The sequence below is a fragment of the Haliotis cracherodii genome, unplaced genomic scaffold (genome assembly GCF_022045235.1).
Source record: "Haliotis cracherodii isolate W230 unplaced genomic scaffold, xgHalCrac1.p SCAF_15, whole genome shotgun sequence".
NCBI classification, from domain to species: Eukaryota; Metazoa; Mollusca; class Gastropoda; order Lepetellida; family Haliotidae; genus Haliotis; species Haliotis cracherodii.
Window position 1 is genome coordinate 5,671,462 of NW_027266270.1, and position 129,839 is coordinate 5,801,300.

The window sequence follows — 129,839 nt, forward strand, 5'->3', positions numbered from 1 at the left end:
ATATAAAAAGTCATAAGAATTGACTTTTACTTTATGTGAGTTCATTGGAGCATGTGAGCTCCGGCGTTCATAGAACTTGGCCCTCACTCTGTGAAGGTTCACACACCAATGAACTCATACAAAGTGAAAATCAATTCAGTGAATGATGTATCGATGGATGATGGGAAGCATGTTTGAACTGAATAAGTTACTCCACAAACGTGTGCACTTGGTGAATCATCGGAAGCATGTGTTAACTGAATAAGTTACTCCACGAACGTGTGCACTTTGTGAATAATGGGAAGCAGGTGTTAACTGAATAAGTTACTCCACGAACGTGTGCACTTGGTGAATAATGAGAAGCATGTGTTAACTGAATAAGTTACTCCGCGAACGTGTGCACTTTGTGAGTAATGGGAAGCATGTGTTCACTGAAGAGGTTACTCCACGTACCTCACAAACACATGCAAAGGCAAGTCAATTGTTCACCTGAAAAATATTGAATCGTATCGGACATCATTTTTGTAACAGATGTATCTGATTTGAAATGTCCTCAAAATGTCTGCCATAAAACCTTTTGAAAGCTTGGCTTTGTCGTTGAATGTTGTTACGTTGATCAAACGACTTCTGACCAAAAGTCGTAGGATGCTCATTAAAATTTTGATGGAAAGAGCAGGTTTGATGCTACGTTAAAAGTGTAATTAAAAGGCTTGAGCTGCTGGAATATTGCTAGACATGAATGGAAAGTTAACTATTGGAAAGTTGAAGTCATCTCTCTTGCCATACAGTCTTGTGGAGAGTGGTTTGACATTGAGTCTCTATGCATACATGTACATCACAATATAGAACAGACGAGGCGGTCTCACTCGTCTCCTTTATTTCTGGTTCATGTGGGTAAATCAGTGGAAGGGAATTGGCTATTTGATTGAACGATATCAGATATAACGGAAGCTTAAGTTAAACTTCTTGGCCAAATTCACTTGTTTCGACTTTGCCAATCCGAGCAGAAATTCCGATTCATGTGGATAAAGAAACTAAAGATAGTTTATACTAAATGTATAATTATATACTCTTCAAAAAAAGAAACTTGACATAGATGTAAAACCACTTTTTGCCAAATATCTAAAATAATTACATTGAATGAGAACCAAATAAGTCAAACAGAAAGATGGTGTGTCTATAATTCGCGAAAACACATGCAAAGCACATAAACGTAGCGTTTGGGGATCAATTTTACAGCTTCATCCAAACGCAAACGCCTGTACACAGGATTATGCATTTAGGCATGCAGGCCTCCCTGCTGAATGGGTATAAAAATCCACATCAACGGCTGTTCATACAGTCCTTATAACGGCAGTAGAGGCGGTGACAGAATGCCAAGACTGAATGCAGTTCAACGTAACAACGCCATTGTGAGATTACAAGCTGGAGCAACTCAGCAAGAAGTGGCCAGGCACTTTGGCGTATCCAGACACAATCTCCGTACTGTGGACCCGATACAACAACACCAACAAAGTTGACGACTAGACCAAGGTCAGGAAGACCAAGGGTGACAACCCAAGCACAAGATCGATACATCCGGCTGCGACACCTCTGAGACCGCACTACCACAGCCACGTCTACAGCAACACAGATCCCTGGGGTACGTAGAATATCAGATCAAACGGTACGCAACAGACTGAGGGAGGCTGGACTTTTTGCACGAAGACCTGTTCGACGTCATGTATTGACCACACGTCATCTGGCGGACCGTCTGCTTTGGTGCCAACAGAGGGTTATATGGGCACGTGCAAGGTGGAGAAATGTACTGTTTACTGACGAGTCCCGTTTCCTACTCACACGTGCTGATGGGCGCGCACATGTCTACAGACGTCGGAGTCAACGTTACGCCCCCAACTGTGTGCAGCAGGTTGTCCCATTTAGCGGCGGGAGTGTCGTGGTATGGGTCGGAATTAATCACGGTGGTAGGACGTCTCTCGTGCATGTTGCAGGTGCATTGACAGGTGTGCGTTACAGGGACTTGATCCTACAGCCTTACGTTCTTCCTCACGTCAACTTTCATGGCGGACAGTTCCAGCAGGACAACGCTCGACCGCATATTGCACGTGTTTGTCAGGACTTCTTACAGCACAACAACATCCAGACATTACCTTGGCCAGCCCGGTCACCAGATGTGTCCCCGATTGAGAATCTGTGGGACGAGTTGCATCGACATCGTTCGCAGAAGGAATCCACCGCCCAAATCACTTCCGGCGCTTCTTGATGCACTTCAGCATGAATGGCAGCACATCCAACAGCGTGTTATTGACAACTTGATCGCATCTATGGGTCGTCGGTGTAAAGCAGTGATTGATGCACGTGGTGGGCACAACCGATACTGACATTTTCTGTACCCCTGTGACATTAACCGTATCGTGTACGTGTGTCTGTCTAGGTGACACGATTAATGTTTTGAACATTGTGTACATTGATCTTCAAACAGTGTTTCAATTATGGTTTCTGTGTCCTATTTTGAAACAATCGCATTATATTACATTTTGAAAGTCAGTGTCAAGTTTCTTTTTTTGAAGAGTATATTAACGATAAACATATCATTGAACAATTCCTACCAGATCATTGCATGTGCTCACAAGCCACTATCAAATAGTGATGACAGCAGATGTTGGTGAAAAGGTCAGCGTATCCTGACTCACCAGCGGCACCCGTCAAAAATACATGCAAACGGAAATATTAGAATATGTCGTTACAAGTGAGCAATCGGCGTTAGGGCAAATGACGAACTTGAGATTCATATATTGTATTTTTAGAAAATATCGTCACAAGTGAGCAATCAGAAAAACACGAACAAAGAACCTCCGAATCATAAACAGTATTATTAGAAACTCTGTCACAACTGAACAACCTTTGAAAGCCGGAATGAAGAACTGCATCTGAGAAAGGCGTTCATGTTTAAGGTTTCCTTAATATTTCATATCCAGAACAGTTTTGGTCATATCGCCGGTGAAATGCCAACAGTATTTATGTATTACAAATACCTGGAGTTGGTGTGTGGGTGGTCGGCCTTGAGTGAGTGAGTGAGTGAGTGAGTGAATCGTGGCGTTTTAGACGATGGGACTCCCAAATACCTGGAAAAAAGACAATGTATCTGCTCCACCCTACACGGGATCAACAATAATTGTGGCCAGTGTGTAACTGAGTCTCGACCGCCAGGGCGCCATGACACGTCATCATCAATCAGAGAAGGCAAACACTGTGAACGTACACACAGTCAGACAAGATAAAACATATTTGCTGTCAACTTAACCCATAACTGTTTATTTTTTGTAATAAAGAGCATGTTTCAGTCTGCAAATACGATCACAGAACGTGCTGTTGCCGTTGATTAAGATAACAACGTTTAAACTACCCACTGCTTTCATTGTATGGTGCCATGCGAATGACACATGCAAAGAGACTCCAAGTAATGACCAACATAGTTTTTTAATTATTTGGATATATCATGTATACATAAAAATATTTTGCAGTAACACTGAAACAGACACATACAACATTGTTGCCATAAAGAGGTGCCAGTGGATTTTGAAAAATGCTACGTTGCAACTTAGAATATGGAATTATTCTCATTAGAATGGCCTCTGAGTGAAGGTATAACTGTTGGTTATACTATCTCTAGACTAACATCTAGTCTCTGAAATGAACATATCGTACAGAAAAAACAGTTGTTCAGTTATCTTAATAAAATATATCACTCGCGCGCGCATGCAAACACACACCTGACGTCTTTGGCTGCAATGGTGTTGGCGTAAGAGTGGTGCATTTGGATTTTGAAAAATGGAGAAATGGTGTGAAATACTTTTGTTTCTGAATATATTGCCTAAATTGATTAAATCCATGCCCTCTTTGGCAAATTTCTACTGTATGAACACCTTAATCGTGTCATCAGTTGAATTATCATCTCAATTTGTGAAAGCGCCTTTGAGCCACTAAGATGACCTGAAGGCGATACTCTTCGGTCCTGAAATCCGCTTTTCCATTTAAACAATCTTATTTTGAAGCCGCCGCACTTCCTTGTGCGTAAGAGAAAATAGCTCAGAGAGGATTTCGAGGATACCACGTCGTTTTTCCTGAAGACTTGGAAATCGTCGAATTTTATTCGAAAGGTTTTTGTTTGAGGACGCACTCAACAATATTCCGACCATATGGCGGCCGCCTGTGGTAATCGAGTCTGTTCCAGACAATCCAGTGATTGACATGAGCAGAGATCCATTCAACTGGGAAACGAGCCTGACCATTTAGGCGCTTCTTACGGCATGCATAGGTTGCTGGGGACCTAAATCTTACCCGGAATCCCCACGGGTAGACAAGCAGAGGCTGCTTGTAACCTAGATTCTTACCCAGGATTAACACCGGGAGACAAGCAGAGACTGCTGGGGACCTATAATCTTACCTGGAATCCCCACGGGGAGATAGGCATTGGTTGCTTGTAACCTATAATCTTACCCGGAATCCCCACGGGGAGACAAGCAGAGGTTGCCGGGTACCTATAATCTGAACCGGAATCCCCACGGGAAGACAATAGTGTCTGGTTTGCTCCATTTCCTCTGGCCTGACTTCGGCTTCTTCACGATGATGATCAATAATGGAGGACATCATGAGAATCTGTTGATTCCAGAAGTAGAATCAACGAGCCCCGAAGGATTCGAGTGATTTAAACCACGTTATGGCTGATAAGTATTTTCTCTATAATTTTACATAATGACCTATAGTCGTTGAAGTGTACGTTTAGAAAGGTCAGCGAACACCTGGCTCAAAATCAGCTTTGACAACAATAGGGTGTCGCAAGCATTAAGGTTTAATAGAAACTCGTTCGCTTATGAATCACGAGGACAAGTTATCCGCTACTTTTACTTTGTCACTGATTCCAAATGGCCTGAAAGTGGCAAGCTGTACACATGCTACACATGTATGTCCACTATACAGTCGAGCATGCTCTGCTTTATTCCTGTAAGTATTTTATTCGTTCAGAATTACAATATTCAAAGCGTATTTTATATTACTATACTTTGCTCTATCGGAGGACTAATATATCGATAAGCTGACACGCACACAAAGAATAGACAGCAGACTTATTGAAATAATATACGTTTCAGCATCACAAATTAAGAAATACAAGATTGCTGTACTTTCAACCCCACATAGAGGTGAGTATATAACATTGACTAAAATCTTTTCATCTCAAAAAGGAAGAGGGCATGTTTTTGTCTGTTCTCATTCAAATGGGGAAATTGCTGTATCAAAGTGTATGTACATGATTTCTCTCAGTTTCCCGATCACCTATAAAATTTACGAATGTTTGAATATTAGGAATGGTTAAAGTGTGTGTGTGTGTGTCTGGGGGGGGGGGGGGGGGGGGAGGGGGGGGGGGGGGGGGGGCTCCAGCATCCCTCTATATCAGTGTTTGACACTAACTACAACAGCTTTAAAGAGTAGCTAATGAATTCTGGTGTCTTCGAAAGTTTTATTCATGACTTTGAGGTGGCTGTGTGATCGGCGATAAATTCGCTCGCGAGGGGTGCGGAGACGTTCAAGTCTGTGCACAGTTACCTCCCTTACACCACTACACTTGGCTTGTCTCGGCCAGGTCGGATCGTGCGCTTAACGGGAATAAGGAATACACCTTTCTTTTTTCATTGGGTTCCCCGACTGCCGAAAATTTGTTTTGACTCACGTGATAGCTACTGTACTGTGTTGTGCGCATGACATGTGGGTCTGACGTCACAAACAACTGTTTGAAGGCTGGCTGGCGTGAGTGAGTTGGAGTGAGTACTGTGTTACGCCGGTTTTGGCAATATTCCACCAATATCACAGCGGGGGACACCAGAAATGGGCTTCACACATAGCACCCATGTGGGGAATCGAACTCGGGTCTTCTGCGTGACGAGCGAACGCTTTAACCTCTAGGCTACCCCACCGCCCCTGCCTGATGTGACGTGTAATCGTCCCCTAAAGACATAACGCGCGCATGACGAATACAAATCTGTTATATGTGTGGGTTGTGGTTTAACACTGATTTGAACTTGTTTTGGGGAGTTAACTACCCAGATCAACCAGACACATCTAGTTATATTTAGAAAACATAACAATTCAGTTGTATGGAGTAAAGAAGGCGTAAAGAGACAGATCGGAGATGATGAGCACCTAGGTGATGCCGGAGAGCGGTGTAGTGATATCTAGGAATCTAGGAGGCTCCACATAACTGTCCACATACATATGTGCTACATGCTTGTCAACACTACAGATGGGCATCAACTGGTCACAGTGTGGAACATTGCTGGTGGTGTGTCGTCATACCTTTGAGGCGTACCTTACAACGAACTTACGGATATAACGTTCTATTGTTTGTATATCCTGTATATATGCTTATAACGAACTGCGGTTATGTCGAACTAAAATAAGCGTCCCCTTTAACTTCGTTATAACCAGTTTACTGTATTTAATCACGTTAACTGAGTGAGTGAGTGAGTATGGTTTTACGCCGACTTTAGCAATATTCCAATATCACGGCGAGGGACACCAGAAATGGGCTTCACACATTGTACTCATGTGGGGAATTGAACCCGGGTCTTATGCGTGACGAGCGAACGCTTTAACCACTAGGTTGCCCCCCTCCCCCAGTTAAGTTTACAGTATGGATACATTATGTCTAGTGGTTTGCATAAACATACATTTGTGCATGTATTGAAGAAGGGACATAAAACTCTCAGATTAAATGAAATAAATCAGGACGAAAACAAAACTATATTTGTGTGGACAAACTTCTTTACTGAATAAATACAATACATAAAGTCAATAATTCATCGAGAAGCATATATGGATGAAATACAACATATCTATCTTGTATATTGGAATCTCGCTTTCTTCTTAACTAACGCTTTGAAAATGGCGTTAGCGACACAGAATATCAGACTATCATGATGCACAACGCATCATTTTCTTCCTATTTTGCACAAACATACCATTAGCAGGTTGTTGTTTAACTTCTTTGTGATTTGAAACTGATTGCCATACCAGCAGAAACACAAAATATGCCTAAATATATGCTCCTGGAAAAAAGGTCATATATTTTTGGATATCTCGTACTACCATGTATCTTTTGTGAACTTCTACAAATGATATCGGTCTCATTTTGACAAATGCCCGATATACAATCCATACCCCCTAGACAGTTGGTACAACCCATACCCCCTAGACAGTTGGTACAACCCATACCCCCTAGACAACTCGTACAACCCATACTTCCTAGACAGTTGGTACAACCCACAGTTGGTACAAGAACATTAAATATTAATCCACGTGGTACAAGAACACTGAATGTTCCTAGACATGGAACAAGAACACTGTATGTTCTTCCAGTTGTTACAAGAACACTATCTTCCCCCAGATGTTCCTCCACATGATACAAGAACATTGTATGTTCCTCGTGATGGTCGCGAGTCTCTACATGTTTGATGTTTGTTGTTTAACGCCGCACGCAGCAATATTCCAGCTATATGACGGCGGTCTGTAAATAATCGAGTCTGGACCAGGCAATCCAGTGAGTGATATCATGAGCCACGATCCACGCAATTGGGATACGATGACATGCATCAACCAAGTCAGCGAGCCATCCGATCCCGTTAGTCGCCTCTCACAATCATAATCGCCTTTTACGGCAAGCAAGGGTTGCGGAAGACCTGTTCTATCCCGGATATTCGAGGGTCTTCAAGTCGCTTCAGAGAACCACTTAAGCAACAGAAAGGATGGAAAAAATACTGTCGCGAAGCAGCTACAAAAGACATCATTAAATGATGAGTTCCGTGTCTGTGTAGTTGGAGAACAGCTCTTTTTCTATACATAATATAAGATACCTACACGATAAATCGCAAAGAGCGATCAAGAACGAAGCGTGGTTAATTTGTCGATAAAACAGTGTTCTATCATAACGTCTTTTCTGGAGATTTGAATCCCCGCTCGCAACTTGATATATAAACTTGATATATTGGCCGACGTTATTTTTAGAGGAAAGTGTCTCTAAGTTGTTCCCCATATATATAGCTTGGCTACGCAGATAAAAGCAATGGTCGAATGATCGCATCCAAAAGTGGGAGAGATGTGACAATCGGTATTTGGAGTAAAGGTACAGATGTGGGAATATGTGGGAAATACCAAATGTAACCCATGTGTTCGTAAAATGGTCTCATACAGGTTTAGTTTTGTTTAAAGCCACACTCATCAATATTCTACCCATATGACGACAGCAAATAAATAATCGACAAACCAATGATTGATATTATGAACAACGCCGAACGCCGTCGGGGTACGATGACACGCAATCAAGCAAGTCACCGAGCCTGGCCTTCCGATCCATTATGTCCACAAGTTGCTGGCGACCATTTCGAGGCTGGAAGATCCACGGTGATCTCTGGTACTACGGACTATTTATGGACTAGTTTATGGACCATTTATCTGTTCAGACACCCATACCATGGTGGTGACACGTGGTCCTGTGCACAGCGCACAGGTCACCCATCACCCCCCACCACTCGAGATCGCCGTGCATGCACTCATCTTATACGAACATACGAACATAATCTTTAGCACGTGTCACCTGCTTCCTGAGACCATACTCTGTGAATTTCCAACCGAATCTAATAGATTTGCCACTGACAAAATATAAACGGCTCACAATGAAGTCACTGCACATCATTATGAAAAGTCATATGTTTTATTCCGTTACACAATCACATGAAGAAGGCTATTACACGACGGGCATGTGAAATTCTGGTGATAACGTTTCGACGTTTTTCAAATTCAAGTTTCAAATTAAATGTTAAGAGTCATCGTAGTCTGACGGATTTCCCTTTACCGTCTTCCAAGCGCGCCTCCCAGGAAGTAAAACTCCGGCCATCTTGCTTGGTAAGGCTGCCACATGATCACAGGACGGGGGATGGGTTTGGGTTTGCTTGCTGGTTTCGGGGTGGGTGGTGGAGGCTTGTAGGCCGGTTTGATATAAGAATATAGACAGCCTCCGAGAGGGAATCCGACACGGTTTAAGAACGGACACACGCGAACTCTCTTGTAGCGATTTTGAGGTGTCCAGAAGTCACGTTTGTTTTGACCTTGACCTTTATAGGTGGGAACAGAGATGCTGTTCTTAGGTTTTCCTTGATGAAATGAATTTCTGACAGTGATATATGCACGTGGGGTAGCCACATCTTGAGTTGGTTGTGAATAGCTGTCATAGTCAGGTATCAGTGGTCCAATATTATGTAACAGGGCCTTCAAGAAAACGTCGTCTGTTTGGCTTTGGTGAGGGTGAGAAACAGCGCCATCTATCGGTGTTGACGCCCCTGCATATGTGTGTAGTACTGGTGATGACATCAGGACCACAGCGATAGCTACCAGAGGGAGCTGTAAGAAAACGATGTATATTCAATGAAATGTTGGATTTGAATTAGGAATGTTTAATTGTAATACATTTATCAGATTGGATGTCGTAAACATGCAAAAATAATAATATTAAGCAAATGTATAATATAAGGTACAATAGTGAGTGAGTGAGTATGGTTTTACGCCGCTTTTAGCAATATTCCAGCTATATCACGGCGGGGGACACGAGACATTGGCTTCACACAGTAAGGTACAATAATGCAAACAAGACATCATAAATTATCAAAGCAATTTTACTTGGCGACACTTCCCTACCCAGAGTTCCATGCGGCCAGCATAGTATCTCTGGCACAGGCCAGCGCCATGTGACGATTCGTCACATCTTACACAGTCGGACCAGTCGTCCTTAAATGAACCGGAAAAAAAACTAGTCAATCCTGAAATGAACCGAAAAAAAATACAGTCAATCCTTAAATGAACCGGGTAAAAACCACAGTCAATCCTTAAATGAACCGAAAAAAACACAGTCAATACTTAAATAAACAGGTTGTGAACAGCCACTTAACTTTTATCTTGATCCAAAACTTAATATTTTTTAAATGATTTTGCTTGGCGCTCGTCAGTAAGGGAATAAAAAACGGACTGGTCGGCTCGGAGTACACTGTGTCTGAGTAGGGTATTCATGTTCAAGTGCGGCATGGTATCTCAGTGGGCTGGCACTATAAAATCGGCATTAGTCAGGACTAGTATAATGCCGCGCGCGCATACACGTCGCTATATACGAGCAATGAAAACAATACAAGTAAATTAATTTTGTTCCAATTTGCGATAATGTATTTGCATGACAATCAATGCCTAGTGTATAGTCATTTCCAGTCGGCTGGTCCAAAAACAGTTGCTTCATGTTCCATGCAATGTCATATAGGTCACAGCTTTGTTCGACATAACGCAACATGAAACATCGTCGCAAGGTGCTGCGTTTGGGCGATGCTGCACGTGTAAAAAAAACATTGTGAAGATAACTTGCAATGCGCATGAAGCATGATATCAGAGACGTCGAGAGCGTGGTATCAGGGCATATTAACCATTCGCATGAATGGCGTTGACGAGGCAACATCGGCTACGGTGTTTACTTTGGACACGCCAAACTAGCAACGTGTCCTATTTTCTAATGAGAGCAGGTTCCAGATGTTCAGAGTCGATGGAAGAACACAGATCTACCGACGTGTGGAAGGAAGGACGACTCACTGTTCTACTCGGGAGACTATACCGTTTTGCGGTGGCAGTGTGATGTTTGGGTTTGTTGTTGTTGATTTTTGTCCTTTTTTGGTCTTTTTTGGGGGGGTCTTTTTTTTGGGGGGGGGGGGGGGTTCTGTCCTACAGAGGACACAACTGGTTGTCATAGCCAAAAACCAATTTTGGTAAGATTGTTTTACTGCCTTTTCTAAATATAGCAATAAAATAAACTCCAATAATTATGAAGAGTTCCTAAGGGAACCTCTGCTATACAATAAAAATATTATTATAAATGGCAAATCATTAGATAACAAACCTTTCATCTCAATAATATACACAGCATACATTGAAATTTTATGACATTGCAATAATTCTGTAATAAATACTTCAATATAAATTTTCTTGAATTTTATGGTATTACAAGATCAGTAAATACATACATGATACAATTAGGCATTAATAAAGACCTGCATCGGAAACAACAAACAATACAAATATATCTATTGCCAATCTCTTTTCATGTAAAAAAGGCTTATGTATTAAGTCAAACCGATGAAAGCTTAAAAGTTATTGACAAGTGGGAAGAGGAACTTTTAATGGATATGAACTGGCCTAGCTTATTTATCAGAGCACACAAAACTACTCCAGACCCTAAACTTAGATGGTTTCAGCTTAGATTGCTCCATAGAAATCTACCTGTTAATACTTATCTACCCAAGATGCATATTGTTGACAACTCTCTATGTACTTTATGTAATGCCGAGGCAGAATCTATCCAACATCTGTTTTGGGACTGTAGGGTAAGCAAAAATTTCTGGAAAAGATTTTCACAATGGATTGAATCCAAGTGTCCACATACTGGCAAGATAAATCTTACTTCAGACCTACCAACCATTACACATTTCCAAAATGAGGTTAAATATTATTACCAAATAGAAAAATATAGACACTTTAATAAAGCCAAACAGACTGAATTCTATACGAAATGGGCTCCTTATGAAAACCTTTTGAAAATATAAACATTTGCTTTTCAAAAACTTTACTAAATATATATCCTGCATTCTGTCTTCACAAATAATAAAGCTTCTAGTGAGTGTGAATGTGTGTATGGATGTGTGTGAATGATATGTACTTTCTTAAAAAACCCTGGTCATGTATTTGGACTCTTATCAAAACATGATGTACTTTTACCAGGAACAATAAAAAAATAACAAAATTAAAAATATATATATATATTTTAATATTTAAATCCCCAACAGTTACATTGACCTCGTGTTACGACGTGTTACGTGTTACCGTTCTTTCAGCGCAACCCAAGATCTTGTTTCAACGGGACCTCACACAGCTCGTGTTGTACAACACGGCCTCGAACAACGTCAGTGTTTGCCCATGACCAACCGCTTCACCAGACATGTCACTCACATCCTTGAGATCATCTTGACAAGACCATCCGACGCCGTCCCAATCCTCCAATTACCGGAAATCAGTTTGAACAATAACTGAGAGAGGAATGGAGGGCAATTCTTGATGCGTCATTAAACGCCAACGAACTCTGTCCGACGTCGTGTGAACGTCTGTTTCTTTCCACGTGGAGGCCATACACAATATTAACGGATTGACGTTCATTAAGAGACAATAACGAATATAAACTCACAAGTCGTCCTGATATGAGTGTGACCTGGTAAATCGCCCATGTCAGCCCTATTGATGTGTGGGATCTATGATGTTGACACTTGAAGGTCAATAGTGTGTGTTTATGAGAGTTTATAGCTCGCCATATGTTATACCAGGGGCGGTGGGATAGTCTAGTGGTTAAAGCGTTCGCTCGTCACGTCAAAGATCCGGGTTCGATTCTCCACATGGGTACAATATTTGAAGCCCATTTCTGGTCTCCCCGGTCGTGATACTCCTGGAATATTGCTAAAACCGGCGTAAAACCATACTCACTAAAACATAAGCATCAGCGCGCGGTTAGTGTTCTATTTTACCTTTATGACAAAATTCGGTATACTTTTTTATCATCATCAGTATATAGGCTAAAAACTGCTACAAACGTACATGTATAAGTAATTATCATCAATAATTGTTTTCGCAAATATTCACTAAAAATACTTACACCCTGAAGCAAACATTCTGATTATCAACTCTTAAGAAGAGAACATATGCGTTATCAGTCACAATATAAGTCCTTTATTACTAGCAATTTCGGAGCCCGTGAAGATCTGGGGTAGAATAGGTCTTCAGAAACCCATGCTTGCCCTAAAAGGTGACTATGCTTTTCGTAAGAGGCGACAAACGGGATCGAGTGGTCAGGCTCGCTGACTTGGTTGATGCATGTCATCGTATCACAAATGTGTGGATCGATATTCATGATGTGACTCACTGGATTGTCTGGTCCAGAGTCGATTATTTATATACCGCCGTCATATAGCTCGAATATTGCTGAGCGCGATGTTAAACAACAAACACACAAACCATTTCTGCATATTACCGTCATAAAGCGCTGGTCATACTGGAGCTAGAGATCATATTGGATTTGTATAACATGTTCTGACTATTTTTCTATTTCAAGATCGCCTCCGTGGTCTAGCTCGGAGACAATATACTGAGTATAGTGTGTCTGAGTGGGGTATTCATGTTAAACTGCGGCATGGTATCTCAGTGGGCTAGCTCTATAAAATCGGCATTAGTCCAGACAAGTGCAAGCACACACACACACACACACACACACACACACACACACACACACACACACACACACACACACACACACACACACGCACACACGCACACACAAACATGCACACAAACACGCACGCGCATACATGTCGTTATATAAGAGCAATTATCTTGAACGCTATCCTAAACCCCATTTCACCACAATTCACCTCTAAAATACTTATCTTCGAAAAAAATACATGTAAATTAATTTTTTTCCAATTTGCGATAATGAATTTAAATGATAAGAGTGTATCTTAAGGAGATAAACAACCAATGCCTGGTGTATAGTTATTCCAAGTCGCGATAAAAGTGCAATAATCTTGGATGCGATGTGACACCCCATTTCACCTCACCTATTTCAAAAAGTAGACATCGAGTTTTGGTGTACTTACACATAAACAACTCGTTAACACGAGATACGTAAATCATATCGCTTAATAATTTCTTTAATCTAAATGTCAATATATCTGATTTTGTTTTTTAAACAAAGAAACAAATCTACAGTTCTGGATTCTGGATTAGATTTCTGTCTGTGTAACGTTATCTTGACTTCTTACTGAATGACCGTAAGATACTAAGTAATTTGTTGTGAGTCACTAACATATTCTTTGGGTCCTCCTTTCTGAGGATAAAATAGAGTCTCTTGAAGCAGTCACCGGGGCAATATGATGTCTACAACAACCCTTGGGCCCAGAACAACAGCTGGGAGTGAAAACTAGGTGCTGGGGGCCTACTGCCCTGGAATAATATGGAGAATTAAAACAGGTTTACGGGGTACCTACTCTGCTCTTGCGTTACAGTGAGGGACAAAACAGGTTTACAGATGCCCTACTCTGCCCTGGAATAATAGGGAGAATCAAAACAGGTTTACGGGGGAGCTACTCTGCTCTTGCGTTACAGTGAGGGACAAAACAGGTTTACAGATGCCCTACTCTGCCCTGGAATAATAGGGAGAATCAAAACAGGTTTACGGGGGAGCTACTCTGCTCTTACGTTACAGTGAGGGACAAAACAGGTTTACAGATGCCCTACTCTGCCCTGGAATAATAGGGAGAATCAAAACAGGTTTACGGGGGAGCTACTCTGCTCTTACGTTACAGTGAGGGACAAAACAGGTTTACAGATGCCCTACTCTGCCCTGGAATAATAGGGAGAATCAAAACAGGTTTACGGGGGACCTACTCAGCTCTTGCGTTACAGTGAGGGACAAAACAGGTTTACAGATGCCCTACTCTGCCCTGGAATAATAGGGAGAATCAAAACAGGTTTACAGATGCCCAACTCTGCCCTGGAATAATATGGAGAATTACGGGGGACCTACTCTACCCAGGGCCCACTTGCGCAAAGCGATCTTAGCGCTAAGATGATCGTAAGTCCCATACTTTAACCTAGGCTTACAATAGTCTTAGCGCTAAAATCGTTTTGTGCAAGTGGGCCCTGGTGTTACAATTGAGACACAAAACAGGTTTACAGGGGACCTACTCTGCCCTGGCGTTACAATGGAGAGACAAAACAGGTTTACAGGGGACCTACTCTGCCCTGGCGTTACAATTGAGACATACAACAGGTTTACAGGGGACCTAATCTGCCCTGGCGTTACAATTGAGACACAAAACAGGTTTACAGGGGACCTTCTCTGCCCTGGCGTTACAATGGAGACACAAAACAGGTTTACAGGGGACCTTCTCTGCCCTGGCGTTACAATTGAGACATACAACAGCTTTACAGCTGTTACAATAAAGCAAACAGATAACATCTTCACCATCCTTCTTGTTCGTTATCCGGGGAGCGACCTTCCATTTAATAATCGGCGGAAGGCAATCAGCTTGGAGTTTCGAAAAGCTTTTTGTAAAGCCAGGGACAGAAATGTTTTCCAGTGTTTTCTGGAACAACTAATTTAGACAAATAGTCAACAGTTGTTTTTGGCAGTTGTTACAGGTATTTACGTGTGTGTACGTGTTTCATTTAATATATTGCGGTAATGAAACTGTGGAAGGGATGAGCTATGAGATGACTGGCATCAGTCGTCCGAGGCGTGTATATCTCAACACCTGTCACACATTACCACCCAACCAAACTCGAAAATAAGGCTGCTTTGTTTTCTGGCTGCTATGACAAAGCCTAAGGCGAGGGAAACAGCATTACACTAAAATAGGATGACTCGTATGGTACCCCATTCCCGCTGAAGTTAGTAACTGTAATTGTCATGTAATAGATAGTGTTATGGATCCGATTAATGGCATCAGGATCCGATAAATATGTAAATAGCGTTACCTGGAAGAGTGAGTGAGTTGGGTTGAACGCAGTATTACAGTTATATCGCGGCGTGTCAGCTTAATGTGGAAGGAAAGCCCGAAGTGATGCAGGTCTCAGACGTTTACCACTTCGGTGTAACCCACGAGCACGGGTATGGTGCTGACAAACCTAGAAACATAATCGGGGCGAACCGGGATTCGAACCCACAATCATAGGTTTCTGGCGTGCCCAAGGGACGCAACTCTGCACAGCGAATCGTGGCGCTTCAGACGACTGGGCCAGCCGTGCCCCCGTTACCTGGAAGAACTAATTTTTGTAAGCTCTATAAATCGTTGGGATACCAACTTTTCAGAAAACTTTCGCCTAAGATTTCCAGTGTCTGAGTGTGTATTTAAACACACATGGCTGCAAACCATTTGGCACTGTATCATGGGGCTGTTCACACTGATATTTTATTCCTAGCGGTTTATAAAGTTACTTTAATGATTGGAATATGTGTTAAACTTGTTGTTTTAAGATTGACATTGTGTTATAAAGATACAACTACCTTCGCGTGTTTCCGTATGGTACATTTCATATGTTAGGAATGAACCATATGTATTTCGCCCCTACGGCAGACATATTATTGTTGTTGTTGTTGTTGTTGTTGTTGTTGTTGTTGTTGTTGTTGTTATTATTATTATTATTATTATATGATTTTCACGATGCTCTATCTTATGACAGTGAAGTGCTCCATCATCACTTCATTTATGTATGAAATTGGTATTACCTCCCCGAACTTCCAGAGACGGAAGCCTGAACGTAACCGATCGGGTCCATTCGGCCTTTTCCGCTACCTACATAACACCTCGAGCAGGATTTGAGTATTGATATTACTTGCATTCACTCAAGCTCCTTACAGCAATAGCCTGTTCGCGGAGCACTCTAATACCATCTCTGTCACCAGTCAAAGCTCCCCTCTGTGATAGGTGGCCACAACCATGCTTGGAGTTGAACTCGCAACCGACGGACCATCATGTTTACAAACGAGCGATGACTGACGTGACACCGACTACACTTACCCTAACTAACTTATTTTCTTTGTTTGTCAGTTTTAATTTCTATTTCATGTCAACTATCATGTAATTGGTATGGTGAGAATGTAAGCGGGAAGTTGGGTAGTTTTCCGTTGTCTGCAATCTCAAACCAATCTGATCAAACAAAAAGTTAAATTTATCTGGGACATATGGTCAGTAGTAAACCTTTTCAAAATTCACTATGATTGCATTCCCAAAGACATAAATAAACAAAAGTATAAACATTATCATAATTGAGGTTAGAGGGCAAATTTCAAGATTCTTGTAATGGCGGCGCCCACACTGGTGGCAGCGATGTTACCGAGAGAGTAACGAAGGTATAACGCACTGCGAAGGAGCTTTGCATTCCTTATGAACCAGGTCACACCCAGACCCCTCCGCACATACATGTAGTCCCTACACCATGACGTCCGTTTTGGAAGACACGCTTATCTGTTGTAAACATAAATTTAGTTATTTAAAGAGGAAAAAACAGTTATACAACGTTTACGACTGCCATCAGTCTGTGTACTGTCATTTGATAGTAACGTGCACGAAAATACTAACAATACGGATTCCTGTCATTGATTGCCGAGATACTATTGGACAGAGACGATTCGAATGGTGCGTAGCTTGAGAGGGTACATCCAATGGCACAGAAATTGGCACCACCTTTTTGACACCTGTATGGAATTAAACCCGGGTCTTGGAGATTTTATACCAAAAACATCTGTGTGCTTCAGATTGTTGGGATAAAAGAAATTGTCTGCCACAAGACTTACATTGTTGCAAGGCGTTTTTCTTAAATATATATCAGGCTCAGAGATTTATATCTAAAATATCTGGTTTTGGAGCTATAGCTGAAAATATATCTAATCTCGATACAAAATCCGTGTGTTTCCCAGTGGTCTTATACGCATCAACATACTGTGTAGAGTTGCAACCCTTAGATATACCAAGATCCGAGGTAGTCATCACTATGTGACTGTTGAACTGAGGGGGTCATCACTACAGGGAGTCATCACCACAGTGACTGTTGAACTGAGGGGGTCATCACTACAGTGACTGTTGAACTGAGGGAGTCATCACTACAGGGAGTCATCACCACAGTGACTGTTGAACTGAGGGGGTCATCACTACAGTGACTGTTGAACTGAGGGAGTCATCACTACAGTCACTGTTGAACTGAGGGAGTCATCACTACAGGGGGTCATCACTACAGTGACTGTTGAACTGAGGGGGTCATCACCACAGTGAATGTTGAACTGAGGGGGGTCATCACTACAGTGACTTAAACTGAGGGGGTCATCACTACAGTGACTGTTGAACTGAGGGAGTCATCACTACAGTGACTGTTGAACTGAGGGGGTCATCACTACAGTGACTGTTGAACTGAGGGGGTCATCACTACAGTGACTGTTGAACTGAGGGAGTCATTACTACAGGGAGTCATCACTACAGTGACTGTTGAACTGAGGGGGTCATCACCACAGTGAATGTTGAACTGAGGGGGTCATCACTACAGTGACTTAAACTGAGGGGGTCATCACTACAGTGACTGTTGAACTGAGGGAGTCATCACTACAGTGACTGTTGAACTGAGGGGGTCATCACTACAGTGATTGTTAAACTGAGGGGGTCATCACTACAGTGACTGTTGAACTGAGGGAGTCATCACTACAGTGACTGTTGAACTGAGGGGGTCATCACTACAGTGACTGTTGAACTGAGGGGGTCATCACTACAGTGACTTAAACTGAGGGGGTCATCTCTACAGTGACTGTTGAACTGAGGGAGTCATCACTACAGTGACTGTTGAACTGAGGGGGTCATCACTACAGTGACTGTTGAACTGAGGGAGTCATCACTACAGTGACTGTTGAACTGAGGGGGTCATCACTACAGTGACTGTTGAACTGAGGGAGTCATCACTACAGTGAATGTTGAACTGAGGGGGTCATCACTACAGTGACTGTTGAACTGAGGGTGTCATCACTACAGTGACTGTTGAACTGAGGGAGTCATCACTACAGTGACTGTTGAACTGAGGGGGTCATCACTACAGTGACTGTTGAACTGAGGGGGTCATCACTACAGTGACTGTTGAACTGAGGGGGGTCATCACTACAGTGACTGTTGAACTGAGGGGGTCATCACTACAGTGACTGTTGAACTGAGGGAGTCATCACTACAGGGAGTCATCACTACAGTGACTGTTAAACTGAGGTAGTCATCACTACAGGGAGTCATCACTACAGGGAGTCATCACTACAGGGAGTCATCACTACAGGGAGTCATCACTACAGGGAGTCATCACTACAGGGAGTCATCACTACAGTGGTTGTTAAACATCGACTGTCTGTTGTTGGAGGTTCGTAATGTAACATCAAACTATAATACAGAGCATCTTTATTTACACTTCATGTTTTGTTTCTATTTTACACACGGGGTGAAAGGATCGCAATGATGCTTTTTAAGATGTTGTGAGTTCAAGGAGTTTGTAAGGAGAGAAATGAATTACCAACTGTTTTTAGGTATATCATGGTATATTACGCCCACGCATTTTCACTTCTGTTTTGAAGGGCGTTGGAATAACTTGTTTGTTTCTTTGTAAAACACCACATTCACAAATAGTCCAGCTATATGACGGCGATCTGTAAATAATCGAGTCTGGACCAGACAATCCAGTGATTGACATCATGAACATCGATCTAGGCAATTGGGATACGATGACATGCATCAACCAAGTCAGCGAGCCTGACGACCCGATCCCGTTGGTCGCCTCTTACAAGAAGCATAGTCGCTTTTTACGGCAAGCACGGGTTGCTGAAGACCTATTCTACCCCGAATCTTCACCGGTCACAAAATTTAAACCCGGATCTATACGGGTGCGTTGGAATAAGCAAAACTCAACGCACTACCGTTATAGGCACACCATGTCGATTCAAGTTATGCATTCATAAATAAACTCTATATGTAGTTTATAAGCTGATGATATGATAACAAATTTGAACTGTCTCATATGATTCACAATTCTGGCAACTCTTTCCTGGAATCACGTGTCACATTAGCGCGGTGATGATTTTTCCTAATCTAACTTTCATTAATCCCGGCCAACTATGTCAGAGAAGCAACACATCTTAGTGTTATAGTCAGCTGCTAAGTAGAGTTCACAAAGGTATATTAACGCTTCCTATATCGTGTGTAATTGTATGTTATAGCACTGGAGTTACACCATTCGCGAACACGTCCCAACCAATCCCAATTAAACACTGGTCAGACAAGGTCATTGGTGATAGAGTATCATCGTACCCCGACGGCGTGGGTGGCTGCTTATAATACCAATCAGATTCGGTTATTTACAGACCTCGTATTAGAGATGGAATATAGGTTATACGGAGTTAAATAACAACATTGCAATTAAGAGAATTGGCGTGTTTGTAATTACAGCGCAGCTGAACTGTTGATGAATATATTTTGGGAGTGTGGTAATGCAGATGACATGTCCTTGGGGTATTACGAACACGACAGCAATTAGGAGTTAATGGGAGTTAAAGGAGTTTAATGGGGTCAAACAGTAGCCTCGTGCCAAGATCAACACTACATCAAATGAACACACGCCCACAGATAAAGTTTTTCTTCTTTTTCTTCAATTTCTCCATTATAACAAAAGAAAAGAAAAAAGACCATTGATGATCCGACAGGAAGCGTCAAACAGAGAAATACACCAATGAACGTGTCTTGGATTGGCTTGTCACATTGATCATAACTAGTCAATTTCTCGTCTAATAAACAACGTGTGTCGTGTTTCACTAAATAACGCCTTATTCCAAATTAAAGGTGTTTGAAATAATGGCCTGGTGATAATTTTGGAATAATCGAAGAATTGTTGGAAGCATCAAACGACTACGAAATTGAACACATGTTTCGTATTTGAATACAATCTGAAAATAACACAATTACCTTTACATATATATTGATATTTTCACGAGCGTGGGTAACTTCGAGTATGATATGACAAAATTACGGCGGGGGACACCAGAAGTGGGCTTCACACATTGTACCCATGTCGGGAATCGAACCCGGGTCGTCTTCGGCGTGACAAGCGAACGCTTTAACCACTAGGCTACCCGACCGCGCTGTACACCTGGACAAAAAGATCACTGAAGACCAGCTTTATCAACGAGTCTGCCAAGCCCCAAAGAAAATCACTCAACCAACAATGCTGTCGGCGTTCATGATCAAATCAATGGGCACAACCAACACACGAAGATGAATGAAAAGCCATCTTACGTCTCAAACTAGGTCCCAAAAAGCGCTATGACAAGGTATGTCCGTCTTGCAATCAACCTGAATCCATTGCTCACTTGTTACTGGTATGTCAAGACCATGTCCCAGCCGGGGCTCGGTTAAAACAAGAATTGCAGTTATCTGTCATAGATCTCGTAAAGTCAAGAGATGCAATTGGGAGAGCCAAACAAACTCTATTTCTGAGAGATGGGGAGCTTCTCGAACGTATATAAACAGAGCAGGCAAAGATAAAAATGAAATTATAATAATTTACAAAAATAGAAATCATATCAATGCAAAAACAGAAAGGTTATGAATACTAAAACTCGTATATGTGTACCCTACCCACACATGTATGTCGAGGGACAGGTTTGCCGGAATTGCTAAGGCAAAAGGCGACCTCTCAAACACTTAATGTTGGTTGGGTGGTTTGTTGTTCAACGCCGCACTCAGAAATATTGCAGCTATATTACGGCGGTCTGTAAATAATCTTGTCTGGACCAGACAATCCAGTGATTGACATCATGAGTATCGATCTACGCCGCAATATCATTGGGATACGATTGTATGCATCAACCAAGTCAGCGAGCCTGACCACCCGATCCCGTTAGTCGCCTCTAACGACAAGCATAGTCGCCTTTTACGGCAAGCATGGGTTGCTTAAGACCTATTCTACCACGGATCTTCACGGGTCTGAACACTTAAAGAAACAACGACAACAATTAGCAAATGCGCAAGTGCATTAATTAAACATTAACTTCTCGGAACTTCTTAACCGGGACTGAACATAAATACGAATATGTACATTTAAACTCTCATTAACTTTAATGCATAAATACGGTAATGAAATGGATAAGCCGTAGGCCTTTGTTCTCATGTTATTTGCCTGATAAACGGAGTACCAAACCCCGTGTCAATGTTTGTTTGTTTAACGCCGCACTCACCAATATTCCAGCTATATTAAGGCGGTTTGCAACCAGTGATTGACATCATGAGTATCGATCTTCTCAATTAGGATACGATGACACGCATTAACCAAGTCAGCGAGCCTGACCACCTGATCCCATTAGTCGTCTCTTACGACAAGCATGGGTGGTTGAAGACCTATTCTAACGCGAATCTTCACGGGTCCTGTGTCAATTAACCGTGCCTGAGCCCTTACTGGTCCCGGGAAGGCCAAGAGCAGTTTTCCTCCTAAATATCAAATTTGGCGCTCCTGGGCTGACACCCTTAGTAAAGAGGCATAGCTGCGTTCCCATGCCTCGTTTATCCAGAAAATTGGTTATCCGGCCGACAATTTCACTTGGGGCGGTAACGTCTGGATAAACGAGGTTGGACTGGCTTTCGATCGGTCAGATACCATTGAAAGTTCACGAGTTTCGTAAAAATGGTATCTATCGAGACTGAATGTGGTATTTTATTTATTACCCACGTTAAATATATATTTAAGTGTAAAAACATAACAACTTTCGTTCGTTGACAGACCAAGCTGAAACCGGTTGCAAAATCTTGTTGTGCATGAATATTGATATATGCCTAAATATGGGCATTGTTGACATTTCTATGCATACGCATTAAGAACATGCGCCCGCAGTTGTGTCTGCAAACATAACGGGACCTCAAGATCCTTTTGGAAGAATTTCTTCAACTTATGGTAATTCAAGCGCCCTATTGTTAGTACGAAAGACACCTATAAGAAAATTTGAAAAGTCACATTGGCGCCGCGCTTTGAATATCGGACCAACAGTCGGTCACTGGCACAGCCGATGTCCCGACTGTGCAATCAAAATAGTTCGGTTTCCTTGATCTATCAGCTGAATTAATGTCATGATCGTACCATTTTGGAAGAGGGAAATCAAAGTGTTCGCCTAAGACATTCATGTTAACTGTACAACCCTATACTGAAGACGTGAAAATCAACAAACTCAAGTCTGCTTGCATGTCAGTGACAGCTTCGAACGAAGGGTAAGGTCACAAACGGAATAAGAAAAGACAACCGTGATCTATTCACAGCGTTTTACGCTAGAGATGGGGAATGGTATTGTTCACATTTGGGATATTTCGGGCCACATAATCAGGAGTCAGACATACTTCTACGGAGTTTTCGAATGATTTGTATCGGAAATGTTCACTTTGCGCTTCGAAGGGGAATGAAGCCTCGATTTTTTCCGCTTTTAACAACTCGTGTTGATATATTTGATATCAAAAGACACTCGGGTGAGATTCTCTATATGTCTTAGTTTATGGGAGCCACATGTATAAGGTGCCGCAATTCGCTGTGCAGAGTTGTGGCCCATGGGTACGCCAAAAGCCTATGATCGTAGGTTCAAATCTCGGTTCGCCCCGATTATGTTTCTAGGTTTGTCTGCACCATACCCGTACCCGTGGGTTTGACCAAACTGATACACGTCTGAGACCTGCATCACTTCGGGCTTTCCTTCCACATCAAGATGTTCACACCAACTCACTCACTCACTCACTCACCCACTCGCAGTTGATACGTTTCTTGGATAGTAATAGTTTCTTGAATAGAAGCAGAATTGGTTTGAAATAATGATAATTAAAGTAACTACCATTCGAAAAAAATCCATTTCTGCATTTTGAGTACAGCAAGAATATTCTGGTTTTCTTACTTAGATCAGTATGAAATGGACATTTTAACAACAAAAACTGGTACTTATTCCCACTTAAGAGATACATCCTTTACTATCGAATATTAAATTTGTCTCATTTAAAGCGCCGTCATTGTCTCAGAGCAGCGCAATTTGAACGTTATTCCACCACATGATGAAAAGTACAAATATGTCATGTTCAACAATTACTCCAGAACAAAACCCCTAGAAACCGAACATTTTCATACTTCTTATGAGGTGTGTGGTGAACGTTCACGGTTTTGTTGAAACTGGTCTGTCTGACTCCCGTGAGAACTGCGCAAGGCAAGGATGTTATACATGTTTCTGCATTGTACACCTCCTTCGTGACAGGCGAACGCTTTTACAGTTAGAATGCTGTAGAATATTAGTTTAATATTGACCGCAACTGCTAAATGTTATCAAACATTTAGTTTTTGAAAATTCGAATAGTTCCAAAGAAACGAAGTAGATATAAAACGATGACATATTCAACAGAACCCCAAAGCAAGTGCCACTATCATTTATAGTGACTAGTAACTAGTTAGGGCTGTAAATGTTCAAGGTTATAATGTGTATAAATACAGAGTGGTGCATTGTTCAGGCCGTTTAATCCATTAAACAGTCTTTAATATTCACGCGGGCAATATATTTAGACCATGATCTTCCTGTATTACATCTGAAACAAATAATGAGGAATATGATGGAAGGGAAGTGCGACTTACCATTGTGACGAGGTCAGCGTGTGGACAGCAATGGCCACCGAAGGCAGACCCCCTTTATAACTGACGGGTTTGGGAGTGGGCGGTAGCGATCTCGACAGGCAGGTGGGGGAGGGAGGGGGCGGGGTGGGGGGATGGCGTTCTGGCCAGGCGGTTTACAGGGATAAACTAGTGCCGGAGTAATATCCGAGCGAACTTTACCAGGGAAACCATCGCTTGCTGTACGTCGTTGTCGGTAGTTTAGAGTGGGGATTCGTGGTTGTGAAATGAAGGTGAATCCTGTGATTAGTGGTTGAGGTAGGTGTGTTGTCATACTGTAACCACTTACTTATACCACTGCCACGGCAACTTGTCTTACTTTACATCACTACCACTGCAACTATCCTTACTTTTATCACTACTATTGCAAGTAACCATAATTACTTCTACCATGGCACTATCCTTACTAATAACTCTGCCACTACCCTTACTATACCACTGTCACTATCATTACTAGTATCACTACTATTGCAACTATCCATGATTACTAATACCACTACCACTATCCTTACTTATACCACTGCCATTATCCTTACTTATACCACTGTCACTATCCTTACTAGTATCACTACTATTGCAACTATCCATGATTACTAATACCACTACCACTATCCTTACTTATACCATCACCACTATCCTTACTTATACCTCTGCCACTATCGATATCCTTACTTATACCTCTGCCACTATCCTTACTTATACCTCTGCCACTATCCTTACTATTATCACGACTATTGCAACTGTCCATGTTTACTAATACCACTACCACTATCCTTACTTATACCACTGCCACTATACTTGCTTAAACCTCTGCCACCATCCTAACTTTAACCTCTGCCACTATCCTTACTATTATCCCTGCCACTATCCTTACTATTATCACTACTATTACAACTAGCCATGTTTACTAATACCACTGCTACTATCCTCACTTATACCACTGCCACTATCCTTACTTATATCACCGTAACTATGCTTACTTATACCACAGCCACTATCCTTACTATTATCCCTGCCACTATCCTTACTATTATCACTACTATTTCAACTATCCATGGTTACTAATACCACTGCCACTACCCTTACTTTTATCACTATTGCAACTAGCCATACTTACTAATACCACTGCCACTATCCTTACTTATACCACTGTCACTATCCTTACTATTATCACTACTATTGCAACTATACATGATAACAAATACCTCTGCCACTATCCTTACTTATACCTCTGCCACTATCCTTACTTATACCACTGACACTATCCTTACTTATACCTCTGCCACTATCCTTATTATTATCACGACTATTGCAACTATCCATGATTACTAATACCAATACCACTGCCACTATCCTTCCTTATACCACTACCACTATCCTTACTTATACCACCACCTTTATCCTTACTTATACCACCACCATTATCCTTACTTATACCTCTACCACTATCCTTACTTATACCTTTGCCACTATCATTACTTATACATCTGCCACTATCCTTACTATTATCACTACCATTGCAACTGTCCATGATTACGACTATCCTTACTTATACCACTGCCACTATCCTTGCTTATACCTCTGCCACTATCCTTACCTATACCACTGCCACTATCCTTACCATTATCACTATTATTGCAACTATCCATGAACACTAATACCACTGTCACTATCCTTACTTATACCACTGCCAGTAGCCTTACCATCATCACTACTATTGCAACTAGCAATGATTACTGATACCACTGCCGCTGCCACTGTCCTCACTTACCACTACCACTATCCTTACTATTATCACTATTATTCCAACTATCCATGGTTACTAATACCACTGCCACTATCCTTACTTATACCACTGCCAGTAGCCTTGCTTTTATCACTACTATTGCGACTAGCCATACTCACTAATACCACTGCCGCTGCAACTAGCCATACTTACTAATACCACTGCCGCTGCAACTAGCCATACTTACTGATACCACTGCCGCTGCAACTAGCCATACTTACTAATACCACTACCGCTTCAACTAGCCATACTTACTAATACCACTGCCGCCGCAACTAGCCATACTTACTAATACCACTGCCGCTTCAACTAGCCATACTTACTAATACCACTGCCGCTTCAACTAGCCATACTGATACTACTACCACAATGCAAGTAGTTTTACTTATAATATAATCGACAAAACCCTTTCCATATTAATAAGAAATCTTTGCTAAAGCAGAGTCGATTGTACGATTGCGACAATATTATAAGCGTATGTTTATTAGTACTTCTACTGCTACTACTACTACTACTACTACTATTACTACTACCACTCCTGCTGCTACTACTAATACCAGCCCTACTTCTACTGCTTCTCCTGCTGCTACTACTACTACTACTACTACTACTACTACTACTACTACTTCTACTACTATTATTACTACTACCACTCCTGCTGTTACTACTACTACTACTACTACTATTACTCCTGCTACTGCTACTACTACTACTACTACTACTACTACTTCTACTACTATTATTACTACTGCCACTCCTGCTGCTACTACTACCACCATCCCAGCTTCTACTGCTTCTCCTGCTACTACTACTACCACTACTGCTGCAGCTACTACTACTACTACTACTACACTACTGCTACAGCTACTACTACTACAACAACTACTACTACTGCTACTACTATTACCGCTACAACTACAACTACTGCTACTGCTACTGCTACTGCTGCTACTACTACTACTACAACTGCTGCTACTGCTACTACTACTACTACCACTCCTGCTACTACTTCTACTACTTCTACTATTACTGCTCCTCTTACTATTACTACTACAACTACTACTACTGCTACTACTACTACCACTACAACTACTGCTACTGCTACTGCTATTACTACTACTACAACTGCTACTCCTGCTACTGCTACTACTACTACTACCACTCCTGCTACTACCTCTACTACTACTACTACTATTACTGCAACTCCTGCTACTGCTACTACTTCTACCACTCCTGCTACTACTACTACTACTACTACTTCTACTCCTGCTGCTCCTGTTACTACTACTGCTACTACTACTACTCCTGCTTCTGCTACTGCTACTACTTCTACCACTCATGCTACTCCTGCTACTACTACTACTCCTGCTACTATTACTACTGCTGCTGCTACTACTACTACTACTACAACCACTGTTACTTCTGCTGCTGATGTTGCCTCCTCCGCTACTACGCCACCAACTCCAATACGAAAGATTCATTATTACTATCGCTGCGGGACACGTGTACTATGGATAAAATTGAACTATTTTCGGTGAAATCATCAGAATATTAACTATTTACTGTAGTCCCTGTATAGTTGTCTTAGTGATTGCAGTATATCATAATTCTCCAGCTTAGCCAAGGCAACTGTTCCTTCTCCAGTGTACAATGGCATAAGATGAAATAAGCGTTCGTTCGTTGTGAACATCAGACAGCGTTAAGACCCCGGCGTATTCCCTCGGATAGTTCTTAAATTGCTAAACCACTAAACTCTCCTATTATTAACCATTGGAGCTTTATGAAGCAGTTAAAAATAAAGTCTCAAATAATTCGGATGTCAGTTTGGCGTTAAGATGTTAACGGCTTAATTTTCCGACAAGTAATTGAATATCGCGTGGGAGTGACCTTGACCATGTAACGTTTCACGTTTGATGAGCGGAATTGTATTTGGGACGTCTCTCGTTTCTGATTTTCTCAAGACATTGGAGTGTCGCGTGGTTCATCGGGAATGCTCCGCTATTGATTTCTACAGTGAATATCGGCGGGGCTAACCATACAACAATAGTTCTGAGCACTTCCGAGACAAGTGTCAGCACTGGCTATTGTTTCCAGTGGACGCTAATCGGACGGAATGCAGTTACAGAAGTGGAGCGATCACAGCAGATTCACGGAAATCCCGTGCCATGCAGGAACACTAGCAATCTGCGCATGACAGTCATTTATCACCATGGCAATGATATTTTCACCCCTTTGTGACACCTGGACATGAGTGGTTTATTGATTGTGTGTGTCTGTGATACAACCTCGTCTGTTTAGACGTCTGCAGATGTAGGCAGATGTAGGTTGGGTGGGGTGTAAGATTTGGCTGAAAAACGTTTTGCAGCTATTTTATTTCAAAAATTACAAAATGATACTTGAATCAAGTACTGATTGAAAAACCGTATTTATAAGTTGGAGTACCGGTAGGTGTTGTGAATTGTTATCGTCCAATAAAATAACCCCATGTGGATTCCTGATTGTCTATGTTCGGACCCCTGGCACTATCACTCCCGTCCTTGATTAGTTAGCAGACACACGGACGCAGATTCACACATACACCTGTTTGGTCACATATTTGATCCGGAATGGATAAGAACCAATTTTCACTATTTCGAGAAAATCCTGTATAACTTCAGACTATGAACTATTAACTGTAGTTCCTGTATAATTGTCTTAGTATTTGCAGTATATCATACTTCTCCAGCTTAGCCAAGGCTACTGTTTCCTTTTCCAGTGTCCATTGACATAAGATTAAAATATGGGTCGGTCCGACAGCTTTAATAAAAATGGAATGGGTGGGGTGGGGGGTGGTGGGTGGTGGGAGGGCGTCTCTGGGTCCGCGTGTGTATCTTGTCAGTTTGTTTGCTTGTTTATTTGTTTGTTGATCATTATTATCATAACTGTCCTGGGGACCAAGGTTAGGATTGACCATCATCATCTGATGACCATGGTGAAGCTCGGTGACTTCAATGTTTGCTCCTCATGGTACTCCGAAGTCATGGGACCTTGATGAGATGCCATGGTCCAGATTGAATATTGATAAATTGTTTGATAGGCATTACTTAGAAGTTGACGGATGACAAGGTAGACACAATTTTATGGATAACAACTTCTTTAATACTGTGAAAAGGGACGTTTCGGTATAGATCCTTACACCGTTGTCAAGCAAGACTGAATGAGGGACATAGTACAGAATAAATATAGTACGTGGAGGATTAACAGTAACAACACTTGCATACATGATAACATTGGTAGGTGTTGACAACAAGGTGATGATGCTGTCACAAAACGATGGACAGAGAACACATAGGTGGAAGCCAATAGGGACATGAGGTGAGGTGAGGTGAAATTGGGTTAAACGTCTCGTCCAAGATCATTGCACTTATAAAGCGACGTGCATGCACGTGTGTGTCTGTGTGGCTGCTTGTACTAGGCCGGACTGATGCTGATTTATAGTGCTAGCCCACTGAGATACCATGCCGCAGTTTAACATGAATACCCCACTCAGACACAGTATACTGACTCCGAGCCGACCAGCTCTGCTTTAACCCCTTAATGCCGAGCGCTAGACAGGGTAACAACAAGTACCATCTTTTAACGTCTTTTGGTATGACGCGGCCGGGATCGAACCCCGGACCTTCCGCTCTCCGGGCGGACGCTCTACCACTAGACCACGGGGGCGGTCTCAATAGGGACATGACGCCAATAAACAGGATAAGTGATTATTGTTTGATGAGTTCATAGTAGGCGGATGGGCTGACATGAGGGGTATTAACTTGTTGGTGAATGGTAATCAGCGACCCCTCCGGTTACATTACTTGGGACTCGAACGTGCGGTCAGCGGATCCTGACAAAGCTAAGGGCCGCAACCCTACTCGTCAGTATCCTGAAGGAGAATATAGCACATACTGGTTAAAGAGTGTGCATATATAATATACCCCGAGATTACTGGACTTTTAAATCATCTTACAGGGAAAGTAATTTCAAAATTCTTTCAAGAATACCGGTATTTTTAAGGCAAACCATCTTTTTCAACACTTCTCATACAGCTTCACAGCGTCATCTGTATTATAATGGTAAACAAGACAATCCATGTATATGTATGTGGTACAATATATTCCTATCAATTATAAAATCTCCACAAGAAGACTTTGATATACACTGATTGTCACTGAATTCATCCGAGGGAGTTTCGCATAACGGCTTAAATGTTTTTATCAGCAAATGTCGAACATTGCTGAAAGTCAAATGCCAACGCAGTCTTCGGGGTTTCACGTGAGCGTCTAGACGAGTATCGAGATGTGAGCAATCAACTGCCAAATAGAAATATTAACTCAAACGATGGTTCAAAAAGGGCGAAGAAACAGTTAAAGTTTTGTCAAGACTAGACATCACTCCAAGTCAGCGCTCTAAGTTGGGTTTGATGGTTGAACATCATCCCGGTACGATTCGTCTTTGGACTAAGTCGTACTTTGCTAACCCTACCCCAAACCCCATACCACCTTAACCCCTTATTCTCAAAGGCCCCGTTTTTACTCACTGCATTGAGCGGGGTCTCGCAGAATACAATTTCTTTATCTGAAAACTCACTTGGCTCATTATTGCTCTTTAATTACTCAATCGATAAACAGACAACCTTCACTCAAGTTGATTTGTCCCCAGGATTCTATTGGTCAGTTAAGTTCTTACTGAAGCTGTGCCATTATTATATGTATTTAAAACGTCATTTAACCAAAATACCCAATGTTTTCAATATCCTTTAGAAAGCCGGGGCTTGGAACTTTGGGAAACCTTTAAGCAAACTTCTGTATCTCCCAGCAAACATTTAGCGTATCCTGTCTCATTATAAGGAGCTTAATCCTCAGTGCATCTCTATGTTCCAAAAATTTTCAGACAAATAAGTTAATAAACTACAGTTATCCATCTCCTAGGGCATTTAACACGACTTCTTGTCATCTGTGAATTGCTTCTACTCGTAGATGTGTGGATATTACCAGACAATATATACTGTTATACCTCGATAAAGAATCTTGCAATTCCATTGGTTAATCCGTTCCGGAACGAAAGTGATTTTTACTTGCACATTCCGCCTTTAAGTTATTCTTTCAAATAAGAAAGAAACTGATTTTTACGTGTACACTCCGCCTTTATGTTATTCTTTTAAATAAGAAAGAAAGTGATTTCTACGTGTACACTCCGCCTTTATGTTATTCTTTCAAATAAGATAGAAAGTGATTTTTACGTGTACACTCCGCCTTTAAGTTATTCTTTCAAATAAGAAAGAAAGTGATTTTTACATGTACACTCCGCCTTTATGTTATTCTTTCAAATAAGAAAGAAAGTGATTTTTACGTGTACACTCCGCCTTTAAGTTATTCTTTTAAATAAGAAAGAAAGTGATTTCTACGTGTACACTCCGCCTTTAAGTTATTCTTTCAAATAAGAAAGAAAGTGATTTTTACGTGTACACTCCGCCTTTAAGTTATTCTTTTAAAGAAGAAAGAAAGTGATTTCTACGTGTACACTCCGCCTTTAAGTTATTCTTTCAAATAAGAAAGAAAGTGATTTTTACGTGTACACTCCGCCTTTAAGTTATTCTTTCAAATAAGAAAGAAAGTGATTTTTACGTGTACACTCCGCCTTTAAGTTATTCTTTCAAATAAGAAAGAAAGTAATTTTTACGTGTTCACTCCGCCTTAATGTTATTCTTTCAAATAAGAAAGAAAGTGATTTTTACGTGTACACTCCGCCTTTAAGTTATTCTTTTAAATAAGAAAGAAAGTGATTTTTACGTGTACACTCCGCCTTTAAGTTATTCTTTTAAATAAGAAAGAAAGTGATTTTTACGTGTACACTCCGCCTTTAAGTTATTTCAGTCATGTAAATGGTGTCAGGTCCTCTGGATCGACGTCTCACGGCTGACAGAATGCATGTAGTTTGTTAAGGCTAATCATCGATATTTTCTTCTTGTTGATATTGATAATACGTGTTTTCAGATTTTTTGTTATGTAATAACCGAATTAAATTTGTTTAAAACATAACGGTTATGTCGTCTCCGCCTACAGACAGCTTATAGCCACAGATATTCTCAGCATTCGGTCCTCCTCGGCTTGAATACCTCGGACAGCAATGGAGTAGTAACACAGTGTGATTTGACTGTAAACCGCACACTGATTGATCCCTCCGCATAAAGTTCGTGCAACATGATAGCCTAATTTGAGAAGGGTTATTATTTTGTTGTTAATTGATATTAATATTAATTAGATAAACACAAATTAAGGGTCCAGACTGTTGCCACATTATGTTATGTAATAGTCACGTGAACAAGTGAAACTATTGAGTCTGGTTCCAATATGGCGTCTTCTCACTGCTGGTAGAAATGACTGGGGTGAGCCGAGTAATATTTTCACCGACCCTATGCATTTGTTTTATTTCTTTAGTTTAAGCATATCATATTTTGAAATGATGCAACAGACTATCATAAAATTGATTATTGTTTTTAAAACCCACTCTAAGTCCAACATTGCAAAGACTGATTGCACGTTCTACAATTGCGAAAGAGAAACAGAAGCAGCAACAAGAGTGTAAAGAGGTCGATGAATAAATAATCAAATAATATAATTGTTAAGTGATATAAGTACTGACATTTTCAAACAATATTGTTTTGTTAGATTAATAATTCATCCAGATAGATTGTGTACGCACACGCTTTATGGTCTTACTTCTCCTACAGGGATTGTTTCATAAGTTTTTATAGAAATATTCTTTTACATCTAAAGGTCACGAAGCATCTCTGTGACAAACGTCCTTGTTTGAAAGTTGTAACGATAAGGCCCAAAACAGTATCATATTTCTGGTCCCTGCCACCGTCAGTTTCAAACCCCTGCGTCGGGCTTTTGTATTCTCCGGAATTCTAACAAAGGGCAGGTAACTCAGAGTGCCCTTTTATAAATCATTGTGAAAAGGGCATTTACAACCGTTTACAATTACGCTTTTCTTTTTCTCCAGAATACGAAGATTGTTAATGTCATGTAAATGATGAGTTCGTCTCACCAAAACGAAAGCCGCGTCGTCTCGACATTGAAGGTAAAACCTAATGACAAGAAACATAATATCTATTTTTATTTACCATATAACAGGGTGTTAAAATATTCATATATATGAAAAACACCAGGACACCAAGGGAACGACACACAGTTATATTAAATATCAAATTTATTCTATACTATTTTAATCCTTTTGTAAAACTAGAGGAAAATATATCTAATTTTTGTCAGTTAGTTAACACTGTCAGTTAATTTTCTTCAAATTTACAGGACCCCTGAATTTTAAATTGTCAGTCCTTAACGTAGAGATGTTGAGAATGTGCAGATGTTTTTGTACTGAAAATGATACCCTCTCCTAATGCTTGTCATATTTTTGGATGACCCTCTCCATGTCCTTGTACATATTTTACGAACCATGCAAAAGCAATGTCATAACACAATCTATCACGCAAATACCTAGATGTGTATGTAGGTTGTTTTGGGATTTATCACTTAAATCTATTTTGTACTTTTGAATCTTCTATTATACGTTTTTTTTAATAAATACTACGTACTCTACTTGCATGTAAAATCTTGGGAATGTTAAAATCTTGGGAATGTTAAGCAAGGAAGTATGTCATATTTATCGTCACTCTTCTTCCAGACCTTGTGTGCACAGGAGTTTGGGACGTATTACATCAGTCTCTCCAACCGCCTTTGGGGGGCACGGGTTGTGGGGGGTGGGGTCGGGATGGGTCTTCTAAGGCGCAGCAATTCGCTGTGCAGAGTTGCGTCCCTTGGGAACGCCAGAAACCTATGATTGTTTTATTCTAGACATGTGGAAGACATTTCCAAATTTGACGTATCAGTGACAAAAATTATGTCCAATGCAATTCCTTATTTTGACTTGTACCAGATGTTCCAGTGTTGGGTTTTTTTCAGGTAAACATTTGACTTGCCTTTGCATGTGTTTGTGACGGATGCCTGTAGGGCAGGATACGCTCACCTTTTCGCGAACACCTGGTATCATCACTATTTGATAGTGATTCATAAAGACATGCTCATGATATAATCATTTCTCTTGGATATGGAAAGGGTTTTGACGCCTTATATAGCTGAACTCACGGCAACTGTGGGTCATCTGCAAGACGAGGCCGTCAGTGGTAACAATACGCGTGGGTGTATATAATAAGTTGTAACATGGCCACGAGGTGTACATGGGCTTTTATGCGTCCAGCGTCAGGTTTTATACAACGAGCCGGAGGCGAGTGTTATAAAACCTAACGAGGGACGCATAAAATCCCATGTACCCCGATGGAGCCTGCTCCAACGAATTTATCTTACCGACATGTTTAAATATGACATTGTGAAAGAATTCAAACAAATTCAAAATTGATAGAAAACAGCTGCTTGATTGAGGTGAGGTTAGTTTGCGATATGTCACGTGACTTCCGTTGACCCATGGGGGGCGGCTTTTTGCTATGAAGCGGGGGAAAAGGGTTTCATTCTGTCTCTCAGAAGTTCACGTGCATCCTTATTTGCTCGTGGCGGGGTGTAAGAGATTTATATTCCCCCGATGAGAAATTTAGTCCCTCCAAGGTGGGTTACACAGTATTTTATCAAGATCACGTGGACCAATCACACCTCATCATTCTGACATGGGGGTATGATAAGATCTGTTTAAACAACTCTTGAAGTTTGGTTTTATCAGGGTAAGGACGAGGGCATTCTGATATTTCATGTCTAATCCAGCAACATGCACAGATAGTTCCTCTCTAGTCCCTGCAGGAACATATACTGTATTCCACGAAGAGCAGCACTGACAGGAACCAGTTTTGTGCACGAAACCATAACATTACGCAACAGAATCTGGCCACAAAATGAAACTGTGCATACCAACAATGTAAAATAAATGTCAGATATAAATATGTAATGGCGACAGACGTATACAGACACGTGTGAGATGAACCACCGGGTATGCAACAGACATAACGTGCCACGATTTTACAACAGACCCTACAGGATCACGTGGCTGGCCTGACGGCTAATGTGAATTCATTATTTTTTTAAAGGTATGTAACAGACCATGTTGGATGACGTCACGGGCAAGGGGATCAACACGGGAAAACCACTGTTGCCCGTGGAGCATGCACCAGTTCATGTAGCTCATCCGGGCCACCAGCTGCTTTCCCATTTAAAAGGCCATCCTTTGGACATTCCATCGTTCGGCAATTGAAACTTGTCAGAGAAACACTTCATGCTACGGCCGTCATATAGCTGGAATATTGGGAACGCCAGAAACCTATGATTGTTTTACTTTAGACATGTGGAAGGCATTTCCAAATTTGACACATCAGTGACAAAGATTATGTCCGATGCAATTCCCTATTTTGACTTGTACCAGATGTTCCAGTGTTGTTGGGTTTTTTTCAGGTAAACATTTGACTTGCCTTTGCATGTGTTTGTGACGGATACCTGTAGGGCAGAATACGTCATGCTACGGCCGTCATATAACTGGAATATTACTGAGTGAGGCGTTAAACAACGAACCCCAAAAAAACGCCATGCTCGATTGCAGTAATTCATCAGGCCATTGCAAAAATTGCTTCTATTGTCACAGAAACACAATTTCATCGCTGATTAGACAAATTCAAAACAACAATGACGTGCGTGACGTGTGGCCCATATCCACAACAGGCACCAGACCGGCATGGCCATTGCCCAGACAATCCCAGGGAATGGAAGAATTCACCCAAACAGCCCTGAGTCCAGGGATTCCCATGGGATTCGACCACGACGTCTCTCGTGATGACCCATTCAAACACTCGTTCTGTTGTTATGCCTTCATGTCCTGTATCAATAAATCTTTCACACAGTTTACTGGGAAGGTCGGGTAGCCTAGTGGTTAAAGCGTTCACTCGTCAGGACGAAGACCCGGGTTCGATTCCCGTCAATGTGTGAAGTCCATTTCAGGTGTCCCCTGGTATTGCTGGAATATTGCTAAAAGCCGCGTAAAATCAAACTCACTCACTCACCCACTCTATTTTATATTTGTGGATTTTCTTTTCAGTTGGTCGAATCCTACTCCTAGCTATTTCTGAAAAAAACAATATCTTCGTTTCAAATATATTTAAAATATGCCGTCAAGAGAAGATTCCGGGTTAGAAATGGTCTTCAGCAACCCATGCTTGTCGTAAGAGGCGACAAACGGGATCGGGTGGTCAGGCTTGCTGACTTGGTTGATGCATGTCCTCGTATCCCAATTGCGTAGACAGATGCTCATGGTGTCAATCACTGGGTTGTCTGGTCCAGACTTGTTTATTTACATACCACTGTCATATAGCTGGAATATTGCTCAGTGAGGCGCTAAACAACAAACAAACAAACATTACACATATGCCCCAGTAGCGTCATACCAAAAGTTGAAAAATGGTACGTGTTAACCTGCCTTGCACTCGGCATTAGAGGCTTAAACAAGGACTGGTCGGCTCGGAATCAGAATACTGTGTCTGAGTGGGTTAGCCATGGTACCTCAGTAGGCTAGCTCTATAAGTCATTAGCCAGGACTAGTACAAGCAGCCACGCACAGACGTGCATGCACGTCACCATATACTGGTCCGGAGTCGATTATTGACATACCGCTGTCATATAGCTGGAATATTGCTGGAATGCTGGAGTGCGGCGTTAAACAACAAACATTATTAATATGCCCTTCTTCTTACAGATTGTTGTAAAATTCTGGTGGGTGTTTGATAAACGAGAACAAACGAGAACAAGACTGGCAGGGAGAGAACATAGAAAATAGTGTGGTCAGCACTAATGTTCTTGTAAACTTTGAAGAGATGACTCAAGGTCATTAAGGAATGTGGAAATAGCAATGATGACACACACTCTCTCTGTCGGAACGCGACAGACTTAAGTGCTTACAACCAAAATGAAATACCAGCTAATTATAAAATTTCACGTTTGTTTAAAGTGTAAGGATACGATATATGGATGAACAACGTCCTAGCTTCCAAAATTGTAATAAAGAAGTTGTTCATCCGTATATCTTATCCTTACCTAATAAGTGTTATGTTGATATCAGTTATTCTGAAATGGGGGGCACGGCTGGCCCAGTCCGCTAAGGCGACGCGATTCGCTGTGCAGAGTTGCGTCCCTTGGTCACGCCAGAAACCTATGATTATGGGTTGGAATCCTAGTTCACCCTGATTATGTTTCTAGGCTTGTCAGCACCATACCCGTGCTCGTGGGTTTCACCGAAGTGGTATACGTCTGAGACCTGCATCTCTGCGGGCTTTCCTCCCACATTAAGCTGACACGACGTGATATTACTGTAATACTGTTAAAAGCGGCGTTAAACCCAACTCACTCACTCACTCATTCTTGTGAAATGTTGTGAAATAAATCCCTCGTCCGGAGACAACTCACGCTCTTCCAATCCTTGGCATAATACTCGTGGAGCAAAGCCACAACAATATCCGCCTTGACAATATTAGTAAACTAGTGTTATGCCTAGCTGTTCTTCTATTGCTGTTAATATCCAATTCCCCTGTCCCGCTACAAAAATAAACCCGGCGATGTTATCACTGCATGCTGCGTTTCAATCGGCGTTCACGGTATGGGTATTTCCAGGAAGAGGCTCGTGATGGACCCAGCCTTGTTGTGGGGACGATGTTCCCGACACAGCTGCTGTATAAAACATCCTGGGATTTATGAAGACAGGGCAAATACACAAAGAATGACAGAAGGATTGCTTTCTTTCTGTTAAAAATTCTTTTTTCTTTTGGAGGTGAATTTGAAACGGGGGCGGATCCAGAATATTTACAAAAGGGGTGTGTGGAGGGTTCCATTTGTAACTTCAGTGGGGGTCGGGAATCAACCCCAAAAATAACAAACACGATGGATTCAATTTGCTTTAACAACATAACCAAATCAGCCCCCAACCCCGCCCCACACACACACTCACAACGCCCATCCCCCACGCCCCTCACACACACAGACTGTGATGTAAACGCGATATCCAATCAGATGGCTGGTAGAATATAGGACTTTTACAGAATAACTTTTTGATTTTATGCTGTATTATATGTACATTATTTAAGAAATAGTATATACTATCTCATACGATAATAACTGGGTATTATTAATAGTGTTTACATTAATTGCCATGAGGTGAGACTCTAATGAACTGTCTGTCTGTCTGTATGTCTGTCTGTCAGTCTGCCAAGGTTTGATAAAGCTGTTGGTTGTATGCTATTTTGCAAGATTTTGTATCTGAAGCCCAGGTAAGATCATTGCTGACATCGCGTTTCTACATGATCTATTGTAAATAAGAGGTTCCCAGTACCGCATGATTGTAAAAGGGGATGATGTTTAACGCCACGTCAGAAGTATTCTAACTATGTCACAACAATCAAGTCTTGGATGAACCAGTCACCGGAAGCATCATCACGCAATCAACCAAGTCGCAGAGCCTGACAAACCGATCCAATTCAGTCGCCATTTATCACCAGCATTAATGTCTTGTGGCCTATTGTCGTTGGTTCCGTGTGAAAACGTCTATTGTGAGCACGCGATGGTATTGAGCAGACGAACCGGAAGTCCGGAAGCATCGGCCAACACCATCCCGGGACAAAATCACCAAAATGATCAGCACCCTCGATTATCCAGTCCATTATATGTCCGTTCTATCGGATGGTGACGTCACTTCCGAAACGAATGGTTCCAAGGTATCATAATTCAATAATGCCCTGGATAATAGAGGATGAATGTGATCAGTTCACTTACGAGGGTGATTTAGTATAATTGAAAAGAAGCAATGGTTGGGCACCCCTGTAGAGCCTCAACACAAACTCCTCACAGAGCAGAAATGCTTCGGCAGTGTTATTTCTGTGCGATCAAGGCCGGTTGTTTACATGACGGTTTATAACGTGCTCGAGGCGTGACTACTCGCCCACCCCCAAATTGGTTCTATGCTAAACCCATGGCTGTGACACGGTTAATGCTCTGAAGCGGTTTATTCCACAAGAAGTACTTAGGCCTGGATGCCTTTACCGACAGCCCATTGCGCAATAGAGATATAAGGGTATAAAATATTGAGTGATCGATGGTGATCGATTAATATGATGGCGAAAGTCGGATAGCCGGGCGTAATCTCATCTGAATAAAGTTGTGATTTCAATATGTCATTTATATAAGTCAGTAAGAACTGTAGCGTGTAAGGGGTAGCTGGCTGACGGCGGTCTTTCTCGACCGGGTTGCCATCAAAATGTAGCCTGGGTACTTTATTAGTTCTTGGATTATTCCTCTGGGAATACTTGTCTTGCATGGTCTGTCTGTGTGACCTCTCTGTAAGACCATACTGTGTGACCTCTGTGCGGCCTCTCTGTTTTACCCTTCTGTGTGACCTCTCTTTGTGACCTCTTTGTGTGACCTCTCTTTGTGCCCCTTCTATGTGACATCTTGTGTGACCTCTTTTTTCGACCTATCTTTGTGACATCTCTTCGTGACCTTTCTATGTGACCTTTCTGTGTGACCTCTCTTTGTGACCCTTCTATGTAACCTCTTTGTGTGACCTCTCTTTGTGACCATTCTATATGACCACTTTGTTACCTCTTTGTGGGACCTCTCTGTGTGACACTTCTATGTGGCCTCTTTGTGGGACCTCTCTTTGTGACACTTCTATTGGACCTCTTTGTGTGACCTCTCTGTGTGACCTCTATTTGTGACCCTTGTATGGGACCTCTTTGTGTGACCTCTCTTAGTGACCTCTCTGCGTGACCTCTCTTTGTGACCTCTCTTTGTGACACTTCTATGGGACCTCTCTGTGTGACCTCTCTGTGTGACCTCTCTGTGTGACCTCTCTTTGTGACCCTTCTATGTGACCTCTTTGTGTGACCTCTCTCTGTGACCCTTCTATGTGACCTCTTTGTGTGACCTCTCTTTGTGACACTTCTATGTAACTCGTAACTCGTCGTAGTGGCTATAATAAGGCCAGCATATGCCAATAATTTGTCATTCAATTGTCAACTTGTTTCAAGTTCGAAAATGCCGAGACTCAGCGCTGCCGATCGGAACATCGCCATAGGACGTATCCAAAAGGGGGAATCGTAGTCTTCTGTTGCACGCCACTTTAACGTCAATCACAGCACCATTTGCCGCCTTTGTGGCCGACATACACAGTTCAATTCCACTGCAGACCGACCGAGAACCGACCGACCAAGAGTTACCACCCTTCACAGGATCGCTACATTCGACTGTTCCACCTACGTCATCGCAATGCCACAGCTACGGAGACACAAACCCATATTTGAGGAGGATATCGGACCAGACTGTCAAAAACCATCTTCACGAGGGTGGAATCCGACCCAGAAGACCAGTTATCGTTCCTGTTTTGCAACAGATCCATCGACAGCGACGCTTGCGTTGGTGCTTTACCTCACAGGCATGGAATTTGAGAAACTAGAGACGAGTGTGGTTAGCGATGAATCACGATTCCTTCTTCACCGACGAGATGGAAGACAACGTGTTTATCGTCGTCGAAATGAGCGTTTTGCCCCACATTGTGTACGTGAATTCGACAATTTCGGTGGCGGTAGTGTCATTGTGTGTGTGTGTGTGGGGGGGGGGGGGGGGGGGGGGGGGGGGGGGGCATATCCTACACCACGAGATCTGACTTGGTCGTGGTTCAGGGAAATTTGATAGCAAATAGCAACATGAATCGATTTCTTCAACCTGACCTTCTTCCAATCATTGACCGCCAGAGGAAGCTGTTCCAACAGGACAACGCTCCACCGCACACAGCTCGTGTCACGGTAGACTACCTTCATGATGCCAACATCAGCGTCTTGCTCTAAAAATCTACCTGTGCGTTTCTTCTTCTTTTTTTAAGAGTATTTTCAAAATATTATGTTTCCTTATCAACATGCCTATATCGAATGAAAATAAATGTCCATATTCAAGAAAAACAATATAAGTATTTCACGGCGAATGAATTCCTAATTTCTAATCGTGAGAGAATGGATTAGGAGATACACCTACTGTGTTTTCAATGTTGAGCTAGGTTACCTGTAGAATTAACCCCGGTAAATTGAATTTGGAACCGAACGCGCATCTGTGCATTTTGTAATCTGTAATTGTAGATATAATTATTCAAATATGCCTACCGACAATGACTGAAAATAGTACTATTCTATGAATATTAGCTTCCGCGGTGGAGCGGCCGTCAAACCAGCTGTTTCAATCAGAGGGGGTTTATTGTGATTTAATAGCCTCTGATTCACCAATCAGAACTGAGTAAATTCCAAATTCATGGTAGTAATAATGAGTGAGTGTATAGAGTTTAACACTGTTTAAACATTAAATTTGACCCTATTCTCATCCTACAGACCATATATTCTAACAAAAACACAAATATTTAATTCTAAGAGTGTAATTTTATTTTTATATTTATATCGACATATGAGCAAAGTTTCTTAGAAAATAGTCTGTAAACCAACTAATAAAGACAGATATGCCTAACTGGTGAAAAGCATTCATACGCGTCACATTCTCTGTTATCTTTTCAATAAGTGAGTAGTGTTTAACGCCGCTTTTAACAATATTCCAGTCATATCACAGCGTGTCAGTTTAATGTTGGAGTAAAGCCCCAAGAGATGCAGGTCTTAGACGTTTACCACTTCAGCGAAACCCATAAGCACGGGTATGGTGCTTACAAACCTAGAAATCGAATCATAGGTTTCTGGCGTGCCCAAGGGACGCAACTCTGCACAGCGAATTGCGATGCCTTAGACGACTGGGCCACCCGTGCCCCCTTCAGTAAAATCAAGTGTGTGATGCAAGACCTCCGTGTTTACCATGTATATGGAAAAGGGTTAGGGTGCAGACAAACCTCGAAAAATAAACAGGGCTAACAGGAAGACGAACTCACAAACATAGGTTTCTGGCGCGCCCAAGGAACACAACTCCGCACAGCGAATTGTAGCGCCTCAGACAACTGGGTCCCTGAGGTGAGGTTGGGTTTAACGTCGCGTCCAAGATTATTGTACTTATATAGCGTCATGCATGCACACGTGCAAGCGTGTGTGTGCATGCCGATTTATAGTGCTAGCTCACTGAGATACCATACCCTGAAGATCCGGGGTTGAACAGGTCTTCAGCTTTCCATGCTTGCCGTAAATGGCGACTATGCTTGTCGTAAGAGGCGACTTGCAGGATCGGGTGGTCAGGCTCGCTGACTTGGTTGATGCGTGTCATCGTATCCCAATTGCGTGGATCAATGTTCATGATATCAATCACAGGATTGTCTGGTCCAGACTCGATTATTTACAGACCGCCGTCACATAGCTGGAATATTTCTGAGTGAGGCGTTAAACAACAAACAAACAAACAAACAACCACAAACCACAGTGCGGCCGGGGATCGCACTCGGGACCTTCCGCTCTCCGGGCGGACGCTCTACCCCAAGTCGTCAGCAGGGGGCGGTCCCTTGTCCCTGGGGTACTTGGATGTCATATGCATAACATAGTGTACATTCATATATAGATGTACAATATGCATACTTATGTGATCCCAGTGAGACCACGTAACTAGCAGAACGCTCTGTGTGTTAATGGCTTGGATAAAATGTAAATTTCCAAATGTTTGAGAGTTTTCTTAAGATTCCCACTTGACTTGTGTGGAAATTATTTGAATTTTAAATATATTTGGAATTTTGTAACCTTAGGCTGAGAGATGTTTGAATCTTTCGGTCTCAAATGCGGAAACATGAAATGATTAGGCCGATTCCTTTTCAATGTCGTTTCTTTTCACAAATATTAAAACTTGTTTCCATGCATCTTCCCAGGGTTGCAGAATCTAAATCTCAATAGAAAACTTCACTGGCTGTTTATGAGAGATGAAAATTGAGATTCTAGATATAAATTGTCTTTTATAAATTTGTCTTGAGCAGAAAGCGACTTTCGTCTGACCAATGAATCCGTCTCCAAGTTCTCAGATTCCCGTTCAGTCGCGCAATATACCATGCTAAACAAGCAGCTTTGTGGTGATCTCTCAACAAGGGACGCTTTATGACTCGTCTAGCCCTCAGTCCTGCTGCTTTCAGCCGGTTCTTGACGGTTCTGGTGCTTAAACGACGATTGGGCAACCACAGCTGTTTCAGACGGGTACTTGTTAAAAAGGGTTCTCGGCGTATGAGACAAAGAAGATCCCTGTCTTCGCGATGTGTCGTCACAGGAGGTCTTCCGGATCTGGGACGGTCCTGTACTTCACGGGTCTAAGCATGTTTCTCGACTAAACGGCTTACGACAGTGTGATGATACCCCAAATTCCGACCAATCGCATTACAAGACATTCCTGCGTTATGCATGCCGATTATTTACCATCTTGTGGCGTTTGATAATCGCCTTCGTGCCATGGTCACACAATGTGATGATATAACTGTTTAAAACCGAGCTTAAGAAAGCAATTTTAACGTTTGGATATACTGCTTTTAGAGATACTCGAGGGTAGCATGCTGAATTTTATCTTTCATGACTGTTACAAATATTGGGATAAAACAATAATGAAATATATTAGGTTGTGCTTAACTTTTTTCTTTGTGTATATTTCAAATTCAAAAGACATCGAGTAGTGATGACAAGATGGTGTCTGCTTGCCTCCCACATTAACTAGGGGAACATGTAAGGTGAAACCCAACTTCTCATAAATATATCCCCCTTCCCCCACCCCCTCCCAGGAAATGCTACATATAGTATAATGATAATTGGTTCAGTACTGTAGAAATGAATACGCTGACGGCAAAAGTTATATTGTGTATCTCATCAAGACGTTCCATTTATTAAAAATGTTAATTAATAAATGCCGTCCCGATGCCCTAAAGGTGGCGTGGCATATGTACACTGAAACATTAACCACGTTAATCGTTACGAAGGAGATAATCGTAGCTTTTAAACTTTGTTCAAGATGGAAGCATCTTCGGCTCTCCAGTGTATTGTATCTTAATTCTGTCCTGCTATAAACCCTGGTCCAATTCGCAACCTCAGCTTCGTTCGGAGTTGTCACTTCCGGCTTTCCTCCCACGTCAAGCTGCCACGCTGTGGTATAACTGGAATACTGTCCAAAGCGGTGTTAAATCCAACTCGGTAGAGGTTCTGTTTCGATGGGTTCGAGGACCGTACTTCTTAATTACCTACAATATACATTCATGTACCGTCGCACACTTATACAAGAATTAACACAACATAAGGTTGGATACATACAAACTTCAGTCCAGCGCCAAACATACAACTAACTGGGATCGTCACAGAATGAACAACAACGGGATCGCCACAGAATGAACAACAACGGGATCGTCACAGAACGAACAATAGGCTTGTCACAGAATGAACAACGGGATCGTCACAGAATGAACAGCTGGCTTGTCACAGAATGAACACCAACTGGCTCGTCACAGAATGAACAACAACGGGCTCGTCACAGAATGAACAACAACGGGCTCGTCACAGAATGAACAACAACAAGATCGTAACAGAATGAACAACGGGCTCGTCACAGAATGAACAACAACGGGCTCGTCACAGAATGAACAACAACGGGCTTGTCACAGAATGAACAACAACAATATCGTAACAGAAGGAACAACGGGATCGTCACAGAATGAACAACAACGGGCTCGTCACAGAATGAACAACAACGGGCTCGTCACAGAATGAACAACAACAATATCGTAACAGAATGAACAACGGGATCGTCACAGAATGAACAACAACGGGCTCGTCACAGAATGAACAACAACGGGCTCGTCACAGAATGAACAACAACGGGCTCGTCACAGAATGAACAACAACGGGCTCGTCACAGAATGAACAACAACAATATCGTAACAGAATGAACAACGGGCTCGTCACAGAATGAACAACAACGGGAACGTAACAGAATGAACAACAGGCTTGTCACAGATGGAACAACTAAGGGCGACAGAGCTTCGCCTCGATCTCAAGATCGCAAAACCTGTACTACTCGCTTTACCATCAGGATTCTGTTTAAGGTGTTCGAGTCTGCCTTGTCCATCACGTGCCCTGAGATACCATCTTGATTTGTTAAAAAACGTGTTGGGCTATGATCAGATGTTATTTGTGTCGTGATCGGATGATCCATGACCGGTCAGTGGCCGGTATCATCGGTCGATTCCGTAGTCTTATCTCTAATTTTCAGAAAGGCAAACACAGGAAGAGATAGTCGCCATTTTGGACCGCCATGTTTTATGGATTTTCTAAGATTTTGGAATGCATATTTACCATATCACATAAAGTAGGGTAAGAAATGTGTCATAATACACATAATATCAACTTTTCCAGGATAAGTCTACGTAAGGCAGGCAAATATATCAAACTTTATTGAAACTAACAAAACAGTTAATCCAATAGTCCAACTAAATACTAACTAAACTGATCTAAACTAAGTGTACATGCCGTAAGCAGATATACACAATACCAAAGTATACAAACTTGGTGATCACCAAAAAATGTTTTCAAAAGTTGTGAAATGCTGCTCAACAAGGTTTACTGATCAGATAAATATCTATAATTACAAAATTTAATGTAAAGAAAGGTTGAATGTAATTACAATTACGAAAACATTACATAGATACAGATAATTGTAATACAATAATGAAAAACTTAAGCTGGCAAAGACGAATAGATAATATGAATTAAAATAAGGATAAGAATTTATGGATGAACAACTTCTTTATTACAATAAGAGCGACGTTTCGGTGTAGGTTCTAACACCATTATCAAGCAAGTGATATACAGAGTGTGGTTGACAAGTATATAAACAAGTAGGAGGCAATGTTTATACAGTAGAGTAGATATTGTTATACTGGAGTAGACACATATACTTTGTGTACGGTAATAACGTACAAGTTACATTCGCGATATTGGAAATAAAATACACAATGTAATATCTACAAATGTCAATACACAGACGTCAGTCACAGATACCGTGAAAGTATATGGAGTCACATGGCATGGATCCAAAGTACATGTGCATGTACACAGAAAGGAAGGAGCTGTCTACCCCACGAAGAGCCTGGCTGACATTTCTAAGGCAAAACTCCATTTTGTAACCGGGATTTGTGATGGCAAATACAAGGTCCAACACAGGCTACGGGTGTGAGTCTTATGCCATGGTAGATACTGACACCCTGTAATGTACAAAACAATAACATTATAAAAAACAGTAGTACACAGGTTTCATACACATATATATTAATACCATACAAAGAGATCATACATTCTATACAAACATACGCCTATATTCTGTACATGAACATGAACATCAGCAACCCATGCTTGCCGCAAAAGGCGACTATGCTTGTCGTAAGAGGCGACTAACGGGATCGGGTGGTCAGGCTCCCTGACTTGGTTGATGCATGCCATTGTATCCCAATTACTAGGATCGATGTTCATGATGTCAATCACTGAATTGTCTGGACCAGACTCGATTATTTAAAGACCGCCGCCATATAGCTGGAATATTGCTGAGTGTGGCGTTAAACAACAAACAAACAAACAAACACTCGTAACACTTCGGGCTTTCCTAATACATCAAGCTGTAATGATTATAGAAACACCGAGATAGTTACATGGTTAAACCAAGGAAAGCATCTAGCGAGACAGAATCCAATGCTATACCTTGACAGTTACATTCCATGATATAAGATCCAAATCACTGAAATAGAAATAGAATAACATAGCGAAAGATTATGTTACAGGTTGAACACCCACACAAAAGAGAAGAACTATCAAGCAATACAGAGACACATGATTTAAAGTAAAAACAAATAAATAATTATTTTTTCTGAACATCTGATGTAAAACAAATCCCCAATGGAAACACGGTTCTTTTCAGTTTTTAATAAAAGTCCTACATAACAAAATTATTGTTTGCGAATTAGATCAAACTCGATTCTGAAAATGGCATACAAGTCGAGATATTAATCTTCCTCTCTAAATGTACTCATTATCATAGTTATCAAAGCGATGAAAATGTTGCCGCTGACCCATTTGTCCATTACATGTGTAGGTCAGCTACGAACCTCTTTCATTATCTTGATCAAATGTATTTAGAACAAACATAAAGTTGCTCGTTAGCAAACGTTGCCATGCGATTTTAACACATCAATTTAAGTTAAGTGACAAGCATTCTCATATTTGACTGTTTTAACGCGCTCGGTCAGCACGCAACGAAGTCTGTGGGATGGTTTTATAGGTGTTCGTTCCGTCTCCGAGAATAGGGAGTAATAAAGTCAGACTAGAAAGGGATGATCACTTTGATAATGCATCCGGTATTATCAGTACCATCATCCGAGGGGGAAACAGAAGTCTATTAACATGTCAACGCCTTCTCACTGTGTCACAAATATCCGTTGTCTCATAACTCTGGTGCTATATCTCGCCTGAATGTAAGTTTTCTGACTGAATTGACAGCCTGAAATAACCTAGTACATACCAAAGCAATGATAAAAGAAATATGTCAGTCTTGCCCGTCGACGCGTTATTTGAGATTATTGCACGAGTGGGCGTGTCCTAGAGGTTTTACGAAACGAAGTTTCGGCTCATCTTGACATCGTCTATGGGAGCTTATGCTGTGGGTCTCCGTCCGTCATCTGTTTGAAACGGAAAATCTCGACTTTTTCCAATTTACTGAACATATCAATATATATCCTTATAAATTTTCAGAGGATGTGTATAGATCCTGGTTTACAGTTGGGTTTCCTTTCGAAAATTTCAAAATTGTTACAATGGCAGCTGTTAGAATACTGAGTTTTGTCTTACCACATCCTTACTGTACTTGTCAGAGTTGACCCGTGAAGATCCGGGGTAGAATAGGTCTTCAGCAACCCATGCTTGCAGTAAAAGGCGACAATGCTTGTCGTATGAAGCGACTAACGGGATCGGCTCGCTGACTTGGGTTTTTGGGGGTTTTAGTCTGTTTTTTTTTGGTTTTTTGCTGACATGGTTGATACATGTAATCGATCCCAATTGCGTGGATCGATGCTCATGATATCAATCACTGGATTGTCTGGTCCAGACTCGATTATTTACAGACCGCCGTCATATAGCTGGAATATTGCTGAGTGCGGCGTTAAACAACAAAACAACCAACCAACCAACCAACTTGTCCGAGTTAACATACACGTACACAATCCTATTGGGACGGTTTATAACCTCAGCGTTTTACCTTGACTTACAAAGGTGTGGGTGGGTTCGGGGGGGGGGGGGGGGGGGGGGGGGGGGGCAATAATACATTTTAAGGGCCCTTGCAGGCAATATGAGGGTCCTGTAAAGTGATGAAATGGTGTGGTGTACTGTACGTTTAGATTATTACTTAGAGTCTGGAATGAATCAGTGATCATGTCGACAGTGGTCATGATTGATGGATGAAGTAACATTTATAAATGCTGTATATTCTGTTATTGTGTCAAATCTCGACATTTTTGCGTAGCGTAAAACCCTTAACCTCGACCTGAACCTATCGGTTATGAGTGCTCATGCGTAATGTCCAGGGCCCACTTGCACAAAGCGATCTTAGCGCTAAGACTATTGTAAGCCAATGTTAAAGTATGGGAGTTATGATCATCTTAGCGCTAAGATCGCTTTGTGCAAGTGGGCCCTGGTTCCCCATACCGAGTTATTTTTTACGCAATTTTTTTAAGTTCTGAAAAGTGAACGTTACGCACGGCACTTGGTCTACCCATGACTATAACATTAAGTAGAGACGTGGAATATTATATTTCCTATATGAGAATGTAAAATTAATTGCACATAAAAGACTAGTTTGAACAACAGACATCGCTAAGTGTAGTCTGGGATAAGGTTATGCCTAAAAAGCAATTTTCGCCCTTTTTAACTAGACTGCTGAAAGAACTATGCGACGATTTCTTTTATTTGACAGCTTCAGAAAAACAGTTAGTGAACAAACTTCAAGCTAATAGATGAACGACATTATGATCAAAAGGATTGGTATGCCTTTGTATAAAGTTACACATTTGATTCCCAAAACAGCTTGTTATAAAAGAAGAATATCGATTTTCCACTATGACGTTAAAAGACGAATGAGTGATATGCACACGCACAGAGGAAAGGAGGCATCGCGCCGCAGTGCGTGAACTTGGTCATTGTAACTCGACTCTCTTGATTTGCTATCGATCACGATAATCTCGTATTTGTGTTGTTTACATGGAAACAAACTGTTTCAACACGAATTTTGATATTGAAACCCTATACTTTTAGGTATCATCACAGAGAAATTATAAAACCTTACAATGTAATACTACAGTAATAGTGAGTGATTTGGGTTTAACGCCGCTTTTAACAGTATTATAGTTATATCACGGCGGGTCAGCTTAATGTGGGAGGAAAGCTCGAAGTGATGCAGGTCTCAGACGTTTACCACTTCGATGAAACCCACGACCCCGGGTATGGTGCTGAAAAGCCAAGAAACATAATCGGGCTAAACCGGGATTCGAACCCGCAATCACAGGTTTCTGGCGTGCCAAAGGGACACAACTCTCCACAGCAAATCGCGGCGCCTTAGACGACTGGGCCACCCGTGCCCTGATTGCGTGAGCGTGATTTGACTCATATTGCACTATTATGTATGAAGGACGGGTCTTATCATCCAATGTACTGAATTACACTTAACTTTTGTTTGACGGTATGGCTTGTTTTACGTCTAATACCCCGTTCACATGCACAACATTTACTAACGTAAGTAATTTTACACATGTGTAACTATACATACGGGCGTATATGTAAATTTACTATGCGTTCACATGAAAAGCATCCTAGGTGTGTAAATAAAGTATGTAAATTGTGTAAGGCACACATATTCGTCAGTCTGTTCACGACTTGCAACACAAAACAGGTAGTATTCCAATCAAAGTTGAATGAGAAGAGAGTTACTTTACCGAAACTTTCGCGTGAAGCGACATGTGTTGCATGTTTGACTCCTAAAACCGAAAGAAAACACTGTCCGCTCAACTCTGTATTAACGCATAAAAGTTGGTAAACAATATTAATTAGATCATCCTCTTACGTTGACATAACCGTTCATATTGCAACATATACACACAGTGCAAATTTACATTTACATTTGCACCTGCTCCAGACATGATGCAAATTTTGCTCCTGGTGTAAATATACACATATGAGTAACATGAGTCACGTGACAAGTAATACTCACGTATGTATTTCTACACACGTATGCACATATACACACATATGTATAGAGGCGCATGTGAACGGGGTATTTGACGACGTCGGGGAAAGACGACGTTGGTATATAAATAAATATACATCGAACCTAAATTTCGTTCATAGTATAAAGAATAATATCTTGTGAAGTCAATATTTGAGAACTGGTGAAACGTGATTAAAGTAGACAAAACAAGAGGAATAATTCTGATTGAAGGCGCATCTATAATCAATCAAACTAACAAAGGCAATTTCTTAAACAGTTTCCTATTAATAATGTGAACATATAATTAATAAATATAATAGCATCAGTTCTGCTGACGTAATATATTCAGTTTTTGTGACAAGATAAAATGAAGTGTCTGTTCACAACCTGTTTATACGAATATTTTGAATGAATGTTATCTCCAAAGGAAATACTTGCATGCTGCAGCTTCATACATTTACTTTTCATTTCCTAAAAGTAAGAAATAATCCATCACGCTCTTTGTCGATTGTTTTATGCAAACAACGTTCAAACAGACATTATACGACTCGATAGTTTAAATGAGTGCTAAATAAGTGCAATAATCTTGAACGCGACGTTAAACCCCATTTCACCTCACCTCTCATATCATAATCAAGGAGAGTCGGGGATTTAAACCAACGATCATAGGATTCTGGTGCGCCAAAGGGACGCAACTCTGCACAGCTAATTGCTGCGCCTTATAGCCATATAGACACAGTCAGAAGAACTTTAACATAGACGTACGACAGTTGTAGCACTAAGATGATCGTAATTCCCATACTTTAACATAGACGTACGACAGTTGTAGCACTAAGATGATCGTAATTCCCATACTTTAACATAGACGTACGACAGTTGTACTAAGATGATTGTAACTCCCCTACTTTAACATAGACTTAGGACAGTTGTAGCGCTAAGATGATTGTAATTCCCATTTTTAACATAGACGTACGACAGTTGTAGCACTAAGATGACAGTTATTCCCATACTTTAACATAGACGTACGACAGGTGTAGCACCAAGATGATCGTAACTCCTATACTTTAACATAGACGTACGACAGGTGTAGCACTAAGATGATCGTAACTCCTATACTTTAACATAGACGTACGACAGGTGTAGCACTAAGATGATCGTAATTCCCATACTTTAACATAGAGGTACGACAGTTGTAGCGCTAAGATGATCGTAATTCCCATTTTTAACATAGACGTACGACAGTTGTGGCGCTACGATAGCTTTGTGGAACGGGGCCCAGGGACAGTATGAGAGTTATACCACGGCATGTCAGCTTGATGTGGGAGGAAAAGCGGCAGACCTTGAACTTGACAGGCGATCGCCCAAAGCTTAGATCCAACCCAGGTTCAAAACAGATTTTAAAACCAAACGTCTAGACGAGGCAAAGAGCTAAATGGGGTCTTGTATTTCTTGATTGCCGTCAACAGTGCTTAAAAAGTTGCTGAAAGATTTTATGTCCGTTTCTAATTGGTATCATTCCACGTTTAACGTCATGGACCAATCGTGAGGATGCATACAACCTCTTGTAGCCAGTTTGGGTTAATTCCATCATCGGTCATTGCTTATTATTGGTTTGTTCCAATTGATTACAATCTGTTTTAACTGCTTGTGTAATTTCCAAATAATACAGGCCAATGCACCCGTTTAATTATACGCTACGTAAGTCCTACGCCAATTATACACAGACATTATACGAGCGATTCCATGGATTATACATTGGGGGGGGGGGGGGGGGGGGGGGGGGGAGTATGGTTGAGGAGGTCGAGACTGATGACTGCTGGATTGTTGTTACAGAGGATAAAGCTCTAGCAATGAAGACAATAGATAACTTTTCTAAAGTCTAAAGTAGGAATCTCTGACAATTCAAATACACACCAGGCATTGCAACACAGCATGAGAAAGGCGAGCACGGTTACAACAGGAGTGAGTGCGTATGGTTTTACGACGCTTTTTGCAATGTTCCAGCAATATCACGGCGGGGGACACTTGAAATTGGCTTCACACATTGTACCCATGTCGGGAATCGAACCCGGGTCTTTGGCGTGACGAGCGAACAGTTTAACCACTAGGCTACCCGACCACCCTACAACAAGAATGGAAGGCTTGTGGTCAAACCGGTCCACGTCCTAACACACATGGATAAGCAGTATTCACAACCAACAGCTGCACATGTCGGGTCACTTAGACAGGACCACAAGAATAAACAGAACAAGGAAATCAACACTCAGAGTTTCTAACAAACGACTAGACATCCACATTTAAGTCTCAGATGACATTTGCAACCCCAATTCACCGATCTACAAGAATGAACGTTAACAAGAGCAGTAAGAAGAGTGCTAGGAACTCGGCTAGTCAACAATTTTAGATCCGAGCCCTACCCAGGAACGCACACCGAACCCGCAGGTAACTATATTTCCATGGAAACTAGTGACAGATCTTTCTTCATATATCATATAGTTCGACATCATATGCATGTATGAAAGATTTCATGAAAAATACATTCACATACCTGACTTGAATGGCTCTGATCTTTAATCACTAAGTGAGTGAGTTGAGTTTGGTTTTACGCCGCTTTTAGCAATATTCCAGCAATATCACGGCGGGGGACACCAGAAATGGGCTTCACACATTGTACCCATGTCGGGAATCGAACGCGGGTCTTCGGCGTGACGAGCGAACGCTTTTAATCACTAAGGCAAGGCCACTGTGAGTGAGTTTGTTTTTTACGGCGCTTTTAGCAATATTCCAGCAATATCACGGCGGGGAACACCAGAAATGGACTTCACACATTGTACCCATGTCGGAATTCGATCCCGGGTCTTCGGCGTGTCGAGCAAACGCTTTAACCACTAGGCTACCCGACCGCCCCTGGCAAGGCCACAGCGGAGTTTGGTAGACTACCAGGAGGGGTGTGAAGAAGCGTTTAATTCAACACCGAGTGAGCATACCTGGGTGCAAGGGATAAACCGTTTTTGTCCATTAATTTGTAGATATCTTTCTATCTCATTAAAATCAGATCGTAGTTCTCGCTATCGCTAAACAAGGCAGCGAGATCTTACATCCTATTTTAATGAAATTGATCTCGTAATAACCTCTTTGGAGGTTTAACGTTTTGCAAGTAAGATCTGGTGATTTGAGGAGCAGATGGAATTCGGATTTGTGTTTTGAACGTCCAATGTTCTAAAATTGAAGACAAGAAGTTGACACCTATTTAATATGAATGACGGGAATCGAACCTGTAGCCTCATATACCGTGTAAATTTGAGAAATCCACTGTTTTCCCACTGAGCCACAGGGGCAGGTAATGAAAGAATGTTTAATTTTAGATTTCATGACTTAGTTTTCTCTATGCTGCTCCTGTTTCTTCTCTTGCACGCTTTGATCATATTCCTTTTATACCGCGACACTGTATTTTTTCGCTATAAGATATCTCAATCTTTTCTTATTTTTGCTGTTATTTCTTGCATTTAGACGGTTGATAAGTAACATAAAGCCCTCCTCCTCGGTTGTGGTCGAGGAAATAAGATATAATTGCCATTTGTATTAAACCCTGTAAGAGTGTGTGAGTGAGTTGGGTTTAACACCGCTTTTAACAGTATTACAGTTATATCACGGCGTGTCAGCTTAATGTGGGAGGAAAGTCCGAATTGATGCAGATCTCGGACGTTTACCACTCCGGTGAAACCCACGAGCACGGGTATGATGCTGACAAGCCTAGAAACATAATCGGCGAACCGGGATTCGGACCCACAATCATAGGTTCCTGGCGTGCCCAAGGGACGCAACTCTGCACAGCGAATCGCGGCGCTTTAGACGACTGGGCCAGCCGTGCCCCCGTAAGAGTATTTAGAATATGAATCGTGGTGTGACCTTGACAAAAACATATATCCCACAATATGACTCTACATATTATACTGTGAGGTGAGGTGTGCAGGGGTTTAACGTGGCGTCCATGACCATATAGCTCATATTGTACTACTCGGGACTCTTTTTGTGCTAGCCCACTGCCGCAGTTTAACATGGATACCCTGCTCTGACACAGCATCCTGACTCCGAGCCGACCAGACCTTGTTTTGTCCCCAAGGGCAACCTCTTTTAACGTCTTTTGGTATGCTCGACCAGGATGGTTTTGGAAATGCAGTGAGTCAGTGAGTATGGGTTTACGCCGCTTTTTGCAATATTCCAGCAATATCACGGTGGGGGGCACCCGAAATGGGCTTCATGCATTGTACCCATGTCGGGAATCGAACCCGGGTCTTCGGCGTGACGAGCGAACGCTTTAACCACTAGGCTATCCGACTACCCCTTGGAAATGCTTGGTCATCACAAACAGTAACTGTTGGAGATCATAAAATATTCTTTTTAAATGTTCCTGGAATGGTCTGTTTACAGGTTCCTTTATATGGAAATTGACGCTTGAAAATATACACCTTGAACAGCAGTTAAGACCCCCTGAAAAAGTCAATCACTGTCGAGCGACCGCGAATGTATTGGTAAAATGATAATTTTGGTTATGACATGATCAGTTATCCATAGCTAAATTGTGAACGTTTCCATGTGGTACTGACGCGCAAATCACGTGCAGGTTGCACGTGCAACAAGTTACCCGCGACTTGCTAAAAACGCACGATCCTTAATCCAACCACAATTTGAAATAATTCTGAACCTCTGGTCTAATTCTTGTTTACATAGTTCGTAGATTATCATAGGGCGAAATGTGGCAAATACTTGGCATGAACAAAGCTGTAGGTCGACATTCGTTTATAAGCAGCTTGACACAGAAACGTTGAAAAACTAATGAGGTAAAGGACCGTCCAAGCTCAGGGAGGCCTGACGTGACGTCAGCACGCGAAGATCGCCACCTATTCCGTTTGGTTTGCTGTCAACCCTTTGTGAGATGAGGTGAAATGGGGTTCAACGTCGCGTCCAAGATTTATTGCACTTGTTTAACAACGTGTATGTGTGGCTACTTGTACTAGTCCGGAATGATGCCGATATATATATATATATATATATATATATATATGAATACACCGCTAGACACAGTATACCGACCAGTTCTTGTTTTAGACCCTTAATGCCGAACGGGTAGGGCCCCTTAATGCTAGGCATGTAACAACAAGTACCATCTTTTAATGTCTTTTGGTATGACGCGGCGGGGATCGAACTACGGACCTTACGCACTCCGGGCGGACGCTCTACCACTAGACCACAGAGACGGTCCGTCAACCCTTGTCACAAGCACCTGTTTGCAAGTGTCATGATGATGGACAACCAGGATTCATAAAAACAGTTGTCATAATGAATGTACCTTCAGAACTGACCTGCTGGATACTTAAGGCTACGACCGAGTCTGGACCAGGCAATCCAGTGATTGATGTCATGAGCATCGATCCACGCAATTGGAACACGATGACATGCATCAACCAAATCAGCAAGCCTGACCACCAGATACCGTTAGTCGCCTCTTACCACAAGCATGGATTGCTGAGAGAGAGATTGTTTATTCATTTTAAGAGGCCACAAGTTCATTTGCTTTTCTGGGTTTACTCTGAAAATTTCAGGTATATATTTATGTCTTATAAAAGCACATGTTGGGCATAAAAGGAAGTGGTATTCATTTTCTTTAACATTTGTAGTTTTGTTTACAAAATATGCAATGACGTAAAGTTTTGTTACTATTTTCCCATCTAACCTTTTCTATCATTCGGTTATTTTACATAGCCTCTAAACGACAAAGAGAGATGCGATATTTGTAAGGTATTGAATGAAACAGATTATTTTATGGTCGCTGGCATCACATGTACTTAAAGCTACACTGAGTATATTTATACATTTCAGAATCATCTTAATCATTTGAATTTCGAAAATATCTATCCATCTATGTTTGTCGACCATTCAGGTTGATTATCAGCTGGCTGGTTTCTCTTGGAAAAAGGCCACGTGGGCGACATGCATTTTCCCGCCCTTTCTAATATCTGTGTTAAACACGTAATAACACCAGCGACACCGAAGGGTATAACAGAAGCGTGCAATCCGAGTTTGTCGCCTCATCTGACATGATATCATGGAATCACTGTTCCACGTCTATGAGATGCATTTGTGATCGTTTGAGGTTATGGTCCTGTTCTGATCAGACCCATTTGTGAGTAAGTGAGTGAGTGAGTTGGGTTTAACGCCGCTTTTAACAGTATTTCAAGTATATCGCAGCGTGTCAGATTAATGTGGGAGGAAAGCCCGAAGTGATGCAGGTCTAAGACGTTTACTACTTTGGTGAAACCCACGAGCACGGGTATGGTGCTGACAAACCTAGAAACATAATTGGGGCGAACCAGGATTCGAACCCACAATCATAGGTTTTTGGCGTGCCAAAGGGACGCAACTCTGCACAGTGCAGACCCATTTGTTGTCATGGTACATACAATAGGGCCCATAAAGATCCAGGTTGAATAGGTCTTCACCAACCCATGCTTGCTGTAAAAGGCAACTATGCTAATGGGATCGGCAGGTCAGGCTAGCTGACTTGGTTGATGCATGTCTTCATATCCCAATTGCGTGGATCGATGCTCATGATGTCAATCACTGGATTGTCTGGCCCAGACTCAATTATTTACAGACCGCCGTCGTATAGCTGGAATATTGCTTAGAGCGGCATTAAACAACAAACAAAATGGAAAAAAGTATGACGCAGGGGTTCAAACCCTGGGCCTTCTGCTTTCAAACCCGCTCTACCACTAGACCACGGAGGTGGTCCAGACGTGTATACAGAGCAATATTAAAATGCATTTTTTATATATATAAGTGTACCAGTGTGTATTGAATGTGATTATGGCACAAAAGACACAATATTCAACAGTTTCCTTTATCATATTCATTTCAATATGCTTGAAACATTATTCAAACATCTGAAAGCATTTTGATATCACCAGTTTCATTATACATGAGGGGAACGTCTTTTTACATTAGACATCAAAACAAAATGTGTTGAATAATCTACAAATTATCGGTAATGATGAATTCATTGTCGATAACATTACAAACAAAACTTAAACTGACATCCGATCTTTCTTTAACTTTTTTTTCTTTTTCCTTGTTAGCAGCTCCTCGTCATGATGCGCTGTCTGCCCCTTACTGTCCCTCTCCCTCTTCCTCTTCCTGGACACGGACACTAAAACAGACCTATCAATAGCACTGGTGTCCATCTCTTTCACACTCTGTCTACTTGTCGAGGGGTCACTCTCTGTAACATACGAGTCAAAACTCTTTGATTTATGTTTCGACTTATTTGACGTTTTGTCTCGGGGCACATCCAGTTCCGGTTCCGAAGAGGAAGATGCTCCACTCTTTCTCTTCTTCTTCTGTTTCTTCTTTTTCCTCCCTGCTGGAGAGGGCGTTGTGAGTCTGCTGGCTGCTTTTGTCACTTCACTCTGTAACGCCATCATCACCTCCATTAAATCTTTCTGATTCTTTTTCTTTTTCGTCTTCCCTGCTGACAGGTTGGACTTCATTTGGGAGAAGATTTCTCCCAGGCCAGCTGCAAGACCACTGAGAACGTTCTCCTGACCTTCTGAATCACCTTCCAACTCAGATAGACTCTGTCTCGGGGACTTCTTCTCCTTCCTCTTCTTGCTCTTTGCACCATCACTGACAGTTTCTTTTTCTGGTGAACGTTGTTTTGGTTTTATTTTTGTGGCAGCTAATTCTGCCTCACCAGAACTGTCATCTTCGAATTTCTTCTTCTTCTTTTTCTTCTTCTTCTTCTTACTCTCTGTCCAAGACTGTTCACTTTCCTCACAATCCACAAAAGAACTGTCCTGGATTGAACTATCCCCAAAATCTGACGCACCTTCTCCTGAAATTTGAGAGATGTTAAGTACATTCTTTTCCTTTTTTTTCTTCTTCTTCCTTTCTGTCTTTGACTGCTCATGGGCATTATCAAAAACAGAACTACTCTCGAAGGAACTATCTACCAGATGTGATGTATCTTCACCAGATATTTCTGAGATGTCAAGAGAGTTCTTCTTTTTCCTCTTTTTCTCCCTTGATCTTTCAAAAGAATCAACAACTTTTGGATCAAAGTGAACCTTTTTTACCGACACACTTTCATTAACTGAATCTGAATAATTAAACTTTCTTTTCTTTACAGAAACTGCAGTTAATGAGTCAAGTTCACTCTGAGCCAGGGATTTTTCTTGTATGTTTTTACAAGCAACTTGGGAATCGTCATCATGCACATGCTTTCTCTTCTTTTTCTTCATTTTCTTGGACTTTGACGGACACATGTCATTCTCTGAAATAACATCAACCGACTGGGACAAATTCCCATCAACCATGTCCAAGTCTCTAGATCCTGAACTTGCTCTACCTCGCTTCTGAGACAAAATAGGATCCTTGTCGAGAGTTATCTCCCCTTCTGAGTCTACAAGAGAGTTATCGTCCCTTGGAGAAGCATCATTTGTTGTTCCTGCACAAGGTGTTCTGCCATCTTTTTTGAAAGATTTTAGGTACTCTTCAATGATCCTGTAAGATAAGATGCCAATATTGTAAAACTGTCACATACATATTTAAAGTTTATTATATATGGCAGTTTTCAAGTCTGTCATACTCTATATCAACCCGAGACACCAATATCAGACCGAGGGATGAAGGGGATAGGGCTGATAAGGGGGCCAAGAGTTGATATTGGGTGTGTTATGAAAACTGTCATATAATAACCTTTTTATCATATACTATAACATCAAGTTATAAAATTATTTACCGTATTCGACGTAATAGGCACCCACGGCGACATTTGCTAGGATATTGGCTAGTGAACAATCCCAATTAGCACCCCTTCCGATTGATCAATGTACACAAGACTTATTTATTCGCATATGATATGCACTCGTGTGTTATATGCACCCTTAATTATGGGCATTTAATTCTGGAAAAATATATCTGTCGTACATGAACATTTCAGGCTGTCAGCATAAACCATGAAATTTATCTTTCAACTCTGTTTTTTTTCACCAAAATAACATTCTAATAAGAGCCCCCTATTTCTAATTTTGGAGCACCTTTAGAATACAGTACCTCAACTTCTCGTGAGGACGGTCTCTGCCATAGGTCACATGTCTCAAGACAAGCAACCAGGTTTTTTGTGAGAATCAGTTGGACTCAAACCCGTGACCTTAGGATTGTTAGCCTGAAAGCTAACCGACTGAGCTACGTCCACACTGTTAAACTAAGAGCAAATTTACCTAGTCATGCCTATGACGTTACGGAACTGAACGAAAAGGGTCGAATAGGTGACGGACACTTACGAAGGTTACAGGTAGGCATGGTGTCTCGCGACTTTAGTCTAGGGACACTTATGAATGATCCCGATGCCATTTGGCACACTCGTCCCATTCCGTAATCTACAAGATACCGAGTGGTGGGGAATGAGCCGATATGCCGCGAACTGAAAACGGCCTAGGCGTCAGACGTCAGACGTCAAACTCGTGAGTACGCATGAATGATGTGGTATTTAATCATTCGTCGGGTGATTTTTGTGACAGAAAAGTGTGGTAGGGAACACTGTAAGGATGATGTGGATAATAGTAGGGAACAATGGAGGAATAAGCATGACTAGTGACGACATAACGGTGAGCTCGCTTTTGAATCAGTACTGAAAAAATGTAGCCAGTGAAAGTGGCTTGTGTGAATGTTCCAGTATAGTTTCCAGTAGCAAAAATATTCGACACAAAACCATTTCATCCTTTTTACTCGACGTTTTTGTGGGAATATTAGGAGCCGCTATATAATCTATGATAGCCACTAAACGAGTACCTAACCCTAATGATCGTAAAGGGGTGATTGATCGTAAAGGGGATCCAAGGGTTAAGGATAGACTTAGGGTAATCTAATAGCCACTAAATGGGTTCCTAACCCTAATTATCGTAAAGGGGTGATTTATCGTAAAGGGGAATTAATGCACCGAAAAAATAATATATGTATATTAGTTCCTATTTATAACCATTTAGCCACTTGAATTACGAGAAAAACGAAATACAAAAAAATATAAAAAGCAAAAGTGCTTTCGTAAACTAGCGCTTGCTATAAAATGCGCCGCCGCAGGCTATATTCAGTAAACTAATATTCAAAACTCTCCACAGCGCTATGCGTATTCAATGACATTTCGTGTAGAGATGAATGATCACTGGGAGGAGCTTATGCACACTCGATGACACCTGACGTCACAGGGCATTGTTTCGCTGGTGTGACTGGCAACAAATTACTACAAATTACATCATAGGGTATGATCACGTGTTTGAAAGGTTTGTGGTACTGTATTCTAAAGGTAGGCCCCTTTTCAAGAGCGCCCTGGGCGCTTATTACGTCGAATTCAGTATTTGCAAGTTAATGCAATACATTTTCACCTTGTTCAGAAAACATTGTTACGGGCAAGCTAGCCAAGCAGACAGGCACTAAGGGAAATAACTCAAACTTCTTACCATCTGGGCTGATATAGATCGCCCATTCAAACTTGTCAAACCATATCAGCCTGACTGAGACTAAATATGTCTGGTTAATACTCCCGTCTGTATGTTGGTTCTACCGCACATGCCTCCTAGCATTGATAGGTATGTGATAAACACATATATCATAATTAATGTCTGATATAACAGTATGATCCATTCCGTGTTCTACCTTTGAGAGCAGTAGTTTCAGTATATTTATAGTTCTTAGACTCAAATTAGTAAACAGGGTGGGGATAAATAATCAACATAAATTTTAAGCATCATATACTTCTGACATATTAAGCTAAAACAAACAGTGTACATACTTCTGATCCACCAACTTCCCCTTGAGGGAGATAACTGAATTGTTGGAGTAGATGTCTTCCACTTGGAATGGAAACTCCTCCCCTGGTCGAAGCACGGACCCCCGCCAGCCGTTCAGGTGGGTTCGAGGTCGATGGATTGACGCATTGAAGCGGTCATGAACCAGACAACCAACATGATCTTTGCTCATTTTGTTTACTGTCCCCTGAAAATTGATTCCATAAATGTTACCATGAGAATTTGAATATTTGCAAATATCATCATTAAATTTGATCACAAGCATATTTACTGGGCATAATACTCAAAAATAATCTTTCCTTAAATACTGCATCCCCAAGACGGGCATATTGATTCTTTAGACTTAAAATCCTTACTATGCAGTCACGCATTTATTTAGAGCTATTTCAGACAAATCAATCCTGAGTATCTGCAACTTAAAATATTCAATAAATTGGAGAAATCTGGACATTGTTGCCAACAGGGAAGCAAAACCAGGTCAACCGTCACATGTAACAGGGTATAACTTGTATATCTTCTTATAGTATGATGTTTCACCCTTACATTCTCAGATCTAGTCATTAATAACTATATCATGGTCATCAAACCAGGTCTTCCATCACATTTCAGAGGGTATAACATGACCTTCACCTGTCAGGGGGAATAACTTATAACCAGACCTTCACATGTCAGAGGGTATAACATCACCTTCACATGTCAGGGGGAATAACATGACCTGAACATGTCAGATGGAATAACATGACCTTCACCTGTCAGAGGGAATAACTTATAACATGACCTTCACATGTCAGAGGGAATAACTTATAACATGACCTTCACATGTCAGAGGGTATAACATGACCTTCACATGTCAGAGGGTATAACATGACCTTCACATGTCAGAGGGAATAACATGACCTTCACAAGTCAGAGGGTATAACTGATAACATGACCTTCACATGTCAGAGGGTATAACTTATAACATGACCTTCACATGTGAGAGGGTATAACTTATAATTTTACTTTTCACCTTTATATTTTCAGATCTAGTCATAAACAACTATATAATGGTTATCAAGCAGCATTCGATTTATTGATTACTTGAAACATGTACTAGGGTTGACGGCAGCTAAGGCATTGACACAGAAGAGCTAGTAGCACAGATTGGGACTACCTTGAGAACACACCCCAGTGTGGGCTTGAAGAGGATGTAGTCAGCCTGTAGTCGAAGATGGAGGAAGGGCGAGTCATCCATAATATTCCCGAGAGCACTCAGCAATTTGATGTTGTCATAGGCTATGACTACACTCTGCAAACTGAAAATAAGTGAAGACATGACATTAATCAGGCTAAACTCAAACAAACCCTTCAGCAGATGATATGGATTATCTATGTAGGCATAGGTAGGTTGAGGAGAAACATTACTAAATACTTTTCATGTATAACACTAACATCATCCTAGTGAGTGAATGAGTGAGTGAGTGAGTGGCCTCGAACAGTATTCCAGTTATGTCACGGCGTGTCAGCTTAATGTTGGAGGAAAGCGTGAAGTGATGCAGGTCTCAGGTGTCTCAATCTTTTTCGTTTGTAGATGGGTATGTTACAGTCAATGTGTAAAATGTGATTCACTCTGGTAATTCATAAAATGTCGAACACTTTCAGTCATTTTACAAATTTACTAAAATATTTGTCCATTTATTTAAGTTCAAAAGGGCTTAAAAACATCACAATAGACTAATGATGCGCAGCAAAACAAATAGAAATGTACTTTTACTTTCATTTTCTTTTAATCCTATTATTTTCAGTCACTGGGTGATGAATTAAACATATAAAGGTTTGGAATTCATTGTCATAACAACATACATGGACAGATTTTTCAGTAACTTCTAAAATAACTGAACATGCTGAATATTTAGGAGTTAATAACTGAATATTTAATTGTTTCAGCGAAAAGTTTAGTCATTTTACACATTGACTATAAACATATATATATATACACATGATGAAATAAGCAATGCTCAGGTGAATGCTACAGTTTAGTTTGTGTTACAAGTCAAAATAGTGCAAATGAAAATCGGACAATACCAAGCAAGTGATTCATCAAAACTTTGTTACCATGAAGCTACCTCCGAAGATGCCTACACTTCCTTATTATTTCCAAGACAAAACTGTATTTCATTTTGTTGATCAATGTGACAATGTGATAAGTACCCTTTTAATTATTGTCTTTTTCCTCAAATTAGAAATGAATGGGTTTGTTTGTTGTTTACACAGAAGTCAACAGTATCACATGAATATCAGCAGCCCGTGAACATGGTTAAAAATCCTTTCTTGATCACATAAATCAAAGGTAGATATTATGTGCAGTGTTGTTTTACTGTTTTACGCCACACTCAGCAATATTCCAGCTTTAAGACGGTGGTCTGTAAATAATAGAGTCTGGACCAGACAATCTAGTGATTGCTATCATGAGCATCGATCCACGCAATTGGGATACAATGACATGCATCAACCAAATCAGCGAGCCTGACCACCCGATCTCCTTAGTCGCCTCTTACGACAAGCATAGTTGTCTTTTACGGCAAGCATGGGTAGCTGAAGAGCTATTCTACCCCAGATCTTCACACGTTTTATGTGCAATGTCATGTGCCATCAGGTTGACATATAATCAACTAAGTCAATGACTAATTTCTAACCCTGAGGATGTTGGGAACCCAGTTCTAACCTCTGTCCCTACTACATGTACTAGTCAAATGGATCTAAAGTAGAAAAAATGTACATAAATGTACATATGGCTCTATAATCACTTAAAATGGAAAACTTAAGTAACATGCATTTACTTAGTATTATTAGTTTGTTGAAACTCTTTTGGTAGTATGCCAACCCATTTAATCATTCATTGAAATGTCACAACACGGTATCCGATGTGTTTAGGTAAGAGTCCCATTACTCAAGCTAGAGCATGTTTTTAAGTCTTACAGATGTTTTACAGTTGTTCTTATGATTAGTGAGAAAACTAAAAATGTTTCTTACGCGTCCAAAACCCCTTAACAGAAGGAAAGTATGATTCTTCATTGACATTTTTGTTGTTGTTTTTGTTTAACACCACACTCAGCAATATTCCTGCTATATGACTGTGGTCTGTAAATAATCGAGTCTGGACTAGACAATCCAGTGACTGACATCATGAGCATCGATTCACGCAATTGGGATACGATGACATGCATCAACCAAGTCAGCAAGTCTGACCACCTGATCCTGTTAGTCGCCTCTTACCACAAGCATAGTCGCCTCTTAAGGCAATCATGGGTTGCTGAAGACCTATTCGACCCCAGATCTTCACGGGTCTGGCAGAATGTTCACTAGCCTGACCCATTTCATCATTCATTGAAATGTCACAACGTACCAAACACGGTATTAAGGTAAGTGTCCCAGTACTCAAATAAGAGCATGTTGTTAAGTCTTACAGCAGAAACTGAAGTAACTATCAACTGATGCTTCTGTCTCACTTACTCTGTAGAAAACAAGTTGATTTCCGAGTCCAGCTGATCTCGAATTCCTTGAGATACGTTTCCTAAGTATCGCGGGGGTAGGCAAATCTTTCTTGAACTTGTCATTGCCTTAAATCCAGAAAATGGATCTTTGAGAATGTCTGTTGCTGACACATATGAGATACTGGACATACTGGCAGACACATAGAGCTTTCAGCACGTAAACATTGCTACACGTGGTGCTCAGGTTTCAGGAGGCGGCCATCATGGAACAAATGACCTTCACCTTTGATTCATTCTTTCGCTAATATTTCTTACATAGTGTTAATATGTAGATATCATATCTAAATCTTTAACAGAAAACAATATTTTGCACATTGAATCATCCATATTTTATTTGTAAATGTCGTTTTGGCCTTTATTTTATTACCTCCCTTTGCGTTAAGTTCTTTAACAGATGGCGCTTCTGCGTGCTAGATTCTGTAAGCCACATTAAAAACGAGATGTTAAAAACATTCACGCTGGTGTAATATGACGATTGTACCCCCTAAAATTCATGATTTAGTATATGGTGTATTTAGATATTAACTTGTTGTCTTATTTGAACCGATAAAGCATGAAAATTACATTGGAAAAATAAGACATACTATATCCTAAAATTAGTTGTAAGGAAAACACCCATCTATATCGACCAATCCCGAATTTGTTCTGTTCAGTTTTCAAAATGGACTGAAGAAGTATGATAAGAGATTGTCATTTGTTTACTTGACGATATTTACACACAAAAGGTAATTTAGATCGTTGCTTTGTGAGGTTAGGACTGTAATGACGATGAAGATCAAGTGTCTTTTAACATGCTGTCATCCCAGTTGGAGAGAATTCCCTCTGAAAAAAGATGCGTGATTCATTCAACAGGGCATATTAATTTCACAAATTATGTCTGATATGTTGTACTTATGTCAAAGTATGTCATAGAAAACATTCCTTAAATACCTTGTAAGTTATGAACCTACACCCAGTGCTAAACAAGCAAGTAATCTGTTACGACAGGTCATGCTAAGCATTCATGCCTACGCAAAGCTGCACTGAGCACACATTACTAATCAGTCTATATATAATCCTTGATTTCTAAAACATGAAGGGAGACGTAATCATATCATTTGAGAGATAGCTCGGACAGATTTATGATTATAATGATTATGTCAATGGCATTATGAAACTGACATGTATTCTCTGAAACTCCTATTTCCTATGTGGAGTTCATGAGACATGTCAACAAGTTCAAATGTCATTTTGGCTGGTCGATGAGGTCACATTGACTGCTTGATGATCATGGGTTAACCGTCCTGCGACATGTCTGAAGATGTTGTCATCAGCAGATAAACAGTGTTGTTTAATCTCTTGAGCATAGTTCAGTCAAAAGTAATGCTATAATATATGTTGAATTACTACCTACCTGAATAAGGTATGTAAAGGTCATAGGTAAGAGCACTGTTTACATAACACGCTAGTGGTTGGTTTAAACTACCAATGTGTTATAGGCCTTTAAAGGGGCACTGATCTAACACAATTCCCCGGGACTGGTTGTTGTTTTTGTTATTGTTTATTCCCAGTGAGTACCTGGATGTATAGCAGAAATCTAGACTAGTTCGCGACCTCCGCTGCGCCATTCGTAAGAGCATTAGTCACTTTTATGAGTATTAATAAGGTGCGTATGGTCACTTTGATCAACAAAATGAAATACAGTTTTCGAGATAATAAGGAAATGTAGGTATCTTTGTGGGTAGCATCGGTAGTGGTGACGAAGTTTTGATAAGTCACTTGCTTGGTAATTTTGCGATTTTCGTTTATACTATTTCGACTTGCAACACAAAGTAAATATTTCACCTGAGCATTGCTTTTTTTAAAGTGTGTATATTTTTTTACTGTCAAAATGTGTAACAAATTCATTAAACGTCTAAATATTCAGTTATTTTACAAAGTAACTGAAAAACATTTCCATCTGTATTATTATGATAACGAATTCCAAACATTTTGATGTTTAATGTCATCACCAAGAGACTGAAAATGTTACGTTGAAAAGTATATTTCTATGTTGTTTGGCTTTTTATCCTACATAATAATCTGTTGTTATTTGTAGGCCCTTTTGATCGTCTTAATCAATCTGGACAGATTTTTAAGTCAAAATGACTGAAATATTTATACATTTTATAAATTGCCTGAGAGAATCTCATTTTACAAATTTACGGTAATTTTTACACGCTTACAAAGGAAAAGACCTGTGAAAACAACGTCTATCGCGCATTGAAGAATTTCCCAACCAAGACGTGGAGAAACAAGAACGAATTGGTTAAAATGAAGGAAAACAAATACCAAATTTATGTGTATAAATTTTAGGCAGCTTCCTTGTTCGAGGAATGTATCCGTGACTATCCACACAAAGGAACAATATCCCACTCGTCTGCAGCTGTACAAAGAAACTTATTTGATGTCACGTGTTTCTGTAACAATCAAATATTTTAAAAGATATAAATGTATATATCGTTTCGGGATATTATAACCCGTGTTCGTTTCTCAACTGATCACTTGGATTGTTTCAGGTGTTTCACATAAGTGTCAAGTCTCAAGGGTCGGCTGAGAAAGCCCACGTGACATATATTTTCATAACGTCCACGGTTCCTATAAAATCCAATGAGTGATTGATAACAATGAACAATCAATCAACGTATTATCAGTTAACCCTTGGAACAAAGTATGTTGTTTTTACATCGGCACTTCACGCCATGATATGAGTGTATTCCCTTTGTTTTAGTAAACCTAGACATGTAAACACTCACTTTTGACATATCCACTGTGCAAGATAACAGTGATTAATCAATCAGCATATTTTCTGTTAATCCTTTGATGACTAGGAACGATCCGTTGATTTATTTAAAAAAGTAAATCAACTGATCATTCATCTCTTGCTGGGCTGCCACGTGCATATTACATAACACACATTTCACCTCACTTCAAACCTGGATTTAGATTGAATAATTACCCCAGACACAATAAATGCCAAATGGGAACCTTAGTCAGGTAATCTAAGTGATCCTACCACTAATTGTACCTGAAATAAAATTCATTAACTGAGCATCAAGTGAATGACGACAAATACACAGGTGTAGGGTTATACGAGAAAACGTGGATGACAACAAGGGAGAAGTAATCGTATTACCGACACAATCCGAAATCCGAAAATGCTTTCACTGCATGGATACTTTTTTTAGTATAAAATATATCTGGGGTATTTCCAAATGACGGCATCCGATGAGCTCTGCCGTTCTTTTTGTCTGTTTGTTTAAGAAGATTGCTGAAGAAATTAAATAACATGCGCCCTTTGTCGAAATCTTTATATGAATACACAATGCCATTTAGAAAGTGGTCAAATGTAACTAATGTTATATTTGGGATAACACTTTCTTAGTAAAGTACAGATTCTAGTACTTTTTTGGGTTGAGTCCCGTCCGGGCTGAGTGGGTTAGATCGCTGACTTTGTGTGCTGGCGATTAGGTGCCTCACCCTGGCAGGTGTGGGTTCGAATTCCGGACGGGACTCAACCCAAAAAAGTACTAGAATCTGTACTTTACTAAGAAAGTGTTATCCCAAATATAACATTAGAAATCTTTATAGATCACATTTAACCAATCAGTGTTCATGCAAAAATGCGTATAACAAATATTGCCTCCAGCCTCCATGTTTATATAGCAGTCCTTGCAGACGGTAGCCCAGTCTCTGGTCACGCTCAGTTGCGTTGCGTATCATCCGGGTACTCACGGGGGAAAAAACAATAACAAAGGCAACAACCAGTCCGGGAAATTGCGTTAGATCAGTGCCCCTCTAAGTGTTGTAATATTCCTGCAATTCCTGCTCCTAATTCTGTAAATGCTAATGTAATGAGCAGTTGTCTTTTCACACAGCCTCTACCATTGTCTACATACTGTAAACAGGGAATTTTTTGCGACCGTTTTATTATTGCGAGTTTTGCGAACGAGACTCGATCGCAAAAATTAAAAACGCAAAAATAAGTATAAATAATACATACATTCTTTATTCATTGCAACACGTCATCAAGTGTTGAAATCGTCAACCAGAACCACAAGTTACTAAATAAAAAAACACAAATGAATGCAGAATGGTCATACAATACATCACGAATGACAGTGTAAACAGACCAATCAGTGTCACTGTTACCTCACAGTAATCCTGCCTTCTTCCAACCTCACAGTCATGACACTGAGTTTAGTCAATTATCGTATTTCATAATTGGTCGCAATCCCTTCCGGTCACCTTTCCGGCCAACTCAGATTAAACAGCTTCGGAGAGAAGCTGTCTATTGTTTGGTAATCGAGAGGTCATCTCAATACGGCATCTCGCAAAACGCAAAAATATCTTGTCGCAGTATTGTCTTTGGTGTGGTTTTCGCAATATTTTAACGGCGCAGAAATAAAGCTGTTTACAGTATTGAGAAAGAAAGTACATATACATGATATAAGGTCCAGTTGACAAACTGACCACATAAAACTGTTAATTCGTGGTATGAGATATGTAATATAAAGTGAACCCCTGACATGTCTTTTGTTCACAGGGAAGTCTTTGTTTCTTTCCGTGTTCATTATATCAACAAGTAAACATGGTTAACAGTAATTTTATTTGAATTTAGAAGAAAAAACAACTTATTTCTGGTTAAAAATATTAAGAAAGGTTGATGGACCACGTTAACCTGCCCCATTGTTTTAAATATCGCCTTCTGTATTAATAGGAATTGAGAATCAATGCAAATGATATCAATTGCAAAGGCCTATTAGACACAACACAGAATGGATGTCGGACTTATTTAAATTGTAAATGTGTCAGATTTATCTGATATTTCTGTTTTGATAAGAAACGCAAGCAATGTTCGGACAGTCCATGTCATATTTTTTTCACTCAACCGCTAAGTTTTGATTCAATATAAAGCATAAGGCATCACACATACTGTGTAATTAATTTACTGTTGCTACAATCGCCCTGGGAACCACATTTTAAGTCTCTTGGACACTCAAGTCGATAGATCAAAGTAAGTCTCGGTGTATGGCCTGTGTTACTATCATCCTGAAATACTGTTTCAAGGAGGTGCTGATCCTATAAACTCACTCACTTTTAAGGGTGTCACAATAAATCGAAATATCTATATATTGGTATTGGTAAGCACTTAATGTCAATAAATCGATTTATAAATCAGTTTCCAATCAATAGTATCGATTTCAGTTAGGAATATCGATAGTTTTGATTGTGTTTACCATCATGCGATTGAGTCACCGAAACACGCTCACAGTAAAAAAAGTCATGTGGAAGTTTCTTATTCTAAAATTAAGGTAAAGAAAAAACAAATCAGTCATATCTCAAACTTTACTTTTTATTTGTTGTTATGGTTATCACATTCAAGGGAAACTTCAGTTCCAAGGTTTAATTCAACTGTAAAATCCATTTAAAATGATACACTGAAAACTACCGATATTTATCGCATTAGTTGCTAGCAATAGCAATAGTTATGGCAATAGTCATTTCCAGACCAATAGTCACCCCTATTCACTTTTCAGTGATCCAATATGGGGGATGATTCAGAATGGATGAAACTCCCCACAGAGGAAAAGTGCACCCACAAGGTAAGAATTGTTTTGTCATCGCCTATATGTGTTATGTTCCGAACCGAATGTTAAGGGTTTTTCTTCACCACCAGTATATAAACATGTGCCCAGAGTTCCAGATAAGCTGCGTATCTGCGTAAAAAACACATCAGAAATGCAGAAATATGCAGTAAAATAAAATCCAAGCGTATCAAATACGCAACGAACATTACAGATACGCTACAAAAATAATACTTGTGCGTATCATCAAAAAATTGTGAAGTAACCCTGCGTATTCGATTAGCAAATCAGCAACTTATTTCGAAATTTTAAACGGGCATTCCTTCATCCTTGCCAAACTCCACGATGACAGTTACATCATGATCATTTGTCATCACACTTTCTTGTGTAAGTATCGTGGTAACGTCCTATAAAGCTCTCGAACCCACACGACACCACTTTGCAGGGACTAGATGAATAGTGTTTTTAAATATTTAACTTAAATACCCACATGTGTACAAACTAGTGGGTAACAGAAATATGAATCCCCAGATAGAGTTACTGATACCCAATGATTTTAAAATGCATGGGTAAAATACCCACAACACCAAAAGCTTATCTAGAGCTCTGTGTGCCCAATAATATATAGCAAGTGCTGAAAGTATATGTCATATTTATTGCTCATGATCCAAAAAATAAAGTGAGTGCAAAAATGTCAGTTTGAAAGAGCGCCCGCTATTTTCGTGGTGTTTTCATATCCGAAAAGGTATGGTTGTGCTTACAAACCTGTTGCGTTGTGGCATCTGTGTAAACAATGCTTATTTGGATGACATTGATTGATTGTGTTAAATATTTGGTATTTTGATAGTTACTCTTGAACAATGGAAGATAGTCCATGATCAAATATTTACAGTCGGACACATGTCAATATAAACTAGGGGTGAAACGATTCACTGAACTGATACACAGCGATACATTGCCTTGATGCGACACACAATATATGGAAACCTGTATGGCAAAAACATGACAATACATAATTCTTTTTTTTTTTAAAATATAAATGATTAACCCAACCTAAATTGGGACAAGGTGACCTTATAGTTATAAAAAGCCACTCACAGCCTACAGATCCATTTTGGGGGATTATTTTAGATTCTTTGTTCCTTTTGTGATGCACTACATCAGTATTTCTGTTCATGGCCGTAGACACATGATCATAATTTTAGTAGTGAACTTGTAAACAGTTTGCAATATTTGACTGAAAAAAGTGCTGGGGTGGTCGTCATTAAATGAGTAGTACGTAATTTATTTGAACAATTGTATCGTCTTGTATTGATACAGAAAAAAAAAACATATCGTGTATCGTATCATCACATGAAAATCTGAGGTGCACCGATGTATCGTTTCACCCCTAGTTAACTCCCTTGCCTCAGGAAGATGCGAGGAAACAGACTCTGTGTGATGATCAATTCTGTGTTTGTCCAGGTATGGAAGGCCCGTGTAGCGGGTTACGAGGAAGCAGGCAAACTGTTCCAACGCATTGACGATGAAAAGAGTCCTGAATTCAACAAGTATGCGGGCTTGATGAAGAAGTTTGTGACTGACAGCAATGCTGTAGCTCAGGAAAAGGCTCTGGATGCTGTTCTACATTTTTTGGAAAATGCACATGTGGCTGCAAGGTACATCAAAAAGGACATTAAATATGACGTGTATCTCCTTATGATGTCACATTTTGTTCTAATCATTGGGATTTACTGTGTTTTTCAGGAAACAGTGAAACAAAGTTATGGCAGTCCAGACTCCGAAGGTTTAGAGTCTCAGTGTTGATACTTTGTGTCAAGTAAATGTATCTGTTGTGCATTGCACCAATGTTCTTAAATAGTACATTAAGTTTTTAAGATTTGGAAACATTGTGGAAGTTAGCTCATGATGTCAATCACTGGATTGTCTGGTCCAGACTCGATTATTTACAGACCACTGTCATATAGCTGGAATGTTGCTGAGTGTGGCGTAAACAACAAACAAACTTATTTCAGATTTGTTAACACTTTTGTTCTGAACATATTTGAATTGCAATGCTGACAGCAACATTTGTTGACGTACTATACTGTTCACTACATAATTAGGTGGGCTGCAGTGCTCTGGTACTGTTATGTTTAAATGATTAAACGGAGACAGGCGGATCTGTAATTAGATTGGCCTCACCCTATAGTGGAATAATTGTAGTGAAACTAACTTGCTGCTTGGATTATATTGGAATAATGGAATCAGGTTGTATTATATTGGAATGAAAATTCCAGGAGGTGCTTTCCTCTAAAGAAATCACTGAGCCAAAGGCTTGCATTGATGATTCCCTAGTCCCTCTTCCCTCTTCCCTCTTCTTCTCCCCCCCCCCCAAATGTCTGAAATTATTTGATCTAAATGTCAGTATATTCTGTGTTTATTTGGCAATATCACAATTTCTTGATGAGTGTTTTTAAACCTTAGAGCATTCTCTATAGAGAAAAGGTTTCAGTATTAAACATGTTTTATGTTGATGATGCAGGACGACAGCTGATGTAGTGGCTGGTGTGGTTTCAAAATGTCTGAATGCCAGCAAGACGAAGACAAAGGAGAAAGGCATGGAAATCATCATGATGTACATCGAGATAGAGAAACCAGATGTTGTCCAGGTAATGATGCCACTGTTGCAGCAGCAGTTTTGCCTTCCAACGATGCAAATTCTTGCTTGCTTTAGTTACATGTGAAGTCTAACCCCTCCATTATGACCTTGGCTGTTAGGCGATTACTGTGGGTGTAAAGGGAGATAATACAGAGCCCGAAATGCAACCTAATATTATGTCTACAGCGTTAGAAACTAATAGTTTTCGTCCACTAGTCCTTATAATGATAACATATAGCAAAACCCTTAAAAAGGGCAAATTTCTACTAGTCCTTATGATACCTTTATCATTGGGCAGTTTGGCTAGGACTAGTGCCAATTTCTAACGCTGGTCTACATGTGCCTGCTGCATGTAAAAAAATTATTAAATCTGTGTCTTACTAACCCTTACTTTTCCACACAACAACAATCTATGTACCATATTACCATAATACATCACTATCCCTGTGTTATGTGTAAGTTGTCGTGCTTTCCTTGGCTTGACGTCATCGAACTGTTATTCAAGATAATTGAAGAAAAGCGATGTTAGACACAACCCAATCAATCAATGTTGATATGTTTTTTCTTTGTACCATTTCAGGAACAACTTCTTGCTGGTCTTGAAAACAAACAGCCGAAAGTAGTCGTTGGTTGCATTCAAGCCTTAACAATCGCCCTCAGGTATGTAGACTACAGTGTATGTATTTGTATCAGGTATTCAGTAAGGGTGCCCGGTATTACCGGTATATCGGTAAACTGAGGCTCATTCTTTCCGCGATACGTATGACAATATCATTTTTTCATGCTCAGTATATCGGGTGATTTGAGATGGCGACTTATATCATGTGTTTCGTGTTCTACACTCGCCAGATACCTTCACTGCCCCTCAGCGTGCAGCCAGGGCCCAAGATGGCTGCATATTTATTAAATGAGTAAACATTTTGTTGTACCAGCATCCATTTTTGTTCTATTTGTGAAATTCCATCCATACATTATGTTTCAGATTTCTCTGAATTCAAAATCTGAAATTATGCAATATATTGTGATACCTATTGCAATAGAGCCTTGGGCATTGCAAAATATTATGATACACTTTAAACCTCCAATACCCATCTCTAGTATTCTGTGTAAAGGGGTCCTTTGGAAGTTTTGTTTGTTTGTTTGTTTGTTTAACACCCCACCCCAGCTATATGACGGCGGTCTGCAAATAATTGAGTCTAGAGATCTAGTGATTGATATGAGCATCGATCTGCACAATTGGGATACAATGACGTCCATCAACCAAGTCAACAAGCCTGACCACCCAATCTTGTTAGTCGCCTCTTATGACAAGCATAGTCACCTCTTATGACAAGCATAGTCACCTCTTATGACAAGCATGGGTTGCTGAAGACCTATTCTACCTCGGATTTTCTCGTGTCTCTTTGGAAGTAGTATTTTAGTCTGGGGACAATGTAGATTATCAATGTGCGGGTTCTGAAAAGGATTCTTGTTCAAGCTTTATTTCAAACAATGTTTTGTGAGGAATTCCCATGAGTGAATAGAATAGTATTTTTTCACACCACAGTCAGCATTCAATATTGAAGCTATTAATATGTACAGCATCCCCTAAATAACCAACTGTGGATGAACAAGGAGATATTGTATGATAGAGAAAAACTCATTTATCAACACCCAAGTGGGGCAAAATATTGAATTGTAATCAGTTGTTAGTACTGCTTTGATTTACAATTGAGTTTCTTTCTCAACATATGATGTCCTAATTTGACGTAATGCACTCTATCACTGCCAAACATTCTTCAGGGTTTTAGAGTACCCTACTTTAAGAACCTGTTTGTGTTGAATTAATTTTATGTTGTAAACCCTTGCCATGGCTAACAATGAATTCACCAGACAGTGATAATCCTCAATTCCTCATCATGGAGGTAGCCTTGTGGTTAAAGCGTTCGCTCGTCACACCTCTAAGGCCTAGATTTGTACATCGTGTGAAGTCCGTTCCAGGTGTCTTCTGCCATGATATTGCTGGAATAAAACCATACTTACTCTGTCATTTCATTCTCACGTACTAACATTCTCACACTCTGAAATAATCTGCTTTGTCCTTCTCTCAGAGACTTTGGTTCAAAGACGATACAGATCAAGCCTTGCCTGAAGGTGCTGCCCAAGTTGTTGGAGGACCGAGACAAGAATGTTCGTGAGGAGACGAAGCAGTTTATCATTGAGTTGTACAGATGGATCGGGGGAGCCCTGAAGCCACAGATGTCCCACTTCAAGCCAGTCCAGGTGGGAACAGCAGCGTGCAAGTTTATAGTAACTCATGTAGGGATTTACATGGGTTATTATGCCCCGCAATGAAGTGAAAGGGGGATATAGGAATGGGTGCTGTCTGTCCGTCAGGTTTCGTTTCTGAAGCAGAACTAAAAATACATGAGAGATATCTTAACCAAATTTGGTGAACTTGTGCCTTTTGATAATTTGGGATTTTTTAAAAAGGTTTTTTTTTGAGTTTAGTGATATAACTGAAATACTGTTGAAAGGGGATCCGTCATATCTGTCCTGATTGTTATCCTTGGTTTGTGAACACCATAACCAAACTTGAGGGTTTCACCAAAGTGTTGAAAAGTCCAAGGATTTCCTCCCGCGCCTGCTTCTGCCCTCTCACGAAACGTTGTTTATTTAAGTGTGTGTGCAAATAGGTAGTTGTTCATTGGTAGTAACACTGTTCAATGTGCCCCAGGTTCAAGAGCTGGAGGCTGAGTTCGAGAGGCTACCAAATGAAAAGCCTGTTCAGACCCGGTTCATGAGGTCCCAGCAAGACCTGAAAGCCAAGATAGAGGAACAGCAAGCCGCTGCAGCTTCAGGGGAGGCTTCTGGAGGTGAGTTGTCTCCCTTGATCTGAACTACATCACGTTCCTGCCTTGCCCATGACACCTTTGTTAACTCCCGGTATCATTGCTACCACCATTTAGCAAGCGTCCATTACAAGAATCTTGAAAACGTGCCCTCAAATGAAGTGACTGTCATATTTTTGTGTATGACTTTGGAAATGCTAGTATAGTGATTTAGGAGAAGAGTTAGTGCTAAATTAATATTTCCCAGATAAATTTACATTGGTTTGTTTAATCAGATAAAACTCCCAACTTCCCATTTCCAGTCATTTTGCTAGTTGCATTATATTTGAAATGAAATAGAAATTCAAATTGATGAACAAAACAGTTTAGCTTGGGGAATGGTATTTCACATCACAACAGTCATCATTTGTTTGTAAACAGTCAGTTGCATGTTCAACTCCATGTATGGTTGAAAGTCGCCTAGCACAGTAGGGAGCTTTGACTAGGGGTAGCAATAGTATAGAGAACTCAATGGGCTATCGCTGTGAGGAGCTTGGAAGTACTTCCAACAATGTTAAGAAAGTTGGACTTACTGGAAAGAGGCTGTGATCCTTCGTCTGCATCCTTGTGCCAGGCTTCCCTCCAGAAGTCAGGGACCTTGGGGCAGACTCATGGTTTAAGTTTTCACTGTCTCTCTAACGACCAGTGTTCAGTTTCCTATATATGGGCATAGTGCATGTCATCGTATCCCAATTTCTTAGATCAATGCTCATGATGTCAATCACTCGATTATTTACAGACCGCCATCATATAGCTGGAATATTGCAGAGTTTCGATAAACAACAAAAAAACAAAACATGATGTAATGATACTGGTGGGATATTTCTGGAATATGTGGGGGCACGGGTGTCCCAGTTGTCTAAGGCGCAGCGATTCGCTGTGCAGAGTTGTGTCCCTTGGGAACGCCAGAAACCTATGATTGTGGGTTCGAATCCTGGTTCGCCCCGATTGTGTTTCTAGGTTTGTCAGCACCATACCCATGCTTGTGGGTTTCACTGAAGTGGGAAAACATCTGAGACCTGCATCACTTCGGTCTTTCCTCCCACATTAAGCTGAAACGCCGTGATATAACTAGAATACTGTTAAAAGCGGTGTTAAACCCAACTCACTCACTCACTCACTCACTCACTCACTCACTCACTCACTCACTCACTCACACACTCTCTCTCTCACTCACTCACTCACTCACTCACTCACTCACTCACTCACTCACTCACTCACTCACTGAATATGTGTTTCAGGAGATGGTGCTGCTGAAACAGAAGAGATTGATCCATTTGACCTCATCGAGGCTGTAGACATACTGGCAAAACTCCCCAAGGATTTCTTCGATCAAATAGTAAGTATTGTGCAGTGCTAAACGTATATGATCCTGATGTATCATATACTTCAGAAGCAAAGTCTTATCTGAAGTGTTAGCAGAACTTACTTTGAAAGTGAAAAGTGGGATCATTGCTTTGAAAAAGACTTTGACTTGGTGACTCAAGTTTTGTATGAACCATGCCATGGTCTAAGCAAGGTTGTGTGTTTCTCGTAGGAGGCCAAGAAATGGCAGGAGAGGAAGGAGGCCCTAGATGCCCTCCAAAAACTGACAGACTCCCCCAAGATTGAAAACGGGGACTTCGGTAATGTTATCCGAGCCCTTCTGAAGGTACGTAAATTCTACTTCATACTTCTCTATACAGGATTCTGGGGCAGAATTGGTCTGCCGATGTACTACATGCTTGTATGAGACAGGTAATAAGGATGAGTTATTACTCGTTGATTGTATGTCATATACCCGTCAACGTGGAATTGACCTATTCCTGAGGCGTGTTCAGGAGGGCGGGCGCTGTTGAACACGGCTAACCACATGACACGCGCTGGAGCCCGAGAGGTAGTTCGCCTTGTAATTCAAGATGCCGTCGCACATTGAACAAATGTTTGCCTTTGACGAGAATGGAACCGATGTCAAAAGAATATTATTTTAGACTAGATCTACCATCAAAAAGTTATTTTTGCATTTTCAATATATTGACCCATGATGATCAGGGAAGACAATAGGTCTTCCGCAACCCATATGTTTGCCATAAGGATCGAGTGATAAGACTCGCTGACTTGGGTGATGCATGTCATCGTATCCCCATTGCACAGACCGATGCTCATGTCGATTTCTGGATTGTCTGGTTCAGCACAGGGACATGTAACTAATAATAAAAATAAACACTTTGTTATCATAAACATGAAAGTATGAACCCATCAAACTTGTGATGAAATTAAATGTGTAAACCTATGACACTTGTGAACAGGGCTGTTTTGATCCCCAGCGACGCCATTTTGGATGCTGTGACGCGAGAGCGAGTACGCGCCTCCCGTTCAGAAAGGCGCGATATTGCCTCACTGTACTCTTGCGCGGTCGCTCGCCCAACTGAATACGCCTCAGATCTGATTATTTACAGGCCATACAAATCTGTAATATTGCTGACTAAACACCTTGATGTATTGGAGTCGTATTCCATTAGTCGGTGTCAAGACATTTGGAGTCGTGGTATAATTCAGTCCATGTTTATCTGAATAGAAAGTCCATATTCTGCAGAACTTGGTGAAATTTAGTTTACTAATGTAATTATCTTATTCTGTTTTGTCACAGAGGCTCTAGCGGTAGAAACTAACATCTTTAGTCCGCTTGTCCTTATAATGATGATATGTATAGCAAAACTCTTAAAAATAACAAATTTCTAATCGTCATTACGATACCTTAACTATTAGTTAGTTCGGCAAGGACAACAGGACTAGTGCCAATTTCTAATGCTGGGTTTGGTGTAGGAAGATACTATTCATTGCAGGATTTGGTGAATAGAGTGGAATTTGAGAACCGCCATTGAATTGGTTGCATATTGCATCTACAGGTGTTAAACTGGTGGTTACATATCTCTGACAGGTTATATCCAAGGACACCAATGTGATGCTGGTTGCCCTCGCCGGCAAGTGTCTCACAGGCATAGCCAAAGGCCTGAGGAAGAAGTTCCAGCCATACGCTCATCAGGTGAGTTGACCCGTGAAGATTCTGGGGTAGAATAGGTCTTCAGCAACCCATGCTTACGGTAAAAGGGGACTATGCTTGTCGTAAGAGGCGACTAACAATCGGGTGGTCAGGCTCGCTGACTTGGTTGCTGCATGTCATCGTATCCCAATTGCGTGGATCCATGCTCATGACGCCAATCACTGGATTGTCTGGTCCATACTCGATTGTTTACAGACTGCCGTCATATAGATGGAATATTGCTGAATGCAGCGTTAAACTACAAACAAACAAACAAAAATCATTGGGACTCCTAGGCCAATCTTATTAAACTCAAATCTTTTCGTCTGATTCCATACCTCTCTGGGTGAAGCCCATTTCTGGTGTCCCCAGCCATGATGTTGGAATATTGCTGAAAGCGGTGTAAAACCATACTCACTCACTGAGCGCCGTGGTATCTGCAACCAAAATGTTGTTCTATTGAAAGGGCATTTGTGTTTGGTGTGTTTTGTTTTTTAGACCCAAATCACTCAAAAACCCATTCATCTTTAACTTTGAATGGGCGGTAAGAGTTGTCTCGGGTTAACGTGGAGTGACCTGTGGAGGGTCAGTCAGGTCTTCATGCAGACTGGAGTAAAAGATCTGATTTTAGTGAGACTGCTCCCTGGGTAGATACCCACATGTCAGGGGCAATCTGTAGTATTATTTCCGATGTGTTTTTTCTACTTGTACAATCTGTAGTCTGTTGGTGCCTGTTTCAGTGTGTGTCAGCAATCATTGAGAAGTTCAAAGAAAAGAAAGTAGCAGTGGTGACCTCCCTCCGCGAGGCGATCGATGCTTCCTTTGTAGGGGTGAGTGATGCCTGGTGAACTCAAGCTAACTGATCCTTTAGTGAGGACACCTTGATCCAGCTGTGACTTTATCGGTGTACCAGAGCTCTGGATAAGCTTTTGGTGTTGGGGGTATTTTACCCATGCATTTTAAAATCATTGGGTATCAGTAATTCTATCTGGGTATTCAAATTTCTGTTACCCACTAGTTTTTACACGTGGGTATAAAATATTTAAAAACACTATTCATCTAGTTCCTGCAAACTGGAGTCGTGTGGGTTCGAGAGCTTTATAGGACTCAAAAATACCACGATACTTCCACAAGAAAGTGTGATGGCAAATGATCATGATGAAACTGTCATCGTGGAGTTTGGCAAGATTGACGGAATGCCCGTTTATAATTTCAAAATAAGTTGCTGATTTGCTAATCGAATACGCAGGGTTACTTCACAACATTTTGATGATATGCACAAGTTTTATTTATTTAGCGTATCTGTAATGTTCATTGCGTATTTGATACGCTTGGATTTTATTTTACTGCGTATTTCTGATGCGTATTTTATCTGGAGCTCTAGTACCATATTTCCTGAGATGGGAGCACCTTGACACTAGCTTCTTAAAAAACCAGAGCCTCTGGATTGAAGCTCCTCCAGTAAAACAGTGACATTATCAGAGCATACCATATTTCCTGAGACAAGAGCACCTTGACCCCAGCTTCTTAAAAACCCAGAGCTCCTTGATCTAAAAAAACCCTCCTTAACCAGAGCTCAATGATCAGAGCTGTATCGGTTTCTTGACCCAAGCTCCCGAAAACTCAAGAGACCCTTGTCCAAAGCTCCATGTTTTCTTTTGACATTAACACTGTGGTTATTCTTATTTTTTTAGATATCTTAACCAAAATAATTTTCATGATTTTGATCTTGATCTATATTTGGCATCATGGTTTAAGGTGTTTCCGCTGTAGAAACCTTGTGTATGAAATGTTTGAGTTGTGGCTCGGCAGACCTCACTGGATCAAATAATGGAGGACTGTGTGACAGCCCTGGAAAACAAGAACCCCTCTATCCGAGCCGAGACAGCTCAGTTCCTTGCAAGATGTTTTGCCAAGAGTACAGTGGCCACCCTGCCGAAGAAACTGTTGAAGGGCTACTGCTCTAGTCTCTTGAAGGTGAGCACCTCAGGGCACCTCGGGGCTGTTGTAAACCTTGTGGTGAGCCTCAGGGTTTTAAACTTTTATTGACTCATGTTGATATATTTGATATCAAAAGACACTTGGGTGAGATTCTCTATTCATACATCAATTTGTTAATTCCTTTTTTGTGGTATCAGGGATTTATCCAGGGATCCAAACGAAGTGTTCTTGACAGTTAATTGCGGAATTGTTGGGGTTTTCTTTGTGGGGGGGGGGGGTGGGGGTTCTCAAATTTAAATACAAGTAACTTTTACAAATAGATGACAATAGTTAGTAACAGATAAAATGAATTGGGAAATTTGTAATTCCAATTTGTGCTCCAGATTACTTCAAATGAGCTGTAGATTGCTTTATATTTCGTCATTCCTATTCATGAGAGATTCGCACCAATTACAAAATCCTACCAGCAGATATCCTCGTTAAAGATTGGCCACTGATCCAGTTATCGCCCGTTACCTCCGTACCCCCATGCCCAGCTTATCCTGGACAGGGGAAGCTTTCAGTTGCGTATAGTGAGAACCCCATGGAAACTTCTTAACTATAGATATTTCAGAGCAGGGTCCAAAATAAAGGCTAGCTGAAGACACATGTTCGTAGTGGCTATTTTAAGTACTGAACATGGAACGCTAATTACAACACATTTTGCTACAAAAACGTCAGGGGTCACCAAATGAGTAGTAAGTTATTTATTTCAGCAAGTCTATCGCCATAGATACAGATAAAAACTTATTGTGTATCATATTGTAACCTGAAAACTCACGATTCACTGGTGTACCGATGTATCGTTTCACCCCTAGTGTTGAAGCAGCACAGGAAGTTGAGTGTTTCCGGCTGACTGTTTCAGAGTATCAATGACACAACCCCTGACGTGAGGGAAGCATCCTTCCAGGCTCTAGGGACAGCCATGAGGGTCGTCTCGGAGAAGAACATCGCTCCTTTCCTCAATGATGTAGACACCCTGAAGATGCAGAAGGTGAGAATCTTTCTTTCATGCGTAGAATTCCCATTGTTTGTCACCATCATGCTTCATGGGTTTGTCTCCACTATACTCCTCCCATAAACACATCTGCAGTGTAGTTAACCATTGAATCAAGAAAAGGGCTGGAGCCAGTGGGAGGAAACCAATTACTCAGCTTACAAACGGTGTTTCTTGCTTGACAACATGTGCCATCCATAGCCTTGCAGTACACATTGCTTCTGTGTCAGGCAATGCCAGCGGAGTCTTGTTCGTTTGTCCTCCTTGTTTGATAAGGGCGCACAGGTGGCCCAGTCGTCTAAGGCGCCGCGATTCTCTATGCAGAGTTGCGTCCCTTGGACACACCAGAAACCTATGATTGTGGGTTCGAATCCCGGTTCGCCCCGATTATGTTTCTAGGTTTGTCAGCACCATACCCGTGCTCGTGGGTTTCACCGAAGTGGTAAACGTCTCAGACCTGCATCACTTCGGGTTTTCCTCCCACATTAAGCTGACACGCCGCGATGTAACTGGAATACTGTTAAAAGCGGCGTTAAACCCAATTTCAGGATCTTTGTAAGAACACAAGTCGCTACTTCACTGCATGGCATCATCTGTATTTATGGGTGATGGAGGAATGTAGTTTGTACCAAACTGTGTAGTCTTGATGTTGAGTATTTATTGAATCCATTGTAACACCTACACCTGGGATGGTTATCATGGTGTTTGTGAACATGGATAAGGAAAACAAATTACATCTTGTTTGAAGACTAAATAAGAATAAAACTGTTTAGGCTTAAAAAAATATAAGAATTGCTTCTCAGGCAATGGCGGTCGGTGTTTTTTGGGTTTTTTTTGTTGTTCAAACTAGTATGTAACCAAATAAACAGTTGTGTACAATGAACCTAGGAAAGGGCCTCCCTACATAAATGTATTCCTTGATGAGTTAAAAACTGGAATACAGTATGACCATAACACTAGATGCGCATGTAAAGGTAATTATCATATAATGGGTAAGTTTCTTGGCAGGATTAAAGCCAACGGATAAAAATAATATCCGTTGGGGTCATATGCAGATAGAGATGCAAATATCAAAGGTCAAGTAGGGACTACTTTCCCTGTTTATAAACAAACATAGCATCGCCCTTGTCATTCGGCAATCAAGTCAGAATTAATCATCGGGAATCTGGATAAACTACAGAGATAATTGCTATCATTATCAAAAGAACAGTCTAATATACTGAAAATGAGTGTCTAACTGTGACGTAGCGAAGGCATTTTATAAGTTTTGGCAACTTTGGAGAAACAATTTAGCCAAGCGGGATCAGTAGCCATATCATTAGACAAAGGACAGTTAGTCTTTGTGGACAGACCGATGGATTGCCGCGAAAGGCAATTAAAAACAATTGTTGTTTTACGTATATGTTGCTTTGCCACTGTATAAGAAACAGATTTCAGTTGGAACTATATTGGCTACTGTCACTGTCCGATTCACACATCACTTACCCTGTGACGTATTAAATATTAATGCACGCATTCCAGGAAAACTCGCAATGTTTCGGTACTATTTATGAGAGAGGGAAAGCGATTTTGAAGAACAGAATTAAAGAATGACATTATATGGTAAAGAGGGTATCACGCTTGTGTGTTTGCGGATGGGAAATATCCTGTATTAGGAATAAACGCTATGTATTTAGCTCGCCAAGGCTCGCTAAATACAATGTTTATTCCAATGCAGGATATTTACCATCCCCAAACACACTCGCGTGATACCCTCTATGTAACTGCAAGCTACACTGGATCCAAATGTTTTTAAGTATTGTAGCATTTCACTGCCGGGGTCGTGTGTCCAACATGTGGAAAATGTAAGGATTTTTTTGGTTTTAAAAAAGAAAAGAAAAATGAAACGTGCAGCGGACTTTGATGTGGGCAGTGCCTGAGAACCAAGACTATTATTTATTTCTTTACCCTTATGTGCGCTTGTTGACATATAGGTTTACGGTACCTTGTGTTCAAATTACTGTATGTTGGATGTTTTTATTGTGACTGCAAAACGGTGGCAGTTAGAATCTCAAGTTGACTTTATTCAAGTGTTAGGTATTACTGATTCTTGACATTTACTATAGCTTGCAAATGAAGAATAGTTCATAAGAGAGTTGACCCGTGAAGATCCGGGGTAGAATAGGTCTTCAGCAACCCATGCTTGCTGTATAAGGCGTCTATGCTTGTCGTAAGAGGCGACTAACTCTCGGTGGTCAGGCTCGCTGATGCATGTCATCATATACCAATTGCGTGGATCCATGCTCATGATGTCAATCACTGGATTGTCTTGTCCATACTTGATTAATTACAGACTGCCGTCATATAGCTGAAATATTGCTGAATGCGGCGTTAAACTACAAACAAACAAAAAATCATGAGATAGTTTCGTCTTGGTTTCAGTCACATTTATTAGGAATTCTGAAACCATTTGAGATATATTACTCTCTATTTATCTACCAAGGGATGAATTGGGTCTCGGCTAGAGTTCTATATATTAGTCCATGTGCAATGTAAGGTTATATCCTCCAGTACAAACACACAGGCTCGGTATAAGTTGTGAAATCTTTATCCCTTGATGAAGAAACAAACTGAACACCTGTTCATAAACATAAAGTTTCAACATAAACAGGATAAAGAATAATGGTAATTTCAAGTGTGGAAAATTGTTTACTATAAAATTTCTCGTCTCTATCTCCAGATCCAAGAGTGCTGTCAAAATGCTGTGTTGCTAAATGCCCGGGGGGAGCCCAGGCAGGGTGGAGGTGGAGCAGCTGCCGCTCCTGCCCCCAAGAAAAATGAGCCCAAGCCTGTTACCCGACCTCCAGCCAAACCAACAGCACGGGTAAGTTCAATAAGGATACATCAGTTGCTGTTAGGATATGTAACATTATTCTTCATGTTGTCCAACTGTTTCTTGATCAGCCAGTATTAATCCGAGTAATCCGTGCTCGTCTTTCCACCGTTGGGACTCCACTGTATGATATCTCCATTATATTATTGTAATATATGCCACCAATTTTGTTTTGGAAGTGACGTCTCCAGCTCCATCTCTTTTTTCACCAACATTTGGCAGAATTTCTGTCACTCATGAGCTCATGGTTCTTGAAAATGACATTCTAAAAAGCATTGCGGTTTATCAGCGCCTCTGTAGTCTAGTGGTACACTCACTGGGCTTACAGATACAAAGGTTGCATGTTCGATCCTCAGGAAAACAAGAAAAACATTTGTCATTTGATTTTACATGTCATTAAATGTTACAATCAGATTGGAAATTGTATTAATAATATCCCTGGTATATTATAACACATTATATAGCAAATGAGCCTGGAGTATCCTATAAAATCCCGCGGACATTAAACATCTCTGTTTATTGAGATTTAACCCGACTGGAAGGACAATAGGATGACATCATTGGAGGTTTATAAAAGTATTAAGACAGGGGCATGAAGTTAGTGCCTGAACTGTATTTGAGTTTTATCATGCATCTCAGCTTGATACGGGAGGAAGGTGTCTAACGTGTACCACTTTGGTGACACCGACAAACAAGGGTATGGTGCTGACAAACCTAGAAATTTAACGGGCGGAGCGGGATTCGAACTCACAATCATAGTTTTCTTGCGTGTCCAAGGTACCCTCCAGTACCCTATTTTAGTCTGTCTCATGTGGATTCAGGGGTAATCTAGGTCCCTGTATCCCATGTGTGTCATGTCATAGTATCCCAATTGCGTGGATCGATGTTCATGATGTCAATCACTGGATTGTCTGTCCCAGACTCGATTATTTGAGACCGCCATCATATAGCTGGAATATTGCTGAGTCATTTTGTCATATGCTTTTGTCATATGAACATGATGAAAGAAACAGGTGCTCTTTATCTTCTTTTGAGCAGTATATTTGTGACTGCAACATAGCACCAGTCACTCAATCTCCTGCTCACTCAGTTTTCGAATGTATAACATTTTGTCATTTCCATCAGTCTCGGGGCGGCTCGGTCGCCTGGTGGTTTAAGCGTTCGCTCGTCACGCTGAAGACCCCGGTTCGATTCCCGACATGGGTACAATGTGTGAAGCCCATTTCTGGTGTCCCCCGCTGTGAAGTTGCTGGAATATTGCTAAAAGCGGCGTAAAACCATACTCACTCACTCACTCCATCAGTCTCATTCACTTATCTGTAAGGGGGCTTCGGGTAGCCTAGCGGTTAAAGCGTTCGCTCGTCACACCGAAGACCCGGGTTCGATTCCCCACATGGGTACAATGTGTGAAGCCCATTTCTGGTGTCCTTTACCGTGATATTGCTGGAATATTGCTAAAAGCGGCGTAAAACCATACTCACTCACTCACATACTCACTCCATCAGTTTCATTCACTTATCTGTACAGTGTTTAGTTTACTGGGTGATATTTCTTTTCCTTAATGTAAGTCGTGGGTTGACACTATTGGTCATTATGGACCAGTGGTTTATGTAAAAGATGTTGGCCTAAAACAACCAGACTAACCAACTAGTGGGCGTGTCTCTCCCTGTAAGTGTGACTTGTCTGTATTTCTTTCCAGGCTGCAGACTCTAATTCAGGGGTATGTGGTCGTGTGTTTATATCCCACTCAATAAACATAGGACTAAAACTTGCATCTTTCAGAATGCATGGTCAAACACAGATATTGATTAATGTGTTATGTGTTGACAAGTATTGATACAATTGCCTTATACAGTTTTACATAAAAGTAGTATGCATGAATCGGTAGTGAAGTTTTTGAATGTGTTTATGGGTTTTTGAACAGATTTTAAAGTCATAAATTGTAACAATACTATTCACTAACCTGGACCGCCTCCATGGTCCAGTAGATTGAGCATCTGCCCGAAAAAATGAAAGGTCATGGATTTCGATCCCAGGCCTTCTCATACCAGAAGACGATAAAAAAAGGATGGTACCTATTGTTACCCTGCCTGGTGTTCGGCATTACTGGGTTAAAACAAGGACTGGTCGGCTGGGAGTCAGTATACTGTGTCTGAGTGGGGTGTTCCTGTTAAACTGTGGCATGGTATATCAGTGGGCTAGCACTATAAATCAGCATTTTCCAGACCAGTACAAGCAGCCACACACGTTCATGCATGTCGCTATGCAAGTGCAATAATCTTAAACGCGACATTAAACCTCATTTCACCTCGCCCCCTATTCACTAACCTAGTGTTGCTGCCTGTAAGCATCCCTCATTGGAAGTGTGACAGTTATTTGTTTGTCAGGACAAGGAAAGATGCATTTTGCATGCAAGTGTGACTTTACTTTGTCATGAATGTAGTGTCCTTTTGCACGGACATTTATATATAAGGTATGTCAGACAATCTGAGAACCGATTCCACTGTACGTCTTTTTAACATATTTTAAAAAAAGGTACTTAAATTTGGAAGTTTTAGACGAAGCATGTTATGCAGCCGCTCGCAGAAGTGCTTCCAGCTATCACTATGACCTGAATGATGTCGCATCCCTTGTTATAGCGCAAGAAATTGCGATAATCATTGCTACCTAAACGTATTATGTCCGAAAACCTATTATCTGAGGATATGATGTTCACTGGACTGACTGGATGTCCTGAAGACATATTTGTTGTCAGTCCCCACATCCATTGACAAAAACAATAGCCTGACTTAGCATAGTCGACAAATCCAAGGGGTTGAAGGATTGAGTCAAACTTTGGGACTCACACTGTAACTAGATTAAAGTTTACTTTCGACCACATGGACATATTACACCAGCCAGCCTCGGTTTTAAAGGGTTTAGGACAAGGAAATGCTGTAGTACAGAGGGGGTTGTTGCACATTCTTGTATCTCACCTTGTCTGTTGATGTATAAGACTGTTTTCACCATTTCAGGCCAAGCCCGCTGCCAAAGGAGGAGTAAGTTATGTTTCTGTATTCGGTTCAGATATGTGTAAATCAGTATGTTTAGTAACATACGTGTTTTGAAGCAAAACATGTTTTTAACTGATCTATCAAATATCCATCTGCAAATAGTTAAACACCTCTTACTGGTGACTGTTCATTTCTAACAGTCTGTTTCACAATACTTTCTTTCTGCTGTTGGTACTTTCACGAATGGGTAGTGAATGATATTGTCGGACAGAACATGTCCTACCTGGGCTGTGGAATAGTGGTTGAAGGTGCTGACTGACCTGATTGTTATGTTGCAGCCCCCGGGGAAGAAAAAAGTGGGTGGGGACAAAGGCAAGGGAAAGAAAGGCGGGGCAGCGAAGGAGGAACCAACAGAATCTATCCTTGCAGTGAGTATTTTCATTTCTCTTTCACTGGCCGAAAAACCACATCAATGTGAGCAGTGATTCTGCAGGAAACACTATAAAGGACCATTTCATGATCGTTTTTGAATTCTTAACCCAATTCTGGCTCATTTACAGTTTAAAAGATTGACAAGTGTTTGACCACAAGAAAACATACATTTAAACAAAGATCACATGGCTGATGTTATGTGATGGCTCTGATGTTCCAGGACGAAGTTGTAGAGGAGAAGGCTGCAGCGGCTCTGCCAGCTGATGTTATATCAGGACTGTCCAACTCCAACTGGAAACTCAGGCTGGCTGCCATGGAGACGTTCTCACAGGTAACAGTTGATATTTATTTGTCTCATGTGTGTCCAAGTCTTCTGATGCACAGGGAGAAGTGGGGTAGCCTAGTGCTTAAAGCGTTCACTCGTCACACTGAAGGTCCAGGTTCGATTCCCCACATGGGTACAATGTGTGAAGCCCATTTCTGGTGTCCCCTGCCGTGATATTGCTGGAATATTGCTAAAAGCAGTGTAAAAACTCTCACTCACTCACTCTCTCTGATGCACTGCATTGTATCTTGCAGAGCTACTTATTTGGGGTTGCCTGGACCCTATTATCTTGGGTTTGAATTTAGATTTGCCTTGCTCCATGAAGATCCGGGATAGAATAGGTCTTCAGCAACCTGTGCTTGCCGTAAAAGGTGACCATGCTTGCTGTAAGAGGCCATTAATGGGATCAGGTGGTCAGACTCGCTGACTTGGTTGATGCATGTCATCATTTCCCAAATGTGTGGATCGATGCTCATGAAGTCAAACACAGGATTGTCTGGTCCATTATCGATTATTTACAGACCGCCGTCATATAGCTAGAATATTGCTAACAAACAACCAAACAACCAAAGTGGCAAACATGCCAAAAAAACTTGAGTCTTCTGGGCTGAAATTGTAATGTAGCATTATTTTCAGTAGATTTTAGTGTTAGTTTGTGGACTAGTATCAGCTAATCTTACTAGACCTGAAGAATATTTACTAGACTGAGGCTTTAGACTAGTGGCTTAAGTCACAGACTGTGTCTAAGACCTGCATCTCTTTCTTCACACTTGAGCTGCATGGTTTGAACGAGTGTTCTACGTGACAATAAACTCACTCACTCACTCATTGTTTTTGGACGATTAGATTGGTGATGGGTGACCACCGGGAAAGACAACTCCGCTCTCCATTCATGGCGCAGGTTTCTCCTCATTTCTATCACCTGGCTGCTCAACCATACTCCATGATAAATAGTTTCTTGTCGTTCGAGGTTAAGGGATGAGGTGGTCAGACTCGGGGACTGAGTTGATCACTGGTCATCGTACCCTGACCGTGTGGGATGTTGCTCATGATATCAATCACTTCTTTTTCAGGTGCATACTTCATCATTTACATGCTGTCATCATACATGGAATACTGTTGAGTGCAGCATTTACAAAAAGATTGATCTTTTTCTTTGTTAGCCCAGGCTGAGGACTTCCCCATGTTAAGCCACCCTTTCTTGTGTTTCAGAACGTGAAGGGAATGAGCAAGGAGGAGATACAGACACAAGTGTTTGTGAGAACACTCACCAAGAAACCTGGCCTGAAGGACACCAACTTCCAGGTGAGTTTGGGGCGGTCGGGTAGCCTTGTGGTTTCACCGTTCACTCTCCACCCGAAGACTGTGGTTCGATTGCCCACATGGGTACGATGTGTGAAGCCAAATCCTGGTGTCCCCCACCGTGCTATTGCTGGAATGTTGCTAAAAGCGGCGTAAGACTAGACACTCAGATACTTCTATCTCAACCTTCATACATATCATATATCCCTTCTGGGACTCGGGGGAGGGTGTGCACGGGTGGCCCAGTCGGCCCAGTCGTCTAAGGTACCGCAATTCGCTGTGCAGAGATGCGTCTTTTGGGCATGCCAGGAACCTATGACTGTGGGTTCGATTCCCAGTTCATCCCAGTTATGTTTCTATCAGCACCATACCCGTGCTCCTAGGTTTCACCATCTTCCCAAGGCAAGTGAGTTAACTGACTATAAAAGTCCAGTTTCCACCCTTGCTGAACTAGGCTGGTATTATGGAGTTTCATTTTGGCTGGACTAACGAGTCTATGCATAGTCCAATAAAAATCGTGCACTGAAATCAAAATCCGGTGAAGTGTCCCTTGGGTACACCAGAAACCTATGATTGTGGGTTCAAATCCCAGTTCACCACCTTATGTTTCTAGGTTTGTCAGCACCATGCCCGTGCTCATTGATTTTCACCAAAGTGGTAAACATCTGAGACCTGCATAACTTGGGGCTTGCCTCTCACTTTAACCTGACATGCAATGATATACCTGAATACTTCTTTAACTCAATCACTCTCTCATGCTTGTCCAACAACCAACTGAATAGGAGACAGAAGTCAGGGTCAGTGACTTTGCTGATGGTGTGTGTATCGTATACCAACAGTGGACTTGTGTACCAGGCCCAGAATCAAATATTTGCAGGCTGTCATGATGAACCTGATGCTGTAACAGACAAACTATCATGTACAATTAACAAAAGACTTGCATGTTATGACTGTATTTCTGTACGAACCCTGACATATGATAAAATATAATGTATTTACTATATTATTGTATAAATCAAATATTTTTTGTAACCAGGTCTTGAAACTGAAACTGGAGCTCGTCGGCTACTTGGGACAGAACTCTGCGTTCACAAAGACGTCCGCGGAGTTCTGTCTGTCGGACATTGTAGACAAGGTTGGGGACGTGAAGAATGGCAGTATCGCACAGGAAGCTCTGAGTTGTATTGCGGAGGCCACGTCACTGCAGTTTGTCAGTAGCGAGGTGAGTGTCACTGTAGACTTATTACCTATGCAGTGAGAGTGGTCTTTGGAGCTGGTGTAACATAAATTGTAGGACTGCCTGGTACACGGTATACTGCAATAAGCTTTTAACTTATCCTGCATTACATATCGCACACTGCTCTTTCTACCGAAGTCCTAACTGGAAATAAGTGTCAATATTATTTGGATCAGATATCCTAAAATCTTCACAGAAATTGCTTCACAAATGATGGTTCCCTTCGAAATTGATTGATTAAACAGCGGAAGTGATTTTTCTCTCACGTTATTATTTCCCCAGTATCCATGGCGACAAAATGCTATGCTGAGTAATATTTCCTTCCGTGTGTAGAAAAAAGGATCTGTGTGTACAATAGCTGTGAATCACAGTGAAACACTTAGTCTCCCACTATATCACAATATGTCAGATGTCAAATTGACTGCTGGCCCGTTGGCCCATGACCAGTTAAACTTGCAAAAAGCTTGCTGAAATGTAAAGTAGATCGCCCGACTAGTCCAAATTTCAACCCATCTCCCTGTCTATGTTTAAGTTGGACGATGCTTGTGAATCATGTAATTATGATGAGAAAATATTGGGGGGGGGGGGGGGATGAGATCGTGTGAATGGTTAACTCAAGGAAAGTTATACCCCAATCATCTCAGTATAATGACACAATCAGTCGCCATTCTGTAATGTTGTGTACAACAGCATCTTTATGTGCTCATAAATCACCACGAAATGAGGCAAATGGAAGTCAAGTAGTTCCTCAAAGTGCAGGAAAATAGGGTTGGGGTGAGGAAATTTTCATAGTTCCCTTGGTAACTCAGTCACTATATGATTCGGGTTCAGCCGCCCTGTTGCCTCCATCATTGTGTTGTAGGCCAGTTAGTTTGGAGAAGGACCAGTAACTTTTGAAAGGAGCAAGCCCTGCTGGCTACATGCACATTTGTTGTTACCCCTGTACGTAGTACAAGGTTTATGCCAATACACAGCCCTAACGATTTGTCATTTTTGTCTCCAGGTTATTAGGTGTGCTTTCGAACAGAAAAACCCAAAGAACCAATCGGAGTCCATGGTCTGGTTGACACAGGCGGTACGAGACTTCGGATTCAAGTAAGTGAAAATTATTGACTCACCTTCTACTTTATTGGTATTTTTTTCCGATGTGATCTGTTTAGGTTTAATATAGATATAGTTAACATATTGGAAGTATGTAGAATGTATATCCATAGTGTTGTTATTAAGCTTTCTCCATTTGCTGTGTCAATATCAGTGATTGAATGTTAGTATAAAAATATATGATTTTGGTTCCAGAACGAGAAATAATTAGAGTATGCTTACATTACCAGGAAATATTATCTTGTAATTTTTATGCATTGTGATTGTGTTTACAGAGTAAACATAAAGCCAATGATCGAGAATATCAAGAAGGCACTGGCTGCTACCAATCCAGTAAGTTGACAATGCACGCTATTCAGCAATATGGATAGTCTATTTACGGTTGAATGTGGTCTTGACATTTAGAGGTATCTTTACATTGTTTTATTTGTAAACTATAATCTTATTATTGTGTTTTGTGTGTTGTAACACAGTCTCTAAAGTCTAGACCATCTGACCAGTTTTGGAAGTTGAGCATAAGTAGAAGGATCCTTGTCATGAGCCAAATGTTAAAGATAAAATTTTGGGGTCCTTGGATTCAAATTCTGTGTGGTGTAACTGATGTAGCTGTCAGGCTTCTGTGTCGTAACTGATGTAGCTGTCAGGCTTCTACGTTGTTACTGATGTAGCTGTCAGGCTTCTGTGTCGTAACTGATGTAGCTGTCAGGCTTCTGTGTTGTAACTGATGTAGCTGTCAGGCTTCTACGTCGTAACTGATGTAGCTGTCGGGCTTCTGTGTCGTAACTGATGTAGCTGTCAGGCTTCTGTGTGGTAACTGATGTAGCTGTCGGGCTTCTACGTCGTAACTGATGTAGCTGTCAGGCTTCTGTGTCGTAACTGATGTAGCTGTCAGGCTTCTGTGTCGTAACTGATGTAGCTGTCGGGCTTCTACGTCGTAACTAATGTAGCTGTCGGGCTTCTGTGTGGTAACTGATGTAGCTGTCAGGCTTCTGTGTCGTAACTGATGTAGCTGTCAGGCTTCTACGTCGTAACTGATGTAGCTGTCAGGCTTCTGCGTCGTAACTGATGTAGCTGTCAGGCTTCTGTGTGGTAACTGATGTAGCTGTCAGGCTTCTGTGTCGTAACTGATGTAGCTGTCAGGCTTCTGTGTCGTAACTGATGTAGCTGTCAGGCTTCTGTGTCGTAACTGATGTAGCTGTCAGGCTTCTACGTCGTAACTGATGTAGCTGTCGGGCTTCTGTGTCGTAACTGATGTAGCTCTCGGGCTTCTACGTCGTAACTGATGTAGCTGTCGGGCTTCTACGTCGTAACTGATGTAGCTGTCAGGCTTCTGTGTCGTAACTGATGTAGCTGTCAGGCTTCTGTGTGGTAACTGATGTAGCTGTCAGGCTTCTGTGTCGTAACTGATGTAGCTGTCAGGCTTCTACGTCGTAACTGATGTAGCTGTCAGGCTTCTGTGTCGTAACTGATGTAGCTGTCGGGCTTCTGTGTGGTAACTGATGTAGCTGTCAGGCTTCTGTGTCGTAACTGATGTAGCTGTCAGGCTTCTGTGTCGTAACTGATGTAGCTGTCAGGCTTCTGCGTCGTAACTGATGTAGCTGTCAGGCTTCTGCGTCGTAACTGATGCAGCTGTCGGGCTCCTGAGATGCAGCTGTCAGGCTCCTGAGATGCAGCTGTCAGGCTCCTGAGATGCAGCTGTCAGGCTCCTGAGATGCAGCTGTCGGGCCCCTGAGATGCAGCTGTCGGGCTCCTGAGATGCAGCTGCTGATGGGGCACTGTTTGTTGCAGGCAGTGAGAGGGGCAGCTATCGGCCTGCTGGGTACAGTGCACCTGTACATGGGGCCACAACTCAGGATGTTCTTCGAGGATGAAAAGGCTGCCCTGCTGCAGCAGATTGATGCCGAGTTTGAGAAGGTGAGACCAGCTGGAGGTGTGGACAGACACAGGGTCTGTCAAGTGTGGAGTCTAGTGGGACATCAAGTCTTTGAAAGGCATTTAGAAGTGATACGCATAAGGAAGAGAATTTATGGATGTCAACTTCTTTATTATGAGGAACACAACATTTCAGAGTATATGCGTACTCCTTCATCAGGTTCCTCAAAATACAGAAGTTGACATCCATAAATTCTCTTCCCTAGTGTGACATTATCATGATTAACGAAACAAGTATTTCAATGAAAGAAATTCAGATTTGGGGGGTTAAATGGATTTTGGAGTGAAACTGGTGGTACATTGTAACTGTGCAAGTGCTGAACACATGTATGAGTGACCCCTGATGCAAACGTTCAGAAATATTGACTCTAAATAATGTTGGATGGGGATAGTGAAGAGGTAGAACCATTTCTTTTTTATGTATGTCCCAGAACACAGGGAATAAGTTAGTCACCTGTATGCCTGTATGTCCCAGAACAAGGACCAGAAGCCCCCTGCCCCTACACGTGGAATTGTTGCTTTGGAGGAGGAGGATGAGGAGGAGAACGGTGGGGATGGTGGCGGTGGTGCTGCGGAAGAGGTCAACGTGCAGGATCTCATGCCCAGGAATGACATCTCGTATGTAGCACTGTATACTCAAGTATTGTCATCAATGTGCCTGAGCGAACCCGTAGTTTTTGTGGTAATATTTACTACTAAAAAGAAGTTATGGACCACCCAATTGTTTTATATTAATATAGTTAATCTGTCATTGCATTAACTTTTATTTTGTAGTTTAAATACTTCGAACAAATACCAATGAAATTCTTTACAATCAGCTAAGTATTAGTTTAGGATACTTTAAAAATTGTACTGTTATATTTTATTCTAACAGTCACCAATAAAAGCAGAAGCATGTTAATCACTGACATCCATCCAATTTGTGTAGAACTTGCTTCCAAAGAGTTACAGCCTACATTAATCTGATAGTTTTTCTATATTTTCTTGATGATGACAAACATCTGTTTGTGTCAGTGAGAAGATCACAGAGGAGCTGCTGGCTGAGATGGCAGACAAGAACTGGAAGGTTCGAGCTGAGGCACTACAGAAGGTTATCGCCATATTGAATGAGGCCAAGTTCATCACGTCCAGCATTGGAGAACTGGCCTCTGCATTGAAAACCAGACTCAGTGACGCAAATAAGATTTTAGTAAGTTCATGTCAACAATGTGTACAGAGTTGTTGAGATTTCCAATAGTCCCCAGGTTGTCCAGTGAGATGCATAGCTTATCTTGGGGTACATGTCACTTTTTGGTCGATGTGACGTTAAATGATAACTCTCTCAATTATCTTGGGGCAACGCTCAACATAAGTGGCCCTTGGGTGTCTTTCAGAAAATCCACAGGTGACATACATGATATCCACGGGTGATGTACATTAAACCACGGTTGACGCACATGATATCCACAGGTGACATACACAATATCCATGGTGACCTACACGATATCCTCAGGGTACGTGACCTACATGATATCCATGGGTGACATAACCTACATGATATCCATGGGTGATGTGACCTACATGATGTCCACAGGTGACGTGACCTATGTGATATCCACGGGTAACCTACACCATATCCATAGTGAACTGCCCCGTGAAGATGCCGGGGTAGAATAGGTCTTCAGCAACCCATGCTTGCCGTAAAAGGCGACTAACGGGATCGGGTGGTCAGGCTCACTGACTTGGTTGATGCATGTCATCGATTCCAATTGTGTGGATCGATGCTCATGATATTAATCACAGGATTGTCTGGTCCAGACTTGATTATTTACAGACCTCCGTCATATAGCTTGAATATTTCTGTGTGCGGCGTTAAACAACAAACCAACCATAGTGGGCTACATCTATGCATAGTCCAATCAAAATCATGTAAAGAAATTGACATCTGGTTCATAAGCAACATTGATTTCAATGTGTAGATTTCGGTCGACTGCAGGATTTACAAGCATATGTAGCATATGAAATCTATGTGTTGATATCCATGTTGTTTATGAACCAGATGCCGATAATTTTTCACAGTTTTGATTGGACTGTATAGACTCGTTAGTCCAACCAAATGATAACTCCATGATTCCAGCCTAGTTCGGCAGGGCTGGAAACTGGACTGTTACACTGAGTTAACTCCCTTGCCCCAGAAAGATGATGTGATATTGCTACCTATGAAACCTTCTATCACTCATGTACTTATACTGGATATTGAACATCAAGAGATTTATTTGCTTAATTCATTTGTACTGAAAATGTGGGAGGAGAGAAAAATAATTATTTTCTGATGACTATGCAATTTTGTCAAATCTGTCATGAAAGGGATTGATATTTACTAATGACTTTTAAAATGTACCATTGCATTTCAGGTAAATAACACTATTGGAATCTGTCTGACCTTGGCGACGGCGATGGGTCCTCACTGCAAGCATCACATCAAGAACATTGGACCAGGTCTCATCAGTTGTATGGCTGACGGAAAGGTAAACCACACATTGACATAGTGATAACAGTTAACAGAGATGGAGACAGTGAAGTCAATCCTGAAACAAGCGTTAGAAATTGGCTCTAGTCCTGTAGCCCTTGCCAAAGTTAAGATATCATGAGGATGAGTAGAAATATGTCACTTTAAGTCTTTTATGGGTTTTCATTATAAGGGCAAGTGGACTGAAACTGGTGTTCCCCACCGTGATATTGCTGGTATATTGCTAAAAACTCACTCACTCACTCACTCACATACATACATGTTCCCTCACATACATGTTCCCTCACATACATATTCCCTCTCTTCTTCACAGCCTCAGGTGCGGGCAGCGACGGTGAACGCCCTGAATGCCTGGGTGGATCAGTGCACCCTGACTCCCCTGGTGGAGAGCGAGGCCATCTTTGACGGACTGAAGACAGAAAACCCCAACCTTAGAACAGAGGTAAGATATTTACCATGTTAACATTCAGACCCTAGCACATACTTTTACCTTATTTTAACTTTTGAAGCACATACTTTTGTTTATCACAAAAATATTGATGTGATAAGCCAATCTGATCAACATGGTGTAAATATACTTTCACTGGATTGTCTGGTCCAGACTCCATTATTTACAGACCGCCGTCATATAGCTGGAATTTTGCTGAGTGCAGCATTACTCAATAAACAAACTTGCCCAAAGACTATTGACTAAACAAACATGGTTGTAAATCATTGGGCGCTTTGTAATGAATAGTGCAGTTCACACAGGAAGTGTATTGATACGCTGTTTCTAAACCTATTCTAGTGAATGTAGTATGGTATTAAATTAATATGTGTCAACTTTCAATGTTTTTGAAGTTGTTTATTCAGAATTGGATTACACTGGATCGCATCGATGTCTGCTTATTTTCACTTCCTATTTCAGCTGTTGAACTGGTTGGTGGAGAAACTTCCAACTCACAGAGTCCTTCCCACAGAGCTGAAAATGTGCGTGCCTGTTGTCCTTGCCTGTCTGGAGGACCGGAACGCTGATGTCCGCAAGAAAGCCCAGGAATCTCTAGTCCCCTTCATGATTCATACAGGCTATGATTCATTCTTTAAAGCTACCTCAAAGCTAAAGGTAACTTCGCATTCTCCAGGTGATAGTGCAGAGTAGACTCAGATTTTTATTGGCCAGGATCATGTACCTGGAATATTGCTGACTTTCACTTCTCTCCTTGGCAGTGTTAAAGAGTATGTACTGGAATAAAATCATGGATGATGTTGAAAGTGACATTAATGTTGAATTTGTATGGTGTAATCATCAGGGGGGTAGGGTACCTTATGGTTTATAGGTTTGTGTTGGATTCCCCACTTGCATTCTTGCTCAACCAAGCTGTGAAATAGCTTGAAATTTGAATTAAACTGCGTTAAACTATCGTCACTCTCCAAGATGTATTTTTCCTTTCATTTTCACTGAGCTTGAAGTGATTTTGAAAAATTAAAAATAAAGATAGCCTTAATAATCTGTGCCTGACATCATACCTTTTCCTTCAGCCGGCATCCAAGGATCAGATCGTGAAGATCATCGAGGCTGCGCGGGCGAATCTCCCTGCTAAGGCGCCTAAAGGCAAGAAGGCAAGTGCCCCTGCCGCAGCAGCACCTCCATCAGCGTCGTCACGGTTTGACGAGCCGGAGGAGCCAGCTAAACCAGCCAAGGCCGAGCCCAAGTCAAAGGTGGTGAAGGGCAAGGGAGCCAAGGTGAGATAATTAGGAGTGACACCACTTAAGTAAATAGCTTCCTTGCAGAGTTGTGTCCCTTGACAAAATTGTGTTTTGTTCCTTGCTGTGCCAAGATATTGTTGGTTCAAATCACAAATTTGTCCCCTTCATTGTCATTTGTCGTTACTGTGTCATTTACCCCATCCAGTTTCCCCTTTGTTTATGCTCAAACATGCCATCACTGATGAATAGAAAATCCACTCCCCACTGTTAAATGTTGTTGTTGTCTTCTTCTTGAAGAGTGGGCAGGGGTGGCCCAGTCATCTAGGGCACCGAAATTCGCTTTGCAGAGGTGCGTCCATTGGACCCACCAGAAACTTACGATTGTGGGTTCGAATCCTGGTTTGCCCTGATTATGTTTCTAGATTTGTTTGCATCATTATTGTGCTCCTGGTTTTCACCAGAGTGGTAAACATCTGAGACCTGCATCACTTCAGGCTTTCCTCCCTCATTATGTGGAATGCTGTTATAAGCGACATTAAACACTACTCACTCACTCAATCTCTCACGCGTGAAGAAATCCTTCTTCTGTTCCCAGGCTCCTGCCTCATCAGGGAAGAAGAAGGAGGAAGAGGAGACTGGTCCCCCCATTACACTCACGGTCCCCAAGGAGCAGAGGTTCAAGGATGAGAAAAACATGAAGGTCTGTTACTAACTGCATATATATTTATTTTCAATTCAGGCACGGGACAGGATAGACCTATAACTTACCAATACCCAGCCATTATATTTTGTTATGCTATTAAGGGGGCGGTTGGGTAGCCTAGTGGTTAAAGCATTTGCAAAAGGTTCAGTGATCATAAACTCATATATACTACTCCAAGTGAACTTCTTTAAGTTTAACTTCTTTTGACCGAAGGTGGTCAGGTAGCCTTGTGGTTAAAGCGTTCGCTCGTCACGCTGAAGACCCGTGTTCGATTCCTGACATGGGTACAATGTGTGAAGCCCATTTCTGGTGTCCCCGCCCTGATGTTGCAGGAATATTGCTAAAAGCGGAGCAAAACCTTACTCACTCAAAGAAATTAATACACAACTTAAGCATTAACATTAACGAAAAACCAAAAAAATGAAAATTTTCATAATTGCTTGTGGCAACATCCATCGTGGTAACAATATGACAAACATGGAGTATATTTCATGTCCCGCCCACTAAGGTCCTCCGTCTCTTTAGCTTTCCTCACACATGTAGCTGCCTGATGTAACTGAAATACTGTTTCAAGCAGTGTTAAACCCAACTCACTCACTCACTCACTCATGCCTATTTCCTGCATCAGGTGCTGAAGTGGAACTTCCTGGAGGTGCGCGGGGAATACGTGGAGCAGCTGCGCACACAGATGGAGAAGAACTTCAGCAAGAGCACCATGGACCAGTTGTTCCACAACGACTTCAAGTTCCACATCAAAGCCATCCAGGTGTTCATCAAGGTAGGCCCAGCCCAGAGGAGCTGTCTCAATCAATATTTATGTTAGGATGGGACAAACATTTATGTGTTTGTGTTTTGTAAAATGAAACAGCCCTTGATGATGTTGAACTGATCCTAACCTTCCTGATCTGTGCCTGACCTGTGCAAGTGTTGATGTTTCCAGTGCCTCGACACGCACACAGAGGAGACTGTGGGAAACCTGGACCTGATCCTCAAGTGGATTACGCTGAGGTTCTACGACACCAACCCCAGTATGCTGAACAAGGCCCTGGAGTTCCTGGAGAAGTTGTTCTCCATGCTGGCCGACTCCGACTACCACCTGGCCGACATTGAGGCCATTTCTTTCATACCTTATCTTGTCCTCAAGGTATGTTGTCACACCTTATCCTGTCCGCAAGGTAGGCTGTCATGCTGGCTGTCTCCTTTACACCATACCTGTCCCTGAACATCATAATTCAGAAGACCAGTAACAATAGGGCGGTCACAACATGTAACCTGTCACTCGTGACCTGGGTTACTCAATGCAGCTTCAGCAACCAATGTTTGCATAAGAGACGACTATGCTTGTCATAAGAGGTGACTAACAAGATCGAGTGGTCAGGCTCACTGACTTGGTTGATGCATGTCATCATATCCCAATTGCGTTGATCGATGGTCATGACATCAATCACTGGATTGTCTGGTCAGACTTATTTGCAGACCGCAATCATATAGCTGGAATATTGTTGAGAGTGGAATTAAACAACAAAAACAAAAATCTGTCTGAAAGATGACATGGATTGTTGTACACACTGTCTACCTCTGGTTTTGCAGGCTCAGATTTTTCTTTACAGTCTTGTGTAATATGGCGCGAATGTTGCTGCCTCACTTACCTTCAGATGTCTGTTCTTCATACCATTACGAGTCATTACGATTATGACTGTGGCTCTCTAATAATGAACGGTGAAGTGTAGCTACAACTTATGCCTTGTATTACAGGTGGGGGAATCTAAAGACAACGTACGGCGTGAAGTGCGGAAAATCTTCAAGCTCATCTGCAAGGTGTACCCGGCCAGCAAGATGTTCTCACATCTCATCGATGGCCTCAAGTCAAAGAACTCTAAACAGAGAGCAGGTGTGCACTGATTTCATTCTTTGGTTAACTAGAATTGATGAAGTTGTTAACTTTTGGCTTGCAAAATTTGTATGATCCCCACGGCATATAATGCTTAGGAATATAGCCATCATCTGGTCTGTCCGTCTATCCATCCGTATTTTGTTTCCGGACTGTAACTTGAAAACCGTGAAAGATTTTGCATCCAAACTTAGATGTATTAATCAGTGGCTGAAGTGGTACCTTTTGCTATTTAGGATTTTTTATAAATTTATCTTTTCCCTGTTTCCATGGACATAATAATAAGTTTGACTTTGACTCAGTTCATAGTGGTGTGTTTGTCCCCAGCCACATCATACCAAAAGATGGTACTTGATGTTACCCTGTCGCTTTGCATTAAGGGGCTAAAACAAGGACTGATGTGCTCGAAGTCAGTGCACTGTCCCTGAGTGGGGTATCCATGTTAATGGTATCTCAGCGACCGTGCACCCATTCACATCGCTGTACAAGTGCAATATTCTTGGACACAAGTTAAAACCCCATTTCACCTCACCCCATCCTTGTATGAGTTACTTGTGCTTCTAGTGCAATGTCCCAGATTTGACATTAGAAAGTAGTGCTCAAATGTGAACAAGAACACTCTGCTCATAAAATGACACGTGTAACTAATTTGTCATTATGAGTTTCCAAATTGTTGAGACTGGGCTTTCAGATCGCAACATTATGTTTGAATAATGATCCGTGTGTTCATGTAACATGCTGCTCGCTGTCCGCACAGAGTGTCTGGAGGAGCTGGGGAGCCTCATCGAGTCGTACGGCATCACCATATGTCAGCCGTCTCCGGCCCACGCCCTCAAGATCATCGCCCAGCAGATCAGTGACCGGGACACATCTGTCAGGAATGCAGCCCTCAACACGGTTTTAACAGCACACACTATCCTGGGCGAGGGGCTCTACAAGTACATAGGCCACGTGAGTATCTAGAGACCTGAGTCAGGCTGAGACACTGAAAAGCAGAATATTAAGCTGGGGTACTGTTGTGAATTCTTCATCTATGTACTAAATACATGTTCCCCCCGAGAAGGTCGGGGTAGAGAATAGGTCTTCAGCAACCCATGATTGCCTAAAGAGGCGACTAACAGGATCAGGTGGTCTGGCTCGCTGACTTGGTTGATGCATGTCATCGTATCCCAATTGCGTGGATCAATGCTCATATCAATCACTGGATTGTCTGGTCCAGGCTTGATTATTTACAGACCGCCATCATATAGCTGGAATATTGCTGAGTGCGGCAAACAAACAAACATTGCAACTATGTCCTACTTACAGGCCGTTGTAAAATTCTGGTGGGTGTTTGATAAACAAGAGTAGCTACGTAAACTAGCAACATGAATTGCATGGAGAGTACATAGAAAATAATGTCGTCTGCAAATCATTAGGGACTAATGTTCTTGTAAACTTTGTAGAGATGACTCAAGGTCATTAAGGAATGTGGAAGTAGCAATGATGACAAACACTCTCTCTGTCGGAAGGCAAAAAACTTAAGTACTTACAACAACATAAAATACCAGCTAATTATGAAATTTCACTTTTGTTTAAAAAAGAAAATATTTTATTGTTTGGGGTGTACTATGCTTCTTTACTGAGACTTTTGAAGATTGTACTTGAGCAATAGGACCCTTCAGATGATCCAGTCAAAAATCAATGCAAACAAATGTGAACTTTGTCATCAAGTCATGTGGGATTGAAAGTGTGGTATTTTGTTGTAGTTGGCAGAGAAGGATCAGAGTCTTCTGGAAGAGAGAATCAAGAGGTCAGCAAAGACCAGACCACCTCCAAAACAGGAAGAAAGGCCGAAGACAGCACCACTAACACAGAAAACTATGTCCCAGTGAGTAGCAGCGTTTTTCATAGTGTGCAGGTGCCCCCCTCACACTACAACTGTGTGCCAGTGAGTGGTAGTGTTATTCATAGTGTGCAGGTGCCTCTCTCACACTACAATTGTGTCCTAGTGAGTGGCAGTGTTATTCATAGTGTGCAGGTGCCCCTCTCACACAACTGTGTCCCAGTGAGTGGTAGTGTTATTTATTGTGTGCAGGTGCCCCTCTCACACAACTATGTCCCAGTGAGTGGCAGTATTATTCATAGTGTGCAGGTGCCCCTCTCACACTACAACTGTCCCAGTGAGTGGTAGTGTTATTTATAGTGTGCAGGTGCCCCCCTCACACTACAACTGTGTGCCAGTGATTGGTAGTGTTATTCATAGTGTGCAGGTGCCCCTCTCACACTACAACTGTGTCCCAGTGAGTAGTAGAGTTATTTATAGTGTGCAGGTGCCCCTCTCACACAACTGTGTCCCAGTGAGTAGTAGAGTTATTGATAGTGTGCAGGTGCCCCTCTCACACTACAACTGTGTCCCAGTAAGTGGCAGTGTTCTTTATAGTGTGCAGGTGCCCCTCTCACACAACTGTGTCCCAGTGAGTGGTAGTGTTATTTATAGTGTGCAGGTGCCCCTCTCACACAACTGTGTCCCAGTGAGTGGTAGTGTTATTGATAGTGTGCAGGTGCCCCTCTCACACAACTGTGTCCCAGTGAGTGGCAGTGTTATTCATAGTGTGCAGGTGCCCCTCTCACTCTACAACTGTGTCCTAGTGAGTGGAAGTGTTATTCATAACTGTGCAGGTGCCCCTCTCACACTACAACTGTGTCCCAGTGAGTGGCAGTGTTATTGATAGTGTGCAGGTGCCCCTCTCACACAACTGTGTCCCAGTGAGTGGTAGTGTTATTCATAGTGTGCAGGTGTCCCTTTCACACTACAACTGTGGTTATTCATAGTTATTCGGGTGGTCAGGCTTGCTGCGCAGACTTGGTTGATGCTTGTCATCCATCCCAATTGCGTGGATCGATGCTCAGTGTCAATCACTGGATTGTCTGGTCCAGACTCGATTATTTACAGACCGCCGTCATATAGCTGGAATATTGCTGAGTGCAGCGTAAAACAACAAACAAAGAAACCGACCTGGTCAAAACTTGATTTTTTAGAGACTGCATGATGAAGCTGCACTTTGTCTTGCATTAATCAACATTCACTTATGACAGATCTATTTAATTTGGTTCTTTCGTTATGTTTTTATCACTACCATTTTCCAGACCCAATATTCCTCGTGCCAACTCTGCGATGCAGAAGTCTTCCTCATCCAACTCTGTGAAGCGCGAGTTTGCTCTGGACATCGACACGGAGCCCACCAACTCCTACGACATGCCACAGCTGATTCAGCACGATTTAGATGACATCTACGAGCCGGTCAAACTACCCAAGATTAAGTGAGAGCCTGTTTATCTTTGTCTCTGCAGGCATGCATGTATATATGGCAGGAAACTGAACTGTACAAACACTCAAGACGTATTCTTTTGTCGAAATAATTCCGTAAATATCATACAAGTAGTTTAGACTTATTTTTATTTGCTATTCTATTATCTTCTATTCTTGATGGAGGAGGGCCTGTCGGGTAGCATAGTGGTTAAAGCGTTAACTCGTCACACTGAAGAAACTGGTTTGATTCCCGACATCGGTAAAATTTGTGAAGCCCATTTCTGGTATCCCCCACCATGATATTACTGGAATATTGCCAAATGTTGCGTAAAACCCTACTCACTCACTCTTGATTGAGTAAGAAAAGAGATACATTTAAAATATTTTTAACAACAGTAATTTTTTATTAATCATTGAGCAGATATGTTGTACGTTATTTCTGGCAATTGAAATCCTGTTATAAGGAGAAGCTTTTTCTGAAACATGTAAATATACAGGCATGTCACTGTGACAGTACTAAATATCCTACATTTGAACAGAACCAGCATTTACTTCCCCCCACTAAACTGACAAACACAAAGAATTGCATGCCACATAAACTTGTACTTATGAGGTACACATATTTATATGTATTTTGACCAACCCGAACTAATTGGTTGACAATAATTTCTATTAATGTTAAAAATGCAATTGCAACATCCTTGGCACTAAAGCTTTAATGCTTCGGGGAAATGAGTTGACACGGTATGTTTCTGTTAAAACAGGTAATGTACAAAGTACAAGATTGAATGTTGAAATTGAAAAAGTATGTCTGTATGTCTATTACATACACACTTGTCTTCACTACGTGTTAGAATGATGCAACGTTTGTCTCCCACAGAGCCAGGCCCCCATCTCCCTCGATGAAGCTGCTCAACTCCAACGATGCTGCGGCAACCATTGGCTTCGTCATATCACAGATCACCAGTCCCGACATCACAACATGTATTCAAGCCCTAGTCCAGGTGATCACCAAGTGACACTGTCTACTGTAGGGGGAGGGGCAGTGGGCTAGCCTAGTGGTTCAAACCATGGTTTCATTTGCTGTTTTCTCCTCCAAGTTGAAAAGATTTCTTATTTACCATGTTGACCTGATGCCTCAAACAGGCTGACGAGTTTGTAATTTTCCCCAGATTTGAAATGTTTGTCATTCATGGACATGTACTCTTATGTTATCAATCTTATCGTAGCTTAAACATAGTAATGGATAAGTATTCAAATGTAAACAATTTTTAGGTTTTACTAAATTTTTTACATTTCCTGCATTACTCCTTAATGCATCTTTATCCGACAGTTTGGAGGTGGGTAAACCTTCAGAAATACAGAAACCTCAATAATTCACACTCAAAAAACACAACACAAGTTTGTTGATAAACCTTGAAGAGGAAAAGTTCATTGTCATAAGGTAAGCAGTGAATGCATTAAGGAGTAATGCAGGATAAGTATACAACTGTAAAACATATTAAGATTCTACTGATATTTTTTATTTTTATTTCCTCCAGGTTGATGAGGTGTTGAAGGACGAGGAGAGGGCAGAGATCATGGCGGGTCACGTGGACCAGCTGCTGCTGACGCTGTCCATGCAGTTCAAGATGGTGTACTCCACCCACATGGGGGACGAGGACACCCCGAAGGACGACGTGGTCAGACTCTACAGATGTCTCCTGGGAACACTTCTAGCAGTGAGTAGTGAATTGCTTGTTTATAAGGATCACTTGTAGTCAGGGAGGGTTTTATGTTGGACCAGACTCCGTGGGATGCAGTATTGTGAGAAGTAGCCTTAAAATATGATGTCTTACTTGCTACTTAGTTTCGCACCGCCTCCGTGGTCTAGTGGTAGAGCGTCCACCCGGAGAGCGCAGAGTCCGGGGTTCGATCCCCGGCAGCATCATACCAAAAGACATTGAAAGATGGTACTTGTTGTTACGCTGGCTTAGACTCGGCATTAAGGATTTGAAATAAGGACTGGTCGGCTCAGGGTATACTGTGTCTGAGTGGGGTATTTATTTTAAAGTGCGGCATGGTATCTCAGTGGGCTGGCACTAAAAATCGGCATCAGTCCAGACTAGTACAAGCAGACATGCACCTTGAGAAACAAATGACAAGATTTTTTTAAATTGCTTTGCTAACTTAGTTTTGAGATGTGTTGGTTTTCTAAAGACATTTTTTCAGTTTCACAGATTGTGCTAGTGGAACAAAAGTAATACATTATCATTTTGTGGGTTTTTTCCAATGCAAACGTCCATTCAATAGGTTAAGCTGCAAGATCGACGAGACAAGCCGTGGCACACAGGGCAACATGTTCAGAATTTTTAAACTTATTCTATCTCACACTATGCATTTCTTCTTTCCTCTTCGATCCTATGTGGAAACATGGTTTCCAGCCTCTCAAAAATAATTCATCCGAACACATCCCAGCAACTCCGTAAGATTGAAAAAGAAATCCATAGTGTGAGATCGGATGAGAATATAAATAGACAATTTATTTTAAAATTTTCATTTACCTTATGATGAAAAGAACAAAGCTATGTGAAATCTCCACATACAAGCCACATTGTTTGCAAGAAGACAAGACATTTTAAAGAAATAAACTGTTTGGCCTCAGTGTGGACAACTCTTTGCTCCAGATCCTCCAGACCCAGCGCCTGGCCAAGAAGGCTGGCAAGGACATCCTGAAGGACGTGGTCAACTCACTGATCACCATCCTGCTGGACAGTCGCCTGATGGAGCTGGAGGAGGGGCCCCAGGTCGTCCGCTCCGTCAACGTTACCGTCGTCAAGATCGTCGAGAAGACCGACCACACCAGCATCACAGGGTGGGTCACTTACATCCACTTGTTCTGAAACACATTGGTTACGGAGGCCCATTGGATTCCGGATTGGAATGGTCCTCAGGGACCTAATCTGGTCGTAGAGGCGACCAAATGGATCAGATGTTTTCAGGCTCAGTGATTGTTGATGGTGTGTCAATGTACCCAAACAGTGTGGATCGTTGTTCACAATATCAGTGTCTGGTTCATTTACAGGCCGCCATCATATAGCTGGAATATTCAGGGGTGAGAATCTTCCGTGAATTTTAGTGACCACAAATTTGTTTACTTTTTTGCTTCCCCCCCTTAACACCCCCAAATTATTTACCACGCTCCATTGCCAAGAAGTTTCAGCTGAAAAGGAAAATATCCATTCTCATCCCTGAATATTACCGAGTGCAGCATAAAACAATATGCACACACACACACATGTATTATTTTAGCATTTGAGAGAAGTAATTACTGTATGTAACTACAGAGCCATTATCAATCGGTATCTGCACACACTACTATGATGTACCCTACATGAGTTTTATTTGTGGCATTGAAATCATTCATGATCAGAGAAACGAAACATATGGTCCTTTATTGTCATGGAAATAACAAAAATATCATAGCAACAGATTTAGATTCAGTCTAGTGTATACTTTGAAAATGATGAAGATATGGGCTGGTCTGTAGTGATAACATTCAACTATCTAGTTAGCTACTGACTGGGGCCGGTGAAGATCCAGTGTAGAATAGGTCTTCAGCAACCCATGCTTGCTGTAAAAGACAACTATGTTTTTTTTGTAAGAGGTGACTAACACAATCGGGTTGTCAGGCTTGCTGACTTGAATGATGCATGTCATCGTATCCCAATTGTGTGGATCGATGCTCATGATATCACTATATTGTCTGGTCCAGACTTGATTATTTACACACCGCTGTCAAATAGCTGGAATATTGCTGAGTGCAGAATTAAAGAACAAACAAACTGATTGGGGCTGGCAGACTAGTGCAAGTTTGCATCCCTGCCTTTGTGGAATACAGTGTGAGCTCGGCTTAGACGGTCGTGTTTGCTTTCAGTGCCCTGATTCGGCTCCTACAAGACTGTGTGAGCAGTGAGACATGCACCAGCAAGTTCCTAGACCTCATCATGAAGGTAGGCACCTCGTGTCCATGTTTGCTGTGAATTTCAGTGCTGATGTGTAGCATAGCTTGCCACACCAAAAACTGAGTTTGATTCCCTATATGGCCCCCAGATGACCCCAACATGACCCCAACATGTGCTCTACATGTGCTCTACATGGCCCCAACATGGCCCCAACATGGCCTCAACATGGCCTCTACATGGCCTCTACATGGTGTCCACATGGCCCCAAAATGGCCTCAAAATGGCCTCCACATGGCCTCTACATGGCGTCTCCATGGGCCCTACATGGCGTCTCCATGGTCCCCACGTGGCCTCCACATGGCCCCAAAATGGCCCCCAACATGGTCTCTACATGGCCTCTACATGGCCTCTACATGGTGTCAACATGCCCCCAACATGGCCTCTACATGGCATCCACATGACCCCAACATGGCCTCCACATGGCCCCCAACATGGTCTCTACATGACCCCAACATGACCCGTACATGGCCTCCACATGACCCCAACATGACCCGTACATGGCCCCACACGGCCTCCACATGGCCTCCACATGACCCCAACATGACCCCTACATGGCCCCACATGGCCTCCACATGACCCCAACATGGCCTCCACATGGCCCCCAACATGGTCTCTACATGACCCCAACATGACCCCAACATGGCCTCCACATGGCCCCACATGGTGTCCCCTGCCATATTATTTCTGGAATTTTGCTAAAAAACGCGTAAAACTATATTCACTCACGCTTCATGGGTACAATATGTGAAACCCTTGTAGTGGCTAGAATATTTTAGAAGTGGCTTAAGACCACTAAACATTGTAGGTTGAAAAATCATGCACAACTGATAAATGACAAACAATCCAAAATTGCTAAGAAAGTTAATAATATTCCAGGTGTCATCAGACAAATAGTGGATGACATGTTATACTTCTGTTTTTAATTCACATTCCACGTTGGTGTGTTGCAGTGTCTGTGGAAGATGATCCGGATGTTGCCCGACATCATCAATGACCTGAACGTGGATCGCATCCTCATGGACTGCCATCTCTTCCTGCGTGCGTTCCCCTCCAGCTCCTGGAAGGACAAGGGGAGTGACCTCCCCTTGAGGACCATCAAAACCATTTTACATTCCCTGGCTCGACTCAAGGGTCATAAGGTCAGTTCATATTGGCTCGACTCAAGGGTCATAAGGTCAGTTCATATTGGCTCGACTCAAGTGTCGTAAGGTCAGTTCATATTGGCTTGATGCAAGGGTCATAAGGTCAGTTCATAATGGATGTATATTGGATGTTTCTCATTACATCTTGATCCATGTGAGTAGATAACACAGCTTTCAAAATGAAGGAACACTTAGAGAATATGGTTGTCACATTGGTATGTAAGTAGTGTATGACATTGTTCTGTCGGTGCAGAATCTACCAGGCTGTGATGATCGAGAGCTAGGTGGTGACGTTGGTTGTGTGTTGTGTATGACGTTGGTTGTGTGGTGTATGACATTGGTTGTGTTGTGTATGACATTGTTCTGTCACTGCAGATTCTGTACCACACTGGGATGATCGAGAGCTCCGAGAACTCCGAGGTGGAAGCATACCTCCAGAAGGTTCTCAAAAACGATGTCGCTGCCACAAATGCTAAAAATGATGAGCTGAATGACAACAGGGAGAAGACACCAAAGGTTAGAAAATAAATACAATATATAAATAAGAACGCTCAACGAAAAGTATCAGATGCAGAGCTTGTTAAAATCGTGTTCGTGATTGGTGACATGTTGGTGTTTTTCTTATTTCCTTGAGGGGGCAGTCGGTTAGCCTAGTGGTTAATGCGTTCACTCGTCATGCCAAAGACCTGGGTTCGATGCCCGACATGGGTACAATATGTAAAGCCCATTTCTGGTGTTCCCCGCTCTGATATTGCTGGAATATTGCTAAAAGCAGTGTAAAATCAAACTCACTCACCCACTCATTTATTTCCTTGCAACCTTTTCTTTCTTTTTCAGAGTTCAACAAAAACGAAAAGATTCTCCAAAACAACACATGACATGTTGGCAGAGATTTTCAAGAAGATTGGTGCCAAGGAAAACACTAAAGAGGTGAGCATGGACTAACTACTGATTTACCGCATGGTGATTTGTATGGGTGTGATCGTTCCTCAATGTTTAGTTAATGTCAACTGTTTACCCAAATCATGGTTCCGTCATTGCCTAGCCCCTTACACATTGTCAGTGTTGCCAAATATCACAAGAAAAGTGTTATTTGATGGATCACAACTTAAGTCATCACTAGTGACGATGTCATCTTTGGTGTTTGAACATCTGTACAGTGTCTGAAGCTCAGTTTTGTGTCCGCTGCGTTGATATGGATTGAATAATGATAAAAGCGTCATTTAACCCAGCTCAATCAGACAATCTTTGATGATTTATGTTAAGCTTACAAGCTGTGTTAGAAACTGTTTGTCCAAGCATTGTTTAGCACATCTGAACTATTCAACTAAAACCAAGCAGCTGTCATTCCTTTGCTTGTCTGTGTCCCCAGGGCCTGAATGACCTATATGACTTCAAGAGGAAGTACCCTGATGCCGACCTGGAACCCTTCCTCAAAAAGTCCTCCCAGTTCTTCCAGAATTACATCGAGCGTGGTCTGCGGGGCATTGAGGAGGAGAGGATGGGATCATCAGGTGAGGTGGCCAGTCGGGGTCTAGCACCATGACCCACAGTACTGGACCCGTGAACATCTTGGGTAGAAAAGGTCTTCAGCAACCCATGCTTGCCGTAAAAGGCGAGGATGCTTGTCGTAAGAAGCAACTAATAGGATTGGGTGGTCAGGCTCGCTGACTTGGTTGATGCATGTCATCGTATCCCAAATGCGTGGATCGATGTTCATGACGTCAGTCCCTGGAGTGTCTGGTCCCGACTCAATTATTTACAGACCGCTGTCATATGGCTGGAATATTGCTGAGTGCAGCATTAAACAAACAAACAAACACCCACTTTACTGATTGGGTGTCTATGGTGCTGGACGTCACTGTGCAGAGTTGGTCCCAGATTATGTCTCTGGGTTGTCACCACCATACTCGTGATCATGGCTTTCACCATAGCCCATGTGGAGGCCATTTCTGGTGTCCCCGGCTATTGCTGGAATATTGATAAAAGCAGCGTAAAACCGCACTCACTCACTCACTCAGGCAGTGTGAGGACAGGATAGTGTGCAGGTCAGGGCAGAGACTAGGCTAGCCCTACTGGTGTATAGATAGAGGATGGAGTGTAATGTTCCTATTTCTGTCAGGTGAATCTGGCATCATTCCTGTCTTGATGTCATCCACATCATCGTCGTCATCGGGTCCAAGTGGCGGATCTGGCGAGGAGAAGGAGGACCCCAACTACTTCCGCGAGAGACTGAAGATGCTCCGGGTCAAGTGTGGCCTTGACCACAACAAGGAGGTAAGGCTGTGTACATGACATGTCCTGGCAGTGTTTGACATAAAGCAACTGCCAGGCTGCCATCCGGACTTTACGAGCTGCAGGCCCTGATTAAACTTTTCAGGCCCTCATTTTTAAAATATGCAGCTTATTGTGACAAATAAATCGACACACAAATGTAGTGCAATCCATAAAGACCAATACAAATTTGATACTACGAGCCCACCACGAGATCTACCTGCCACAGTCTACGTGAATGCGCTTATTTCACACACTGTGTCCTGGCTGTAATTAACATTGATGCAGGATCCTGTTTCCCCAAAGAATGACCGTAGCACAAAGTTTACTTTACAGAATAGGGGCAGTTGGGTAGCCTAGTGGTTTAAGTGTTACCTTGTCACGCCGAAGACCCGAGTTTGATTACTCACATTAGTACAATGTGTGAAGTTCATTTCTGGTGTACCCCGCTGTGATATTGCTGGAATATTGCTGAAACCATACTCACTCACTTTATAGAATATCGAGTTGCTGTCAGTATATCCCAGCTTATGTTATTGAGGCTAGTCCAGTACACTGTACCTCAAGTCCAGTAACAGCACAAAGATCACTCCATGGAACAACAGTTCCCTGCTTAGTTTGCCATACTTGATCCGAGGGCAGTTGTCTAAGATGTCGCAAGTCACTATACAGAGTTACATCCTAAGAGTGACAGGATCCCTTGACCATGGTTTGGAGTCCCAGATTGTCTCTGATTGTTTCTAGGTTTGTCAGCACCAACTTATGCTCATGAGTTTCACTACGGTGGTGAATGTCTAAGAGCTGCATCACTTCAGGTTTCTGGACACCCTTTCCATCCTCATAGTACAGACTGGACACCCTTTCCACACTTATTACAGACTTGACACCTGGACACCCTTTCCACCCTCATTACAGACTTGACACCTGGACACCCTTTCCACCCTCATTACAGACTGGACACCTGGACACCTTTTCCACCCTCATTACAGACTTGACACCTGGACACCCTTTCCACCCTCATAGTACAGAGTTGACACCTGGACACCCTTTCCACCCTCATTACAGACTTGACACCTGGACACCCTTTCCACCCTCATAGTACAGAGTTGACACCTGGACACCCTTTCCACCCTCATAGTACAGAGTTGACACCTGGACACCCTTTCCACCCTCATAGTACAGAGTTGACACCTGGACACCCTTTCCACCCTCATTACAGAGTTGACACCTGGACACCCTTTCCACCCTCATTACAGACTGGACACCTGGACACCCTTTCCACCCACAAAGTACAGACTTGACACCTGGACACCCTTTCCACCCACAAAGTACAGACTTGACACCTGGACACCCTTTCCACCCCCATTACAGACTGGACACCTGGACACCCTTTCCACCCACAAAGTACAGACTGGACACCTGGACACCCTTTCCACCCCCAATACAGACTTGACACCTGGACACCCTTTCCACCCCCATTACAGACTTGACACCTGGACACCCTTTCCACCCACAAAGTACAGACTTGACACCTGGACACCCTTTCCACCCACATAGAACAGACTGGACACCTGGACACCCTTTCCACACTTATTACAGACTGGACACCTGGACACCCTTTCCACCCACAAAGTACAGACTTGACACCTGGACACCCTTTCCACCCTCATTACAGACTGGACACCTGGACACCCTTTCCACCCTCAAAGTACAGACTTGACACCTGGACACCCTTTCCACCCACAAAGTACAGACTTGACACCTGGACACCCTTTCCACCCACAAAGTACAGACTTGACACCTGGACACCCTTTCCACCCCCATTACAGACTGGACACCCTTTCCACCCACAAAGTACAGACTGGACACCTGGACACCCTTTCCACCCCCAATACAGACTTGACACCTGGACACCCTTTCCACCCCCATTACAGACTGGACACCTGGACACCCTCTCCACCCACAAAGTACAGACTTGACACCTGGACACCCTTTCCACCCACATAGAACAGACTGGACACCCGGACACCCTTTCCACACTTATTACAGACTGGACACCCTTTCCACCCTCAAAGTACAGACTTGACACCTGGACACCCTTTCCACCCACAAAGTACAGACTTGACACCTGGACACCCTTTCCACCCACAAAGTACAGACTTGACACCTGGACACCCTTTCCACCCACAAAGTACAGACTGGACACCTGGACACCCTTTCCACCCCCAATACTGACTTGACACCTGGACACCCTTTCCACCCCCATTACAGACTGGACACCTGGACACCCTTTCCAACCTCATAGTACAGACTTGACACCTGGACACCCTTTCCACCCTCATAGTACAGACTGGACACCTGGACACCCTTTCCACCCTCATAGTACAGACTTGACACCTGGACACCCTTTCCACCCTCATAGTACAGACTTGACACCGACACCTGGACACCCTTTCCACCCTCATAGTACAGACTTGACACCTGGACACCCTTTCCACCCACAAAGTACAGACTTGACACCTGGACACCCTTTCCACCCTCATAGTACAGACTGGACACCTGGACACCCTTTCCAACCTCATAGTACAGACTTGACACCTGGACACCCTTTCCACCCTCATAGTACAGACTGGACACCTGGACACCCTTTCCACCCTCATAGTACAGACTGGACACCTGGACACCCTTTCCACCCTCATAGTACAGACTGGACACCTGGACACCCTTTCCACCCTCATAGTACAGACTTGACACCTGGACACCCTTTCCACCCTCATAGTACAGAGTTGACACCTGGACACCCTTTCCACCCTCATAGTACAGACTGGACACCTGGACACCCTTTCCACCCTCATTACAGACTGGACACCCTTTCCACCCACATAGTACTGACACCTAGAATACAGCTGGAATACTGCTGTCTGCATCACAAAACAACATGCATTCTCTCCCTGTAAATAAGTGTAGAGCTGAATCTCCGGTACAGGCCTTACCCCATCTTCATTTCAACACATGCATGATTGATATGTCCACCTGAGTCATGTGATGTTGTTGCTGCTCTTGTTTATAATGACATTAATTTAGGTGTTATTTTGTGTCTTGACCATCATCGGAAATACATGTGGCATGTAACAAGCTTGCTATTCCTTGATTTGTAAGATTAGAATTGTTGGAGTAAATGTTTTCTAGACGACAGCTTAGTTCTTTGCTTTCCAATGTTTATTTGAATTGTAAGTTTGAATTTGTGATATGTTGATTAGAGTCGTCCTTGACTTTGCATGGCATTAATTGTAACAGTGCAAACACATTATGTGTAATTTACTTTGTGTTATGACTTTTGAGAAGAAACATATGCTGCAACATGTGCAAGAAAGGACATTGCTGCACATTTACAAGATGTCAGGTTTGTTCTAGCCAAGAATGTTGTGATTTCCCAGTCTGTGTCTGCCACCCTCCACCACCCAGGTGTTAGGAAGTTACCATTTCAGTGTCCCTCGGATTACAAACACTCTCCAGTCTCTGATGTTCTGGGATCAGTAAAACACTGGTATTTCAGTGGGCTAGCGCTAAAAAAACCTGTCAAAGTATTTTTTTCTTTGGAAAACGGAGTCAAACAAGTAAAACAATCAAGCATAAAATGACCTATGTACTCTATTTTTGGATGGGCTGAAATGGAAACACAGATTCTATTTTTTGCGGAAAGTTCTTTCCATGGTTGGTGTGTTTCTGTAATATGGCCCTGGGTGTAGGGGATGGAGACAGAGACTGGTCTGACTGTTGTGGCATGACAAGCTTTCTATGTTGTTTCCTCCGTCTCCAGGCCGGGGATCCCGATCCCAGCGACACTGACGGCATTGAGCTCCTAGGTAGCACTGAAGAAATCGTAAGTAGCGTTGGAAGGGCAGATTGTATAGCTATTGCCTTGGAACTCTCAAACATGTCCGCCATTTCCTCAGTTTGGATTGCTTGAGGGTCAGAGGAAGAAAACATAGTTCCAGAAAGCCTCCATATAGTGTTTATGGGAAATATATTGGGGGATGGTACCAAGCCCTGCAATCCCCTCATTCAAATCTGTGCATGCCTTTGACCTTTTAAATTTTATTTTATCCTTATTGTGATTAATCTGACTGTTAGATAGAACTTTAGAATTTGTTGGACTTTATGTAACGTGCTTAATGTTACAAGTATGGTATAAACAAGTCATGTATGTCTTTTATCTGTGAGTGCCCCCAAATTTTGACTTGATTTGTTTCTCTGGGTTTCCAGAGCAGAGTGGGTCCACGGTATCACGTGTTATCTTGGCCCGCCCTCCCACTGTCACTGTACCTGACGGCCTGGGTCATTGGTCAAGATGTCCACAATTTATTCACTTATCCCAAACTCAATTTACCAGTGAAGATCCGGGTTAGAATAGGTCTTCAGCAACCCATGCCTGCCATAAGAGGAGACTAACGGGATTTGGTGGTCAGGCTCGCTGACTTGGTTGATGCACATCATCAATCCCAATTGCGTGGATTGATGCTCATGATGTCAATCACTGGATTGTCTGGTCCAGACTCGATTATTTACAGACCGCCGTCATATAGCTGGAATATTGCTGAGTGCGGCGTTAAATGACAAACCAACCAACCAACCAACCGCTGGCTTTTTAAACTGACAGTCCCAATGGAAGGGCAACTCTAAAAAATACCTGTACCCCCGAATTTTTGTCAGTCCCAACTTTGAACGAATAAATAAACATATGAAACATGCCTGGTTATACTTCTTTCAACATTATCCTCAGTGAAGTAACCGAGATGTACACATCATTCACACAAAGTTCAATCTTTACTCTCTCTCCCTCTTGTTTTAGATATTTCACTTTGGTTCAAGACACTACAAATAGATATTTAGCCTCGAAACACAGGGAAAAGTGATTTCCTAGAACAAAAATAAACAATGGGGAAACCCTGATAACAGACCACCTGACTTTGTTTGAAAAATATACTTAAAAGTTTATCACCAATGTTTCAGTCAACAAGCATGATTTATAAGGCACATTATTTCCCAGTCCATGGGGACTGGCAGCCACATGAATTTGCTGTAAATGTGAACGCTGCATACTCCATCCCCCCGTCCCTCACTCTCTCACTCTCACTCATCGTTGGCTGTTTCAGGACGAAGCTACCTCCCTTGATGACGACAAACAGCAGGAGAACATCGATCCCGAACCTCCTCAGCCCACCAACCCTGCCGTCTCCGTAGATGTGTCCGATCTGAAAATGAGGCTTGAAAGAATTAAAAAGCTCGCGAACAAAAGCTGAGATGATCCAAGAAAATCACAGAAACGAGCTGGTTAAACAAAACATGGAGGGCCTGCTTCAACATTGTGGACTTCCTGAGCAATGTGTCGTCCACTGGTGGGACTCTGCTTTATTTATGTGCCTGCTTACATCGTCTCACCAGAGGACGGACTCACCAACTTTGTGATAAACAGTCAACATTGCCCAGCATTGTCAGTGTGTCCCAGCTTGTTTGTTTACTGACTCTGCCATCTACAAACTGTATATTTACTGTAATCTTATTTATGATTCTCTATCAATATGCCATGTTGGCTGCAAATCCACAGTGAAACCTGATGGTCACGGTGGTGTATTGAAGTGGCTTGCAGACTTAAGGCTAATCGTGTAGAGGTACACAAAATCCAGATGTCAAAGATCTTCTCGAAGCTTTGTTTGCTGAACTTGCTTGGTGAGAATCTGAAGATACGAAGCTGATCTGATTGGATACATGATGAAGTGCTATTGTTGTTACATTATTGTCACCTGCAGCTTCCAGTGTACGTTGAGTGTTGTTGCAGCATCTGTTTCTCCATCTTCCCCAGGGGCGGTCGGGTAGCCTAGTGGTTAAAGCGTTCGCTCGTCAAGTCGAAGACCCGGGTTCGATTCCCGTCATGTGTGAAGCCCATTTCTGGTGTCCCCTGCCGTGATATTGCTGGAATATTGCTAAAAGTGACGTAAAACAATACTCACTTACTCCATCTTCCCCACATTTATCTGATGAAGGTGTACATGTCATGTCCATGATTGGACTGTTCAGATCTCGCACACTCTTACTTACTGAAGAAGGTTTATGAGCAGAATCTATGAAGTGCTATTTAAGCACTGTTAGAGATGGCTACATGTATGTTAGTCCAAGATTAGTCAAAATCTTGAGAGACTAGTTGATTTATTCCAGAATCTAGTTATTTACATCAATCAGCGTATTGAAATGAGTTGTGGACAAGTAGCATATGACTAATGGTGTCAACTGCCATGAAGACTTATAACTAACCCATCCCCATCAATCCAGGGTATTATATCTACATAATAAATACCCTGGAACCATGCATGTCCATAGCTTCATTTCAGAAGTGACGTTTCCATTTCCATAGAGCCATTTGATTCAAATACTGGGTAGGACTCAAAAAGAAATCATGGAGATAGGATAAACTGGATAAACAAGGATGATGTAACCTGGTACCAATACTTCAAGATGGATAAGGGTGGTCGGGTAGCCTCGTGGTTAAGGTGTTCGATTCCCGACATGGGTACAATGTGTGAAGCCCATTTCTAGTGACCCCAGCCGTGATATTGCTGGAATATTGCTAAAAGAGGTGTAAAACCATACTCACTCAAGATGGGTATTATACTCGGAACAAATGCTGTAAGAGTTTGTGAAAATAGCATAGTTTACTTATGAAAAGAAAGCTTCAAATGTATTTATCAAAATGAAATTACTGAAATTGTTTTTATGGTCAAGAACAGTACTGCAATGTCATCAAAATAGGTTTTAGGTTGAACATTGATATGTTCGTGACTAGATAGTTCTGATCAGAGGCAATAGTGTTGTGTTTGATGGGCCTACAGTAAGGGCAGGAACAGGTCTGGACGATTGCTTGTTTCACAGTTCACATGCGATATCCCCTTCGAACTTGGGTCGTTGGACAGTGTTCAGGTTAGGCACCCAAATAAATAGAGGTTATCACGCGAGTGTGTTTGGGAATGGTAAATCATATAATGTCATTCTTTAATTCTGTACATGTCAGGCATGTCTTGACTTAGTGTTTCTCCTTGTTAGATTAAATGAGTGTTCAGAATAATTCATGGGAAGTTTTTGATTCAGTTACTGTTACATGGGTTCCTTGTTACCATGCTGCTTGCCATGAGTCTAGGTTGTATATGAACACTACATAGTGAAAGTAATATGTAGGAATCAAGGATATCCCCACATGCTCATTATCCGTGTCATGAGTATATACAAAGTATGTTCTGACGTCTGTGTCCATGAACCGGTGTGTTACTTACTGCTAAACATAGCGTCTTCAAGTCAAGTCACTACCGGGGGAGAGGTATATAATACCTGGCCCCGATTTCTCAAAACAAACTTAAATTCAAAACTGACTTAAGTTTGAGGTTTTTCTCAAATTTGTGAAAACTCAGAAAAATGGATTTCTGAAACAAAACTAAGTTTAATTTTGACTCAAACTGAGTTCGAAACCCCGTAAAACTTAAGTTAGCCTACATTGTAACTTTAGTTAGCTTACATTGTAACTTAAGTTTTAATGCAAATAGATGTAAGCAGTGATTGAGGAGGAGAGGTGTTATTTCTTGGAGGCTTACCGAGCGTGAAAACCCACTGGAATTAATATCGGATGACGGTTTATTCCTTAGATTTAGGTTTCGAGAGGAAACGGATGTATACAACTATACAACTCGTGTCCAACAGCTGAGTTTTTGCTGAGTTTGATTCGAGAAATGCTACTGAGATTTGAGTATAAACTTAAAGTTTGTTTTGAGAATTCTGGCCCTGTTCTCTGATAACTGATCTCTCCGCATTAGTGGGTGTGCTTTTTATTTTGTGTGAGATTTTTATCTGTTTGTACAGTGTAAACAGTTCGTTTTTTTCTTAGCCCAAATAATAACATATAGGCACATTGTTGCCCAGCGAGTACCATTAGCAATGGACAGACCACTGTGACCATGATTGCTGAGTGTTTCTCCACGATCCTCTTGCTACCCCCCCGCCCCCTCCAGTCATCACGTGACCATTTTGAACAGGAGCATTTATCTTTGTTTATATTGATTTTGATCGGGATGTTTCTTCAGTCAGAGGATTCAATCTGATTGGTTTAGTGTTAGCAGCAAGGAACCCATTGCACAAAATCATCATAGCTGGGGCCTTTTTCCGTCCCGCACACATTGACTTATTACAGCGATTGCGCTTCGGTAGGCATCTCGGAGCCCATTTCTCAAAGCTGTTTTAGGGCCATGACTGTTGTAAGTCTGTGTTGAAACTTATGAGTTGTGTCAACTTAGTGCTATGACTCCTTTGTGAAACTGGTCCCTTGCTCATTTTGATTAGGTTGATGTTATTTTCAGTCCTACAATGTGATCCCAAAACATCTTCAATTCGTTACTTGTATAGAATAGTTAGTCTGTTCCATTCTCATGTTCATTAAATATATCAGCATTGACATTTGCAACATCATCTTAACCTATTTTGACATCATCGTCCTCATCAACATCACCATCATCATCAACACCATCATCAACAGTGGCTTGGTCAGTAGTATTCATCACATCATTAGTCAAATCATTGAGGTTCAGCTTGTCAGAAATAAAAGATGTATACATTTTATTTGCAATTTGAACAAACGAATTGTGCTTTTGGGAGTACATAATACCTTGTCATTAGTAAATAGAGTGTGAAAAGTATTTTCTGGGAAATGCATAATCGGGTACCGGTATGACTTTTCTCAGGCTGGTTGAACATTAGGATTGAGTGTGTAATGGTCAGTTTAATACGAATGTGTAGACAAGTGTGTGTTCGACAACTAATGTCTGATGAAACTGTCAGTGGTCTTCGTTCCATTTCACCATGTTCATTGCTTTGTTGACAAATGGCATTTATGATTTGTTATGGCAGATTATGTGCAGGGAAATATATGTCAGTACAATACTCAGTCCTAATCCTTTCAGCTTTATATAGTTTTTATGAGTACCGTATTCGACGTAATAAGCGCCCAGCTCTAATAAGGGCCCACGGTGATATTTGCTAATATATTGGCCAGTAAACAATACCCAATCAGCACCCCTTCAGATTGATAAATGTACACAAGACTTATTTATTCGTGTATAATACACACTCGTGTGTTATATCACCCTTAATTATGGGCAATTAAATTCTTGAAAAATATATCTGTCGTATGTAAACATTTCAGGCTGTTAGCATAAACCACGAAATTTATGACCTTTCAACTCAAAATAATATTCTAATAAGCGCCCCCTATTCTAATTTTGAGAGCGCCCTGGGCGCTTATTACGTTGAATACGGTATCTTTTTTTTAGCCATTCATTCCTCGAATTTCTTTGAATCCAAATTACTAAACATCTTCATATATATATATATGAACACCACGTTGACCAATTTAGTCTTTGTACAAAGACGCTGTTGATATTGTGATGTGCTTGTAATTGTATTTACTAGGGAGTGGTCATGTAATAATGATAATAATTATAATAATACAAATATAGTTTCCATTAAAGACATGGTATTTGCTTATGAACCAGGGTGTTTAATGTTGTAGAAGAGTTAAGACATCGTGTTATCAGCATTACTAGACCGAGCATATATCATGACAGTAAAACTCTGTTGTTCTTTAACAATTAACTTAACTCAAGTTATTTTTACTTTTATTCGTGAAGGGTTTATGAAGGTCGGGGGATGTGTTGAATATGAGGACTCGCTCTGATGGTGTATGGTACATGTACAATATTGATTGTATTCGCTGACAGACACTGTCATCTCTATGGGTGTGGCTATGTGTTACGCTTCATTACCTTATATTGGAAAGTCGAGTTATCTTCCCTTGCACCAGATGTCCAAGTATGTGATGTGTAACAAGCACCTGACTTGAGTAGAACGGACTGTTTTATTAAGCAAATTGGTGTATCGGCTGGTCCTCCACTGTATAATGAAAGTAATGTGTAACAAGAGGTATATGACCAAATAGATACAACTATAATGTTATTTACTCAAATTCATTTCGTTGCCTCACTCTCATTCGGGATCGAGCATATTTAGGAACATGTGACTGTCATCACAAGAAAAAATGTCTGCAGTTGTGACTTGCTTTTTGCTTCTCAACATCAAAATGTGACACAATATTTTCAAGCATACTAAGCTGAGAGTCTGTCACATGCAGCAGGATCCAATAGTGCAATGATATTCTGTTTCATCACTCCACTGCTGCATGAGGTATTATATAGGAAGCAGGATTTGACTGGGCCTGCGTGGGCACCAGTGCAAGGGGAGGTAACTCTGGTATTTAACCACTTGTGTGTGACAAGCAATGTTTCGTGTTGGCTGCTGAGTGTTTGAGGTGTCAGGTCTAATGACACAATGATTGTTTGCTGCCTTTTTGTGCTCTGGTCAGAAGCCAGTCTTAAGACCCTGCATAGCCCCTGTCGTAGCACTACATTTGGTGACTAAAGTCATAGCTAAGGTCCTTCCTGGAATCAGTCGCCCTACAGAAGTCAGTAGACAAGCTGATTCTTCTCTGCCTTTGCGTCAGTGTCCCATAGATCTTGAACCAATCAGAGGCACACAGGGTATGGTGTTTGTAGTGGTAAATAAGCAAGCTTGGCTACCTTTGTGACTTTCGTTTTACTGATAGTTACAAAGCAGCTTTGATGTAATTGAAGTGCTCTAAAGTCTGCTATTTTGTATAAGCTTTTACCTGTTCTCTACAGTTAGCCGAGAACCATTTTATCCTGGCCAGCTGTTGTGTATATATGTACAGTATAGTGTTGGGCTGGTGCAAGCCTTGCGGTCTTCCTGGCTGTCACTTTCGGGGCTGCCTTTGCTTAAAGAATCTGTTCCATTCTTTCAAAGAAGATCTGCCAATCACTCTTTAGCCATTTCTCCCCCTCCCCAGAAAAATAGTAACAAGGACATTTTGCACATGTTTCCTTCAGCTCACTCCTGAAGCGAAGGGCAGCATTTCTTAGCACACGACCAAAAGTTAACCCCAGAAACTGTGCATTCTATATGCAGTAATATGCAGTATAATTTCACTCTGTGATGTTTTATTTAAGAAGTGATTTAAGTTTTTTCAAAGAATTTCCCCCGCCTATTTTTAAAATGAAAATCTGTAAAGCAAGCAATCAACTGATGTGGCCTAATGATGGATTAATAGGATTTTTTTTCATCTAAAGAACAGTATATTTCAGCAGTCTGTGTGATAGACACACACCCCATCCCAATAGTTGGGTATGCCAGCAAGATGCATGCTGTACCATGCCATGTGTTTGAAGCGCTAAGAAGTAGAAGCGAGAGTGTAAGTTTGCTGTCTGGCTGCTGAGATGACTGATACACAAAGCAGAATCTTAGTCCCTTCTGTCTATCTCCTAACTGTCAATCTTCTCTCTCTCTCACACACACATTTGTTGTGTAAATCTGTAATAATGCAACATAAATGAAATAAAAAACATCTACAATTATTTCATGTTTGTTTTATTTCTGTGGATGCCATGGAAGTCTGAGTTTGTTCTGTCCTAATTTGTTTTTGGTGTTCCAGGGCCAAATCGATGCTCATGATATCAATCAGTAGATTGTCTGGTCCAGACACGGTTATTTACAGACCGCAGTCATATAGCTGGAATATTGCTGAGTGCGGCATAAAACAACAAACCAAACCAACTTGTTCAGAAGGAACATTGAGTGAGTGTATGTTGTTTGCTACAGTCAGTGATATGACAGTCGCCTGTAATAATTGAGGCTGAACAAAACAAACCAGTGGATAACATGAGCAACATCCCACGCCATCAATGAGTCAACTCGGTCACAAGTCTGACCACCCAGTCCAAGTTATTGCCTCTTACAAGAAGCATAGGCTGCTGGAGACCTATTCTTACCAAGAATTCCCACAGGGTATATAAAACTGTTTTGATGAAGGTTAGGTTTGATCTGTAAACAGTCTGGACCAGACAAGCAAGTAATTGACAATATGAGCATTGATCAGCACAGTTGAGATATAAAACAATCAACAAGTCACCCGATTCATTTAAGCCGCCTCTTACAAGCACAGGTTGCTGAGGACAAACATTCCAGCTATATGATGGCGGTTTGTAAATAATCAAGTCTGGACCTGAGAATCCAATGACTGACATAAGCATTGATCTACGTAATTGGGATACGATGACCTGCATCAACCAAGTCAGCCTGACCACCCGATACTGTTGGTCGCCTCTTATGACAATCATTGGTTGCTGAGGACATATATTCTTACCTGGAATTTCACATTTAGTTTCTATAATGGCTACACCAAGACAAATAGGACATTTTTTTTATCATTTTCTTTTTCAAACTGCCATTGTATACATGTAGATGGAATGTTGCCGAGTGTGGCGTTAAACAAGAAATATACCACAGAACAAACAACACTGCACATAAAATCCATTTATTTATTGAAATCATTCATTTCTGCATGTGCGACAGTAATATTTGGTCAGACGCAATGAGCATCAAATCAATTGTTTTACATTGATCTATAACCGCCAATCATCCTTGTAGCAAATCATTGTAAATACATGCATGATGGATTAGCTAACAACTTCATCCCACAACTGACAATTTATTATCTAATCATCTAAATCCTTGATTATGCAGTATCTATCTCCATTTTGCTATTAGTAATGTGCCAAACACACTGAACTCAGGATGAGAGGGTATTATGTTTTATTATTAATATTGACTTCGGAATTTAGACAAGCCATCTTCAACTGCAGTAACGGCTGAGTGAGTTGGGTTAATCGCCACTTTATACAGTATTTGCATTTGTCTGTATAACATGGAAGCAAGTATTAAAGGACATGTATTTTGTTTATCCACAAGAAAATCAAGATCACAATCTGAGGGAAGCCGATTCAGAACCATTTTAAACCAGATGACCCAACAAAGGGACACAACTCTGCACAATGAACCATGACTCCTGACACAACTTGCCTAGCTGTGCCTTCATAGTTAAGAAAATGACAGTGGTGCCATTAGACGGCCTGGCATTAATTGTAAGAATATAGAACAAAATTCAGTATGATTCTGAGGTAGTTATTTCTGGAATTTACTAATCTTGTTAAACTACAATGAAACTGAAAAAAATATATGAAAGAAATAACTCTTCACAAGGTCCAACATTGATGACTTCCTTCAAAAACACATTGTGATCTTGAATCCCACAACAAAATGTCTGAGAGTACATATTTATGACAATAGATGAAAATTATTTCAGCTGAACAGGTGCAAGGAGCTGAAATAGATTGGAGTAATTCACTGCTGGTTGTATAGTCGACAACAGATTGTCATTCCTGAGAGCATGTTTGTTTGTTTGTTTGTTTGTTTGTTGTTTAACGCTGCACTCAGAAATATTCCAGCTATATGATGGCAGGCTGTCAATAATCAAGTCTGGCCCAGACAATCCAGTGATTGACATCATGAACATCGATCCACGCAATTGGAATACAAATGACATGCATCAACAAAGTCAGCGAGCCTGACCACCTGATCCTGCTGGTCGCCTCTTACAACATGCATGGGTTGCTGAGGATAATGATCTCATCCGGATCTGAAGTGGTACCTGAGAACATGGGTAATGGAGAAACCACACCTGGAGAAATACCTGCCAGGTGCAAGATCAGAGTTGTCTTTCTACTTTTCAGTCTTATGGGAGAATTAATCAAAATCATTATCCTGTACTGTGTGAAAAATAGGGTGTTCAACAAAAGGGATCTCCCAAGGTGGGTATCATCTAAAAATAGATTCACATAACAAAGCTCTTGCAACCCAGAAAACAACTTGTATGAAAAGGGCTCATAATGTTACTACAATTTTCTATTTGGGGAGTTAGTGTACCTTGAGGAACGTGTGTATATAAAATCATGATGTTAGAATTGTTGGTGCTTGCCAGTTCAAGTTTTGCAATATATACTCACGCCAAGGAAAGTTTTTGCATTGTCTCTATCTTTCTTGCATTTTATCACTTTTTTCACTTATGACAGGATACTATTAATTTTCTGAAGATAAAACAAACATTTTATCCAACGTCAAACTTTTCAACTGCTCCCTAAGGTTAAATTAAAATGCTTTGAGGTAAAAATATGTTTACATATTTACAAAGCTATAATGAACTCTGACCTTGCACTTAACTACATATAAATGTCTTCATACACATTGGCATCTTCCAGAGGCAAGGGAGTTGACTGCATCTAAAAGTTCAGTTTCCACCCTTGACGAACTAGGCTGAAATTTCGTGGCTCGATCATAGCACCACCAGTGACTATTACGAGTTATGTCCCTTCTATGTACATCCTACTGACCAATTAAATTCCACCTCTCATATCACTTGCATTTGCTTCAAACAAAATGGTCAAGACAATCTGATCGATAATCAAGATTTATATTGCAAGTAATGGGTCTTACTCACACAAAGTGCATCAAATCACTTGAGCTAGGTGATTAAAAATAAGACAGATTTGGAAAATATCTCTTTAATCTGCAAAGATGCTGCTATGATGTTTACAAACCGGATGTCGATTCCATTATGTGATTTTGATTGAACAATGCATAGACTTTAGTCCAGCCTAAATATAACTCCGGAATTCCACCCTAGTCCGGCTAGGGTGGAAACTGGATGTTTATAGTCGGTTAACTCTCTTGGGAAGATGATACAAGAGCTACTGAAAGGAGGCTCACAAAGTTTTAACATGGACTTGCGACATGTGTAGCGCTAAGATGATCGTAATTCCCATACTTTAACATAGATTTATGACAGTTGTAGCGCTAAGATGATCGTAATTCCCATACTTTAACACAGACTTGTGGCATGTGTAGCACTAAGATGATCATAATTCCCATACTATAACATAGATTTACGACAGTTGTAGCGCTAAGATGATCGTAATTCCCATACTTTAACATAGATTTACGACAGTTGTAGCGCTAAGATGATCATAATTCCCATACTTTAACATAGATTTATGACGTGTAGTACTAAGATGATCGTAATTCCCATACTTTAACACAGACTTGTGGCATGTGTAGCGCTAAGATGATCGTAATTCCCATACTTTAACATAGATTTACGACAGTTGTAGCGCTAAGATGATCGTAATTCCCATACTTTAACATAGATTTATGACATGTGTAGCACTAAGATGATCGTAATTCCCATACTTTAACACAGACTTGTGGCATGTGTAGCACTAAGATGATCGTAATTCCCATACTTTAACATAGATTTATGACAGTTGTAGCGCTAAGATGATCGTAATTCCCATACTTTAACACAGACTTGTGGCATGTGTAGCACTAAGATGATCGTAATTCCCATACTTTAACATAGATTTACGACAGTTGTAGCACTAAGATGATCGTAATTTTCATACTTTAACAATGACTTATGACAGTTGTAGCGCTAAGATAGTCGACTTGCAGCAGTTGTAGCTCTGTTGCTTTGCACAACTGGGCCCGGGTCACACATTGTAACCCCATTTCTCCCTAGCTGGCATGTGTCTGGTCCTGGGGACCTGTTCTTCTCTGGAACAATCACAAGGTTGAGTTGCAGAAAAACAGTTTCTCTCAATTATAGAGAGGCATACACCACGTGACACTGTTTTATAACAGGCAATAAAACACAATATATAATACAATAGTATAAAACAATACCAAAAATGCATAGTATCTGGTAAAGATGTACTTCTGACAAAAGGGCTGTCCCAAGACAGGTATCAGCTATAAATAGATTGTAAAGGCCACCTTTTCCTTGCCAAACTACCCAATAGTTAAGGTTAGAAACATTAAGTTATGCTAGAAACAGTAAAAAACAGCTGACAAAATTGTCATAATATTTGGTCAAAACACCCGTGGAGTATTTTCTGGTAGTGGGTTACTGCCCACCCCAATCCAGGGAGATAGTTCTGGCTTCAGTGAGTGAGTGAGTGAGTTTGATTTTACACTGCTTTTAGCAATATTCTATCAATCACGGTGGGGGACACCAGAAATGGGCTTCACACATTGTACGTATGTGGGAAATCAAACCTAGGACCTTGGCGTGATGAGCTAACGCTTAAACCACGAGGCTACCTGACTGCCCTATACTGGTTTCAGTCTTCAGTAGGGCTAGTGCAACAGGTCTTATATTATTGTCATTCAGAACTGCCCATTTATATTCATTATATTATTGCGATCTGATTAAAATCAGATATTTTGTTCCGTTATGAAACCTCTCTGCTTGAAGTCTGACCAAACATAAATTTGGAGGTCGAATCAAGTGAACCCTGGCTGAACTTTGTCCACCCAATCTAAAAAAGAAGGACGTGTGGGTTCCTTGACCCGATCTGATGTCAGCTTACAAAACCAATTTCATTTCATTTCAGTCTTAATGAAAGAAAACACAAATAGAGTGAGTGTACAATGTCCACAACAATACAAGAGTGTAACATTTATTGTCATTCAGAACTGCCCGTTCATATTCATTTTTGGAATACAGAAAATCTGAATGCTGTGCTTGATCATGCTGAGAACTCAGAAGCTGATTGGCAGATTCGAAAGTTCACCCCACGCGACCTTCTAGGCAGAGTTGGTCAGATCTCACAGAAAAGTATTGAATTGAGGCAAAACTTTTGATTTTTATGAGACTGATATTAATTGTGGTCAGTGACATCAATCACACAATCTTGTAACCATTACAATACTGTAACTAAAATTCAACTTGTTTCAGGATCCAGATCATGCCCTCATCCTTCCCTCCTCCACCCCTTTCAGTCTCAGCTCATTGGACCTTAATTTGTGTCAGCTAGAGATTGGTACGAACGTTTGGGGTCTCTTACGTTCTGATGTCAGCTAAGTGTTGCAAATAATTCAATGCCTTTCCGGCGGCGTTTCTGTTTACATCAACCTAAGCAACAGATTACGTTTCCTGATTGGCTGATAATTGAGTGTGCTACATAGATTTAACCATTAAACAAATTAGACCACGCCCACAAACAGATTATGTTTCCTGATTGGCCCATAATTGAGTGTGCTACATAGATTTAACCATTAAACAAATTAGACCACGCCCACAAACAGATTATGTTTCCTGATTGGCTGATGATTGAGTGTGCTATGTAGATTTACAGTTTTCACACCACTTTATATTTCTCCAAACATATTGAAGTCAATTCTTAAATATGTCATGGATGAATGCAGTACCAGACCTCATGAATATTCATCAGTGTGATGGGGGACACAATCCAATACAAACTCCGATGCAATGCCTCTCCACAGGAGGTCACATCAGGTGAATTTTCGAATCAGCCAATCAGCATCAAGGCTTCTAAATTCAGTGTCAGCAAGTGAAGCATTCCGACAATCATCTCTGATTTTTTATTAAGTATCTCGGAAATGAAAATATACTGGGGAATTCCGATGCTGAAAACAAACTGAACCGTCAGAACATTATGTTACAAAAGGATGGCCTATCGAATGTATATATTTGTTCCATGGCAGTTGTGTTTTGCCGAGATCTCAAGATTGAATCGAGTGAATTGAATCGAGATTGTAGAGAAATGAAGTCGAATCGTTTTAGAAAGGTGACATCTGATTGGCTCAAGAACCCATGCATCCTGCATGCAGATTGGACGGTCAAAGTTCGTCCAGGGGTCACCTGACCAACCTCCTTGAGGTGTGGTCAGTTCTTGATGCAGGCTGGTATTGTAAAGGAGCACATAATGACTTCAATGACAGCGTTAGAAATTGGCACTTGTCCTTAAGTCCTTGCCAAACTGCCCAATAGTTAGGGTATCATAAGGACTTGTAGAAATGTGCCATTTTTTAGGGTTTGCTATATGTTATCATTATAAGGACAAGTGGACTAAAAACATTAGTTTCTATCGCTGAATGAGATGGGGTGGACAAACAAACAAAACTTTTCTTATTTCACAAACGTATGGAGCCGTGGGCGCCAAGTAGTATCAATATAATAGCAAACAACCCAACTGGGTAAAAATGTATGAGTACAGTCGTGCCTCGTTTATACGGACACTTGCGTCATTTATAAACATTTGTGGTGATAAATATGATATCAGTGAAGGAAATACTGTCAGGAAGAAATGAGCTACATGTAGTTTAAAGGAGAGTAT

The 129,839-nt window shown here is 41.4% G+C and overlaps 3 protein-coding genes across 3 annotated transcripts; 1 reads left to right on the forward strand and 2 right to left on the reverse strand.

The window, feature by feature from the left end:
- Positions 1-8,880: 8,880 nt before the first annotated feature.
- Positions 8,881-18,926, reverse strand: LOC139462638 (uncharacterized). The gene is made up of 4 exons (XM_071244471.1): positions 18,837-18,926; positions 17,849-18,004; positions 9,724-9,813; positions 8,881-9,429 (listed from the first exon to the last, which is right to left on the reverse strand). The coding sequence occupies exons 1-4, from the start codon at positions 18,924-18,926 to the stop codon at positions 8,881-8,883; spliced, it is 885 nt and encodes a 294-aa protein (XP_071100572.1).
- A 38,415-nt stretch (positions 18,927-57,341) lies between these two features.
- LOC139461742 (DNA-directed RNA polymerase I subunit RPA43-like) lies at positions 57,342-65,025 on the reverse strand. Its single transcript, XM_071243198.1, has 4 exons — positions 64,791-65,025; positions 62,452-62,593; positions 61,283-61,485; positions 57,342-58,995 (listed from the first exon to the last, which is right to left on the reverse strand). Exons 1-4 carry the CDS (start codon positions 64,958-64,960, stop codon positions 57,522-57,524), a joined length of 1,989 nt encoding a protein of 662 aa, XP_071099299.1. The 5' UTR covers positions 64,961-65,025; the 3' UTR covers positions 57,342-57,521.
- Positions 65,026-65,469: 444 nt separating this feature from the next.
- On the forward strand, positions 65,470-118,290 carry LOC139462191 (cytoskeleton-associated protein 5-like). The gene is made up of 46 exons (XM_071243761.1): positions 65,470-65,556; positions 70,390-70,455; positions 71,902-72,095; positions 72,962-73,088; positions 73,659-73,738; positions 75,169-75,340; positions 75,795-75,933; positions 77,190-77,287; positions 77,486-77,599; positions 78,869-78,973; positions 79,711-79,800; positions 80,783-80,947; positions 81,816-81,944; positions 84,667-84,810; positions 87,834-87,857; positions 88,151-88,240; positions 88,465-88,575; positions 89,782-89,874; positions 90,908-91,093; positions 92,112-92,203; positions 92,485-92,542; positions 93,998-94,123; positions 94,617-94,759; positions 95,156-95,330; positions 96,535-96,648; positions 96,964-97,092; positions 97,558-97,752; positions 98,169-98,372; positions 98,932-99,036; positions 99,668-99,817; positions 99,980-100,183; positions 100,795-100,930; positions 101,688-101,881; positions 102,679-102,800; positions 104,060-104,233; positions 105,103-105,226; positions 105,764-105,943; positions 106,889-107,076; positions 108,139-108,214; positions 109,177-109,365; positions 109,744-109,884; positions 110,206-110,298; positions 110,741-110,882; positions 111,491-111,645; positions 115,463-115,525; positions 116,799-118,290. Exons 2-46 carry the CDS (start codon positions 70,399-70,401, stop codon positions 116,943-116,945), a joined length of 5,937 nt encoding a protein of 1,978 aa, XP_071099862.1. The 5' UTR covers positions 65,470-65,556; positions 70,390-70,398; the 3' UTR covers positions 116,946-118,290.
- Positions 118,291-129,839: the final 11,549 nt, after the last annotated feature.

Excerpts from the sequence above, each read along its gene's own strand:
- LOC139462638 (XM_071244471.1), bottom strand. The coding sequence starts at position 18,926 with ATGACTCCCTGTAGTGATGACTACCTCAGTTTAACAGTCACTGTAGTG. Across the intron at positions 9,814-17,848 it reads CCCTCAGTTCAACAGTGACT|GACGACTGGTCCGACTGTGT; the intron begins GTAGTGATGACT and ends GGTTCATTTAAG. Across the intron at positions 9,430-9,723 it reads CTGGCCGCATGGAACTCTGG|CTCCCTCTGGTAGCTATCGC; the intron begins GTAGGGAAGTGT and ends GTTTTCTTACAG.
- LOC139461742 (XM_071243198.1), bottom strand. The coding sequence starts at position 64,960 with ATGTCCAGTATCTCATATGTGTCAGCAACAGACATTCTCAAAGATCCA. Across the intron at positions 62,594-64,790 it reads ATCAACTTGTTTTCTACAGA|TTTGCAGAGTGTAGTCATAG; the intron begins GTAAGTGAGACA and ends ACTTATTTTCAG. Across the intron at positions 58,996-61,282 it reads GGGAAGTTGGTGGATCAGAA|GATCATTGAAGAGTACCTAA; the intron begins GTATGTACACTG and ends CTTATCTTACAG.
- LOC139462191 (XM_071243761.1), top strand. The coding sequence starts at position 70,399 with ATGGGGGATGATTCAGAATGGATGAAACTCCCCACAGAGGAAAAGTGC. Across the intron at positions 78,974-79,710 it reads TCCAGCCATACGCTCATCAG|TGTGTGTCAGCAATCATTGA; the intron begins GTGAGTTGACCC and ends TGCCTGTTTCAG. Across the intron at positions 89,875-90,907 it reads TGAAGGACACCAACTTCCAG|GTCTTGAAACTGAAACTGGA; the intron begins GTGAGTTTGGGG and ends TTTTGTAACCAG.